This window comes from Microcaecilia unicolor, chromosome 3, assembly GCF_901765095.1.
Source record: "Microcaecilia unicolor chromosome 3, aMicUni1.1, whole genome shotgun sequence".
Taxonomy (NCBI): Eukaryota; Metazoa; Chordata; class Amphibia; order Gymnophiona; family Siphonopidae; genus Microcaecilia; species Microcaecilia unicolor.
The window spans coordinates 218,604,915-218,746,283 of NC_044033.1; the positions used below are offsets into that span (position 1 = coordinate 218,604,915).

A 141,369-nucleotide genomic window follows, 5' to 3' on the forward strand; every position below is an offset into this window, starting at 1 on the left:
CCTGTTCCTCGGCACGAGCAGGGAATGGGTTGTTATTCCATTTACTTTGTGGTGCTAAAGAAGGAGGACCAGTTTCGACCCATTTTAGATCTCAAGAGGGTCAATGGGGCGCTCAAGGTGCCATCCTTCCGCATGGAGACTCTGCGCTCGGTCATAGTGGCTGTTCGTCATGGAGTATTTCTCATGTCACTGGATCTCATGGAAGCGTATCTGCACATGCCGATTCGAGAGGGCCATCAGCGTTTCCTTCGTTTTGCTGTTTTAGGGAGGCACTTTCAGTTCTGTGCTCTGCCTTTTGGTCTGGCAACGGCTCCATGCACCTTCTCCAAGATATGGTGGTGGTGGTAGCAGCGGCTTTGCGGAGGCAGGGAATTCTGGTGCATTCGTATCTGGACGACTGGTTGATCCGGGCGAAGTCTCGGGCTCACAGTGTTGCGGCGACGGCTCAGGTGGTCGCGTTTCTGGAATCGCTCGGATGGGTAGTGAATGTAGTCAAAAGTCAGTTGATCCCATCGCAGAGTCTGGAGTACTTGGGAGTGCGGGTCGACACGACAGTGGGTTGTGTTTTTCTGCCGGATTCTCGGATCACCTCTCTTCAGCAGTAGGTCCGGCTGTTAATGTCCGTTCAGAGACCGACAGTTCGAATGTACCTTCGGGTTCTGGGCCTCATGGCAGCTACAGTAGAGGTAGTACCATGGGCCAGGGTGCATATGCGTCAACTTCAGGCGGCTCTGTTGTCTCAGTGGTCTCCTCAGGTACACAGTTTGGAGTTGCGGTTGCCATTGAGGGGGCTCCTCAGCGCAGTCTCCAGTGGTGGCTGTGCTCGTCCCATCTGGAAATGGGCATGCCGTTGGAACCTCCTCAGTGGGTAATTCTGGTAACGGATGCCAGTCTGCTGGGCTGGGGAGCTCAGTGTCTCGGTTGGTCCGCGCAGGGGCGGTGGTTGGCGGAGGAAGCTCAGTGGTCTATCAACCAGTTGGAGATGAGGGTGATTCACTAGCTCTGTTGGCGTTTCGCTCAAGTGTGTTCGGAAAGGTGGTAAGAGTCATGTTCGACAACGCGACAGTGGTAGCGTATGTCAACCAGCAGGACGGTACAAAGAGTCCGCGGTTGACAATCGAGACGGCTCTGCTCATGAGTTGGGCGGAAAGGCATCTAGTGCAGTTTTCAGCGGCGCACGTGGCCGGGGTGGACAACATGAACATGGATTTTCTAAGCAGACACATGTTGGACCCCGGAGAATGATCTCTGCACCGGTCGGTGTTCGACCAGATAGTTCTAAAGTGGGGAATGCCAGTAGTGAATCTCATGGCGTTGGCACAGAATGCTCAGGTTCCTCAGTATTTCAGTCGGCATCGGGATCCGCGAGCGGAAGGGATCAATGCGTTGGTCCTTCCGTGGCCTCAGCGGGTGTTGCTGTACATGTTGTCCCCCGTGGCCCTTGATAGGTCGAGTCCTACAGAGGGTAGAATGTCATGTGGGTCCGGTGTTGTTGGTGGCTCCGAATTGGCCGCGTTGGCTGTGGTTCGGGGATCTGATGTGCTTGTTAGAAGGCGAGCCTCTGCGGCAAGGGGGCTCGGTGCTGTTGTGTCAGCGTCCAATTGTCATGCCAGATCCAGCTCGGTTCTCTCTTACGGTGTGGCCCTTGAGAGGGAACGGTTGAGAAGGAAAGGGTTTTCCCCTCAGGTGATTCAGATGATGCTGCAGTCTCGCAAACATTCAACATCTTTGGCCTATGTGCGTGTGTGGTGCATATTTGAAGAATGGTGTGGGGACCGGGCGTGTGTCCCTTCGTCAGCTTCTGTGTCGTGCATTTTAGATTTCTTGCAGGATGGTTTTGAGAAGGGCCTTTCATTGTCATCTTTGAAGGTGCAGCTGGCTGCTTTGGTTTGTTTTCGGGGTAAGGTGCAGGGCAGGTCGGTTGCATCTTCCTCGGAAGTGATCCGAAAGTAGCGGCCGAAAGTACCTCAGTGGGATCTTAATATCGTTCTTGACTCTTTGGCGGGTTCTCCTTTTGAGCCCTTGGAGTCTTGTTCGATAAAAGCCCTTACTATGAAGGTGGTCTTTTTGGTAGCTATATCGTCGGCTCCTTCATGTAGGTCTCCGTTTCTGTGGTTTTCTAAGGAAAAGGTTTCGCTGTGTCCAGTGCCTTCGTTTTTGCCTAAGGTGATATCCTCCTTTCATGTCAATCAGGAGATTTCGTTGCCGGTCTTGGGGGACCGGACGGGGGATGCTTCTCAGCGTCGTTTGGCGAAATTGGATGTGCGCAGAGTGTTGAAGGTTTACTTGCGCAGGTCGGAGGAATTCAGGTCTTCGGACAGGTTATTTGTCCTTCATGGGGGCCCCAAGAAGGGAGCTGCTGCTTCTAAGGCATCTATAGCTCTGTGGTTGAAGGATGCCAGCTCTTCGGCTTACATATTGCATGGCCGTACGGTGCTGGTGGGGCTCAAGGCACATTCCACTAGGGGGGTGGCGGCTTCTTGGGCAGAGAGTAGTTTTGTTCCACCGGTGGACATTTGTAGAGCGGCGGTGTGGTCCTCCCTGCATTCTTTTGTTAAACATTACAGAGTGGATGTACAGGCAAGGGAGGATGCCAGTTTTGGAGCTGCAGTCCTGTCCTCTGGGCTTCGCAGGTCCCACCCTTAGATGTGTTTACTGCTTTGATATGTCCCAAGCATCTTGAACGGTCTGGAGGATTGCTGAGGAAGGTGAAATTAGGCCTTACCTGCTAATTTTCTTTCCTCTAGATCCTCCAGACCGTTCAAGAGCCCAACCAGTGTATCGGACAGTTCAGTATGATATTTTCTTTAGACTTCAGTTGCTGATATTTCTAGTAGCTCCTGTGATTTGGGTTCTGGAGTTTTACTAAGGGCAGTTTGTGGTACCGTTTGTGCCCATTTGCAGTTGAATTCCCCCGTCTTAAGGGGAGGCGATCTGAGTGTAGATTCAGTGGTTTTGTTTAAGTGGAGGTGTTTTGTTCCTTTGCTTTGTTACTGTTTTACTGGTTAGTAGAAGGTCTGCACAGGCTACTTGTATAAGAAGTTTTAGTGTTCTCAGTCTCCCTCTGCTGGTAGGAGTGCATAACCCAGCGTCTTGACGGTCTGGAGGATCTAGAGGAAAGAAAATTAGCAGGTAAGGCCTAATTTCACCATCTTGACTGGTCTGGAGGGACTTGAAGAAAAGAAATTAGCAGGTAAGGCCTAATTTTACCTTAGGTTTGGCTGATACAGTTCTTAGGCTTTTGCAACTTGCTTAGAACACTGCAGCACATCTGATTTCTGGATATGGACAATTTGGAGACAATTGTACAACTGGGAGCCTCCATGTAGGTGCCCCAAGGATGTGCAGTAGGATCCTTTTCCATAACAGATTCTAAGTGACTGGAATCCGTTATAGACTTAACCTGAGAGCAGCACGACTCACATTTAGGTGCCCAGTGTTACCAGCCATGGAGCTGCCATAAGTGCAGACACCTAGATGAGGTTTTCTGGTGCTGTGTCGCTCCCTTGCAAGTACGCGCTATGTAAGTGGGTATTTGCAGAATAGCGCTTACACGCCCTGCTAGTAGTAATGCAGGTACAAGCACACATACAGGCTGAAATGCTAGTATTCTAGGCATTCACCTATGCGGCACCTAGATTATAGAGTTGACCATTTAATGCCTAGTTCTTCCATTCTGAGGGAGTTGCATTGGACACCTGTAAAATATCTCACATTACTTAAATGTCTTCCTACTAGAAACCTTCATTCTTCTTAGCAGTGCTGTTGTTTATAAACTTCCATGAGACAGTGTGTGTTTTCAGTATGATTTACACAACTGTAACAGTTTACCTTGGTACCCGGTCAAAATAGCCCCGACAAAAAAGCTCCAAACAGAAAAAGTTCCCGACATAATAGCCCCTGACATAACAGCCACTGTCAAAACGGCCTGCCCACAGTATAGTCCTTGACAAATTAGCCCCCTGAGAAAAGGGCCCAATCAGGCTGGCCAGATTATGGCACTGCATTTTTTTCTAGGGGCTATTTTGTCAAGGGTTATTTTGTGGGAGGGGCCATTTTGTCAAGGGCTATTTTGTTATCAGGCTGTTTTGTCTGGGTGCCGTTTGCCTTTGAAGTTGTGGTGTGTGTAGTATTTGATTTAAAAAAAAAAGGCTTGGCCGTTTTCTTCTACTTTCCCATTTTATTTTGAATGATTTCCTGTTTCTGTAATTGTTTGTTTTTATGTGAACTATTACATATGTTTCTTGTAAACCATCTAGAAGTATGTTGATAGGTGTATATATAAAAAAATTAAATAGATGGGTGAATATTTAAAATAAAATGAATGAAAAAATAATGACATTTTGATGTAGGGTGTCCTGTTTGCTGTTCTAGGCCTTGGTCACATTCAGGGATGTCGCTGCTTATTTCTTGGACGTGGAGTGGGACATTCTGGGAGAAAGGCAGAAGGAGCTGTACAAGAAGGTCATCAAGGAGATTCATGACATCCTCATGTCACAAGGTAAATATGTTTCTCTGTCATCTACCACACAAGTGCATCATCATAATAATAAAACTATTTATAACCCACTATATCTTTAAAAGTCTAAGCGGGGAACAAATCACATACAAAATATTAAAAAACAAAGCAATAAAAGTTATTTCTTTACACAACAAACTATACAAAAAAACTTTACAATTCAAACATACAGCAGATTAAAATTTATATGGTATTAAAATAATTTATACATCAGAGAAACCAAAAGCTTGAAGAAATAAGTGAGTTTTCAATGCTTTTTTAAACTGATCCATATTTGTATTGAATAAAGTTCAATGGATAAAGCGTTCCATAATTTCGCACCATTGATGTAGAGAATAGACGATCTACATTCTTCTAAATAAACCTGATGAAGGAACGTAAAGTAGCTGCTTGAGATGATGTCAGAAAGTGAGTAGGTCGATAACATCTTAGAGTGGCACTAAGAGTTGGTGAAATAGTACCGTTTGATATTTTGTAAACTAGCAATGAAATTTTAAATTCAGTGCGAAATTTTACAGGGAGCCAATGCAGTGATTTCAAAAATTGGAGTAGCATGATCATAACGAGAGCCTCCTTTAATCACTCGGGTATAGTGTTCTGAACTACTTGTAGCGTCTTCAGCGTGTTACCGGTAATCCCCATTAGCAAACCATTACAGTAATCTAACAGTGGTCAAACTACAGACTGAACAATTTTATGAAAATTTTTGACAGAAACCAGTGATCTAATACGCCGTACAAATCTTAATTTGTAAAATACCTTTGCTATTATGTTTCCAACCTGGTTTTTCATAGATAATGTAGTGTCAAGTTGCACCCCCAAATTTCTATTCCATAGCGTCCCACAGATCAATCCAGAGACTTGTGGGTTATGTCCCTTTACCAGCAGGTGGAGATAGAACACCAGAGGCTTGCTATATGTGGTCATGTGCAGCCAACAACACTTCAGTATTCTTTCTATCTAGCAGGTGGACGGTCATAGCTGTGCAGCTCTGGATGGATCTGGCTCCTAGTACTCTCTGAGGATATGGTCGAGCCTGGACTGGGGTTGAGGCCCAAACTGGGCATTTGGGGTGCTCACCTGGTGGTACCAGGTCCCTCCCTCTCTCCCCCCCACCCCCCCCCCCCCTTGACTGCTGGTGTCTTACTAGAATCCAGCTGGCTGTCTCTCCTGCCTGTTTAAAAAAAAAAAAACAGCCTCGAGGTAAGTTGAGTGTTTTTCTGTGCTGTGGAGGACTCCTCTCTAGAACGGTAGTTCGGCGCGAGGGGAGAGAGGGAGAGGGACCGTGCTTCGGCGGTCTGCAGTATGTCGGTGCCTTTAGAGGCTGCAAAGCGCTGCTCCTGGTTTGAGAGCCGGCGAGCAGCGTCGGGGGAATGCGAGTTGTGTTTGCACCGAACCGCGTTGGATACGGAGCTTGCTTTAACTCCTCCGGCAAGGCCGACGGCGGGCCAGTATCAGGTGCTAATTTAGCAGGAAGCTCCGGGCCCGCGGTGACATGCGGGCCGGCGGGTGCAATTTTATTCAGTGTTCCTGTGCTGGAATCTTCACTGAAGTTATTTTTCGAAGTGGCAGTCCTTTGCAAGTGTCAGTGTGTGGATCCTATGCGGCTCGGACGTGCTTGTCGTGGGTCCAGAAAGCGTCCTCAACAGAAGAGCTGTTTAATTTTTTACCAGCTCTGGAGTCTGGCCTCGCTTACTAGGCAGATTTGCTTTATGATCTATTGAGGGCTTCCGCCAAAGGGATTTCCCTTGCGGTTACGGCTCGCTGTTGGATATGGCTGCAACATTGGGCAGCAGACGTGGTATCTAAATCCCGCCTGGTGAAATTGCCCTTCTGGGGGAAGTTGTTATTTGGAGAGGAATTGGCAAAGATCGTGAAAGACCTGGGGGACTCCAAGGGTCAGTGGCTTCCAGAAGATAAGCCTAGATCCTCAAGGCCTATTGTTCTGCAGTCTCGCTTTAGAGACACTAGGTGTTATAAGCCGGGCTGGGTTGGTGCATTCCAAAAGCCTCGTTTCTCTCCGAATCCCCAGCCCTTTTGTGGAGACTGACATCCTCCCGCCTCGGCTCATGAGCTCAGCCAGCAACAAGAGCTTCCCAATGATGGGGCCCTGGTCCATCCCCTGCTGGTCATAGGGGGCCGTTTGTCCCTCTTCCTGGGGGAATGGGCCAGGGTAACTTCCGACGAATTGGTCTTGGAGGTCATCCGAGATGGTTTCAAACTGGAGTTTGCTCATCCTCTGTCAGATTGCTTTCTCGAGTCCCCATGCAAGTCACCCATCAAGGTGAAGGCAATCCGATAAACCTTGGACAACTTACTTCAACTCGGGACAGTTTGGCTGGTTCCGCAGTCAGAGCTTGGGCAGGGCTGTTATTCCATATACTTCGTGGTTCCCAAAAAGAGAGGCTCTCACTGGCCAGTCTTGGATCTCAAAAAGGTAAACAAGGTGCTCCGAGTATGTCACTTCCGCACGGAAACCCTCCGCTCTGTTATTGCAGTGGTTCAGCCAAGAGAGTTTTTGACCGCCCTCGATCTCAAGGAGGCTTACCTTCATATTCCCATTTGGCCTCCTCAGGTAAGGACTAATTTTTCCATCTGATGGACAATAGGGATATTAGCAGAGTCAATGTTAAAAATCTTAGGACAATTTACCCCTTTTGTACCAGAGAGGAAAAGTATCTGAGTTTTTGAAATGTTCAATTTGAAACGATTTCCCTCCATCCATTGCAATATTTTTGAAAGGTAAAATCTCAATTTAAAAAAAGTATCTAGAAAAAAAGTGCTCGACAGGCAATACAAACTGTATGTCATCAGCATACAACTTGTATTGCACCCCAAACATCTCAACAATGTACATAAAGGTAAAAGAAAAAGATTAAATAACACCGCTGAAAGACAGGAGCCTGGTGGAACACCTGTCAAACAGACGAGAGACTCCGATTTTTCTGTTCCTTCGAACACACACAACTTCCTATCTTTCAAAAAGATTTAAACCAGCCTCTTCCCTCCTGTCCACTTGAACTGTCGTCTCTATGGTCGCCACTGCTGCAGTCTGCAACCACCTCAGGAGCAGACACGGTCCAGGCAACCACTGTGGCACGTGGAGCAGAGAGACCGCCGCCGAAACCACAGAAGGGAGCGTGCAGTGTTCCTGATCCCTGGAACGTTGCTGACAACCACTTGCTGTAGCAAGATGCAATCTCCTTACAAAAAATATTCAGCGATGCAAAAATCGCAGGAACTAGATACCATGGGCATCTGAAATTTAGATCCTGGCTTCTGATGCTATCCCATATGCAATAGGAGCCTGTGAAAAACCTCATTGCTACAGGATGTGCAAAAGATGCTGCTCTGTGCTGTAAGATTTCATCTGAGACTTCTGCATAAGATCATCACATATCAGCTGCCCTCTAGTCAACTATAATGTACAACATGCAACCCCTCCAAATGGTAACCAGAAGATTGGCACCCTCAATGCCTCCACCTAGGAGAGCTATGAAGAGAAATCTCTGTACCAGAAAACCTCTATGATATAATCTTAATCAAATGTCAGGCCACTGCTGCCTCTTCTCTCCAAGTTTTGTCACATAAATACATATGTCTCAAGATATCTATACACACACCTCTGTGCACACATCACACACTGCTCCATCAAAACATGAAGCGGAGGGAACCTCCCAAGGGATTCTATAAATACAATTGTAATTTTTCCTACTTTTTATCAACAGGCTATTCAATTGTTAATCCGGATGTTATATTCAAGATTGAAAAGGAAGATGAGAAATATTTCACTCAACAATTTGAGTGGGAGGGAAAAGAAAATCCAAATGACTCCACCAACAGTAAGTAAATGTTCTGGATTTAACGGGCTTTGCATTTTTAGATCATGGGAGATTGGTCATTCACATCAAACATTTGGACATGTTTCCTGATTTAGTATTATCAGATACTTAGTGAATCCTTGTAAATTTGTTTTCTCATCACAGACCTACCGGTTGTAACATCTGTGTTCTCACTGAGTATTAAGCAAGAGGAAGATCTGCCCTTCATGGAAAATCCTGAATCACAGGTGGCTGAACAGACTTGCCCTTCTGTAACAAGTAAGTATAAAATTCCTTTTGCACATCTTTACTAAGGTCAGCCGAGAGACCATTCAGGAATTCAGCGCTGGTGGAATAAAAGTCTGTCATCTCCTCTTCTCCTCCCTCTGTCTGTTTCCCTACTTTGGACAGATTAAACTTCCTGTGGACATGGAGGAGGCACGGATAGAGGTGGGTATCCCAGGGGTGGGATCAGGTCTGCAAAACCCTTCATCCTAGAGTGTCTTGGGGTTGAGAAATCTGTACTGTTGAAAAGGCTGCTGGAGGTGGAGAGGCTTACATACATAGTAGATGACGGCAGAAAAAGACCTGCATGGTCCATCCAATCTGCCCAACAAGATAACTCATATTTGCTGCTTTTTGTGTATACCCTACTTTGATTTGTACCTGTGCTCTTCAGGGCACAGACCGTATAAGTCTGCCCAGCACTATCCCCGCCTCCCAATCACCCACCCCTCCTCCCAACCACCGGCTCCGGCACAGACCGCACAAGTCTGCCCAGCACCATCCCCACCTCCCAACCACCAGCCCCGCCTCCCGATCCTGACTAAGCTCCTGAGGATCCATTCCTTTGGCACAGGCTTCTGCACTGTTGTGGAGGGACATGACTGATAAACATGGTTCAGTTTGACTTACCAGCTCATTTTCAAAAGATCGCTGGCCATCTTCCGACACAAATCGGGAGATGGCCGATGATCTCTCAAGGCCGGCCAAATCGGTATAATCGAAAGCCGATTTTGGCTGGTTTCAACTGCACTCTGTTGCGGAGCCGGCGAAAGTCAAAGGGGGTGTGTCGGCGGCATAGCGAAGGGGGGACATGGACAGGTATGGGCGTGGCTAACAGATGGCTGGCTTCAGCGCATAATGGAAAAAAGAAAGCTGGCCCTAACGAACATTTCGCCGGCAAGACTTGGTCCTTTTATTTTTTGGACCAAGCCTCAAAAAGGTGCCCGAACTGAACAGATGTCCACCAGAAGGAATCGAGGATCACCTCCCCGTACTCCCCCAGTGGTCACTAACTACTACTACTACTACTTGACATTTCTAAAGCGCTACTAGGGTTACGCAGCGCTGTACAATTTAACAATTTAACTAACCCCCTCCCACACTAAAAATAAACATTTAAAACCTTTTTTACCAGCTTGTATGCCAGCCTCAAATGTCATACCCAGCTCCCTGACAGCAGTATGCAGGTCCCTGGAGCAGTTTTTGGTGGGTGCAGTGCACTTCAAGCAGGCGGACCCAGGCCCATCCTTCCCCCCCACCTGTTACACTTGTGGTGGTAAATGGGAGCCCACCAAAACCCACTGTACCCACATGTAGGTGCCCCCTTTCACCCATAAGGGCTATGGTAGTGGTGTAGAGTTGTGGGGAGTGGGTTTTGGGGGGGGGGGGTTGGGGGGCTCAGCACCCAAGGGAAGGGAGCTATGTACCTGAGAGCAATTATTGAAGTCCAATTAAGTGCCCCCTAGGGTGCCCGGTTGGTGTCCTGGCATGTGAGGGGGGCCAGTGCACTACGAATGCTGGCCCCTCCCACAGCCAAATGCCTTGGATTTGGCTGGGTCTGAGATGGCTGGCTTTGGTTTCCATTATCGGCGAAAACCGATGCTGGCCATCTCAGACCTGACCAAATCCAAGGCATTTGGCTGGCCCCAACCGTATTATCGAAACAAAAGATGGCTGGCCATCTTTTTCAATAATACGGTTCGGGACAGCTCTTCCCGACGCCGGCAATATAGATGGCCAGTCATATAGATGGCCGGCTCCGTTCGATTATACCCCTCTTTGTCATGGACATTTTGTATTGCTGATAGGTTAATGCAAATCACAGTATATAATGCAGTTCATCGTAATGATGCCATTCCCAGTTCCAAAATGACAGCTTCAGTCTCCTGCAACAGTCTCATGAGGCTGCCACGGGAAGTCGTGACTGCCATTTCTAACTTTGTTTATTAATTTTCTAGCAAAATAACTGACAGCATCTCTTAACAGAAAAAATTAAGAATAAGTGTACGTTTTGTTACACAACAAAGTGCCACCCCCAATAATGGAAAAACTAAAAATAGATCCTCCCCATCCCTTATCTCTCCCCTTCCCCTCACTCCTCTCTCCAAAACTTAGATTGTCCTTCCAACTGGAGGAATCGCCCCACATTTGATATTTGCATTGATTAGATTCCTCCTTAGATAACTCTCTAGATCCCTCTCCCGTGCCCCCTTGTAGCTAGCCTTCAATTTATTGAAGGTGTTGAGCAGCTGATAAACAAAAGATATATAACCCCTACCAACTTGTTCACCCACTAAAGTTTCAAAAGCAGACTTAAGGCCTCCACTTCCTGCTATTAGTAGTTCTACCTGAATGAAATGTTTATCTTGAAGGTAAGGGAATAACATCTCTAGCTACCAGTTGATAATGAACTTGTAACGTTCCAAAATGTAGAATTTGGTCATCTCCTATAAATTGACCAAAATAGAGAAGACCATGTCTTTCCCATCTTTGAAACAAGCTATTGCCACGCTCGGGTACTTACTTATCCATATGTCCCATGTCTTATTCTTCAATAAATGGGGATGTGTCTTGAGCCATAGGTTCATAGTGGTCCTCGTAAACGGGTTTTGGACCTCTTGAATGTGTTCGAGCATGCTAGCTGCCCAGGGGAGAAATTTCAGTCGGCAGAGGGATCCCCGGTACGAAAGAATCGACGCCTTGGTACTTCCGTAGCTTTCTCAGGAGTTGCTTTATGTGTTTCTCCCGTGGCCGATAGTGGGTTGGGTATTGCAGTGAATCAAGCGACACTCTGGCCTGGTAATCCTAGTGGCTCCAAATTGGCCATGCTGGCCTTGGTACAGAGATCTAGTGTGTCTGGCTGTGAAGGGTCCACTCGCGTTAGTGGAGTCGGTACTGTTGTTACAGGATCTGATAGTGATGGCCAATCCCTCTCCGTTCTCGCTTACAGCTTGGCTCTTGAGAGGAACAGGTTGAAGAAAGGTTTTTTCTCCCAGAGTCATTGACACTATGTTACGGTCGCGTAAACGGTCCACGTCTTTAGCCTATGTCCCTGTGTGGCGGATTTTTGAAGGTTGGTTCCAGGATCTGGATTTACGCCCTTTGTGCACCTCTATCCTGGAAGTGTTGGTGTTTTTGCAGGATGGTTTGGACAGGGGTCTTGCGCTGTCATTGTTGAAAGTACAGGTAGCGGCGTTGGCCTGTTTCCGAGGTAAGGTTCAGGGGATGCTCTTAGCTTCTTCTCCGGATGTGGTTCGTTTTCTGCAGGGCGTTAAGCTGATTCATCTGCCTAGGTGTCCGTTGGTTCTTCCATGGGATTTAAATCTTGTTCTGGAGGCTTTTGTGGGATCTCCCTTTGAACCGTTGGAGACGTTCAATTGCAAGGATTTTATGCTGAAGACAGTATTTCTGGTGGCCATTGCGTTGGCGCAGAGGATTTTGGAACTACAGGCTTTTGTCATGTAGAGCGCCTTTTTGTCCTTTTCCATGGAGAAGGTTTCGCTAAAGCTGGTGCCATCCTTTTTGCCCAAAGTGGTTTCAGACTTTCATGTGAACCAGATGATTTCTTTGCCAGTCTTGGGTGATCATTCAGGAGGCTTGGCTCAATGTTGTCTTTATAAGCTGGATGTCCGACGGGCATTGCATATGTACTTGAAAGGGACTCAGGATTTTCGGGCCTCTGATAAGTTGTTCATCTTGTTTGGAGGACTTAAGGGAGCGGCCACTTCAAAGGCAACGATTGCCAGATGGTTGAAGGAGACAATCATCTCAGCCTACTTGCTAAAGGGTCGTGATGTTCCATTGGTACTTAAGGCACACTCCACTCGAGGGGTAGCTTCCTCCTGGGTGGAAAGCAGTTTGATTCCTCCACCTGACATTTGTAAGGCAGCTGTCTGGTCTTCTCTTCATTCCTTTGTGAAGCACTATAGGCTTGATGTTCATGCAAGAGAAGATGCTGGCTTGAGTGCAGCAGTTGTGACCAATAGTTTGAAAAAATAAGAAACTATTTTGCAGCAGAAATAACACAGGGTAATTGGGCTACACAGGCAAAAGGGAGAAGCTGGCAGGAGGAACACCTATATCTCATTGTTAGGTGAGACCAACAAGTGAGAGATGGTCAGTAACTAGCGAGGTAATTAAATTTGCTGATGACACAAAGTTATTCAAAGTCGTTAACTCGCGATAGGATTGTGAAAAATTACAGAAGGAACTTACGAGACTGGGCGTCTACGAGAATGGTAAGGGATTTGCGTTACAAGACGTATGAGGAGAGACTTGATGACCTGAACATGTATACTCTGGAAGAAAGGAGAAACAGGGGTGATATGATACAGACGTTCAAGTATTTGAAAAGTATTACTCAGCAAATGAACCTTTTCCGGAGGTGCGAAGGCGGTAGAATGAGAGGACATGAAATTAGATTGAAGGGAGGCAGACTCAAGAAAAATGTCAGGAAGTATTTTTTCACGGAGAGAGTAGTGGATGCTTGGAATGCCCTCCCGCAGGAGGTGGTGGAAATGAAAACGGTAACAGAATTCAAACACACGTGGGATAAACATAAAGGAATCCTGTTCAGAAGGAATGGATCCTAAGGAGCTTAGCCGAGATTGGGTGGCAGAGCCGGTTGCGGGAGGCGGGGATAGTGCTGGGCAGACTTATACGGTCTGTGCCCTGAAGAGGACAGGTACAAATCAAAGTAGGGTATACACAAAAAGTAGCACATATGAATTTGTCTTGTTGGGCAGACTGGATGGACCATGCAGGTCTTTTTCTGCCGTCATTTACTATGTTCCTATGTTACTATGGGCGGCTAAATGGCAGATGACGTTTAACATGAGCAAGTGCAAGGTGATGCATGTGGGAAAAAAAGAACCCGAATTATAGTTACGTCATGCAAGGTTCCACGTTAGGAGTTACGGACCAAGAAAGGGATCTGGGTGTCGTCGTCGATAATACACTGAAACCTTCTGCTCAGTGTGCTGCTGTGGCTAGGAAAGCGAATAGAATGTTGGGTATTATTAGGAAAGGTATGGAAAATAGGTGTGAGGATGTTATAATGCCGTTCTATCGCTCCATGGTGCGACCGCACCTTGAGTATTGTGTTCAATTCTGGTCGCCGCATCTCAAGAAAGATATAGTAGAATTGGAAAAGGTGCAGCGAAGGGCGACTAAAATGATAGCGGGGATGGGATGACTTCCCTATGAAGAAAGACTAAGGAGGCTAGGGCTTTTCAGCTTAGAGAAGAGACGGGAGACATGATAGAGGTATATAAAATAATGAGTGGAGTGGAACAGGTGGATGTGAAGCATCTGTTCACGCTTTCCAAAACTACTAGGACTAGGGGGCTTGCGATGAAACTACAGTGTAGTAAATTTAAAACAAATCGGAGAAAATGTTTCTTCACCCATCGCGTAATTAAACTCTGGAATTCGTTGCTGGAGAACGTGGTGAAGGCGGTTAGCTTGGCAGAGTTTAAAAAGGGGTTAGACGGTTTCTTTAAGGCCAAGTTCATAAACAAGTACTAAATGGACTTGGGAAAAATCCACAATTCCAGGAATAACATGTATAGAATGTTCCCAGTGTGGCATTATTTATGTACTTATGTACTTCTTGCCCCTTCCTTACAAGAGACTTATATACAAAGAAGTTGGTTCTGTAAAATGTCATTTTATTTTTGATTGAGAAGTTACATAAAATATGCATTTCCTGGGTCCCAATTGAGTCCGTTCTTGTTAGAACTTCTTATCACAGTTATAGAAGGTAAAGGGTCATGGTTCTGAGGAAAAGGTGACGTTCTCAGGAACCAGTTGGTTTTACTGTTCCATCTTTTCTCTCTCGCCTTAAGGCACCCAGGTCTCTTCACCTGCCCTGTTCCCTCCATAACCCTCCAGTCATAATATAGCGCTGATCGAAACACTGGCCACCTGCTTCCTTCTCTCCAGCTGTTTCCTACTACTACTACTACTACTATTTAGCATTTCTATAGCGCTACAAGGCATACGCAGCACCGCACAAACATAGAAGAAAGACAGTCCCTGCTCAAAGAGCTTACAATCTAATAGACAAAAAATAAATAAAGTAAGCAAATCAAATCAATTAATGTGAACGAGAAGGAAGAGAGGAGGGTAGGTGGAGGCGAGTGGTTACAAGTGGTTACGAGTCAAAAGCAATGTTAAAGAGGTGGGCTTTCAGTCTAGATTTAAAGGTGGCCAAGGATGGGGCAAGTCGTAGGGGCTCAGGAAGTTTATTCCAGGCGTAGGGTGCAGCGAGACAGAAGGCGCGAAGTCTGGAGTTGGCAGTAGTGGAGAAGGGAACAGATAAGAAGGATTAATCCATGGAGCAGAGTGCACGGGAAGGGGTGTAGGGAAGGACGAGTATGGAGAGATACTGGGGAGCAGCAGAGTGAGTACATTTATAGGTTAGTAGAAGAAGTTTGAACAGGATGCGAAAACGGATAGGGAGCCAGTGAAGGGTCTTGAGGAGAGGGGTAGTATGAGTAAAGCGACCCTGGCGGAAGATGAGACGGGCAGCAGAGTTTTGAACCGACTGGAGAGGGGAGAGGTGACTAAGTGGGAGGCCAGCAAGAAGCAGATTGCAGTAGTCTAAACGAGAGGTGACAAGGGTGTGGATGAGGGTTTTGGTAGAGTGCTCGGAAAGAAAGGGGCGGATTTTACGGATGTTGTAAAGAAAGAAACGACAGGTCTTGGCAATCTGCTGGATATGAGCAGAGAAGGAGAGAGAAGAGTCAAAGATGACCCCAAGGTTTCGAGCTGAGGAGACAGGGAGAATGTTTTTGTGTTTTGTTTAATCCACAGAAGGAGAAATGTATTTAATATCTTCACGCCTGTAAATCTGTACCCTTCATGTTTACTAGGCCATATTCTCAAGAATCCCCTGGGTCTCCCTAACCCCCAATGTTCAGTGGCATTAAAGCAGCTAGTACCAGTACCCTGAATATTGCCTCTGTTCTCTGACAAAATAGAGGGCGGTTATGAGGGGAGGTATATAGGAGGAGCCCAGGGTTATGCGGGTGCCGGCTGGCTCACATTGGACATGAACTACTGAATATCGAACTGACACCCACATAACTCCCCCCCCCCCCCCAGCTCCCCTGACTAAGCTCCATCCTTTCTTTCTCCCCCCCCCCCCCCCCTCCGGTGCTGCCTCTGGCCCAGGTGCTCCAGTGGATTTTCTGGGGTAGGAGCACATTCTCCTTGCTCCTGCCCAGTATGTCATTTTTCCATAGCTGTAGAATTAAGGCTCATACTCTTATTTTTTTATCCAATAGATGATGGATTTGGGAATGAGAGTGAAAGAGTGAGAATGCGTTATGAGCAGCAGAAAGAAGACTAGAAACACAAAGATTCCTCCAGAGACAGCACAGATCCTTCAGCAGAGTGTGAAGGAGGTATCAGTAGCATAATACCAACTGGTGAAAAAGCAGCAGCTCAGAAAGGAGAAAAATTAGAAAGACAAATGAGAAGCTGTAGCTTGTTCCCAAGACGTGTACAACCTGGAAGACTCAATGGTGAGAGAGATTTTAAAAGTGCTGATGTTTGGGAAACCTTTACTACTGACTCCAATTTTATTGAGCACCATGTAAGTGGGCTTAGGACTGAAGTTCATGACTGTCAAGATATGTACAAAACTAACCCATCTGGATACTCTGGAAACTGTGAAAAACCATGTAAATGTTCTGAATGTGATAAATGTTCCAGTGAGAAAAGGAACCTATAACTGCATAAAATAGGTCACATGGAACATAAACCATTTAACTGTTTAGAAAGTGAGAAATGTTTGAAAGCCAAGGTGAAAAGTCATAAAATGATTCATACTGGAAAGAAACCAGTTCAACGTTTAGAATGTGATAAATCCTTTAGCTTGGAAGGGCATGTGAAACGACATGAAGGGATTCATACTGGAGAGAGACAATTTAAATGTTCAGAATGTGATAAATCATTCAGAAGCAACGCAGAGTTGAAATGTCACAACATGACTCATACAGGAAAGAAACCATTTAAATGTTCAGAATGTAATAAATTCTTCAAAAGCAAGGCAGAGGTGAAACTTCATGAAAGGACTCATACAGGAGAGAGACCATTTAAATGTTCAGAATGTGATAAATATTTTAGAACCAAGGTAAACATGGAATGCCACAAAATGACTCATACAGGGGAGAAACCATTTAAATGTTTAGAATGTGATAAATGTTTTAGAAGCAAGGCTGAGGTGAAACATCATGAAAAGACTCATACAAGAGAGAGACTATTTAACTGTTCAGAATTTGAGAAATGTTTCAGAACCAAGGTGAAACTAGAAAGCCACAAAATGACTCATATGGCACACAAACCATTTAAATGTTCAGAATGTAATGTGTTTCAAGTGGAAGAACCAACTGAAACAGCACAAGATGACTCATACAAGAGAGAAACCATAAATGTTCCAAATGTGATAAATGTTTCAGAAGGAAGGTCTAGGTGAAAGTTCACAAAAACTCATAAGGAAGAAAAACCATTTAAATATTCAGTATGTAATAAATGTTTTAATAAGAAGGCCCAATTGAATAAGCATGAAATGACTCATATGGGAGAGAAACCATTTAAATATGTAGAATGTAATGTTTCAGAGGGTAGAGCAATCTGACTCGGCCTCCAACAAATCACAGTAGACAAACCATTTAAATAGTCAAGATGTTATAAATGTTTCAAAAACAGGGTGTTACTGTCAGAGAGGAAGGTCAGAGCAGGCCAATGACCTGGACAAAGAACTAGGAAGAACTGAACAGAGATGGTTGTGGAGGCCTGTCACATAGTGACCTCTTTTTTTTTTTTTAACACTCTTATTGATGATATAGCAAAATAAACAGTCAACAATCTCAGGGTATGACCTTAGACATATAAAGCTTTCTTAACACAATAAGGTAAACATATTATCATATTTCAATATTTTCCCCCTCTCCCTCCCCCTCCCTTCCACAATCCCCCTAGCTCTGTGGATTGCAACAATCAGGGTGTCAATAATATAAACCTAACTAGCAACTAAACTCCATGCTCTAACTCTTACAGTCATTAACTCTCCAGCTTCCACAAACATTTCTGTAACATTAGTATCCCCCCACCCCCTTTGCCTTAATCGGTCTACTGCCCTCCTTTCTATCTCACCCTACCCTTCTGCAGTGGAAATTGTCTTTTTCTCCCGCATTAGAGAAGACAGTACAGTCAGATATTTAGCAAATAGCTTCTCGCCGCTGGGCTCATGGTGTCCCAAAATGGGCTCCATCTGTGCTGAAATTTTATACCAGGTTTAGAGTCCAAGTTTTTTATACCAAGTCGTTCCATATGTACTAACATCAACATACGTGTTCGCCACTGCTGCCTCGTGGGATATTTGTTTGATAGCCATTCAGTTAAAATGATCTGTTTTCCAATAATTACAGATCTCATCACAAATGCTGTATATCCCTTACAGGGCGAGGGCCCTAGGTCCAGACCTCCAAACAGCAGGGGCGGGTCACACCGCCACGTTTGGCCCCACAGGCCGGAGGCATATGTTGTGATCAATTTCCAAAATTTCTGGATACCTGCTCATGTCCAGAACATGTGGCCCAAAGTTGCGCCACTCAATTCACATTTCGGGCATTCCCCCCAGGGTGAAAGCCCCATATGGAAGGCCCGCCGTGGGTGTAGATATATACGCAGAACCATTTTATATTGGAGTTCCCAGTGCTGCGTCCAGTCTGTAACTTTTCTGATCGCCAGCAGGTGTGTTTTAAGCTGTGTCTCCTGTATTGTCACCTGAAGGTCTGTGGACCATGCTTGCGCCAATTTGTGGTATTCCAATTCTGGAGTTGTATCTCGTATGTGCCGGTGATGGAACGACATTGGTACTCTCTGTTGTGATCCCAGAGAAAAGGCTGTTGATAATTCTCCTGAACATCCTCCGTCAGTGATGTCCAGGGTAAGGATGCCACATAATGGCATAACTGCATATAGTGGAATTTATCTTTATTTGGTATACCATATTCCTTCTGCAGGTCTGTGAATGATCTCATATGGCCTTCCCTCGTTACCACTTGTAACAGATATATTATTCCTTTGTTTCGCCATCTTTGGAAAGCTGGGTACAGCCTTCCTGGTGCAAAGGTGTGGTTGTCACAGATCTGCAAGAAAGGGGTAACTTTTACTGAAAAAAGGTGTAGACGGCAGACCCATCTCCAGACTGCCTGCGCTTGCTTCATGATTCCAGAGTATTTTAGAGCGTAAGGCACTAATGCCCCAGTCCCATGCAAGCAATTACTGAAATGTGTCCCTGGTGCAAGACTCATCTCTAAACCGGTGTTGGTGTAGTCCTCCGTATTCCTATACCAATCATTGATAGTTCTCATGCCACTGGCAGTGTTAAGGTATCTCAGATTTAATAGACTCATCAGTCCTCCATATTCCACTGGGATGCTTAAAACTGAAATGGACAGGCGTACTTTTCTCCCTTTCCAAAGGAATCTCTGTAATAGTGTGTTGTAAGCTCGCTCGTCTCTCCGAGTCAAATAACTCGGGATAGTTTGGAAGATATATATCCACTTTGGTGCCATTATCATATTATGTAGAGCTATCCTCCCAAGTAATGAGATGGGCAACTCTGCCCAGGCTTGCATTTTCATTTTACTATCAGACATCATTCGCTGTGCATTTAAGTCATATAGTTGATCTAATTTAGATGGGATGATCACTCCCAGATATTTAATTTGGGAGTCCGCCCATTTAAGTGGGAGTCCCTGTTTCCAACGATTGTGAGTTCCTTCCACTACTTCCAAGGCTGAGAGGATTTAGATAAGTTCAGTGTAAAGCCAGACAACTGACCAAATTGTTCCAGCTCCTTCAACAACACCTTTATCGAGCTTGGGGGGTCTGTTACAGTCAATAGCAGGTCATCGGCAAATGCCAACACTTTCACTTCTTGTCCTGCCACTTTGACTCAGTGTTCGTCCTAAGTGCACATAGCAGTGGCTCTATTGATAGCACAAACAATGCGGGTGAAAGGGGGCAGCCCTGCCTCATACCTCTCAATATATCAAAGTCTGGCTCTTTTATTCCGTTAACTAACACATTTGCCCCGGGGTTACTATATAAAGTACGCACTGCCTGTCGGAACCAGCCAGTTATTCCCATTGCTGTCAGAGTGCTAAATAGATATTCCCATCCCACCCGATCAAAAGCCTTGTCAGCATCTAGGCTAATTACTGCTGCTGGTGTTCCTTCTCCTTGACATGTTGCCATAGCCAGCAGCAGGCGTCGAACATTATGTGTCGCCTGCCTCCCTCTTACGAACCCAACCTGGTCCTGGCCTACCAACTTAGGCAGATATTGTGCAAGCCTATCTGCTAACATTCCTGCCCATAGTTTAATATCCACGTTTAATAACGAGATCGGTCTATAATCTTCCGCCTTATCCAAGGGTCTCCCTGGTTTCGGTATTAATGTTATAAGGGCCCTATTAGCATATTGTGGGAATTGCCCTTTGTCTATGCATCCACAGGGAGGGCTTTGTAGTACTCCCCCGTATATCCATCAGGGCCTGGGGCCGATCGCAATTTCAATTTTTTTATGGCCCATTGCAACTCTTTTAGTGTCAAGGGGGCATTTAATGTGTCTATTTCCTCTTGTGTCAGTGACTTGAGCCCTGCTCCTAGCAAATAGTTCTGCATCTCCTGTTCATCTGGTGGTACTGTGGTGTTATATAGTGAGGTAAAGTAATTAGTAAATAGTTGCCCAATTTCTTTATGACTTGTTGTGAGTTTGCCTTGAGCGTATCTTAATGCAGTTACCACCCGGGACCCTCCCCAATTCTTTATCACTTTTGCTAACAATTGGCCTGTTTTATTACCATATCGTTGTAGTTTATATTTATAGAAGAGTGCCGATTTTGTTTCATTTTCATGTATTAGGGAATTTAGCGTGGTTTGTATTGTTTTCATGATTTCGAAAGAACCGGGTGTGGGCTGGCGCATGTAAGCACTCTTGGCTTTTCTAAGTTGTTTTTCTAAGTATAGCATGCTGGCCGCCCGTCTCTTCTTCCGTGCACTACAATAAGCAATGATATCCCCTCTTAGGACCGCCTTAGAGGCAGACCAGTACAGTATGGGGTCTATTTGAGCATGTTCTCCATTATGTTCTGCATAGTCTTCCCACCTTTTTACTAAATATTTCTGTAATCGGGGGTCTGCATATAAATATTCTGGTTACCTCCATCCTGCTCCTCCCATCTTATCTGCCGGGGTGTCCGAATCCACCCAAACTGGGGCGTGATCTGAGACCTCCTCTGGTCCAATTGAAATCGCCCTCACCCATGAAAATATGGATTTCTCCATTAATATATAATCTAGTCTCGCTAAGGTACTATGAGCACGTGATCTGTGCATATAATCTTTTTCTCCAGGGTGAAATGTTCTCCAAACATCTACTAAATTCAATGACTGCACAAACTGTTTGAGTGCTCCATCCCTCTGCCCTGAATAATGCTTGGATGCTGGATTGGAGGAGTCCTCCTTAGGGTCACGGACCAAGTTAAAGTCCTCCAATACTATCCTTTTATTACTTGTACTTTGCAAACATTTGCTCCCCAGGGATCCAAAAAACTTTGGGTCATAGTCATTGGGACCATAAACTACCACCAATGAAAACTCTTTCCCTTGTAGCCACACCTGCAATATAAGAGAGCGACCTTGTTCCCCCTTTTCCACCTTATTGATTTTGTAGATTAATCCTTTCCTGAATAACACTGCCACTCCGCCTTTGCGACCCTTGGAGGCCACTGCATAACATTCTCCCACCCAGGATCTCTGTAATTTCGCGTGTTCCAAGTCACTTAAGTGTGTTTCCTGCAAACATGCTATGTCCGCCTTATGTCTTTTTAAAACTTGTAATATTTTATTTCTTTTTATAGGGGATGTTATACCCCCCACATTCCAAGTGATTACCCACACTGGCATATCTTTATACTTGGCGTGTCGTTCCTATGTCCCCCGTCTTCATTTATCTTCCCAACTGTGTAGACTCCTTTAGTTATCTGTTGTTGTGTCCTGCCTTTTAGTCCTCTAACTTGTTGCTTCTAAGTCTCTAAGGAGCTTTTGTAACCATGAACCTGCAGAGCAGCCCTGTTTTCCTCTCCCCCCCTCCCCGCCTACCCCCCTTTCCCAAGTTTCCCCCTGCCTGATTATCGCCCCGTCTCATCCTCCTAAACTAGTTGGGAGAGATGAGATAAACCCCGGATTCAGCCAGAGATCCCAACCCCGCATTCTCTGGAATTTTATCTACATATGCATTTCATTGTGAACAGTGAATTATCTGGTATCCCACATTCCACTATGTTACTGTGCACTTAGGACTAACTCAAACAGCGTCTATTACCTTGCTTTCTGACAATTTCTCCTGAGCTTCTTGCACCGTTGCAAAATTGTGCCAACTCTACTGGAAATATACTTTTAGCTGGGCTGGGTACTGCAGAGTGAATTTTACCTTCTGATTCGCCAGCTTTGCGCAAAAAGGATGGTATAACTTCCGTTTTTCTTGCACAAGCAATGAGAAGTCTTGAAATATCAAGATACTTTTTCCATTGTATTTGAGAGAGGCCCTTTTAATTTTGAAGCCCTGTAAGATTTCCACCTTGTGTTTATAGTTTAGAATCTTTGCGACTATGACCCGTGGTCTGTTTCGGTCTGCTGTTTTCCGACCCACGCGGTGCGCCCGTTCAATCATGAAGAGGCCCATAATGTCCGTTATGGCTAATTCTTTTGATAACCAATTTTCTGACCACGTGTCCACGTTCCGTTCTGGAAGTCCCTCGTTGAGGCCTACAATTCTGATGTTGTTTCTGCGGGCTCTGTTTTCATACTCGTCGAGCAGGCACTTCTGGTCTTTCAGCTGTTGCTGAAGATGGGTGATATCAAGCCCATACCCTCTCGTTTCGTCTTCCACTGCTGACATTCTGGCCTCTAGGTCTCCTACACGGATCCCGATGCCATCCAGCTTTGTTTTGTAAGCTTCCAATTTAGTACTTAGTTCGGACCACTTGGTTGCCCATGCTTTCTCGATCACCTGTGTTAGCTGTGTGAGTTGTGTCTCTGTAAAGGCGATTCCCGGCGGAGCCTGCTCATCCGCCATCTTGGCGTCCCCGCTACTGGATTTAGTTTTCTCTTTTTTCATACTTTTTTTGCGCCATTCCTGTTGATGGACTTGTGAGGAACTTGGCCATATACCGATGTGGATCTGTGGGGACCGGTTATTCCATTTTTTTAGAGGTTTTGCGGGATCGGGTGTCTCAGAGCTTCAGTAGCACTGCTTCCTAGCTCATGACGTCACCGGAAGTCTCCCAGTGACCTCTTTATACTGATTGCTTAATTCTATTATGTTACCCATGTTCTTTATGTAATACCAATTGTATCTGTTACTCTGTAATGGTGATTGCCATGACAGAACAATGTAAGCCATATTGAACCTGCAAATTGGTGGGAAAATGTGGGATACAAATGCATCAAATAAATAGTTTAGGGAAAGAGAATGGCACTTGATCTACTGCCTTTCTGTGGTTTTTGCAACTACATTCAAAGTGGTTTACATACTATATTATACAGGTACTTATTTATATCTGGGGCATTGGACGGTTAAGTGACTTGTCCGGAGTCACAAGGAGCTGCAGTGGGAATCAAACCCAGTTCTTCAGGATCAAAGTCTGTTTAGACTACTCCTCCGTGTCTTAAGGCAATTTCAGCAGTAACAAATATGAATTATATTAGCCTTACATATATGAATTCCATTAAGGGAAGCCTGTATGGAGATATGTACTTTAACATTTATTCTCTTCATTATTACCACTACCTCTAAGCTTGTATTCTAAGCAGATAAGGAAGGTACCAGGAGCAAACTGTCTCTGCAATGTTAGGAATTTAGAGAAAAAACTATATAGCTGGACATGACACAGAAACAACTTAGAAGACTGAAAGATGGTTATGGAATATGGGAGGGATGGAAAGTTGGTGAGAGAGGATAGGCGAAAAAGACAGATAGGGAAATGAGGAGAGGACAGATAGAAGACCTATAAAAGTGGGATCAACTCTTAGGTCGAGGGCAGTCTTATCTTCCCTAGCTGAGCTCCCCTCCTGATCTTTCTCGTTTATGTTTCAGTAGCTGCTTGCACTCTGCCCTTGCTTATGATTTTTGTCTGCTGCTTGAAGTAAGAAAAATAAAGAGAATCTTGCTGAATTTGACAGCTGGATGTGTGAGAATTTTGGGGGTAAGACATCCCCATCACAGAGGTGGTGAGAAGAGGTTAAACCTCACAGTGAGTGTATGGTGGGCTAGTTCCTGCTGGTTACAAAGGCCGAGATGCAAGTGGTATATAATGAGTCATACAAGAGAGAAACCAGTTAAATGGTCTAATTGTTGTAGAAGTGAAGCCCAGCTGCAATGGTCTTTAAGGTCTCTTTGGAGAGAAAAATGGTTTAAATAGTCTAAAAGACCCATTTGTAAATGTATAAAGGGACCATTTTACTGAAGTGCAGCAAGCCTATTGATGCTTGGCAATTCGGAACTGCCGCTGGTCTGTAAGGTGTGTTAAGCCATTGATCTTCAGAGCTTCTACCACTCCTGAGATCTTTTTCCTTTATTACCATAGATAAAGTGTGTTGATTCGGGTGCATATGTATTTTGATTTGTAATGTTCAAAGTAGGGTAATAATTAAGGTGTTCCTCACTCCGGTTTGTGTTTGGTTATTTCTACTTTTTTTGTGTAATTGTCACATAGGACATAAACCATTTAAATGTTCCAAATATGATAATTCCTTCAAAAGAAAAGCTGAACGGAAATGACGTGAAATGACTCACACAGCCAGGAGCATAGCCACGGGTGGGCCTGGGCCTACCCAGTTTGGTGTCGGGCCCAGCCAGCTATGGAACGTTGGAGGTACAAATTATTATATAGGATAGGATATCTGCATCGCCTGCTTTGCTTTACAGTGTTTCCATTTTCCTCTTGAGGTTCCAGCTCGCTCGTTAGCCTACTGCAGTTTCCTAGATGAGATTAATCTTATGTATATATTTCTTTATTATTATTTTTCTAATTTTTGAATTATTCTTGGATGTTTCTCTACTTTGTATGGTAAAATTACAAATAAGATCAAGAAATAGAATCAGGAAAGGAACTCCATAAAAATGATAGGAGAGAGATCGCACACCCAAAAGAGAAACCTTCCCTGTGGCTGCCGCCAAATGCAGTGTGCAGTGGCATAGCCAGACAGCCGGTTTTGGGTGGGCAGAAATTTTTCTCTGCCCCGCCCTACCCCCACCTCAAAATATAAATACTTTAGCTAATGAGGATCCAGCTCTGGCAGCTGAAGACTTTCTCTGAAGGTAGCCAGAACTCTCTTTTACCAAGCTTGGCAGGCAGAAGCAATGACCCTAAGCCACTGATCCGGCACCCCACACATGCTTAGTTGTCGATGGCTCAAAGATGCTGTTATAGAACAGTGAATTACCAGAATATTGGTATTTATGTATGAACGTACAAGTCAATATGCCAATACGCTAATCGCTTACATGCATATTTGTTACCTAAATCTTGGCGTTTTGTTTATAGAATTGTCCAGCATAGAGATAAGTATTATTACTGCCCTGGCTCAGTCCTTCTCTCGCCCCCAGGTTATATAGATGTCATGAGGGCGGTCAGTCAAAAATTCAACATCTACTAACTGTATGCTGTATTGAAATTATACGGACAAAGAATTTATGTGGTTGCCTGCTGTTGGAAATCACATAAATCCTTCTGAAAATTGATCTACAAGTCATTAATTGTAGTCTTTAGAGAAATATGTAGATCCTTCCATCTCATAACAAGTAATAGGTTGTGAATCGCTTGTTTAGACTTTCCAAATATACTAGGATTAGGGGGAACGCAATGAAGCTACAAAGTAGTAAATTTAAAATGAATGAGAAAATATTTCTTCACTCAGACTCCCTTTTACTAAGGCATACTCACGTTTTTAGCGCGTGCTAAAATTGGGCGAGCGCTAAGCATTAGGTATGCCAATGCATTCCTCTGGGCATCTCTAACGTTTAGAGCGCACGCTAAAAATGTGAACATGCCTTAGTAAAAGACCCCCTCTATGTCTAATTAAACTCTGGAATTCATTGCCAGAGAATGTAGTAAGAGCAGTTAGCTTAGTGGAGTTTAAAAAATGTTTGATGGCTTCCTAATGGAAAAGTCCATAGACCATTATTAAAATGGACTTGGGGAAAATCCACTGCTTATTACTAGGATAAGCAGCATAAAATGTATTGTACTTTTTTGGGATCTTGCCAGGTACTTGTGACCTGGATTGGCCACTGTTGGAAACAGGATGCTGGGCTTGATGGACCTTCGGTCTGTCCCAGTATGGCAAGACTTATGTACTTATGAAATGTTACTCTCTATGTAGTTCAAAATAGATGTCTTTTACTTTCTCTCTTTTCAGCAAGTACATACAGTACCCTACTCAACGGCTAACTTTGGATACCAATGTAGGAAGTTACCAATGTGGGCTACCATTAAGATGGGTAATTTTACTGCTAACTTCAGTTGTTTGAGAAGAGGTCCCATTTTATGCAGTAGAAACCAATAACTACTACTACTACTAAACATTTCTATGGCGCTACTAGTAAAATGACCTGTCTTAATGGTAGCCTATATTAATAACTTCCATTTAAATTCCAGGAAGTAAAAGCAAAAAAGAAAAATGTTACATATCTAGTGGTACAAAATGCATGAATGAAGGTGGAAGTATGAAAAGCCACAAGTAATATGATGAATGTAAAAGATGGGAAAATGAGTGTGGGATTATAAATTCAGCCAAATAGGGTGGGATAGAGGTATAGACAGCTCTATGTGCCAAAGTCAAGAGTTTGAAAAATTATTAGAAACCAGTGATAGCGACAAAGGAGTGGTAAGATGTGATCATACCTATGTGCATGGGAAAGAAGTCAGATTATGGTATTTTGTACTGATTGAAGACATTGAAGGAGTAACTGTGGGAAGCTGACATACTCAGTGTTATAGTAATCCATCTTAGTCACCTCTCCCCTCTCCAATCGGTTCAAAACTCTGCTGCCCATCTCGTCTTCCGCCAGGGTCGCTTTACTCATACTACCCCTCTCCTCAAGTCGCTTCACTGGCTCCCTATCCGTTTTCGCATCCTGTTCAAACTTCTTCTACTAACCTATAAATGTACTCACTCTGCTGCTCCCCAGTATCTCTCCACACTCGTCCTTCCCTACACCCCTTCCCGTGCACTCCGCTCCATGGATAAATCCTTCTTATCTGTTCCCTTCTCCACTACTGCCAACTCCAGACTTCGCGCCTTCTGTCTCGCTGCACCCTATGCCTGGAATAAACTTCCTGAGCCCCTACGTCTTGCTCCTTCCTTGGCCACCTTTAAATCTAGACTGAAAGCCCACCTCTTTAACATTGCTTTTGACTCGTAACCACTTGTAACCACTTGCCTCCACCTACCCTCCTCCTTCCTGTACACAATAATTGATTTGATTTGCTTACTTTATTTTTTGTCTATTAGATTGTAAGCTCTTTGAGCAGGGACTGTCTTTCTTCTATGTTTGTGCAGCGCTGCGTATGCCTTGTAGCGCTATAGAAATGCTAAATAGTAGTAGTAGTAGTAGTAGTATATTACGTGAGCATGCAGGAACATAATCTGAGATTCCTGGTCAATATAAGACCTGATTCATCTAAACTGCTACAATGCCTCATGAGCAGATATGAATAACATGAGAGATCTGAGGTTCTAAAGAGAGGACTAAAAAATATGTTGAAAAGAAGGGGTGACCCCAAGGGACACCACAGGTGAGAGGGGGGTGGGCAGAGTAGAATGGGCACAGACTGAGAAGACCGATCACTAAGAAAAGAGTTAAACCACTTTAATACCCTGCCAGAGAGCTTGTAATTCACAAGACGGCAGAGAAGAAGCTTGTGATCCATGAGATCAAAAGCCCATGATAAATGTAAAGAGATGAGGTCAGAATAAATCTCACTCCAGAACCAGTCAGAATGGACTCCATGATATGGTCTGCACAAAAGGCACGGATGGAAAATATTTGTGGCTTCAGGCTGGCATAGGAGTTTAGAAAGGAAGGACAGGCCTATAATTTGCTGGAATTGAAAGGTCTAGTGAAGGTTTCTTCAAAAGGGGATTAACAAGGACACTGATGGAACCAAATGAACATTCATGATTCAAAAGCAAATGAAAGAGGAAACCAAACTGAACATTTTCTGTGTACAGATCCCTTCAAGGTACCTAAGAAACAAGGTTAGATGTCACTGAATATCAGCAGATTTCCTTATTCAAGAGATGTAAAGGGCGAAAAGCCATTTTATGGGGTTGGCAAAATTTGCTTATATGACATTTTCAAGGTCACTAGTCTTGCACATTTCATACCTTGGGCTAAGTAAGAATTCAGCCAAGCAGTTTTTCCTCTGTCTACCTGAACAGTATAAGGTTGACATTTAGCAGGGTGGTCTCTGCATAAAGATAAACAAATGACAGATCCACTTTCTTTGATGAGCAGTAGCCTAGTGGTTAGTGCAGGTCTGGAAAACTGGGTTTAACTCCCACTGCAGCGCCTTGTGACTCTGGGCAAGTCACATAACCCTCTGTTGCCCTAGGTACAAAGTAAGGACCTGTATATAATAGTAAACCACTTTGATAGTAACCACAAAAAAAGCAGTATATCAAGTCCCAACCCCTTTCCCTTTCTGCTTGTTTCAATCACACTATCCATATATATAGGATTAATGAATATGTAGTCCTAAATGCAAATGGATTTTATCTGTATACATTAGGACAGCTATTTATTATCCTACTAAAATAGCTAAATTTGTTCTAAAGGGGTTGAATATTGCTACTGTCCAGCTGAATTTAAGCTAAGCCATGGGAAGAATTCTGTTGTCATATCCTTTCATATATATAACCTAGACAAGGTACCTTGAAATCTGACCTAATTTATTTATTTATTTATTGCATTTGTATCCCACATTTTCCCACCTCTTTGCAGGCTCAATGTGGCTTACAATACATCATCATAAATGGTGGAAATATATAAGAAAATAGACATTTCCATATCATCATGCTGATCAATCCATAGACTGGTGGGTTGTGTCCATCTACCAGCAGGTGGAGATAGAGAGCAATCCTTTTGCCTCCCTATATGTGGTCATGTGCTGCCGGAAACTCCTCAGTATGTTCTCTATCTCAGCAGGTGGTGGTCACACACAACAGCAGCTCTGGCTAGGTCTCCAAGCCTAATTTTTGGGTTTTGTTGAGTACCTGGGGTTGAGGGCTCTTCTTGAGCAAGTGCAAACCTGGTGGTTCCAGGTCCCTCCTTTTCTCCCCCCTCCCGCTGGCTCCGTTTGAAAAAAAAAAAAGTTTGGACGTCCTTTAAGGGTGTTTATTTCAACGTTTATTTCAACGTTTATTGCAGCTGCTCACTGGGACACCAGTTCGTTACAGCTCGGAGCGAGAAGCAGGTAATTTTACCTTTTTATAGCGGGCAGGGGGTTCCCCGTTCGGTCTCCACGTAGCCTATGGCGTTGGAGGGCGAGAGCACGAAGATTCGCTCCCCAGTCCGTGTGTGCGCGTCTAGCGAGGATGCGGGGGTTTCAAAGCTTGAATCGCCTTTGTTGAGCATCAGTTTGGAGTCCGGTCAGTGTCCCGGTTCTTCCTCCGGTGCGGCGGTTTTTCCAGCCATAAGCGCCCCTTCCCCCGCTGCTCGCCCACTCCATGTTGGCCGGCCACTCTGCTCGGACGACTTTTTCTTGGGCCGCCCTCGAGCTGGGAGACGTTAATACTATGGTCGCCCTTGATTCTGGCGACGGTAAGAAAGCGGCCAAAGTTAAGCGCCGTTCTTCCCGTGCGGCTCCTTCTCGGAGTTTCGTGCCGGACGCCATTTTGGATGCGCAGCACATTTCTCCCCTGCTCTTGCGAGCGCCGGTTGAGGGTGCGTCTAGGGCCGTGGCCCAAGCTGCAGAAGTGCACAGTTCGGGGGGGTTCTCCCCTGAGTTCATTTTGCTGCTGCATCAGGCTTTTCTTATGCAAAACGCTGCCCCTGCCCCCCTGTCTGATAAAGGGGTTGAGGCCTCCGGAAGCAAACGCCCTCGGGTGGATTTCCAGGCCCTAGAGGACTCTGTCTCCTCTGATGTAGATGAGGGCAGCGTATCTGAGTTCTCCCAACGGTCCTTTGGGGATTCCTTGGAGGAGACGGATTCCCGCTCGGATGGAGCGGATGACCCCTCTGCAGCGCGGATCTTTCGCTCAGAGGATTTGCCCAACCTGTTAGTGCAGGCCATGAGCATTTTGAAGATTTCCTCTCCGGAGGACGTCTCTCCCTCAGCCTCTGTTGGCTCCGTCATTATGCTGGGGACGAAGCGCCCGTCTAGAACCTTCCACGTGCATGAGGCCATGCGCACCTTTATTTCGGCTCAATGGGATATCCCAGAAGCGAGCCTCACAGTGGCTAGGGCTATGTCCCGCCTCTATCCTCTGCCTGAAGGTGAACGGGAGGCCTTTCTTTGGCCTACCGTGGATTCTTTAATCACTGCGGTGACTAAGAAAACGGCGTTGCCGGTGGAAGGTGGCACGGCCCTAAAGGACGCCCAAGACCAGGGCCATGCCAATGCGGTAAGCGAGAAGCACCGCAGGGGGGCGCTTGCCTATCAAGGGCGCCACTGCAGTGCTGCCCCGCCATACCGCTTGGGGGGTTTAAATGTTTAATTTGGCATGGGGCGGTCCGCCCCGGGTGTCAGCACTCAGCAGATGGGGGGGGGGGGGAGGGGGAGTGCTCCGCTCCCGCTGCTCCGCCTCCCACCTACCTTTAAAAAAACATTTTGTGAAGCCGAGTTGCAGGCAGCACCTCGCGTCTGCCCGGCTGCTTGTCAAACAAGTAAATCTCTTCTCATCATCGTCGGGCCTCACTGTGTGTCCCGCCCTCCTCTGAGGTAACTTCCTATTTCCGCGAGGGCGGGACACAGTGAGGCCCGATGATGAGAAGAGATTTATTTGTTTGACAAGCAGCAGGGCAGACCTGAGGTGCTGCCTGCAACTCGGTTTACAGCCCCCCCCCCCCCCCCCCCCGTGCCTCCAGTAGCCCACATCTGCAGGCCAGACAGCCAGATAGCATTTCATCATTTGTTTCTGTTCGGCTCGAAATTTCAGTCAGCTCATGGCCACCCCTCATCCCCCAATTGCTTAGTGCACCTTGAAGAGCCCAGAGGAGTTTTAAGCACTGTCTGGGATATAATTGTGCCTGATCAATCGGGAGGATCGGAGTTGTATTTACCCATGACAAGAAATGCGACTCTCGCAGTATGGTATTATTCTAGGCTGGATAACAAATTCGATTCCTATAATAATTTTTGAGAAACCAATAGTGAGCTAAACAACAGAATGAATTCACTCTGCTGCTGTTCGGTATCTAATGAAAGAAGCCAGGACAATGCAGAGGTTTCCACTTTTTATTGTATTGGGATGAATACAATTAAAAGCAGTCAGCAAGTACACTGTTACTAAAAGAAATGCTTTCTTTACTTTCATCCGTCAGGGTCCCAGCTTGATCTTTTACAATATATTTAAAAAAAAAATAATAAACACACAAGATCTAATACATTTATCAAATACTTTTTTTTTCCCTCCCAAAATACCGTGGCAGAAGACTGGGAACTTAGCCAGGCGCAGGATGAGTGGCCGCTCCATTATTCTGTTTCTTGCATTTAAAATGAATTCTTCATGGATCTAACAGGGTTATTTTCGGCGTTTATCTACTAATCCATGCCTAAACAATTTGTATACTGAGTGTCAGACACAACAGTAAAAGATTATATTTCAACAGCAATAAAACGCATCTGAGAGAGCAGGAAAGTTTCTTTCAGAAGGCATTGGCTTTTCAAGGAGGTCTCATCGAAGGGGGGGGGGGGGAGTGTCTGTTCGGGGAGAACTCCAGAAGGAAGCAATGTCAGTTCAGGAAGGTCTCACGAAGGGGGAGTGTCTCTTCAGAAATGTCTCCATAAAGGAGCGATGTCTGTTCAGGAAGTTCTTACAGAGGGGAGAGTGTCTCTTCAGAAAGGTCTCACTGACACAGCAGTCATGGCAGGTGTACTGTGCCCAGCAACGTTTACTGAGCTGTGGCACTGTGAGGAGATCTCAGGATTCTGCATCTCACCCTGATACCTGACCCCATTCTTCCCCAAAAGCAGCTGGTCCAGGAGAGGTCTAAGTGAGATTGCACACTCCATCTGCTAATACAGAGGCAACTCGGCAGCAGTGTCCTCATTACTAGAACCTTCTTGTATCTCTGGATATTTTTTGCTTCCACAACAATCAGAATCTTTTTTATAAGTACATAAGTACATAAGTAGTGCCATACTGGGAAAGACCAAAGGTCCATCTAGCCCAGCATCCTGTCACTGACAGTGGCCAATCCAGGTCAAGGGCACCTGGCACGCTCCCCAAACGTAAAAACATTCCAGACAAGTTATACCTAAAAATGCGGAATTTTTCCAAGTCCATTTAATAGCGGTCTATGGACTTGTCCTTTAGGAATCTATCTAACCCCTTTTTAAACTCCATCAAGCTAACCGCCCGTACCACGTTCTCCGGCAACGAATTCCAGAGTCTAATTACACGTTGGGTGAAGAAAACTTTTCTCCGATTCGTTTTAAATTTACCACACTGTAGCTTCAACTCATGCCCTCTAGTCCTAGTATTTTTGGATAGCGTGAACAGTCGCTTCACATCCACCCGATCCATTCCACTCATTATTTTATACACTTCTATCATATCTCCCCTCAGCCGTCTCTTCTCCAAGCTAAAAAGCCCTAGCCTTCTCAGCCTCTCTTAATAGGAAAGTCGTCCCATCCCCACTATCATTTTCGTCGCCCTTCGCTGTACCTTTTCCAATTCTACTATATCTTTTTTGAGATACGGAGACCAGTACTGAACACAATACTCCAGGTGCGGTCGCACCATGGAGCGATACAACGGCATTATAACATCCGCACACCTGGACTCCATACCCTTCCTAATAACACCCAACATTCTATTCGCTTTCCTAGCCGCAGCAGCACACTGAGCAGAAGGTTTCAGCGTATCATTGACGACGACACCCAGATCCCTTTCTTGATCCGTAACTCCTAACGCGGAACCTTGCAAGACGTATCTATAATTCGGGTTCCTCTTACCCACATGCATCACTTTGCACTTGTCAACATTGAACTTCATCTGCCACTTGCACGCCCAATCTCCCAGTCTCGCAAGGTCCTCCTGTAATCGTTCACATTCCTCCTGCGACTTGACGACCCTGAATAATTTTGTGTCATCGGCGAATTTAATTACCTCACTAGTTATTCCCATCTCTAGGTCATTTATAAATACATTAAAAAGCAACGGACCCAGCACAGACCCCTGCGGGACCCCACTAACTACCCTCCTCCACTGAGAATACTGGCCACGCAATCCTACTCTCTGCTTCCTATCTTTCAACCAGTTCTTAATCCATAATAATACCCTACCTCCGATTCCATGACTCTGCAATTTCTTCAGGAGTCTTTCGTGCGGCACTTTGTCAAACGCCTTCTGAAAATCCAGATATACAATATCAACCGGCTCCCCATTGTCCACATGTTTGCTTACCCCCTCAAAAAAATGCATTAGATTGGTGAGGCAAGACTTCCCTTCACTAAATCCGTGCTGACTTTGTCTCATCAGTCCATGTTTTTGTATATGCTCTGCAATTTTATTCTTAATAATAGCCTCCACCATCTTGCCCGGCACCGACGTCAGACTCACCGGTCTATAATTTCCCGGATCTCCTCTGGAACCCTTCTTAAAAATCGGAGTAACATTGGCTACCCTCCAGTCTTCCGGTACTACACTCGATTTTAGGGACAGATTGCATATTTCTAACAGTAGCTCCGCAAGTTCATTTTTTAGTTCTATTAATACTCTGGGATGAATACCATCAGGTCCCGGTGATTTACTACTCTTCAGCTTGCTGAACTGACCCATTACATCCTCCAAGGTTACAGAGAATTCGTTTAGTTTCTCCGACTCCCCCGCTTCAAATATTCTTTCCGGCACCGGTGTCCCCCCCAAATCCTCCTCGGTGAAGACCGAAGCAAAGAATTCATTTAATTTCTCCGCTACGGCTTTGTCCTCCCTGATCGCCCCTTTAACACCATTTTCGTCCAGCGGCCCAACCGACTCTTTGGCCGGTTTCCTGCTTTTAATGTATCTAAAAAAATTTTTACTATGTATTTTTGCTTCCAACGCTAATTTCTTCTCAAAGTCCTTTTTTGCCCTCCTTATCTCCGCTTTGCATTTGGCTTGGCATTCCTTATGATCTATCCTGTTACTTTCAGTTGGTTCTCTTCTCCACTTTCTGAAGGATTGTTTTTTGGCTCTAATGACTTCCTTTATCTTACTGTTTAGCCACGCCGGCTGACGTTTAGTCTTTTTTCCCTTTTTTCTAATACGTGGAATATATTTGTCCTGAACCTCCAGGATGGTGTTTTTAAACAGCATCCACGCCTGACGCAAGTTTTTTACTCTGCGAGCTGCTCCTTTCAGTCTTTTTTTCACCATTTTTCTCATTTTGTCGTAATCACCTTTTCTATAGTTAAACGCTAGCGTACTTGATTTCCTAGTTTCACTTCCTTCAATGCCAATATCAAAACCGATCATATTATGATCACTGTCATATTATGATCACTGTTTTCTGTTGTTTTATTTTCTTAAAACCATTGAGTACTACTTTGAATTTTGGCTTTTGGATGAGAAGCTTTATTGATTCCATACATTTCCAATTTAAGTAAGCCCTTGATCAATATTAATGATCCTGTTCTCTAGTATCTGACAGGTGAAGGCACTGAGGTTAGTCCTGCTCATCTGCTCTCCTCCCCCTCCCATAAAAAATGCAGCTTACACCTTTCTCCCTTCAAATCCCACTCCCCAGCTTGTTTCTCCCCATCCCAAGCCCAGTTTGCCCAACATGTCTCCCCAACCTTCAGCCTTGTTTGTGCAGCTCTTCTCCCCACACCCCAAACCCAGTTTTCCAAACCCATTTCCCTCTACCCTGAGTGCAGGGTGTCTTCTCCCACTCTGCCCATTTCACCCCAACCTCAGCCCAGTCCTTCTCCCCTTAACCCAAGTCTAGTATACCCACCTCATCCCCCCTACACCCCAGGCCTTGCCAATCTCTCCCAACCCAAGCCTAGTTTAATCAGCTTGTCTGCCCCCATTAAAGGATGGGCTCCGGATGAACTGGTCAGTGGTCACCCTCAGGCACTTCTGCAGCACTACTACCCATGCACAGGCAAGAAATGAAGAAGAAAGGAGGAAAGTAAATAAATAAATGGAAAGGAAGCCCTGGAAACGGAGTTAAGAGGACAGATAGCAGCAGAATCAGATACTGGGCCAGCATGATCAGAAAAACAAAGTCACCAGACAACAAAGGTAGAAAAAAATAATTTTATTTTCATTATAGTGTTTGGAATATGTCCACTTTGATAAACAGGTGCTCAACGTTAAAAGTTTATATTTATTTACTTATGGTATTTTATGCTAGACGGGGGGGGGGGGGGGGGGGGGGGGGGGGGCGCTAACTGATAGTCTGCAGGGGGGCACCAGAGACCCTAGGCATGGCCCTGCCCAAGACAGAAGATTGGAGGCGGCCTTAAGGTCATCCTTTGAGGCGGCTGCTTTAAGTTTGCAGGCCTCAGTTTGCGGCTCCTATGTGGCCAGGGCGTGCCTGATGATTGTGCAGCGGGCTTCCCCCTCGGATCCTTCCTTGAGGGCTGATTGGCCGGCACTGGAATCGGGCTTGGCTTATTTGGCAGACTTGCTGTATGATGTCTGGAGAGCCTCAGCTAAAGGTATGGCTCAGACAGTCTCTGCGCGGCGTTGGCTTTGGCTGAAGCATTGGTCTGCTGACCACGCCTCTAAGTCTCGCCTGGCTAAGTTGCCTTTTAAAGGCAAGCTGCTCTTTGGGGTCGAGCTGGACAAAATTGTGACCGATCTCGGCACGTCTAAGGGCAAAAGGTTACCAGAGGTCAGGGCTCGGGCCAGTGGTGCTCGCCCCGGTTCCTCCAAAGGACGGTTTCAGGAAGCCCGTCGGTATCGCCCGGGCAAGTCGGGCTCCTCTGCCCCCTCTTCCTTCAAGAGGAACTTCTCCCCCAAGCAGCATTCCTTTCGCAGAGATCGCCGTCCCGGAGGTGCGTCCTCCGGTCCTCCCCCAGGGTCTCGTACCCAATGACGGGGCCCTGTTCCATGGCCCAGTGCAGATTGGAGGACGCCTGTCCTCGTTTCTGGGCGAGTGGACCAGGGTAACTTCAGACGCTTGGGTGCTGGAAGTCATCAGAGACGGCTACAAGCTAGAGTTCTGCCGACCCTTAAGAGACGGGTTTGTGCACTCTCCCTGCAAGTCCGGTCAAAGCTGTGGCAGTGCAGCAGACTTTGGACAATCTGATCCGCCTGGGTGCGGTTGTTCCGGTGCCAGAAGATCAGCTTGGCAAGGGACGTTACTCCATTTACTTTGTGGTACCAAAGAAAGGAGGTTCTGTACGGCCTATCCTCGACCTCAAAGGGGTCAATCGGGCCTTGAAAGTTCGGCACTTCCGAATGGAGACTCTCCGCTCTGTGATAGCGGCAGTGAAGGCAGGGGAGTTCCTGGCATCCTTGGACATCAAGGAAACTTACTTGCATATTCCCATCAGGCCTCCTCATCAACGCTTTCTGCGTTTTGCAGTCCTGGGCCGACACTTCCAGTTCAGAGCCCTCCTGTTCGGGTTGGCTACTGCTCTGCGGACCATCTCCAAAGTAATGGTGGTCATCGCGGCCTTCCTACGAAAGGAAGGAGTACAAGTCCATCCTTATCTGGACGACTGGTTGATCCGAGCCCCCTCTTATGCAGAGTGCGGCAGAGCTGTAGACCGGGTGATTGCTCTTTTGAGCTCCCTGGGGTGGATCATCAACTGGGAGAAAAGCCAGCTGCGCCCGACTCAGTCCCTGGAATATCTGAGAGTTCGTTTCGACACCCAAGTGGGCAGAGTGTTCCTGCCGGACAATCGGATTGTCAAGCTTCAGGTTCAGGTGGACCAGTTCCTAGTAGCCTCTCCTCTTCGGGCTTGGGACTATGTGCAGCTGTTGGGCTCTATGACGGCCACGATGGAAGTAGTGCCCTGGGCCAGGGCTCATATGAGACCACTACAACTCTCTCTGCTGCAGCGCTGGACTCCAGTGTCGGAGGATTACGCTGTGCGCCTTCCCTTGGACCTAGCGGTGCGCAAGGCGCTGAGCTGGTGGCTGAGGACAGACAAGTTGTCCGCAGGGATGCCTCTTTTCACCCCGGAGTGGGTTGTCGTCACGACGGACGCCTCCTTGACGGGCTGGGGAGCCCACTGCTTGGGAAGGACAGCGCAGGGGCTCTGGTCTCCTGCAGAGGCAAAGTGGTCTATCAACCTCCTGGAACTCAGAGCCATTCGGTTGGCGCTTTTGGAGTTTCTCCCGGTACTGGCGTCGAAGCCAGTACGGGTCCTGTCGGACAATGCCACGGCTGTGGCCTATGTCAATCGCCAGGGAGGTACCAAGAGCGCCCCTCTAGCCGAGGAGGCCATGAAACTATGCCAGTGGGTGGAAGCGAAACTGGAACAGCTGTAGGTGGCCCACATTGCCGGAGTCATAAATGTCAAGGTGGACTTTCTCAGTCGCCATACCTTGGATCCCGGAGAGTGGCAGTTATCGGCTCAGGCGTTCTTGGACATCACGAAGCGCTGGGGCCAGCCGAGCCTAGATCTGATGGCGTCATCAGCCAATTGCCAAGTGCCGCGCTTGTTCAGCAGAGGACGGGACCCTCGATCTCTGGGAGTAGATGCTCTCCTCCAACAGTGGCCGACACAGGAGCTTCTCTATGTGTTCCCGCCCTGGCCCATGTTGGGCAGGGTGCTAGACCGGGTAGCAAAGCATCCGGGCCGGGTAATCCTGGTGGGTCCGGACTGGCCCTGATGTCCCTGGTATGCGGACTTGATCAGGCTCTCAGTGGACGGCCCTCTGCAGCTGCCAGCGGAGCAGGGCCTGTTGCATCAGGGTCCCGTGGTGATGGAGGATCCCTCCCCCTTTGGTCTTACGGCCTGGCTATTGAGCGGCAGCGTCTGAGGAAGAAGGGCTTCTCAGACAAGGTCATTGCCACTATGCTGAGAGCGAGGAAGCGCTCTACTTCTACTGCTTACGCCAGGGTTTGGCGTACCTTTGCATCATGGTGTGAGGCAGGCTCACTTTCTCCCTTCACTGCTCCAATTTCTTCAGTGTTGGCGTTCCTGCAAGAAGGTCTGGAGAAAGGCCTGTCGCTCAGTTCCCTTAAAGTCCAGGTAGCGGCTCTGGCTTGCTTCAGGGGCCGCCTGAAGGGTGCTTCCCTGGCTTTGCAGCCAGATGTGGTGTGTTTTCTCAAGGGAGTTAATCACCTGCGCCCTCCTCTGCACTCAGTGGTACCTGCGTGGAATCTCAATCTGGTGCTAAGAGCCTTGCAGAAGCCGCCTTTTGAACCCTTGTCGAGGGCATCTCTGAAAGACTTGATGTTGAAAGCAGTCTTTTTGGTGGCTATCACTTCAGCCAGAAGAGTTTCCGAGCTCCAGGCGCTATCATGTCGAGAGCCCTTTCTGCAGTTCACTGAGGCAGGAGTGTCTATTCGCACAGTGCCTTCCTTCCTGCCCAAGATTGTTTCTCGCTTCCATGTGAATCAGCAGCTCTGTCTACCCTCCTTTCGTAGGGAGGACTACCCAGAGGAGTACTCTGCTCCCAAATATCTAGATGTGAGACGAGTCATCATCAGATACTTGGAAGTGACCAATGATTTCCGGAAGTTGGATCATCTGTTTGTCCTGTTTGCAGGTCCTCGTAAGGGTCTGCAGGCTGCTAAGCCTACAGTGGCAAGATGGGTCAAGGAAGCCATTGCAGCGGCTTATGTGGCCGCGGGGAAGGTGCCGCCTATCCGGCTGAAGGCTCACTCCACTAGAGCTCAGGCGGCCTCGATGGCAGAGGCCAGGTCCGTCTCCTTGGAAGAGATTTGCAAGGCGGCAACTTGGGCATCGGCTCATACCTTCTCCAGGCATTACCGCTTGACTGTGGCTGCTCGGGCGGAGGCCCGGTTTGGATCTTCAGTGTTGCGGTCAGGGATTTCTATGTCCCGCCCTGTGTGAGTACTGCTTCAGTACATCCCACTAGTCTATGGATTGATCAGCATGATGATATGGAAGGTAAAATTATGTATCATACCTGATAATTTTCTTTCCATTAATCATAGCTGATCAATCCATAGCCCCTCCCAGATATCTGTACTGTTTTTATTCTGGTTGCATTTCAGGTTCAAGTTTAGTCTTCAGTTCCTGTTCAGGAGGACTTCGTGTTCAAGTTTTTTCAGTTGGATTCTTCAGGAGTTGAGACGATTTTGTGTTACAGTGAGCTGCTGCATTCCTCTCCCCTCCGTTTTATGGAGCTGGATTGAGACCTAAATTCTGCTGGCGCTCCCTCCCGCTTCGTGCGGCTGTAGGGCAGCTTTGTACCCCTCCCGCTTCGGCGGTGTTAGGGTCAGTCAGCTCCTCCCGCGGTTGCGGTTGCAGGATAAGCCAGATCCCCCGCATCGGCGGGGTGGTGTCCCTCCCCCGCTCCGCAGGGATGAGCTGGACGGATTCCCCTCCCCCACTTGTGTGGGGATGAGCTGGGTTAATTCCCCTCCCCCGTTTCAGCGGTGGTGAGCTGGGCAGAGTGTCCCTTTGTGGGTGTAATTCTCTAAGTGCTGAGTCCTGCGGATGGAGCTTTGATATCGACATACTGAGGAGTTTCTGGCAGCACATGACCACATATAGGGAGGCAAAAGGATTGCTCTCTATCTCCACCTGCTGGTAAATGGACACAACCCACCAGTCTATGGATTGATCAGCTATGATTAATGGAAAGAAAATTATCAGGTATGATACATAATTTTACCTTAGTATTATAGAAGGATCTTGGGTAACATTATAATGATAAAACATGATAGTAGTATGATAAGCAGATATTACAAGACAATACTGGATATATGTGGAGGAGTTCACATTTGTTGATCTTTGTGGTATACCTTGTTAAAGAGATGGGTCTTCAGTTTGCTAGCCCCAAATTAAAAAAAAAAGACTAATATGGTTAAACCAGATGTTAGCTGCTTAAATCATTTTGAATATCTACTTCTGTGTGATTTGGTAAAGGTAATTAATCTTCTGACAGACCCTGATATATAACTGTAAACCCTCAGATCATGATTAAATTCTTAGCATCCCATTCAATAGTGATAGGCAAATGTAAAATCCCAAGAAGGTCTCCCTTTTCTAAAAATCCTTCATTAAGCTACAAATCAAATTGGCATCGAATCATAAGTGTGTCTCCAGTAGGAACTAAGCCACTCTGCTACTTACATGCAATCCTGATTCCAAGTGGGAAAAGTTGCATAGGACAGTGGTTTTCTGAGCATTAAATATCTCATTGTAATTAGTCCCCCAATCATGATGTCTCCATCCTTGTGGTATCCTGGTTTTACACTTCCATATTTCATAGGTGGATACTGGCCCTCAGTGGCCTTGCACTGGTTGTAGAAAAGAATCAGAATCAGGACCGGAGTTGCTGCCATCTTTCAGATTGTGAATCAGCTTTTCCTATGAAACTCCTGCTTGTCCTGCTCTGCAATTGTGGTATAAGGAGGAAGTTTCAGAGGTCCTGGATATTAAAATAATGAGCAGAAAAAAGTTATATTATGACCAAGAATTTTCAAACTGCAGACCAGTAAATCTGTGAAAGACACACATAAGATTGAGGAAAGACAGCACAAGTCTCATACTGATGTTGCACAGACCTTTGTAGTATTAGCTGTGATTCAGCAGCTGGTGAGCATGGCCGCTGAGAGGGGGGGCAGGGGGACAAAATTCCCCAGGCCCGGGCCTCCAAGGGGGGCCCAATGCCGCGGTCCCATCCGCCCTCTGTCGTTGACCATCTGCCACCGGGCTGGGCCCGCTGCATTGAAATCACAGCGCTTCTCAACTCCGCATGAAAGTGCTGCAGGCAGCAGGGCAGCAGATCGCCCCCTTTGTCCCACGCTCATCTGATGTAACATCCGCGAGGGCAGGACACAAGGAGGGAAGGAGACCCGAAGGGAGGCGATCTGCTGCCCTGCTGCCTGCAGCACTTTCACGCAGAGGTGAGAGGCGCTGTGATTTCAATGCAGGGGGCCCAGCTCGGTGGCAGGCGGGTGGAGGGGGGATGGCGGCGACCTCGGGGGGTGGGGGGGTGGAGGGGGGCGGTGGCGACCTCGGGGTAGGAGCCCGGCCCAGTCTCTCGGCGGCCCTGCTGGTGAGAGCACTGTTAAATCTTTATTATAGAGTCCTGCTCCTCAAAGATTCAGCCTCAAGGGATGTCTTTTCCAGCTATGTGTGTTTGGCATTAAATATAGGCTTTTGTTGTTGTTGTTGTTGTTGTTGTTGTTTTGCATTCTTAATACAATCTATAGGAACTTCACATTCATTAAAAAATTAAATATTAAGAAAGTCTTAGTGAGAAGAAATAATTATAATCAGTGATAGTGTTTTTTTTTTTTTTAGTATTTTTCTTCCTTTATATATTCCTTCATATTTTTTTTATAAAGTAGTGTGGTTGTCATGTTTATAATTTTAAACAAAAGTAAACTTCATGATGGATAAGACAATATACTTGACAACTACAAAGAGAGTTTCAGACAGAAATAGAAATCACAACTTTCCTGCAAACCAAACCAAAACAACTTAGTGCCAGTCTGGTTTGGGGCCAGACTAAGAAGGCTGTCGGCATGGGTTTGCTATTGACCAGATATGTGTTAAAGGCAGGTTCAGATCTGATCACAGGAGCTTTCTATTCTTTTAATCAGTTGGACCGCTAGATGATCAGGAGGGGCATTTTCGATAGAACGACTACATCAGAATTTGGGCATTTTACAAAAACGTCCAAATTCTGAACAGGAAAGAAGGTCATTTTTGAAAAAGTTAGAGGTCTATCTTTTGTGTTCGAAAATGCTGTGGACTTCTTGTGATTTGGATGTTTTGTGATTTGGACGTCCTTTTATTTGGTCCATTTTCAAACAAAAGACATCCAAATGCAAGACGTCGAAAACAGTGGAGGAGTGGTTTAATGGTTAGTGCAGTGGGCTTTGATCCTGGCAACATGGGTTCAGTTCCCACTGCTGCTCCTTTTGACTTTGGGCAAGTCATGCACAAGGGGCATTTTTGGATATGACATCTAAGTCTAAATTTGGATGTTTTTTTGTAAAACGTCCAAAATCAGAAGTTCCTTCATCATCCATGGATGTATGTCATCTGGCCCCATTATTTTCTCCACCTTTAGTTTAGCTAGCTCCTCATGAACACAGTCCTTTGAAAATGGCCAAATTAGAAATATTTGTTAAGCAATTCCACTTTATCTTTATCAGCTTCTATATATTTTCTCTTTCACCTTTGAGTTTCACAATGAGGGGCATAATCAAAAGGGGTGCACAAGTTTTCCTGAGGACGTCCTCGCAGGATGTCCCGGCGAAGGGGCGGGGAAACCCGTATTATCGAAAAAAAGATGGGCGTCCAACTTTCATTTCGATAATACGGTCGGGGACGCCCAAATTGAGAAATTTAGGTCAACCTTAGAGATGGTCGTCCTTAGAGATGGTCGTCCCCGATTTTCGCCGATAATGGAAACCGAGGACACCCATCTCAGAAATGACCAAATCCAAGCCATTTGGTCGTGGGAGGAGCCAGCATTCACATGCCAGGACACCAACCGGGCACCATAGGGGGTATTGCAGTGGATTTCACAAATTGCTCCCAGGTGCATAGCTCCCTTACCTTGGCTGCTGAGCCCCCCAACCCCCCCCGCCCACCAAAAACCTACTACCCACAACTGTACACTACCATAGCCCTAAGTGGTGAAGGGGGGCACCTACATTTGGGTACAGTGGGTTTCTGGTGGGTTTTGAAGGGCTCAAATTTACCACCACAAGTGTAACAGGTAGGGGGGGGGGGGTGGACCTGGGTCCGCCTGCCTGAAGTGCACTGCACTCACTAAAACTGCTCCAGGGACCTGCAACTGCTGTCATGGAGCTGGGTATGACATTTGAGGCTGTCAAAAAATATTTTTAAAGTTTTATTTTTAGGGTGGGAGGGGGTTGGTGAACACTGGAGGAGTAAGAGGAGGTCATCCCCGATTCCCTCCGGTGGTCATCTGGTCAGTTCGGGCACCTTTTTGAGGCTTGGTCGTAAGAAAAAATGGACCAAGTAAAGTCGGCCAAGTGCTCGTCAGGTACGTCCTTCTTTTTTCCATTAACGGTCATGGACGCCCATGTGTTCGGCATGCCCCAGTCCCACCTTCGCTAGGCTTTCGACACGCCCCCGTGAACTTTGGTCACCCTGCGACAGAAAGCAGTTTAGGACACCCAAAAATCGGCTTTCGATTATGTCGATTTGGCCGATCCTGGGAGAAGGACGCCCATCTCCCAATTTGTGTCGAAAGATGGGCGCCCTTCTCATTCGAAAATAAGCCTGAATGCCACTTTTGCACTTCCGCCTATCACTAACATATATATATATAAAAAGTCTTTCCCCCCATTTTATCGTATTAGCTTTTTTCCCTCAATTTGTATATTTGTTTTTCTTCACTTAGCTTTTTCAGATATTGTCATCTGTCTTCCTCTTTTTCAGTCTCTTGTAGTTTATGAAGGCTAATCTCTATTTCCTTACCTTTTCAACTACTACTAACATTGGTACCTTCAAATGGTAACTGAGAATAAGAATTTCCTCTGTTTGAAGAAAATTTCCCCTCGATATTTAGCCAGTAGCGGACACATCTTTGAAGTGCTAACTGTGGTGGGGATCACTGCTGGAGCTTATGTGAGTTCCAGCTAATATTCAGCCAGGGCCTGTATAAATCAATTATGCAGACCCCGGCTGAATATTTGCCAAGCCCCACATAACTTTTAATATGCTTTTAATGCCACCATCCCCCTCCTGGCACCCTCCATTCTTCCCACCCTCCCTTCTTGTTCCCAAGCCATTTATAAGCCAAACCACCAGGAAGGACACCTGACCCCCAACTGCCCATCCCCCACCCCCAATACTGGCAGTTTACATAGGAATCCCTTAGGCCTACCTGTGCTCCCTGGTGGACCAGTGGTTGTTTAGGGGCAGGAGAGCAGCCCCCTTGTTCTTGTCCCTTGCAGATAGTAACATAGTAAATGATGGCAGATAAAGACCTGTATGGTCCATCCAGTCTGCCCAACAAGTTAAACTCATTTTACATGGTATGTGATACTTTATACCCGAGTTTGATTTGTACTTGCCATTCTCAGGGCACAGAGCATAGAAGTCTGCACATCACTGTTCTTGTACTAAATTCTGAAGGAGTGGGCTGAGAAAATGGCTGCTGTGACCTCTCATAGCAGCTTGTGGCCTCTCATGGCTGCTGTGACCTCTCATGGCAGTTTGGGGGGGAGGTGCTTGCTTTATACATGGTTCGGGCTGAAGGGAAGGAGAGTGGGAAGGATGGAAAGGGGCTTGGAGGGGGATCATGGCAATGAAAATACATTTAAAATGTTAATCAGGTGCCGGCCAATATTTCATGCCAGCACCTGCATCTCTCGGCAGTCTAATTTAAGACAGCTTTTGAGCTGTCCTAAATTAGGCCGCTGAGGGATGCAGGAGCTGGAATTCAATATTAAAGGCATCCTCATAACCCAGGGCTTCTCCCTAAGGCGACTCCCCATATTGCTCCTAATCTGCCCATTTTTTTAGCAGTACTGAAATGTGTTATTCAGGGGAACATTCCAGAATAAGGGATATATGATATATTTTGATCTCTGATATTTTTTTCTCTCTCTCTCTCTCTCTTTTATATATATATATATATATATATATATATATATATATATATAGATAGATAGATAGATAGATAGATAGATAGATAGATAGATAACATTTTTTAGAAAAACCTGAGAATTAATTATTATCCACCCTATTTACTAAGCTGTGCTGCTAATGCCGATACAGCCCATTCACTTTAAATGGGTTGTGTCAGCATTATTGCATGGCAGCTGTTAGTGCTGCTTTGTAAGCAGGTGGGTATATGAATTAAAGATCCAAATCAAAGATAGTTCCACAAATTAGAATTAGCACACTTTTAACTTCCACGGCAATAAAAATAACCATTAATGTCAGTTGTTTTTTGTTAGATATTTCCTGCTATTCATGTCAGGCCTCAAAAGGATAATGCAACATTTGGGCATAAAGATACATCCCAGAAGTCCAGCACTGGAAGCTTGTATGGCAAATATCTCCACTGCTACCATGTATTTTCCTCTTGTGCTCAGATATGTAGGGATAAACGTTATCCAAACACTGCAGAACACCAGCATGCTGAAAGTAATGTACTTGGCCTCATTGAAACTGGCAGGTAGATTTCTTGATAAGAATGCAGTGATGAAGCTGATAGAAGCCAGAAATCCTAGGAAACCCAGAACACAGTAAAATGCAATCATTGACCCTTCATTACATTCAATTAGTATTGACCCAGTTTCTGATTGCATATTAAGATATGGGAATGGGGGAGCAGTAAACACCCAGATGAGACAGAGAACACATTGAAAAAGAGAGCAAGAAAGTATTATAGTATATGAGATTCTGGAACCCATCCATTTCCGGAGCTTGCTTCCAGGCTTGGTTGCATGAAAGGCCATAACCACTGTGATGGTTTTTGCCAGTATGGAAGAGAGTGAGATAGAGAAAGTCATCCCAAAGGTGGTGTTGCGGAGAATGCAGATTACCGGCTCAGGACGGCCAATGAACATCAAGGAGCATAGAAAGCAGATCAAAATGGAGATGATGAGAATATAGCTGATGTTCCGGTTATTGGCTCTCACAATAGGTGTGTCTCGGTAATGAATAAAGATTCCCAGAATGATTGCATTGATAAGAGAGAAGAAAATGCTGCTGGTAGTCAAAGCCATCCCTAGAGCTTCTTCATAGGACAGGAAAATTATCAGTTTTGGGATACATGTATCTCTCTTATGATTGGACCAATGGTCCTCTCGACATTTCATACAGTTGTCCATATCTGAGGAAGATAAATATTGTCTCAATATCTCATAAACAGCATTGGTTTTCGGATAGTGCATGGACATTAAGTTTAATCTCTATACTTCAGACTACAGAAGATAATGTTGCTCTATAATATCCTGGATGTTTAGAATAGTGAAGTAGTTTTGATGCACATCAACCAATTACAAATCAGAATCAGTATGTACATAGACAATTTGCCAAGAATAATTTCAATTCATCTCACTAAATAAAAAACACATAGCTGCTATTGTTTCCTCTATATCTTACTCCTTTTCTTTCTTTTGTTTTCATCTATTTGCTAGAAAATTAGCAATATTAACACTGTAAGATTGATATTCAAAATGATTTAACCAGCCATAAAAGGCTACTAGATGGTTAATTCTTTTTTGCAGGGCTGTCTGCTGATATTCAGTGGCATTGACTGGTAAGTGTGTCCAAAAAGGGGGCTGGCAATGGGAGGGTCATGTGAGGATCGGAGGTGTTCCTTTAATTTTTGCCCATTATTATGCAATAAAGGTGATCCGTGCCTAATTTAGAGACAGGGATTTTTAGCAAGTTTTTTGGGGTGTAAATGGTCATATAGTTATGAATCTTGGCACAAAGCGCTATTTTCTAAATGGCACCAACTAAGCATTGGACCAGATTCTGTATATGACACATTATATCTAGGCGTGTCTTAAATTCAGATGCGGTTTTTGAATACTCTTAGGTTGGGTGGATGTGTATAGATTTATGTGTGGCTTCTACGCTACTGAAAAGCTGGTGTAAATGCCTGTGCTTAAATTTACACGCATAGGCCTGAATTCTTTAACAAAGCACATACATTTAATTAATGGCACAAACACCCCTAAGCTCCTTCCATGACTGCATCCCCATTTTGGCTGTTCAATAATACGCCTAGGTAGAAGCACGCGTATATTCCAATTAACTCCAACTAGTGATGATAAGTGGTTGAAGAATTCAATTGAAAACTTGGATCTGTATGGAAAAAGAAGGGATAGTACTGCAAGAGGAAATTTGTTCCTTTCCTTGTCATTTCCCACTTTAATAGATATGAGTGATCCTTAGAAAAATGGAAATGAAGGTCGGGAAGAAAGACTTGCCTTTCGAAGACGTGGGAGTATTGTTATGTATGTACCACACCATGTGCTGATGGTGTTGGCACTGATGTCAGTCTTAATCAAGGTCGCCAATGCATTCCAATGATTTGCTTCTGATGTCATGCTTGCATGCTATTGCTAGAGTTATGATTTTTGATGTTAAAAATTATAGTGATAGGAATGGTGTCTGATCACCAATATTAGAAGTATGGATTTGGCATCGAAGCTCAAGATGCAATAGGGAGCTCAGCATGAGGGTATCAGAACTGCCTCTTGCTATTGTTGTCAGGATTTCAGAACTGTCAGCATTTATCTACATTTTATCCTCTGATGTAGGCACTCATTCTCATCCCCTTTGACTTGTTGTAGACTCCAGTTGAGTTCTGGCTTTTTTCTATGCATATCTTATGCTTCTTGAATATTTTTATTGTTTTTTTTCTATTGGATGACTGTTGCATACTTTCAAAATTATTTCAATAAAGAAAATTTTCTAGTGTTATTTCCATTTTCACCCCACTGGAGCTTCATGTTATAATCCTTCTTAAATTTAATTCCCAATGACAAGTTAATAAATAGAAATAAAACAAAACAGAGAAAATAAAATAAAATGATACCTTTTTTATTGGACTAACAATACATTTTTTATTAGCTTTCGAAGGTAACCCTTCTTCTTCAGATCAGAAATAAGCAAATATTGACAGATATCAAAAGCATTCCAATATAGTCTCACAGGAAGAGGGTGGGGTGGGTTAGGTGCAGTGCTTTTTTTGTGCCGGTACGCAACGGTACGGCGTACCGGCACCTTTTTTTGCCCGCCCCGCCCCCCGCGACACTCCGGGCGAGTCCTGCACTTAGTTTTTTTTTTTAAGACTCAGAACGCGTGAACAATGCAGCCGGCAGCGATTGAAAGAGGCTGTCTGGGCTGGCGTCTGCGTCGGAGCTTCCCTCACCCTCTGCGAGTCCCGCAAAACAGGAAGTTGTAACAACGAAGGCGGGACTCGCAGAGGGTGAGGAAAGCTCCGATGCAGACGCCAGCCCAGACAGCCTCTTTCAATCGCTGCCGGCTGCATCGTTCGCACGTTCTGAGTCTTAAAAAAAAAAAACTAAGTGCAGGACTCACCCGGAGTGTCGCGGGGGGGGGGGAGGATTGGGAAGAGAGAGAAAGAGGGAATCCAACAGAGGGAAGGATTGGGGAGAGAGGGAAAGAGGGAAACCAACAGAGGGAAGGATTGGGGAGAGAGGGAAACCAACAGAGGGAAGGATTGGGGAGAGAGGGAAAGAGGGACACCAACAGAGGGAAGGATTGGGGAGAGAGGGAAAGAGGGAAACCAACAGAGGGAAGGATTGGGAAGAGAGGGAAAGAGGGAAACCAACAGAGGGAAGGATTGGGGAGAGAGGGAAACCAACAGAGGGAAGGATTGGGGAGAGAGGGAAAGAGGGACACCAACAGAGGGAAGGATTGGGGAGAGAGGGAAAGAGGGAAACCAACAGAGGGAAGGATTGGGGAGAGAGGGAAAGAGGGAAACCAAAAGAAGGAAGGATTGGGGAGAGAGGAAAAGAGGGAAACCAACAGAGGGAAGGATTGAGGAGAGAGGGAAAGAGGAAAACCAACAGAGGGAAGGATTGAGGAGAGAGGGAAAGAGGGAAACCAACAGAGGGAAGGATTGGGGAGAGAGGGAAAGAGGGAAACCAACAGAGGGAAGGATTGGGGAGAGAGGGAAACCAACAGAGGGAAGGATTGGGGAGAGAGCGAAAGAGGGAAACCAACAGAGGGAAGGATTGGGGAAAGAGGGAAACCAACAGAGGGAAGGATTGGGGAGAGAGAGGGAAACCAACAGAGGGAAGGATTGGGGAGAGAGGGAAACCAACAGAGGGAAGGATTGGGGAGAGAGGGAAAGAGGGACACCAACAGAGGGAAGGATTGGGGAGAGAGGGAAAGAGGGAAACCAACAGAGGGAAGGATTGGGGGAGAGAGGGAAAGAGGGAAACCAAAAGAAGGAAGGATTGGGGAGAGAGGAAAAGAGGGAAACCAACAGAGGGAAGGATTGAGGAGAGAGGGAAAGAGGAAAACCAACAGAGGGAAGGATTGAGGAGAGAGGGAAAGAGGGAAACCAACAGAGGGAAGGATTGGGGAGAGAGGGAAAGAGGGAAACCAACAGAGGGAAGGATTGGGGAGAGAGGGAAACCAACAGAGGGAAGGATTGGGGAGAGAGCGAAAGAGGGAAACCAACAGAGGGAAGGATTGGGGAAAGAGGGAAACCAACAGAGGGAAGGATTGGGGAGAGAGAGGGAAACCAACAGAGGGAAGGATTGGGGAAAGAGGGAAACCAACAGAGGGAAGGATTGGGGAGAGAGGGAAAGAGGGAAACCAACAGAGGGAAGGATTGGGGAGAGAGAGAAAGAGGGAAACCAACAGAGGGAAGGATTGGGGAGAGAGGGAAACCAACAGAGGGAAGGATTGGGGAGAGAGAGAAAAAGGGAAACCAACAGAGGGAAGGATTGGGGAGAGAGGGAAACCAGCAGAGGGAAGGATTGGGGAGAGAGAGGGAAACCAACAGAGGGAAGGATGGGGAGAGAGAGGGAAAAACAGATGGAAGGTTTGGGGAGAGAGGGGGAAAAACAGATGGAAGGATTGGGGAGAGGGGAAAACAGATGGAAGGATGGGGAGAGAGGGGAAAAACAGATGGAAGAATGGGGAGAGAGAGGGAAAACACAGATGGAAGGATTGGGGAGAGAGGGAAAAACAGATGGAAGGATGGGGGAGAGAGGGGGAAAAACAGATGGAAGGATGGGGAGAGGGGGAAACCAACAGAGGGAAGGATTGGGGAAAGAGGGAAACCAACAGAGGGAAGGATTGGGGAGAGAGAGAAAGAGGGAAACCAACAGAGGGAAGGATTGGGGAGAGAGGGAAACCAACAGAGGGAAGGATTGGGGAAAGAGAGGGAAACCAACAGAGGGAAGGATTGGGGAGAGAGGGAAAGAGGGAAACCAACAGAGGGAAGGATTGGGGAGAGAGAGAAAAAGGGAAACCAACAGAGGGAAGGATTGGGGAGAGAGGGAAACCAGCAGAGGGAAGGATTGGGGAGAGAGAGGGAAACCAACAGAGGGAAGGATGGGGAGAGAGAGGGAAAAACAGATGGAAGGTTTGGGGAGAGAGGGGAAAAACAGATGGAAGGATGGGGAGAGAGGGGAAAAAACAGATGGAAGAATGGGGAGAGAGAGGGAAAACACAGATGGAAGGATTGGGGAGAGAGGGAAAAACAGATGGAAGGAAGGGGAGAGAGAGGGGGAAAAACAGATGGAAGGATGGGGAGAGGGGGGAAACCAACAGAGGGAAGGATTGGGGGAAAGAGGGAAACCAACAGAGGGAAGGATTGGGGAGAGAGGGAAAGAGGGAAACCAACAGAGGGAAGGATTGGGGAGAGAGGGAAAGCAACAGAGGGAAGGATTGGGGAGAGAGGGAAACCAACAGAGGGAAGGATTGGGGAAAGAGAGGGAAACCAACAGAGGGAAGGATGGGGAGAGAGAGGGAAAAAACAGATGGAAGGATTGGGGAGAGAGGGGAAAAACAGATGGAAGAATAGGGAGAGAGAGGGAAAACACAGATGGAAGGATTGGGGAGAGAGGGAAAAACAGATGGAAGGATGGGGAAAGAGAGGGGGAAAAACAGATGGAAGGATGGGGAGAGGGGGAAAAAGATGGAAGGATGGGGAGAGAGAGAGGGAAAACGGTAGGATGGGGAGAGAAAAAGGGAAGACGCTGGATGGAAGAATGCAGAAAGAAATAGGGGAGACTCTGGAAGGATGGGGAGAGAAAGCAGAGCTGCTGGATGGAAAAGGGGAATAGAGAAAGACTGGAGAATAAGAGGAAGGGGCATGGGGAGAACAAGGGTGAGGAAAAGATGAAAAGCCACAGGTAGATGAAGGAAATTAAAGAATGAATAGTAAGAATGAATTAAATCTGGACAGAGAGAGAGCCTGAAAAATATTGAAGAAAGCAAAGAAAAAGGAGACAAAAATGACAAATGGCACAGAAGAGTTAAGCGAAAACAAAGGAAAGCAGAATCACAGACTGGGACCAATATGGAAAGAAAAACAGTCACCAGACAACAACGGTAGAAAAAAATCATTTTATTTTCATTTTAGTGTTTGTAATATGTCCAATTTGAGAATTTACATTGGCTGTCTTATTTTGCACTGGGTATACTGGAGCTGTAAGAGCTTACAGAGATTATTTATCATGAAAAAAAATCACGTTATTTTTTTCTCCTATAGTACTATAATATTTTCAATGATGTCTGTTTATATGCGCCATGGCTGGTATAGGGGGTGTGGTTAATGTGGGTGTGGCTATCATAGGGGTGGAGCCATATGTGGTGACCCCGCCCATAATGAGTACCGGCACCTTTTTTTCTACAAAAAAAGCACTGGTTAGGTGAGAAACAAGGAGAGCTGGGTGGGGGGGAGAGAGACAGGGAGAGATGGATGGTTGATAAGAGGGTGACAAAGCAGAATAATTTTATAGTTTATATTGGGATTAAAAAAACTCAGATCTTTGTTAAGTCCTGTCTTGTGGGAATTATTATCTAGGGCAATTTTCCTGAAACTATAAAATAAGAAAGATGCTTATCCCAGCCAGGTTCATATACAAAATGTCTTGTTTTGAAAGAGCCTTCCCTTTATTAATCAAATTACACTGGCTTCTCATCAAAGCAAGAATCACCTTCAAATTATGTACCTTTACCTTTCAAATACTAATTGGCACAACTCCAGACTATATGATACCATTAATAAACTTACCTCAAAGAAACCCTAAATATGAGGCAAGAAACTATCTCAGACTACACCTCCCAAATTTAAAAAAAGTGATCTACAAAACTGTCCACTCTGCAGACTTCATTTACCTAGGAACCAAATGGTGGAAATCCTTACCACCCAAAATAAGAAATATACTTGATTTCGCAAAATCCTCAAATCGTTCCTATTCAAACAAACCCTCACAAAGAACGACCATATCTCAAACAATTAAATAGTACTCCTTACTGCCAGCATATATGGCATTTCAATAATCTAATTGGGATAATGTTAATGATTGTACTAATAGTCTGAATGTTTATTTTTTTTCATATTTTTATTGAAGGTTTTTCAAAATATACAACAGAAAAGAAAACACAAAATCAAACAAACAAACAATATTAATACACCATGGCAAATAAGTGTAAATATGAAAGCGTTCCATGACAATACCTATAGGCGAAGGTCAATTAGTGCTATGGGATGCCTGACAAAATAAGTCTAATCACGCCCAAGTCTTTAAGACAGACTTAGCTCTATGATGTTTATGGGCACACAAGTAACTCCACCAGTCATTATAATTCAGATTCACATTATTTTTCCAGTTTGAATGTTTCTGATGGGAAATAGGGTCTGATACTTTTTAGTTTCCAAAGAGACCTGAATGATTTTGTGATTACTGAGAAAACTTGAGTAATAAATGTTAAATGTTTGTCTATAATTATACCCAGAATTTTCAGATTATTGTCAATGGGGAATGAAATGTTGTCAGTTGTGAAACTGTTGTAGCCATTTTGGTCAAATAGGTTGGTAATGACCATGAATTTAGTTTTTTCTTTATTTAGCTTTAGTTCGGATTCTGAGGCCCAGGTTTCCATTATAGCAGAAAAACATCCAGATGTAAAGCCAACCCAAGTCTCGCCTGAAACATGCCCCCTTGAAATTTAGATGAACTGCACAATGAAACATCCCAATTCTTAGTTTTGAAAATCCTGATTTAGATATTTTGGTGAGAAAAGGGTCCATCTATCACTTTGTGCCACATTTGAGAAGTTTTTCTCTTATGGAAATGAGCACCATAGCAAATAACCCACAGTCACTGACATGTCACATGGTATCACTCACCACTTTGGTTTGAGATTTCTCCCTGTGGACATGGAATACAGTCAAAGCAGCAGATGGGCTCTTCTTTCCTGGTTAATTTCATGAAGCCAGGAGGGCAACTCTCACTGCATTTGGCTTGAGGAGGTGTCTAAATATTGAAAGAAAAATCTGGGTAATTTGACATAACCTTCACCAATGATTGTTAAAATGCAGGTTGCTATATCTGTCCACCTATGGAACAATTCATGCTTTCAAGCATCTGGAATCTGAAATTTAGCTTGAAGTGAAAGTGTCATGTGAATTGATCTTTCTTATTTTACAGGTTACTGTGAGAGAACAGTGTGTAAAATGCCTGTAAAATGTACTGGGTATTTCCGGCAGTGTATTTCTCTATTTTGCACTGCAGGTGGTGCATGTTTATGTTTCGAAGCTGCTGCAGGTCCACGGCTATTCTCTTTATTTAAGCCTTTTGGAAAGGCAGTCTGCAGTATACTTTTAAAACTTCCTGACTGGGCTCTGACTGGCCCAGAAGCTTTTTTCATTCGGATTGTAGTGTTTTTCCCCCAGTCTCAACTCAGGAGAAGAGAGAGAAGGCTTTTTGCTGAAGCCCTGTAAAACAGCTATATTTGATAACTGGTGATCAGCGATATGTCCTGATCTCCTTAGGTACTTTCTAGAAAGTAAATAGTTAGTGTTATAACTGATCCATATTTTCAGTTACCTGTTATTATTTGCTGATTGCAATTTTCTGTCCACTGTTCAATATTTTAATGAGAATAAATACAATTGTTTGTTCACCCTGCTTGCCTGGACTGATAAAGAATCCTGGTGGTTTGTGTGTTGGGTCTGTGAGTGCTTTCTGGGAACTGTGGGACAACTGGAAGTGGGGCTTCAGTAACCTAGAAATCACTGGGGATAACTTGAGAGCAGGAGACTTGCCCAGATGTGGTTGTGACCCAGTTGTTAGGAGGAGGGTGGTAGTGTAGACCACAAGTGACAGGTGCAGGTGGACCTGAGCTGTGCTGGAAATAGACCCTCTAAGTGGCGGTGTTGTAACCCCAGGTTGGTGGCTAGGCATTTTGTTACAGTTACATTTAAAATTAAAGCCCCTTCTTACTAAGCAGTTCATATCCACTCATGCTGCACCCTTCTTCATTTCAATAATTCAGAACAGTCCCAAGTTACAGGTCTGAACTGGCAAGTTTCCTTAAAATTTCAATACTTATAACAGGGACAAGAATTAGGCAGAGGCCAACAGCAAATGTCTATTTTCATGATATTCTCCTCCTCCCCTTCAACTCTCTTTAGGTGTGGACAGCTCAAAACATACTGTGTGTGTTTTTTTTTTTAAATAGTGTACCCTCTTTCCAAAGAATGGGCACAATCTGCAAAGAAGGCATGGAAGGGCATGATTGAACGGGGCACCCAAGTTTTTCTGAGGGTGTCCTCGCAGGACTTCCCGCGAAGGGGCAGGGAAACCCGTATTATCGAAACAAGATGGGCAGCCATCTTTCGTTTCGATAATACGGTCGGGGACACTCAAATCTCCACATTTAGGTCGACCTTAGAAATGGTCGTCCCTAGAGATGGTCGTCCCCGATTTTCGGCGACAATGGAACCCGAGGACGCCCATCTCAGAAATGACCAAATCCAAGCCCTTTGGTCATGGGAGGAGCCAGCATTTGTAGTGCACTGGTCCACCTGATATGCCAGGACACCAACCGGGCACCCAAGGGGGCACTGCAGTGTACTTCAGAAAAAGCTCCCAGGTGCATAGCTCCCTTACCTTGTGTGCTGAGCCCCCCAAAACCCATTCCCCGCAACTGTACACCACTACCATAGCCCTTAGGGATGAAGGGGGGGCACCTAGATGTGGGTACAGTGGGTTTGTGGTGGGTTTTGGAGGGCTCACATTTACCACCACAAGTTTAACAGATAGGGAGGGATGGGCAGGGCTGGTCCTAGGGGTTGTGGCGCCCTCCTGCAGCCTATTAGTCGGCACCCCTACCCATCCAGGGGCGGGATCACTATGGTTCCGTCCCTAGAGTAGTCACACCCCTTTTACTAGCCATGGCATCATTGAAAATATTACACCTGTCTTCTCTTCCCTCCATCCATCCATGTCCAACAATTCTCTCCCTGCCCTCCCCTCCATCCACCCATGTCCAGCGACTCCCTTGCCCTCCATCCATCTATCCATCCATATCCAGCAATTCTCCTCTCCCTTGCTGCCCCCTTCCATTCATCCATATCCAGCAATTCTCCTCTCTATCGCCTGCCCTCCCCTCCATGTCCAGCAATTTCTCCTCTCTCCCTGGGCCCTGCCCTCCCATCCATGTCCATCGATCAATGCTCCTCTCTCACCTGTTTAAATTTACCTCCACATCACAGCAGCTGTGCAGCGTCAGTGAAAGCGCTGCTGCCGACGTCTCCCAGCCTTCCCTTCACTCGTTCGTTCCCTCAGTGTCCTTCCTTCTTCTGACGTCATTTCCTTGCGAAGGCGGGACACTGAGAGGGAACGAACGAACGAAGGGAAAGCTAGAGACGTTGGGCAGCAGCGCTTTCACTGATGCTGCACAGCTGCTGCGACATCAGAGGTAAATTTAAATACAAGATTTAAATGCCACAGGGCAGCGTGGGTACCGGAGCAGGAAACCAAAGGCAGGGCTGCTGTCGGGGTCCGGGAGCTGAGGTAAGCGGCAAGGGTAAACATGGCGTGGTGGCGGCCTCCAGAGTTCGGCGCCCTCCTGTCATGCTTACCTCGCTTACTGGGTTGGACCGGCCCTGGGGATGGGCCTGGGTCCGCCTGCCTGAAGTGCGCTGCAGTACCCAATAAAACTGCTCCAGGGACCTGCATACTGCTGTCATGAAGCTGGGTATGATATTTGAGGCTGGCATAAAGGCTGGAAAAAATATTTAAAAATTCTTTTTAGGGTGGGAGGGGGTTAGTGACCACTGGGGGAGAAGGGGGAGGTCATCCCCGATTCCATCCAGTGGTCATCTGGTCATTTAGGGCACATTTTTGAGGCTTGGTCGTAAAAAAAAAAGGACCAAGTAAAGTCGTCCAAGTGTTCGTCAGGGACACCCTTCTTTTTTCCATTAGCAGCCGAGGACGCCCATGTGTTAAGCACGCCCCAGTCCAGCCTTCTCTATGCTTCCGACACGCCCCCGGGAACTTTTGGTCGTCCCCACGAAGGAAAGCAGTTGAGGCGCCCAAAATTGGCTTTCGATTATGCCGATTTGGGCGACATTGAGAGAAGGACGCCCATCTTCCGATTTGTGTCGAAAGATGGGCACCCTTCTCTTTCGAAAATGAGCACAGAGTATTTCAGAAAGAATGTACAATCCTGAAAATGTTGTACATGTGGAATGGTTGACACATGCACCGTGTGTCATGCATATCCATGCTATTGAAAAAAAACTATGCAATCTTTCTAAGAGATCAACTATCCTCTGCAGCTATCATAACACAATGGGCTACTCTCAAGGACTACTAGACTACCAGGGAATTTGTGTGTGAGGAGGTGGAGGATGGAAGGGATGGGGGCCATTTGATCACCAGGGCAATTTTTTAATGTTAGTGGAAGGAGGGTTAGATCAGGTCAGGTTGGAACCATTGTTAAGCTGAGTAGAGGGATTGTTATATGGTTGAGACTGGTACATGAAGCAGTCCAGAGAATGGTAGTCAGGTTGAATAGAAAGAAAGGGTGATGTTAGACAATGATCTTCTCAACAAACTCTTCTATGCTGCCTCAGACCTGGTGAAAAGTTTCCCTTGGCCAGGGAATACCAAATGACTGCATTAACGTATTTTTAAATGTTAATACCTGAAGTGAAACCATTTTAGCATTGCTTGATATTAGAAATGGGTTAAAATCACACCAATGCTTTGTGAATCTACCCCCTTTAGTCCAGACCCTCCTTCTATACCACTTTAAACATTCAAAACCTTACCCCTTAGATCCTACAAAGACTGCCATATCTGATGCAATTTTCATAGAGTTTGGTCTATCTTGCTAAGTCTTTATATAGACAAATAAATCAGTTGAAAACTGATCTTCTCCTCTGTAACCAACTCTCTTTTTGAACTTTTCTAATATCCGCTTCGAGAATTGTTCTTATTCTCAGCTTTCTCTGAACATAAATATTCATGCCTTTTATCAATTCAAAACTATTGCAAGGTCTAGTGCTCTATTATTTTTGCACCATGTAAAATTGTGATAATACAGTTAACAACATGCATAATGCAATATGGTCCATTGTCTTCCCTCATTCTCTAATATTTCTGAAATCTGACCTGAGTGAATGTACTGCCCCATTTGATTGCCTTATCATTGATGATGAAATCCTGTCCTTGTGAAGCAAAAGGATTATAACTTCCAACAATTTCACGATGCTGCTTTCCTTTGGGTAGATAGACCAGATTTATAATATTGTAGTCAGTGTTCAATTCTCTATTCTCATTAAAAAAGATCTCTTCATCTAGATTGTTCTTAAAGTGGACGTTCTTCAGATAACGATGAAGCTAAAAATTAGAAATCCAATAGTGAACTTTATTTGTCAAGTTACCTGCCAACTTCAACATATTTCTGCTCAACTTTATTTTAATTATTATTATTATTATTATTATTAATCTATACACAGTCTACCAGATTTTAGAGATTGGATGTAGATCTCTAGATATTGGTTCAAAGAAGAGCAACCAAAATGATAAAAGGGACGGAATCTTCTCATATGAGGAAAGGCTACAAAGGTTAGGTCTCTTCAGTTTGGAAAAGAGACAGCTGAGGGAAGATATGATTGAGGTCTACAAAATCCTGAGTGGTGTTGCACTAGTAGAAGTGAATTGATTTTTTTACTGTTTCAAAAAGTACAAAGATAGGGGGGGACACTCACCAGCTTATAATCGAACGAGAATAACGCCCAAGTTCCGACCTAAATCGGGAGATGGGCGTTCTTCTCACAAAAACAAATAAAGCGGCATAATCGAAAGCCGAACTTTGGACGCTTTCAACTGCACTCCGTCGCGGATGCGGACAAAGTTGACGGGGGAGTGTCGGAGGCGTGGTGAAGGCGGAACTGGGGCGTGGTTATCGGGCGAACAGAGATGGGCGCCCTTCGCCGATAATGGATGCGTTTGTAGCTAGAATTTAGGGCACTTTTCCTGGACCCTGTTTTTTGACGAATAAGGCCCCAAAAAGTGCCCTAAATGACCAGATGACCCCCAGAGGGAGTCGGGGATGACCTCCCCTGACTCCCCCAGTGGTCACTAACCCCCTCCCACCACAAAAAAATGATGTTTCACAACTTTTTACTTTCACCCTCAAATGTCATACCCTCCTCCCAAGCAGCAGTATGCAGGTCCCTGGAGCAGTTGTTAGGGGGTGCAGTGGACGTCAGGCAGGTGGACCCAGGCCCATCCCCCCCCTACCTGTTACAATTGTGCTGCTTAATGCTACTAGTCGTCCAACCCCCCCAAACCCACTGTACCCACATGTAGGTGCCCCCCTTCACCTCTTAGGGCTATAGTAATGGTGTAGACTTGTGGGCAGTGGGTTTTGAGGGGGATTTGGGGGGCTCAACACCCAAGGGAAGGGTGCTATGCACCTGGGAGCTCTTTTCCCTTTTTTTTTTTTTTTGTAAAAGTGCCCCCTAGGGTGCCCGGTTGGTGTCCTGGCATGTGAGGGGGACCAGTGCACTATGAATCCTGGCCCCTCCCACGAACAAATGCCTTGCATTTATTCGTTTTTGAGCTGGGCGATTTCATTTTCCATTATCGGTGAAAAGCAAAAACGCCCAGCTCACACCTTGGCGAATAAAACATGGGCGTCTATTTTTTTTAAAAAATACGGTTCACTCCGCCCCTTCACGGACCCGTTCTCGGAGATTAACGCCCATGGAGATGGGCGTTTCTGGTCGATTATGCCCCTCTCAATGTACTTACATGGAAATACTTTTAAAACCAATAGGAGGAAATTTTTTTTCACCTGGCAAATAGTTATTAAGCTCTGGTACTCATTGCCTGAGGATATGGTCAAATTGGGATTAAAAAAGGTTTAGAAAAGTTCCTGGAAGAAAAGTTCATACTCTGCTATTGAGACAGACACGGGAAAGCCAATGTTTGCACCAAAAATGGTAGCATGGAATGTTGCTACTATTTGTATTTGTGCCCTGTACTTGTGAACTGAATCGACCACTGTTGGAATCCGGATACTGGGCAAGATGGACCATTGGTCTGACCCTGTATGGCTATTCTTATGTTCTTAGGTATCATCATAGGATATGGTTTGTGCCAAGTAGTGCTGCTTTTTGAAGTTCACACTAACTGTAACCTCAATTAAGTGTTAATTAAGGTGTGGGGAAGTAGAATACTTGCATAGGTTGCTGAGTCAGCTTCAAAGAGCCTGATTAAAACAGGCCCCTTACCCCTCCGAAGGGACACCACCTTGTAAGTGGTGGAGGGGCTTCCGTGTTTCAATGACTCAGAGGGCTATGCTGAAGGGTTACCCATATCAGACAGGCCTCTGAGGAGAAACCAGACAAAGAGTGTCCCAAATTAGGGAGAGGGGACAGATGGTGACCTGAAGCTCGTACACTCAGTGGCCCAGCTGTCCTCTGAAGTTCAGTTTTTGTTCACTTGAAATGTCCTCTCTGCATCGCAGTTGTCTTAACAGAGGAAGGGGACAATGGGGGGTCAGCTGCCGATGACCAGCGTTTTGTCCCCTGTGCAGCAAGTGTGGGACCGCTGGGTGACGAGCTGCCCATAGATGACTGGGTTGATGAGTCCTTTGATTAGCGCCGACGAAGGAGCGTCGATGCTCTTGGACCTGGAAACAACTTCATCGCTCAAAAATCATTTAACCACCATGCCCAAAGGAGTGGAGGAGTGAGTCAGGAGTGTATGCTGAAACGGAAGTCGTTTACAGCTGAACCCGTGTCGGCGGTGCTACTCCTAAACCCTTAAGAGTTATCAGCTTGGAGTTTTTGGCTCCCGTGGAGATTGCATTGAATGTCATCTGGAGGGTGCTCCAGGACCTGACTGTGGTAGAGAATGACTTTGCTTCAGATAGTCTTGTTAATGAGCCACATGGATAATCTAATCGAATCCTATGAGAATATACAGCAAATGAAGTTCTACTGAAGTAGGAAACGGTTAAGATTTGAAAATGATAAAAGACCAGAAAAATTTGAACAAAATTAATATTGTTACAGATGATTAATATCGAGATTGTTGTTTTCCCAGAGTTCCGGGTATGACTCCTAATGTTTTTTTTCCTCTGAAATGATTCCTCTTAATATATTAATTCAAAAGGAGTGAAGCCTGTGAAACTGGGATTACTTTAATCAGCGGGAATTGGATTGGAGATTCAAGGGTTTGAATTGTTAAACAATTTCTGGTTTTAAAAGGGAAAAAAATGAAATCAGGTGTATTACTTTCACTAATATTGGACAATAAGTATGTTTCCAATGAAATTGATGGACTATGCACCGTTATGGTCTTGAAGAAACCAACCAGATGATCAATGTGGAATAATGATTTAGATAAATAATAACTGGGGATAATCGGGTTAATACCACATTTTCTTTGTTTGCTGTTGTTTAAATTGATCTCCTTGTCTTGTTTCACTCTCCCTATTTATTTTGTGGTCTAAGAAAGAGAAAGATTGTATAAAATCCATTTATCTTGTTGAGATTGTTTTCTTCTAATATTGTTTTAATGTACAATCATCTCTGTTTTACTGTTTTGCAAGTGATCCTTGTAAAATGAAAAAATTATTAATAAATGATTAAAAAAAAAATAAAAAAAACCAGGCCCCTTAGATTCAAAACTATAAAGAGAGGAAAGGTCCCACTGAACTTTCTTTCTGAGAAGTCTGAGAGAAGAAGACATTTCTCTGGTAAGTGAACACTACTTTGCTTTATGCTTTGGGAACTTAAAGATTGGGGTTTAAAGGAGGAATTGTAGGTTAGTGTTAGGCAAAATAAAAATATAAAAAGCAAATTTTAACAACTAATCTCCATAATCTTTTCCACTTAGTTTTAAAAGCTTTGCACCACAGCATTAACAGATAGAATCTAACAAGCACCGCAGGATCTAGTTTAGTCTTCCCACCCACCCCTAGGACAATTCTTCAATTATAGTCAGTTATTGTAATAAGGGTAACAAGCAAGGAGTGCTCTTACAGAGTTTTAAATACATTTCATTACCATCTAAGAAGGAAACACTAAATAAATCATACTATATACTATATAAACTAAAAGACACTTTTATATTAGGCTAATATCCTTAATACTGTAGCAAGTTTTAAAATTATTGAAAAACTCAAAAACACTAAGATGGAGTCAGCAGTCCAGCAGCGAGAGGGGTGCTATTCAGTCTTTTGCGTTGAGTGTCAAATGTATGATTATCTCCCAGTTGGTGAGATGTCATATGTGTCCCAATGCAAAGAGCTCCTAGCTCTTAGAGAACGTGTCCATTCTCTTGAGGCTAGAGTAGCAGACCTGGTGGAGCTGAGGGAGACAGAGAGGTACATAGAGGAGACCTACAGGGATGTTGTAGAGAAGTCCCACCTCCAGTCTGGTAGCCCTTGTGCTACCTTGGAGGAGGGAGGTCTCCTAGAAGGAGAACATCACCCTGGTGAAGTAGGAAGTACTCCTGCAGCCAGGACCTGCCCACCAGGGGATGTACTATCCTCTCGCATGGAGGATATGTCTCCAAGTGCTGCCCGGGAGGGAAAGGTTAGGACAGCCGTTGTAGTTGGTGATTCGATCATTAGGCATATAGATAGCTGGGTGGCTGGTGGACGTGAGGATCGCCTGGTGACTTGCCTGCCTGGTGTGAAGGTGGCGGACCTCACACATCACCTAGATAGGATTTTAGATAGTGCTGGGGAGGAGTTGGCTGTCTTGGTACATGTGGGTACCAATGACGTAGGAAAATATGGGAGAGAGGTTCTGGAAGCCAAATTTAGGCTCTTAGGTAGAAAGCTCAAATCCAGATCCTCTAGGGTAGCATTTTCTGAAATGCTACCTGTTCCACGCGCAGGGCCAAAGAGACAGGCAGCGCTCCGGAGTCTCAATGCGTGGATGAGACGATGGTGCAGGAAGGAGGGTTTTAGATTTGTTAGGAACTGGGCAACATTCTGGGGAAGGGGGAGCCTACTCCGAAAGGATGGGCTCCACCTTAACCAGGGTGGGACCAGGCTGCTGGCGTTGGCGTTTAAAAAGGAGATAGAGCAGCTTTTAAACTAGAAATGGGGGGGAAGGTCGACAGTTGCTCAAAAGCGCATGGTGTGGGATAAGGTATCTTGCAAGGATACCTCACAAACAGGGAAGATAGGGGTTCTGGATAGTGAGGTTGCACAACAGACCGTGGTAGGCCAGGTGCCCTTAAATACAACTAAAGATCAGACAAAAGATGGCAAATCAATAGTGTCAAGTACTAAGCATCATGCAAATAGGAACAACAAACATACTCTGAAATGCCTATATACAAATGCTAGGAGTCTAAGAAATAAGATGGGAGAGTTGGAATATATTGCACTAAATGAAAAATTGGATATAATAGGCATTACTGAGACCTGGTGGAAGGAGGATAACCAGTGGGACACTGTCATACCGGGGTACAAAGTATATCGTAGTGATAAGGAGAACCGGACTGGTGGAGGGGGTAGTATTGTATATTAACGAGAGCCTTGATTCAGACAGATTACAAATTCAGCAGGACACAAATCACACCTTTGAATCATTGTGGGTTGAAATTCCATGTATAAAAGGGAAAAGGACGATGATAGGAGTGTACTACCGTCCGCCTCGCCAGGATGAGCAGGTAGACGCAGAAATGATAAAAGAAATCAGAGACGTGAACAAAATGGGCAATGTGATAATAATGGGTGACTTCAATTATCCAAATACAGACTGGGTAAATGTAACATTGGGACATGCTAGAGAGGTACTTTCTTGATAAAATCAAGGACAGCTTTATGGAGCAGCTGGTGCAGGAGCCGACGAGAGAAGGAAAAATTCTAGACTTGGTCCTTAGTGGAGCGTATGATCTGGTGAGGGACGTTATGGTACTGGGGCCGCTTGATAACAGTGATCATAATATGATCAGTTTTGATATCAACCTTGAAGTAACTATACACAGGAAGTCAAATACGTTAGCGTTTAACTTTAAAAAAGGAGACTATGATAAAATGAGAAGAACGGTGAAAAAAAAAGTTAGGGGGGCAACTGAGAGAGTAAAAACTGTACAACAGGCATGGACGCTGTTCAAATATACCATCCTGGAGGCCCAGGCCAAACATATTCCGCAAATTAGGTGAAGAAAGACTCAGGAGGTAGGTTTGTGCTGATGGTAGTATCCCTTGGGGGGGCACACTTATACACTAATTAACATTTATGCCCCCAATCATTCACAGGGAGAATTTTATGAAACTCTTAGCACTCAACTTTTACGATATGTGCAAGGGCAAATATTGCTTGGAGGAGATTTTAACTTGATGCTGGACCCAGAGTTAGACAATTCAAAAGGGATAGCTGGCTATGCACAATCAGACCGAGACAAGCTGATCCAGTTCCTGAATCACTGGGGATTAGTTGATATTTGGAGGGTGTTACATTGGCGTGAGAGGGATTATACATGCTATTCGGCCCCGCATGACACATATTCGAGAATAGATATGTGGATGGGAAGCACAGGAGTGGCCCTACAGGCAGAATCTTCCGAGATACAGACACGATCTTGGTCGGATCATGCTCCCCTTTCCTTAAAACTCCAAACTCCGGGGTTTTCCTGTGAGTGATAGACATAAGAGATGGCAATTTCCGGATGGGGTATTGGATGACCCTAAGAATGTTCAGCATATTACAGGGGACCTCAGGGAGTTCCTGCAGTTTAATGACATCCCGGGAACATCATCAGAGATTTTATTGGAAAGTCTGAAAGTAGTGATTAGGGGGTCCATGATCTCTTTGCAATCCCATCTATTGAAAGATCATCGGGAAAGGGAGAGAACTTTGCGACAATCAGTACAACATTTAGAGCTGCTGGCTAAGCGCAACCAGGCTACGCCCAGTCAACATGAGGAATTACATAAAGCTAGGGTACAGCTTTTAGATCTAGAACTTAAGATTATTAATGAGCAGATGCAGCGAACACAAGAATATTATGAATTTAGTAATAAAGCCAGTAAACTATTAGCATATAAACTAAAACAACTTAAGAGTCAAAATGTGATAGGTAAAGTGAGAACGGAAGATGGGCAGGTCTGGGATCAAATGACAGATATTAGGAGAATATTTACAGACTACTACCAGAAACTCTATCAGCCAGAGGAGAGGGTGGATGAGGATGCTATCCAGACCTATTTGAATAATATAGAAATACCAAGTCTGAGAGGGACAGAACAGGAGATGCTATCGGCACCCATAGAATTAGAAGAAGTGACTGCAGCTATTAAGGGTCTGCCTGGTGGAAAGGCCCCGGGAGCTGATGAATATAGTAATCGATTTTATAAATGCTTTAACTCCATCTTAGCCCCCATCTTATTACGTGTATTTAATGATGTTCGGGCCGAATCGGGGATCCCACGATCTTGGCGCTTAGCGGAGGTGGTCTTGATCCTTAAACCACATAAGGACCCGCAATGCTGCGGTTCTTATCGACCCATCTCTTTGCTGGGGACTGATTAAAAAGATCTTTACCTCCTTATTGGCCACCCGGTTACAAAAGGTGTTACCGCGTCTGGTCCATGAAGACCAGTCTGGATTTATAGCAGCTAGGCAGACCTTTGATAATACCAGACGGGCACAGTATATATTAGATAGAATCAAACAGATGGGTCACCCAGTGGTCTTTGTCTCATTGGATGCCGAGAAGGCGTTTGATAGAGTGCTGTGGCCCTTTTTGTTTGCACTGCTACGGAGAGTTGGAATCAGTGGGCAGTATCTCGGCTGGGTCGCGGCGCTGTACCGACAGCCCTTATGTCAATTACAGATTAATGGCATGACCACTGAGCCTTTTGCATTGCTGAGGAGTACTAGGCAGGGCTGTGCCTTATCTTCACTTCTGTTTGCACTCGCTATGGAACCTTTAGCAATTATGATGCGAGCTGACCCCACGGTACAAGGTATTAGAATAGGGAGACAGGAAACCAAACTTGTGCTATATGCAGATGATGTCTTGCTCACATTGTCACAACCGGTGAGCTCGCTGCAGGGTGCGATGCAAATAATACAGGACTATGGACAGGTAGCAGGCCTTAAGATTAATATCCAGAAATCTGAGATCATGCCCATACAATGTCCTGATGAGCTGCAAGACACACTACAATCTTCTTTCCCTTTTCAGTGGTCCACTAGATATATTAGATACCTGGGGGTTAACCTGACACCAGACACTGGGGATCTTTTTCGAGAAAATTTCTTCCCAAAATTAAGAGAGCTTTTACAAGAGCTGGAGAGATGGGGAGGGCTACAAATGTCATGGATGGGCAGAATTGCTGCGGTAAAGATGACACTGTTACCTAAACTACTATACCTATTCATGGCTGTGCCTGTCCCCATACTGCATACATTTTTTCGCACTCTGAACAAGAAAATGTTTGCTTTTATCTGGCCTCCAAGAGTGGCTCGTTCTATTTTATTTCAACTTAGGAGAGATGGGGGCATGGGGGTGCCTAACTTTGGCCTATATTATAAAGCTGCCCTATTCCAAATGCTTTCCATAATATTGAGGGGCCCGACTAAACTCTGGACCTATGCAGCACAGTGGGGATTGAAGGGAGTCCCAATATGGGCGGTGACATGGCTCCCATTACCGCTGCTGAGAGGCCTTGTGTCGGACTTGAAGGGTCAGATGAGGGTAGTTCTGGGGGAGTGGATGAGGTGTAGAGCTCCCTGGTTTTCTGGGCGTAAATATCATTTAACCACGCCTATCATATATGCAGAACGAGTATATGGGCAGTGGTCGGCGTCTTCCCTACGCCCACTGGGCCACATTTGGGAAGATGCAAAATGCCACTCATTTAATACACTAAAAGAGGAATATGGATTGGTAGATAGAGACAGGTTCTTTTACATGCAAATTAGAGATTTTATTCAGAAGAAAGCAAAGGGGGATCTGTCTCTAGAGGCCACGGAACTTGAGTTAGCTATAAATTCAGGGGAAGATCGTGGGGGGATATCCCGTATTTATAGAGCCCTGTTGCATAGGACCCACCCATTGTCCAAATGCATTAATAAGTGGGAGACTCTGCTGGGTAGAACATATGAGTTGGGGGAGTGGAAAAGGATATTTAAATGATTATTGACATTCTCTGTGACTACTCCCTTGTTGGAAAATGGTCATAAAATGCTGTATCAGTGGTACTTGACTCCTAGTCGGCTAGCACGTATCTTTAAAAAAGGGTCGGCAGCTTGCTGGAGAAATTGTGGGGCAAGGGACACATTCTGGCATATGTGGTGGGATTGTCCAGTGATACAGCAGTTCTGGATGGACCTAAAGAATAAGTTACAGAGTGGGGTGGGAATGGAGGTGGTGTTTGATCCTGGCCTATGTCTGCTGAATACACAGAGGTTCTTGCTCTGGACTGTTAGCCTACATTGTAACAGCCGCCAGGACCCTAATTGCAAAGCACTGGAAGCAGCAGACGATACCCAATGTGGATCAAGTGTTGGTAAAAGTGGACTACTGTTGCCTGATGGACAAACTTACAGCTTGAGGCGTGGGGGAATGATGAGATATATTAAAACATGGTCTCACTATGCAGAATGGCGGGGTCTATCAGGATGATGCTGGTATAACCAATGATCTACAGTGCTGATAACATGGGTGGGGAGCATAGGCGCCCGGTATAAGAGGCTTGGACAGGCTAAGCCTCCCCTGCTGTGCTCTGAGGGGTTTAAATTGTTGATTTACCTCCATCCTCACAGCAGGAGCTGCAGTGAAAGCCCTCTAGCCTTGTCCAGTTGTAGAAATTGGTTTATGGTTTGTTTACCTTACTGCTGGGAGAGTGGGGGAGGGGGTGGCTGGAGGTGTCCTGTGTTGCCAGGGAGATATTTAAGGAGGATGACTTCCTGACCTGCACTGAGGACAGATAGCAACAGAATCGGATACTGGGCCAGCATGATCAGAAAAAGTCACCAGACAACAGAGGTAGAAAAGATAATTTTATTTTCATTATAGTGTTTGGAATATGTCCACTTTGAGAATCAGGTGCTCAACATTAAAAGTTTATATTTATTTACTTATTTATGGCATTTTATCCCACATTAAACATGAATTAGGGTGCTTTGTGGCACTACATGAGAATTGTGATGATATGATCCCTTGTTTCATATTGTTGACAGTCTGCATTTTCCGTATGGGTGGTATATTGGTGTATTAGGTCTGCCCAGTTTAATATTTATGGTACAGTAAGGTTCTAAGTGTGTTTTTGCACAAAGTTGTGCATAGTGCTTTGCAGTTGAGCGATTGTGCTTATATATGCTTTGAGCAACCACTTTATTCTTTGACATATGATACATATCTAATATCTAAATTTAATAAAAGGTATTGTGACTTTTATTTTTATGTATTTATTTTTTCTGTGTGTTATCAGACAATTATGGATTTAAGCTCCACCCCTGGCCCCAACCCCTAACCTCCCCAAACAGTTGGGCCACCGACCGCCTATGGTGGGGAGGTTTTCATACATATGAGATACTAGGTGGGAGGGTGGAGGGGAGGGGATTTACATTAATGCCTAATTGCAAAATGACTAGACTGAAATGTTAGTTTGTATTGCTGGTTTATGTTGCAAAGCTCTTAATAAATAAACAGAGATTAAAAAAAAAGAAAAGAAAAACGGAAGTCCAGAAGACAGCCGGCGTGGTTGAAAAGTGAGGTGAAGGAAGCTATTAGGACTAAAAGAAACGCCTTCAGAAAATGGAAGAAGGAACCGTCTGAAAATAACAAGAAGCAGCATAAGGAGTGTCAAAGCAAATGCAAGGCGCAGATAAAAAAGGCCAAGAGGGATTACGAAAAAAAGATAGCATTAGAGGCAAAAAACAGTAAAAAAAAATTTCCGTATATTAAAAGCAGGAAGCCGGCAAAAGAATCAGTTGGGCCGCTGGATCACCGAGAGGTAAAAGGGGCGATCAAGGAAGACAATGACGTAGAGGAGAGATTGAATGAATTCTTTGCTTCGGTCTTCACTGAGGAAGATTTGGGTGGGATACCGGTGTCGGAAATGGTATTTCAAGCAGACGAGTTGGAGAAACTTACTGACTTCACAGTAAACCTGGAGGATATAATGGGGCAGTTCAGCAAACTGAAGAGTAGCAAATCTCCTGGACTGGATGGTATTCATCCTAGAGTACTGATAGAACTGAAAAATGAGTTTGTGGAGCTACTGCTAGTGATATGCAATTTATCCTTAAAATCGAGCATAGTACCGGAAGATTGGAGGGTGGCCAATGTAACGCCGATTTTTAAAAAAGGTTCCCGGGGAGATCCAGGAAATTATAGACCGGTGAATCTGACGTCGGTGCCGGGGAAAATGGTAGAGGCTATTATTAAAAACAAAATTACAGAGCACATCCAAGGACATGGATTACTGAGACCAAGTCAGCAATGCGTTTGTGTGGGGAAATCTTGCCTGACCAATTTACTTCAATTCTTTGAAGGAGTAAACAAACATGTGGACAAAGGGGAGCTGGCTGATATTGTGTATCTGGATTTTCAAAAGGAGTTTGACAAGGTACCTCATGAAAGGCTACAGAGGAAATTGGAGGGTCATGGGATAGGAGGAAATGTCCTATTGTGGATTAAAAACTGATTGAAGGATAGGAAACAGAGAGTGGGGTTAAATAGGCAGTATTCACAATGGAGAAGGGTAGTTAGTGGGGTTCCTGAGGGGTCTGTGCTAGGACCGCTGCTTTTTAATATATTTATAAATGATTTAGAGATGGGAGTAACTAGCGAGGTAATTAAATTTGCTGATGACACAGTTATTCAAAGTCTAACTCCCGACAGGATTGTGAAAAATTACAGAAGGACCTTAAGAGACTGGGAGACTGGGCGGCTAAATGGCAGATGACGTTTAATGTGAGCAAGTGCAAGGTGATGCATGTGGGAAAAAAGAACCCGAATTATAGCTACGTCATGCAAGGTTCTAAGTTAGGAGTTACGGACCAAGAAAGGGATCTGGGTGTCATCGTCGATAATACACTGAAACCTTCTGCTCAGTGTACTGCTGCGGCTAGGAAAGCAAATAGAATGTTGGGTATTATTAGGAAAGGTATGGTAAACAGGTGTGAGGATGTCATAATGCCGTTATATCGCTTCATGGTGCGACCGCACCTTGAGTATTGTGTTCAATTCTGGTCACCGCATCTCAAGAAAGATATAGTAGAATTGGAAAAGGTGCAGCGAAGGGCAACTAAAATGATAGCGGGGATGGGACGACTTCCCTATGAAGAAAGACTAAGAAGCCTAGAGCTTTTCAGCTTGGAGAAGAGACGGCTGAGGGGAGACATGATAGAGGTCTATAACATAATGAGTGGAGTGGAACAGGTGGATGTGAAGCGTCTGTTCACACTTTCCAAAAATACTAGGACTAGGGGGCATGCGATGAAACCACAGTGTAGTAAATTTAAAACAAATCGGAGAAAGGTTTCTTCACCCAACGCATAATTAAACTCTGGAATTCATTGCCGGAGAACATGGTGAAGGCAGTTAGCTTGACAGAGTTTTAAAAGGGGTTAGACAGTTTCCTAAAGGACAAGTCCATAAACCACTACTAAATGGACTTGGGAAAAATCCACAATTCTAGGAATAACATGTATAGAATGTTTGTACGTTTGGGAAGCTTGCCAGGTGCCCTTGACCTGGATTGGCCGCTGTTGTGGACAGGATGCTGGACTCAATGGACCCTTGGTCTTTTCCCAGTGTGGCATTACTTATGTACTTATTTACTTATGTACTTCATCTAAATGTAAAATTGAGAGCCATTTTGAACCGAAACCAGTTTTGGGAAAATAGTGGTAGGGGATTTGGTATCTGCGTCCTTCAATAGCAGGCAGAGGGGTGTTGCTATTTTGTTCCATAAAAAGCACCATGTAGCTATGCATAAACTAGTTCAAGACCCAGGGGGTAGATATGTTCTTTGGCTGGGAGAGGTTGCGAGCCAAAGTGTCGCTCTCTGCTCTGTTTATGCACCAAACGTATACTCTCACTCATTTTTTTCTGGTCTTCTTGCACAGTTGGTATCTGTTAGTGGGTACCAATTGGTGGTAGGAGGGGATTTTAACATATTTGTAGATCTGTAATTGATTATAAACCAGCAAAACCACGCCCTTCAGCATGGAAAGATAAGGGGGTTAATTTTTTATTGCGTGAGCTGGGGTTGTTAGATATTTGGCGGCTATTGCATCCGGAATCTTATGAATACACTTTTTACTCCCATGTGCATGACGTGCATGCAAGGCTTGATTATCTGCTTCTGGATCCTTCTCTCCTCTCGAGGGCGGTGGCAGCAGATATTGTTGATGGGGCGGTATCAGACCATTGTCTAGTCTGGGTGGATGTGCGAAGGTAGCAGGGAGGAGCGACCAGGCTGTGACTTATGAATCCCACATTATACCTTGACTTGGAATTTCGCTCCTTTCTGCTGAAAATGTGGGACAATTATTTGTTGGATAACGACCCAGAGTCGGTGAATCCCATTACCTATTGGGAGGCACGAAAGGCAGTCATGAGGGGGCACATTGTGGTGTATGTGGCAAAAACTCGGAGGGAGAGAGAACATCAATTGGTTACTCTGTCGAGTACATTGCAGCAATTGAGGGGGAAACATATTCTGACTAGAGATGAGGAGACAAAGCGCGAGTAGTTTGCTACGCGCAGACAGATTAATGACCTTTTGAATTCCAGAGCATCCCAAGATATTTAAATGTATAAATAAAATTTGAATCGGTGGGTAAATAAAGCAGGGAAGTTGATGGCTGCTTTGGCCAAGACTAGGGGGACCAAGAAGATTATTACTAAGATCAGATCAGATTGGGAGAGAGGAAAGTGGTAACATCAATAGAAGGCATACAACATGAATTTGTGAACTTCTATATAGCACTATATGATAAAGGAGAGGTGGATAGAGAACAGAGAGAATCTTTTTTCCACAATATGGCTCTTCCACAGGTATCGCAGGTGCAACGAGAGGCTTTGAATGCTCCAGTTACGGGGGTTGAGGTAGGGCAGGCGCTTAAGCGTTTGAAGCTGGTGAAAGCACCTGGGCCGGATGGGTTGGGTTCAGAGTTCTATAAAAGTTTAGGTCTAAAAATCAATCCTCCCTTTCAAAAGTTGTGCCAACATTTATGCACTGTGGGTAAGGCAGGGAGGGAGCTGACGCATGCCCACATAGTAGTACTCCCCAAGCCTGGGAGAGATGAAGAGTTGCTGGGGGGTCTTATCATCCAATATCGCTTCTCAATCAGGACATAAAAATTTTCTTGAGTATCCTGGCTTATAGGCAGGAGAGGGTTTTGCCTGTTTTAGTGCATACAGACCAGGCGGGATTTGTACCAGGCAGATATGCGTCGTCTAATGTCCTTCGCGCATTGACAGTTTTGCAAAGTCTGGGGGGCGTCCCTGGGGATGCTATTACTACAAGCCTGGATGCGGAGAAAACATTTGATAAGATTCTGTGGGACTATTTGTTCTGGGTGCTTCCGCAATTTGGGATTATGGGTGCTTTCCTGGGTGGTATTAGAGCTTTGTACAAAAACCCCATGGCGCAGATATTGATCAATGGAGCATTGTCTCCGGCTTTTGGGTTACAGAGAGGTACGGGGCAAGGCTGCCCACTTTCGCTTATGTTATTTGTGTTGTCGCTGGAGCCTTTTGTGGTTAAAATTAGGCAGACTAACCAAGTGCAGGGTATTAGGATGGGTTCTCAGGAGTTCAGAATCAATCTGTTCGCGGATGACATGCTCATATATTTGGATAAGGCCTCCACGTCAGTCCCTACTCTAATAGCTTTACTTTTGCAATTTGGTTCCTTTTCGGGTTTGAAGATAAATTTAGATAAATTGAAAGCTCTAGCCATCTCTTCGACGTGCGTGTGTCAGCAGTTGTCATCCTTTCCTTTCGCATGGTCTTCAGGTACACTGAAATACTTAGAGGTGTACTTACATAAGGATTTAAGAGTCATGTATCGTCGTAACATACAGGATAAGTTAATTAGCCTTAAATTGCTATGTCGCAGGTGGCAGGAGTTGCCGCTGTCCTTGCTCGGCAGAGTGGCATTAGTCAAGATGGTTATGTTGCCAAAGTTGTTGTACCCCTTGCAGATGCTGCCTTTGTGGATTATGCGGCGGGATGAATTATATTATAAAGGATTTATTGGGTCTTTTCTTTGGGTGGGATGTAGGGCTAGAATTGGAATGGTCAAACTTACTCAGCCTAGATCCAGATGAGGGCTGAATTTACCGGATCTCAGATTGTATAATGTGGCCGCCTTACTCCGTTGGATTCATAAGCTGCATACTAGAGCAGTGAGATTTGCACCGAAATTTATCTGGGAGGGGGGTCTCTATCATATTCAGCTTCCAATCTACTGCAGTTGCCGGTGGGGGGGAGGGGGTTTGGGGCCTCTGCTTCGACCGCTGAGGCGTGCTTGGGTGTGGTGGAGAGAAGGGGGGGGGGCCTTCGGGCTCCTCCCCTTTCTTGGTGGCGGTTGATTACCCGAAGTTTCCGGCAGGGCAGGGAGCGACGCGCTTTAAGGTTTGGGAGCGCAAAAGATGCAGATATGTGGGACAATTTAAGGGGCCCGGGGGGGGGGGGAGGGGACTCTCTTCCTTCCTTTAAGCAGGCGGACACATGGAGTTTGGTGCAAGCAGAATATATGCCTTTTTTGCAATGGAAGCACTATTGTGCAACGTTGACTCCCAGGGGAGCGAGTGGTCCAACCTTCTCTCAGCTGGATAAGATTTTTTGTCAGGTTCCACAGGAGGCTAATAAGCTTGCGGTATGGTATGCCCTGGGTAGAGAGCAGAGGAAAGCAATTTTTTTGAAGGCCTAGCAAAATGGTACGGGGAAACAGTTAGGAGACGAGGTTACAGTGGACATGCTCTCAGCCTGCTTTGTAGGAGCATTCAAGGTAATGCCCAGTGTTATTCTACAAGAAATGCAGTACAAATTGTTAAATGGTGCGTTTATCACTAGGGAAAAGGGGAAGAAAATGGGGCTTTGGGAGGACAGTAGTTGCGTGTGCTGTAAACGAAGAGTGGGTACTCTCGTGCATACTTTCTTGGCGTGCACGAAACTGCATACATTTTGGGAGGGCGTGTTGAGGGCCCTAGAATAGATGCTAGACGTCCCAGTGGAGTGGAACTATAAAGTGTTGCTCCTTGGAGATGAAACAAATTTAAAGGAACAGGGGCTATCTCCCTTTCAAGTGCGGTTTGTGTGTGTGGCATTCATGATGGCCAGAAAAGTTATATTAGTCAATTGGGTAACAGAAGAACCACCAACAGTGTATCATTGGATAGTGGAGATGACACAGATGGCCAGTTGGGAGAGAGAGAGGGCTCAATCCTCCGGACACAGAAGTGCCCAGGCGTATAGCTCTTTGTGGAAGTTATACACAGTACTGCATGCTAGGTCTCAGTCTGCTTCAGGAGTGGGGGGGGGGGGGGGGAGGAGGATAAGGAATCAGTTTGGTGGCTTGGAAGGAAATTAATAAAATAAGGTGGGTAGGACACCTGCACTGTTAAATGGTTCTATTCGGATGTTACCAAAAGAGTGTGTATGGTTTTCGGAGTTTGTTATCCGCAGCACAGAATATGTTTTGTGATATGCAGCATAGAGTACGTTGCGCATTTGCAGCTCTAATCTGGAAAGGTTATGAATTTTGAATGTAATGTGTCAACTGTAGATGTCCTGTACCTTAATAAAAATATTTAAAAAAAAAAAGAATGCTGAGTTTACCAGAATTATCGGAGGGAAATGATATGATTGCATTTCTAACTGCATGGTTACTGAAATTTCTGGAACTCTCTTTTGAACCTGAACTGGAAATAGAGGGGTCCTTTTACTAAGGTACGCTGAAAAATGGGCTGCGCTAGTGTAGGCAAGTGTTTTGGGCACGGACAGATCCTTTTTTCAGCATGCCTGTAAAAAGGCCTTTTTTATTTTTGCCAAAAATAGATGTGCGGCAAAATCAAAATTGGCACGCGTCCATTTTGGGTCTGAGACCTTACCACCACCCATACACTTAACGGTAAGGTCTCACGCGTTAACCAGTCTGTAATCATCTACACGATTACCACTCGGTTTCTGCTATGTGCGTAGCGGATGCATTTTAAAAATGAAATTACCACCCGGGCCACACGGTAGCCGGCGGTAACTCTGAATTGACGCATGTTGGGCACAAATAGGCGCCTACGCAGTTTAGTTAAAGGGCCCCAGAGAGCGCTCATAAATTTCCTTTAGGTTGCTTACAGGAAATTGACATTGAAGACCCAAAGTGAAAAAAGTTCTGCAATACCAGCACACTTGAAGGATTTTAACATTGGCTAAAAATAAAAAAAATTAAAAAATCTGTTGCTGTTTCAAGATAATGACAATATTGATTGTACCTGATCTTGCTAAGACAATCACTCTGAAGCAGAAATCTTTTTTAAATATGAGAGCTAATCTAAAGGATCTGGGTGCAAATTTTGGGTTGCTTTATCCAACGAGAATGCTCGCGACTTATGATAACAAAACTACCTCATATGTGGATCTGTATAAACTACAAAAATATATAGACAAACCTAAGATGTAATGTGCTAGATGGCATCTATATTGCAATGATTTCTCTGCAGCAATTTCTCCAAGTGGGTTAGTTTAGTATAATTGGCTTCTCTATCATTACTACCATTGATTTCTCAATTGTTCTACTTTATATTCAGTTTCATTGTTACAATCAATAGTATATTTTAAGATCCATCTATGTATTTCATAACTGAATACAATCAAGCTTCTCACGTTTCCATCTTCTAGCTACTGGCCACTATGCTGGTCTGCACTGCGATAGACTCAGCATTCTGATACTATCTATGTTAACACTAGACTTAGGAAAAGCAAATCTATTAAAATTATATTCTAATACTTCTCTTTGTAATATGTTTTTAACTAATGTATTTTGCTATTTGCATTAAATAGACAAGTTTATGGTTATATGCCAACAGCTTAATTAACTTTTTTTCCTAACTAGTTCCTTTCTACCAACAAATGAGAAAAGGCGAATATAAATGAACTTGGTGGTTTTGATTAAGTAATTTTCAAAATAATTACAACGCAACTCTTGCACGAGAAATATAGTGAAGAAAAAACATATTAGAAATATATATATAAATGAAAACAATACCCCCCCCCCCCCCCATTTACTAAGCTGCACATCAACGCACTAGCATACCACCAGCCACTAGAGTAGCGAAAGTCTCCTGGCACATTGTCACAAATATCTTTTGTCTCTGTTGGGTAGCCCTAGAGAGGTCAGGAAAAATCCAAACATTTTGTCCCTATTTTTCACTCTCCCTCCCCCCCCCCCCACCCCCCATTGTCCAGCATTACTCTCCCCTGCCTCCCTCCCTCCCGTGCTCGGGTCAGCTAAACATTTCCTCATATGAGGTGCAAATGCCAGTGCCTAAATTTAGGCATGGAGCCCCCATACTCTATAATTAAACACATATGTAAATCCACATCCACTCTCTACCCTGAACCTCCCATGAACCTCCCATTTTTGTGACCCCTTTTCCAGGACGTGCATAAAATTTAGACACAAATCATGCACCTAAATTCATGCACATACGATTCATTCCAATTCACCCCAATAATTGCTTGTTAAAAAGCCAATTCTTGGTGCAAATTGGCTAAGATGTGCTCTTCTTTTACAGAAATATGGATATATGTGTAGAAAAGGTGAAAAGAATTCCATTAGCTATGCTTTGCATGCTTTTCCCACTTCTTTATCTATTCTTCTTGTAAAGAATCTTATCATGAAAAAAATTCTTTGATCGTGGGGTTTCAGTGCCTCTCTGGGATCATAGAGTCTCCAGTGCACTGAGGCCCCTTTTCCTCAAAGTTTTTCCTTTCACATTTTGCTTTGTCTCACTTTTTCTTTCTTCTGAGGAACACAACATAGCAAATGATGTTACCTTCCATGGCAAATAATCAGATAATTTCCACATTTCTCTACTCCATGTGGTGTTAATAGAGCCAGACATGAGCATGTCATGCAGTGCATGTGCCAGGGTGTACACAGCATTATATACACTATTGCTCTTCCCAATGTAGTTGGTGTTACAGGGTCGGACAGTTGACAATTTTATATCACAACTGCAGGATCTTTTGATGTCTTTTGAACACTGGCTGTCACATAGGCCTGTCCACCACATCTTAGTAGGATGATCACTTGGAAGCAAGGTAATGTTCACCTCCTGGATAAATTTTATAAAGCTTGGTATCTTTTTCTTTACAATTGCAAATGATAAGATGGTGTTCGTTTTGTTAAGTTTTGCTTTAGCTTCCAAGGAAAAATTCAGTTCAGTTTTGCTGATCCATATCTTCCCAGAGTTCAACATAAGAAGGGGTAGATAGAATAAATTTTCTTCATTAGAACAGAGAATGATCACTTTAATTGATGGCATGTCCATTACTATTTTATATATTTTCCCCATTGTCATTATATTGCTCCGACTGAAGGTTTCAATGAATGCAGTGCAGCCACCATTTTGCTCAATCCCTTCTTTCAGGATCTGAATCATCCTCAAACTGTTTTCATCATCCGATGCAATGATACCAACCCAGGTCCAACCAAAATGCTTCAATAAGCTGATAATCCCAGCACAAAGGTGCAGTTCACTGGGGACAGTTCGGTAGAAAAAAGGAAACTTAACTGTGTCACTCATTAGAAGACTCTGCGAGATGAAACTAATCTGTAAAAAAAAATAATAATAATAATAACATAATAATAATATTTATTTATTATGATTTATTTACCGCCTTTTTGAAAGAATTCACTGAAGGCAGTGTACAGTAAGAATAAAGCAAATATGAGCAATAGACAATTAAAGCAACAAAACTATTTAAATGGGAGTGGCCTAGTGGTTAGTGCACTGGTTTTGCAAGCCAGATGTGGCTAGTTCAAATCCCCTACTGCTCCTTGTGATCTTGGGCAAATCACTTAACCTTCCATTGCCTCAGGTACAAACTTAAATTGTGAGCCCTCCTGGGACAGAGAAATATCCAGTGTACCTGAGTGTAACTCACCTTGAGCTACTACTGAAAAAGGTGTGAGCAAAAATCAAAAATAAATAAATATGGCATAGTATATGACTTACAATGTCAACACAATATGTAATATAACTTTTTATTTGACACTAGCCGTTGAGCCCGTTAAAACGGGCTAGTGGGTCACCGCTGCCCCCTCCCCCTGAGTTCGCCACTGCCGGTACCCCCCCACGAGTCACCACCGCCGCCACCCCTCCACCCGGCCCATCTCTTCGCTATTCAACTTACATCTCCGCAGCAGGCAGATCAGCTGAGCTGCTGTTGGCCTTCCTTCTCTGCCTGTGTCCCGCCCTCTTGTGACATAACATCGGCGAGGGCGGGACACAGGCAGGGAAGGAAGGCCAATGGCAGCTCAGCTGATCTGCCTGCTGCGGAGATGTAAGTTGAATAGTGAAGAGACAGGCTGGGTGGAGGGGTGGCGGCAGCGGCGACTCCAGGAGGGGGGTACCAGTGGTGGCAACCTTGGGGGGGAGGTGGAGCGGTGGTGACCTCGGCGGTTCCCTCCCCTTCGCGCAGTTTCCCTCTATGTCCCGCCCCCCCATCATCACTTATTGACGCGGGGCGGGACAGAGAGGGAAGTCTCTACTGCGCATTTGCGAGAGAGTACGGTCACTCACCGTTTATATGTTTGATTGCAGGGTATAAGCAAAGATGGAACATATAGATAGGTAAGAGAATAATTAATGCATCATCATCTTTGCCATGTTGAGATCACATTTTAAATAATTTCTATAAGTTTTTAAGCTTCTTCATTTAGGTGATTTTTCAGCAGAAAACTTAGGATTCTATATTTCACTAAAACCAGATTAAAATGTTAGGAACCTAAGGAGTCCTTTTACAAAGTGGCAGTAAGCCCACCATGGGCTTACCCCATGCAAATCTGGAGCTATCACAGCCCAACAACTGCAGCGACGATAGCTCCAGCCCCAGTGCATGCCATTTTCATGGCTATCTTCAGCCTTTTTTACCTGGCTTCCAGCTCTAGTGCTGAACCCTTTTTACCGCAGCTTGGTAAAAGGACCTGTAAATTAGGGAGAACCTGTGAGACCGCTTTATCAACTGCCTTCTGGCATCAGGCATTGAGGTGGATGCTTGTTCCAGCTTGCCCCAGTGTGGGGTCCTGCATCCGGGTACGTCTAAGCATCCTTGTCTTGGCTGGTTTGAGAATCTGAGAGACTGCTCTATCCACTGTCTGTGCATAGTTCTCACTTTTATCAGTCCCAAATTTTTAGTGCTATTTTTTTAATTCCCTCCTTATTGATTAGTGCAGGAATAGCATAAGAACATAAGAGAAGCCATACTGGGTCACAGCAATGGTCCATCTAGCCCAGTATCCTCTTTTCCAAACAGTGGCCAAGCCAGGTCACAAGTACCTGGCAGAAATCCAAATCATGGCAACACTCCATACTACAAATCTCAGGTCAAGCATTTGCATGTGAGTTCTTAAATCCTAATTTTTTAAACACTGCACACTAATGACATTAACGCACGGTCATTAATGTAAAAATTAGAAAAAGGCCATTTATTGGGCAGCCTGGATGGACCGTTCAGGTCTTTATCTGCCGTCATTTACTATGTTACTATGTTATGTGCTAAAAATGTCCTTAGCACACAGAAAAAATCCATGCCAGAGAATCCTAACGCCACTTTGTAACGCAGCTTAGTAAAGGGTCCCTTGGTAAGCCAAGCATAAGCACTGAAAAGAAGGCCTAAATGCAATTAGCCACACTGCCTCCTCCCAATGGTCTTTTTAATGGATTATACAGTAAAAGAAAACAGAACAGTCCCTTTACCTGTGGATAGTGGTACATCCTGAACATATTGGACATCTGTCTTGATTCCTCTGAGTTAAGACCTTCAATGATAGCAGCCAATGTGCCAGATGTTTTGCAGCGATAATTAGGAACCCAGATGTCCATACCAGTAATTATACTCATGGCAGCCCCAAACGCAAAGAATGAATTGCGGTAAGATTCATAAAGATGAAACCCTAGGGTGATGTTGGGTAAGAGCTCTGAGCTATTGTTAATTTCCTCCACTGCAGAAACAAATGCCAGGTAGTCAAAATAGTTTTCTTCATAATAACTGTATGGACAATGAAGATCAGATAATTAATTAATCACTCACTGAAAGATGGAAAGAAAGCTGTGAAGCTATTTTCAAAACCAGTGGTCAGTGTGTGTTTTTAAAAGCCAGCTGCAGAGTTTGAAAAATAAATATATTAAGTACTGCTATATGGATAGGCAGTGACACTGAATATACAGATTAATCTCAGGCTGTCAGCCATTATCCTTATAGTTTTAGGCCTAAACTTAAATGCACAGACTATCTGTATACAGGATGAATATCACCACTATGGGAACAATTCTATAAAACAGAACCTGAACATAGATGACTGAAGGGCTACTGGTAATCGCCTGCCCTCCTTTATAGAAAACTAGCATAAGTGAGTATTTACTTTTATGCGCACATACTTCATTCACTGAGCCGGGGAAAATACTCACACCTAAATTCTGGAGATATGCACTAAACATATGAATCATGTCTCCAATAGGAACTAAGCCACTCTGCTACTTACACATACTGATTTCTCCATGTGGGAAAAGCTGTATAGGACAGTGGCTCTGATCTTATTAAATTGCTTATTGTAACAATTCCCCAATCATGACGTCTCCATCTTTGTGGTATCCTGGTTTTATGTGTCCATATTTCATTGGTGTATACTGGCCCTCAGTGGTCTTCCATTGGATGTAGCAAGGTATCAAAATCAAGACCAGAGTTGCTGCCATCTTTCAGGTTGTAATGCAGCTTTTCTTATGAAACAAACTCCTGCTTGCCCTTCTCTGCAGTTTTGGTATGAGGGAGGAAGTTTCAGAGGTTTCTGATATTAAAATAATGTGCAGAAAAAGTCATATTATGACCAAGAATTTTCAAACTGCATACCAGTAAATCTGAGAAAGACACACATGAGGTTGAGGAAAGACAGCAAAGTCTTATACTGATGTTGCACAGTTCTCTGTATTATTAGCTGTGATTCAGAAGGTGGTGAAGACACTGTTAAATAGAGTCCAGCTCCTGAAAGATTCAGCCTCAAGGGATGTCTTCTCCAGCTATGTTTGTTTTGCATTAAATATAGGTTGTGTTTTATGTTTTTTGCTTTCTTAATATAATCTATATAAATTGCACATTGATTAAAAAAACAATTATATAGAAAGTCTTAGTGAGAAGAAATAATTATAATCGTTGATAGTGTTTTTTTTATTATTTTTCTTCCTTTACATATTTCTTCATATTTTTTTATAAAGTAGTGTGGTTGTCATGTTTATAATTTTAAGCAAAAGTAAACTTTATGATGGATAAGACAATATACTTGACAACTACAAAGAGAGTTTCAGACAGAAATAGAAATCACAACTTTCCTGCAAACCAAACCAAAACAACCTAGTGCCAGTCTGGTTTGGGACCAGACTAAGAAGGCTGTCGGCATGGGTTTGCTATTGACCAAATAAGTGTTAAGGCAGATTCAGATCTGATCACAGGAGCTCTCTATTCTTTGAATGGCTCATCTCGTGAATAAAGTGGTATATACCGTGTTTCCCCGAAAATAAGACACTGTCTTATATTAATTTTGCCCCCCAAAATGCGCTAGGTCTTATTTTCAGGGGCTGTCTTATTTTTCGGGGAAACATCGGGGTTGGATCGGGGTTGGCCCGCCCGCCGTCGCTCCTGGAACTAACCTTAAATGCCTCCTTTCACCTTCGCAGCAAGCAGCAGCAGGGCAGGCCACTCCTTCCTTCCGTGTCCTGCCCTCGCCTCGCCTGATGTAACGTCCACGAGGGCGGGGCACGGAAGGAAGGAGAGGTCTGCCCTGCTGCTGCTTGCTGCGAAGGTGAAAGAAGGCGTTTAAGGTTAGTTCCGGGAGCGACGGAGGGCAGGTGGAGGGGGGGCCTGGTGACCTCGGGTGTGGGGGCGACCTCGGGTGGGGGGGGGGGCGGCCTTGTCCGGCTCTCGGTGGCCCTGCTTTCAAACAAAAATTTGCTAGGTCTTACTTTCGGGGGAGGCCTTATATCTAGCAATTCAGGAAAACCTCTAATAGGTCTTATTTTGGGGGGATGTCTTACCTTCGGGGAAACAGGGTATTACTTATCATTATAGTGTCAGGTCCCTTAGCCTGCATGAAACTGATGTGTAGTCTGACTCATTAGACCCCTCTTACAGCCTCTATATGGTGCAAGCTGCCACAGCATTGTAATCTTTGATGTCATTGGTATCTGCATAGGTGCATGTTTAGCAAATATAGGGGGTCTTTTTCTAAGCGGCGGTAAGTCCAACGCGGGTTTACTGCTCACTAATCCGGAACTACCGCCGAGCTACCGCAGCAGTAGTTCCCACCCCCTGCGTGCGATTTCTGGCACTACAAAAATTGTTGTTTTTTTTGTAGTGCCAAAGTTTACCCAGCGTTAATCGAGCAGTGCTGTGCACTCAATGGGCGGCGGTAAGTGCTGTCCCACAAAATGGCAGCTTAGTAAAAGGGGCCCATAGTGAGGGTTAAGGTGGGTTGCCTTGACATTTGCTAAAATGTGTTCTACCATAGTGAGGGGTGGGTAATTACAATTATTTTTGGGAGTGAGGAGAGCACTAGTTGTAGTGTCTACTACTACTACTATTTAGCATTTCTATAGCGCTACAAGGCGTACTCAGCGCTGCACAAACATAGAAGAAAGACAGTCCCTGCTCAAAGAGCTTACAATCTAATAGACAAAAAATAAATAAAGTAAGCAAATCAAATCAATTAATGTGAACGGGAAGGAAGAGAGGAGGGTAGGTGGAAGCGAGTGGTTACAAGTGGTTACGAGTCAAAAGCAATGTTAAAGAGGTGGGCTTTCAGTCTAGATTTAAAGGTGGCCAAGGATGGGGCAAGACGTACCAAAGATATACATGTAGGCACAATTGCAGTAAATCCTGAGGTATCCCTGTGCATGCCATTCCAAGTCCTTTCCCTTATTATCTGCATGGTCACCTACCTCCTCCCCCAACCTTTCCAATTGTGTAGGCTTTGCACCCTGCAGACACCTAATGGAAGGTTGTGTATGGGACTCCTGAAGGTTGTATACTGCATTCTGCTAGGGAAGGTGGGGAACCTCTCGGGGTTTGGTCATAAGGACAGTGTGGACTATTTAGGATTGCTGTTTCACTGGTGGTGTCTTATGTAGCCAGTCTCGGAGGCATGCAATGTTCTTTGCTCTGTTAACAGTTGTAAAGTGTACTAGATTGTTATTTGCTTTGACGCTGGGCCACTAACGCAGTCCCAAAGATATTTTAAGGGATAGGGAGGATTCACATGACAAAGTCCAAAATAACAAGGCCTGCCATGTTTTGGAATACAATGCAAGCAAATGGACTATCACAGTTCACAATTCAATTTAATTTAAAATAATGCAAATGAAAACAAATTGACCAGTATTCAGCCCACGGGAGGCAGGCCAGCTAAGAACCAGAATTGGCAATGAGCCTGGATATTCAATGTTGGGTCATTTTCAGTGACCAGCATTGAATAACTGGGTTTTTTTGGCTGGCTTAAACTTAACTGGCCAGGTCAATATTCAGTGCTGGGTGGTTAAGATTATAGTGCCCAAAGATAGGCCTGCTATTTAGGTGGCTCTATTTGGCTGCCAAACTTAGCTGGCCAAGTGCTGAATATTCGCTGCTATCCGGTTATATCATGCAATATAGCTGGTTAGCCACTATGGGATAGATTCTGTATATAGTGCCTGAAAACTCTGAAAAGAAAATAGTTACATCTAGGCGCATCTCTAAAGTACGCCTACATTTTATAGAATAAACTTAAATTTCCATATTGTATTTAGAATACGCTGAGCAGCTCACCATGCTACTTAATTTGGTCGTGTCCATTTAGGCCATGTTTTACATGGTGTAAACCTCAATGCTTAAACTAGGCGCAGATCAGGTGTATTCTATAACAACATGCCTAGATTTTAGAAATGCCCATTCCCCACACATGGCAATACCCCATTTTAACCATTCAAATTAGAATTTAGGTGCACCACGTTATAGAATACACATAAATGAGTTGTGCCCATAAATCTTAATACCAATTACTACTGATAATTGCTTGATAACATCCAATTAACAGCACTGATTAGCTCGGGAGGTGGTGGAGATGAAAACGGTAATGGAATTCAAACATTCTTGGGATAAACACAAAGGAATCCTGTTTAGAAGGAATGGATTCACGGAATCTTAGCGGAGATTGGGTGGCAACACCGGTGATTGGGAAGCTAAACCAGTGCTGGGCAGACATCTATGGTCTACACCCTGATCGCAAGTGAATAGATATGGATGGGCTGGAGTGTAAATTTTAAGGGGCTTTGATGTTAGCTTCAGAACTTTTAGTATAAGAAGAGTGCTGGGCAGACTTCTACGGTCTGTGTCCTGAGAATAGCAAGGATAAATCAAACTTGGGTATACATATAAAGTATCACATACCATGTAAAATGAGTCTATCTTGTTGGGCAGACTGGATGGACCGTTCAGGTCTTTATGTGCCGTCATGTACTATCTTACTGTGTTAGCTAGTTAACCAACTGTGTTATGCAAAGTGTTTTAGAATACACTTCGATTTCCGCACAGATTTTCAGGCACCATATATAGAATCTGGGGGTATGTACTAAGGGCTAATATTCAGCGGAGATAACCAGCTATCTCGCACTGAATATTAGTGCTTTGCTGGCTTAGTGCCTCATAAAGGGACTGAAAGACCATAGAGCACAATTTAAAATAAGACCTCACTACCACAGTTAACCAATGAAGTTTAAAAAGATACAGAGATATTGGTTCATCGCAACATAGTGAACAACCTTAATCTAATTGCTAAATTTTGAACTGTCTGACGGTTTTTCAAAACTATACTGGTATATCCTATATATATACAATGTTGCAATAATGTAACTTGGAAAGAAACAAAGATTCTACTACAAGTTTGAAACAGAATAACTCAAAATTTATTTGAATAGCTCTTAATTTTCTCAACAGCAAGAACTCTTTACCATTTTATTTCCCTGATCTACCATCTTAAGCTGATTGTCCACCTCAGTCCCTAAAGTACAAGTGAGAAGAGCAAATTTAAATGTATTATTCCCAATAGTAAAAACTTTTTTACCCATTATGTTCTTAATCAAGCTTATCTATAAAAAATTGTATTTTGTCCTGATTAAGCTTTAGACAAAAACGAATAGCCCACTGTTTTATAACCTATGCACAATTCTGTATTCCTGTCAAGATTCCATCATAAGCTATAGGAGAAGGGATCAGGATTGTGATATCATTCGCACAAACAAATGGAAATAACCCCAATTTGTCAAATGCATTCCCCAAAGGCTGTTACAAAAGATTAAACAAAATGGGTGAGAGGAGTGAGCCCTGTGGCACCCCATATAAAGGGTTCCAGCATCCGGCAAAGGCCCTTACACCACCTTATTCTTTCAATCTCCTAGAATCCTGCTTTAAGAGTTTCAATTCTTCATCGAACCATTTTACTGATTCCCCTACTCTAACTCTTTTCACTTTCCAGGGAGCAATATCATCCAATACACTTTTATTGTATTTATTCCATTTATCAAATAAATTTACTTCACTAAAATTCCCTAAGGAAATGAGTCCATCAATTTTAGCCCAAAAACACTTTGATCAATCTTGTTTGATATATATATATATATATATATATATATATATATATATATATATATATATATATATATATATATATATATTTGTTACATTTGTATCCCACATTTTCCCACCTATTTGTAGGCTCAATGTGGCTTACGCAGTACCGGAGAAGCCTTTGCAGGCTCCGGTGTGAACAAATACAGGGTGATGTTGTGGTAAGATCAAGTTCATATGGTACAGCCACATTAGGGAATTGGAGAACGGAAGGGTTGTGTTATGTCCATTACGTGCTTTAATTTGGTTGTGTTGCAGAGATCAGGCATTTAAGTTGGATCGGTAGGGTATGCCTTTTTAAACAGGTTGGTTTTTAGTGGTTTCCGGAAGTTTAGGTGGTCGTACATCATTTTCAAGGCTTTTGGTAATGCGTTCCACAGTTGTGTGCTTATGTAGGAAAAAACTAGATGCGTAAGTTGTTTTGTATTTAAGTCCTTTGCAGCTTGGGTAGTGCAGATTTAGATAAGATCAAGATGATTCGGATGTATAGCAAATTATGGGGTCCTTTTACCACACAGTAGTAAAAAGGGGTGCTGCGGTGACATTGGCATGTGGGTTTGCTGTGCGTTCAGCACCCCTTTTACTGCTGCCAGTTAAGAGTTTTTTTTTTTTTTTTTAAGGAAGGGAAAGCTTGTGCGATGTTAAACACTTGCTGCATAGGCATTTCCTAGGGGAGCTCATACCGCCTCTATATGTAGAAGGCAGTAGGGGCTCCGGTAGTAGTTCAGCAGTAACGATTACCACTGGGCATGCCCCCCAGCATAGAAAATTTGAGAATAGTTTCTAGCGCTGGAATTGGCACATGATAGGAGTTGGAACTATTGCCGGGCTCCTCCGGTAGCCCAGCGAAGGGCTGAATCACCAAACAACCAAGCTGGCTCTACTACTACTACTACTACTTAACATTTCTAGAGCGCTACTAGGGTTACGCAGTGCTGTACAATTTAACAAAGAGAGACAGTCCCTGCTCAAAGAGCTTACAATCTAATAGACAAGTGAACGGTCGGTCCGATAGGGGCAGTCAAATTGGGGCAGTCTGGATTCACTGAACGGTAAGGGTTACTCCTACCACCCTTTTGTTAAAAGGCCCCCATGTGATGTTTCATCATCATTTGAAAACATAACTTTTTACAAAGTATTTGACCAGCTAATAAGGTTTGTAATTAAGGGTGAAATCTGGGGTTAAGTATTAGTATTTTGGACAGATAATTTTTTTTAAGTTTTGTATGTTAGATATCCATTATATGGAGAATTTTTGAAATATTTTATTGTTTAATCTGCCTTGAACTGATGGTCATGAGGATATGAGTGTACTAAGCTAAACTATTGGAGTCTGGGCAGGCTACAGGTGGGAACAGAGTTTTACATGCTTAACATAACATAATATGAGTTATGTGTATATCATCTGTATTTAGATATGACTATGGCTTGCATAAGTGTTCAAGCTTAGGCACATATGCATGCATCCCTGTCATGCTAGTATTTTATAAAATAATGTAACATTCTAACTTTAGACACCTACTTCAAGAATTAACCCCTATCATAACCATTTTATTCAATGAGCTAATGTCACAATTCTCTTCACTTTCTAGAGAGCAATATCATTCAATACACTTTTATTGTATTTATTCCATTTATCAAATAAATTTACTTCACTAAAATTCCCTAAGGAAATGAGTCCATCAATTTTAGCACAAAAAACACTTTGATTGATCCTATCTCTTGTATTATACATATTTGAGATGTAACCCCAATGTGATGTTTCATCGTCATTTGACAACACGACTTTCTACTAAGTATTTGACCATCTAATGGGGTTTGTATTAAGGGTGAAAGCTGGGGTTTAGTATTAGTATCTTGAACACATATATGTTTTGAAAATTTTTGAATGTTAGATATCCATTATGTGGAGAATATTTTGAAATATTTTATTCTGTAACCTGCCCTGAACTGACGATTGGGTTGAATATAAGCATTCTAAATTAAACTAGACTAAACTAGTGGAGTCTGGGGTAGATTGCCCACCTCTTTAACATTGCTTTTGACTCGTAACCACTTGTAACCACTCGCCTCCACCTACCCTCCTCTCCTCCTTCCTGTACACATTAATTGATTTGATTTGCTTACTTTATTTCTTGTCTATTAGATTGTAAGCTCTTTGAGCAGGGACTGTCTTTCTTCTACGTTTGTGCAGCGCTACGTACGCCTTGTAGCGCTATAGAAATGCTAAATAGTAGTAGTAGTAGATTGCAGGTGGGAGGAGACCTTTCTATGCTTAACTTATAAAATGGTATGAGTTACCTTTATATCATCTGTATTTAGAAATGAACATGGCTAGCATAAATGTTTAAGCATCCCTGTCATGCTAGTATTTTATAAAATAATGTAGTATCCTAATTTTAGACACCTACTTCTAGAATTAACCCCAACTATAACAGTTTTATTCAATGTTTTAATGTCACTATTAGCAAATCAACTCTCTGTAGTTGAATTTTGAACACACATCTATGCAGATGATGTTACAATAATTATTGCATGTATTCATACTTTATCTGAAATTCCTCGATAAATTGAGAAAGAATTTGAAGTTTTAACCACCTAGACCTGTTCTTTTAGGCTAAAATTAAACAACTATAAGACAAAGTTTTTGGTTTTATGTAAATCTTTTAAGCTGTTTATGGAAAAGATTCTTCTTGTGAATAGTGTCACATATATCCTGAAGGAACAACTTAAGATTCTGGGGTTTGTATTTGACAAAAATATTACTTTTAAATCACATGTAAATTTGGTGATGATAAAGAACTTTTACACTTGGAGAAAACTGAGGATACAAGCAAAATGAATTTTAATGTTTTCTGAATAATAGCACAATCCTTGATCTTATTGCAAATGGACTACTATAATGCTATATTTGTGAGCCTAGCGGCTAATGAAAAGATTACAGACATTGCAGCATACGGTGGCTAGGCTTATATTTAGAACGTCTAGATTTGAATCTGCTGTACCGTTGCTGCATGGAGCACCTATGGGTTTTTGTGGAGTATGAGTATCTATTTTATGTATGCATGAATGTATGTATGTACATTTGTTTGTATTTTGGTCATTTACGTGTGAATTTAAAACATAGAAAAAGAAGGCAGGAAAAGACATTATGGAGTATCAAATCTGCCCATCCATATCAACTACTATCCCTTCCTCTCACCTAGAGATCGTACATACCTGTCCCAAGCTTTCTTGAATTCAGTTACTGTTTTTTTTCTACCACCTCCAGCAGGAGGCTATTCCATGAATTCACCACCCTTACCATGAAGAAGTATTCCTCTGATCCCATTCCTACTCACCTTCTTAACACCATCTCTCCTACTCTCACCCCTTTTATCTGTCATATCCTCAATCTCTCTCTTTCCACTGCGACCGTTCCTGATGCCTTCAAGCATGCTGTGGTCACACCGCTCCTGAAGAAGCCTTCACTTGACCCTACTTGTCCTTCCAACTATCGACCCATCTCCCTTCTCCCCTTCCTTTCCAAGTTACTTGAACACGCCGTTCACCGCCGCTGTCTTGACTTTCTCTCATCTCAAGCTGTTCTTGACACACTCCAATCTGGCTTTCGCCCTCTTCACTCAACTGAAACTGCACTTACAAAAGTGTCGAATGACCTGGCCAAATCCAAAGGTCTCTATTTTATCGTCATCCTTCTCGATCTATCCACCGCTTTTAACACCGTTGATTACAGCCTACTCCTTGATACTCTGTCTTCATTTGGATTCCTGGGCTCTGTTCTTTCCTGGTTCTCCTCCTACCTCTTGCTTCACACCTTTAGTGTACACTCTGGTGGATCCTCTTCCACTTCTATCCCTCTACCAATCGGTGTATCTCAGGGTTCTGTTCTCGGTCCTCTCCTGTTCTCCATCTACACTTCTTCCCTTGGCTCTCTGATATCATCCCATGGCTTTCAATACCATCTCTATGCTGATGACTCCCAAATCTACCTCTCTACCCCCGAAATCTCAACCAGCATCCAGACCAATGTTTCAGCCTGCCTATCTGATATAGCTGCCTGGATGTCTCAACGTCATCTGAAACTTAACATGGCCAAAACCGAGCTTCTCATCTTTCCCCCTAAACCTACCTCTCCTCTCCCCCCTTTCTCTATTTCTGTGGATGGCACTCTCATTCTCCCTGTCTCATCTGCTCATAACATTGGGGTCATCTTTGACTCCTCTCTCTCCTTCTCTGCTCACATTCAGCAGATTGCCAAAACCTGTCATTTCTTTCTCTATAACATCAGCAAAATTTGTCCCTTCATCTCTGAGCACTCTACCAGAACCCTTATCCACACTCTTATCACCTCTCATCTTGATTATGTAACCTGCTTCTCACCGGCCTCCCACTTAGCCATCTCTCTCCTCTTCAATCAGTCCAAAACTCTGCTGCATGATCACAGGCGCCCGGTATCAGAGGCTTGGGGAAGCTAAGCCTCCACAGCCGAAGATCAGATCCTGATGACGACGCCCACATGACTTAGTTCTGCCCGCCTGGGGCTCGCCACTCGTCCCAACTGCCCGCCCTCTTCTCTCCCCCAAGATCCCTTTCCTTTTTTTTCTTTTAAATTTACCTCCAGTCTGGCAGCGCAGTGACAGCGTCAGTGAAAGCGCTCCCAGTAAAAGCGCTTCCCTTTGCTCAGTGTCCCGTCTTCTTCTGATGTCATGACATCAGAAGAAGGCGGGTCACTGAGCGAAGAGAAGCGCTTTCATTGGGAGCGCTTTCACTGATGCTGCACTGCCAGACTTCGGAGGTAAATTTAAAAGAAAAAAAAGGAAAGGGATCTTGGGGGGGAGAAGAGGGTGGGCAGTTGGGGCAGGGGAGAGATGGGAGATGGATGGGAGGGCAGGGCAGGGCTCAGGGAGAGAGGGGAATTGCTGGATATGGGTGAATGGAGGGGGGCAGGGGAGAGAGGAACATGGATGGGAGGGCAGGGCAGGGCTCAGGGAGAGAGGGGAATTGCTGGATATGGATGAATGGAGAGGGCAGGGGAGAGAGGGACATGGATGAGAGGGCAGGGCTCAGGGAAAGAGGGGAATTGCTGGATATGGGTAAATGGAGGGGAGCAGGGGAGATAGGAACATGGATGGGTGGGCAGGGCAGGGCTCAGGGAGAGGGGGGAATTGCTGGATATGGATGAATGGAGGGGGGCAGGGGAGAGAGGAGCATGGATGGGAGGACTGGGCCCAGGGAAAGAGGAGAAATTACTGGACATAGAGGGGAGGGGAGGGAAGAGAGAGGAAGGAGATGAGATGAGGGAAAAGGAAAAGAGGAGAAAAACTGCACATGGATGGAGAAAATAGGCAGAAGCTGGATCCACTGGACAATCAAGTCTGCGGAGGACCCAGCTTTTACTTACGGATGTAGGGCAAGAAATGAATAAGAAAGGCGGAAAGTAAAGAAATAAATGGAAAGGAAGCCCTGGAAATGGAGTTAAGAGGACAGATAGCAGCAGAATCGGATACTGGGCCAGCATGATCAGAAAAACAAAGTCACCAGACAACAAAGGTGGAAAAGATAATTTTATTTTCATTATAGTGTTTGGAATATGTCCACTTTGAGAATCAGGTGCTCAACATTAAAAGTTTATATTTATTTACTTATTTATGGCATTTTATCCCACATTAAACATGAATTAGGGTGTTTTGTGGCTGTACATGAGAATTGTGATATCATGATCCCTTGTTTCATATTGTTGACGGTCTGCATTTTCCGTATGGATGGTATATTGGTGTATTAGGTTCTGCCCAGTGTAATATTTATGGTACAGTAAGGTTCTGAGTGTGTTTTTGCACAAACTTGTGCATAGTGTTTTGCAGTTGAGCAATTGTGGTTAGTATATGCTTTGAGCAACCACTTTATTCTTTGACATATGATACATATCTAATATCTAAATTTAATAAAAGGTATTAATTGTGACTTTTATTTTAATTTTTTTTTCTGTGTGTTATCAGACAATTATGGATTTAAGCTCCACCCATGGCCCCACCCCTAACCCCGCCCCCTTTAGCCTCCCCAAACAGTTGGGCCACCGACCGCCTATATGCGTGACTCATTTTCTGCCAAAGTCGCTATGCTCACATTAGCCCTCTCCTTAAGTCACTTCACTGGCTCCCTATCCGTTTCCGCATTCAATTCAAACTTCTCTTATTGACCTATAAGTGCATTCACTCTGCCACTCCCCAGTACCTCTCCCCTCTTGTCTCTCCCTAAGCCCCCCTCGGGTACTCCGTTCTGTTGATAAATCTCTCTTATCTGTCCCCTTCTCTTCTACTGCTAATTCCAGACTCCATTCCTTTTATCTTGCTGCACCCCACGCCTGGAATAGACATCCCGAGTCTGTACGTCTAGCCCCCTCTTTGGCCGTTTTCAAGTCCAAACTTAAAGCCCACCTCTTTACCACTGCTTTTGACTCCTAAGCACTGCTCACTTGCCCTGTCCTTTTATCCTCACCTCTTTATTCCCTTACCCTTAATTGTTCTGTCTGTTTGCCTGTCTTATCTAGATTGTAAGCTCTTTGATCAGGGACTGTCTTTTTGTGTATGGTGTACAGTGCTGCGTATGCCTTGTAGCACTATGGAAATGATAAGTAGTAGTAGTAGGTTACTTCTGAGACTATCCTTTCACCTTCATCTTATGCCACTGCATTCCAGAGCTTCCTATCAATTGAGACTCACTTCCTGTGCAGTTGTGCCATGGAGGTATTTAAATGTCTCTATCATATCTTCACCAGAACTTCACTAAGTTCTTTCAGCACCCATGGATGTATGTCATCCTGCTCTATTATTGTCCACCTTTAGTTCGCCAGGTCGGTTGATAACAAATACATGGTTATATAGTGATTGAATGAGGTAGTTGTAGAGGGTCGAAGGTAATGAAGATTTCATATTGTTCGGTACGATCGCTGGTCATGCTGTGTTGCTGGGTGAAGGGGTTACGTTGGATCATTGGGGTAGGTCTTTTTGAAGAGGTGGGTTTTTAGTGATTTCCTGAAGTTCAGGTGGTCATGGATTGTTTTCACAGCTTTGGGGAGTCCATTCCATAGTTGTGTGCTTATGTAGGAGAAGCCGGATGCGTAAATTGTTTTGTGTTTAAGTCCTTTGGAGTTTGGGTAATGTAGGTTTAGGTAGGATTGTGATGATCCGATACTGTTTCTTAATGGTAGATCTATAAGGTCTATCATGTATCCTGGGACTACGCCATATATAATTTTGTGGACCAAAGTGCATATTTTGAAAACGATCTGTTCTTTGATTGGGAGCCAATGCAGCTTTTCTCGGAGGGGTTTGGCACTTTCGAATCGGGTTTTACTATATATTAGTCTGGCTGCTGTATTTTGTGCGGTCTGGAGCAGTGGCGTTCCTAGGGGGGCTGACACCCGGGGCGGATCGCCGATGCGCCCCGCCCCCCCGGGTGCAGTGCCCCCCCGAATGCAGCGCAACCCCCCCCCCCGGCGAAAGGACCCCCCCTGCGAAGGACCCCCTCCTCCGGGTGCACGCCGCTGGGGGGTGCCGCGCGCGCCTGTCCTCCATTCGTTCCATGCTTCTTCTCTGCCCCAGAACAGGAAGTAACCTGTTCCGGGGCAGAGAAGAAGCATGGAACGAACGGAGGACAGGCGCGCGCGGCTCCCCCCCGCTGCTGGTCTGGAGTTTTTTCATGAGTTGTTCTCTGCATCCCACATAGATACCGTTGCAATAGTCTGAATGACTTAGGATCATTGATTGAATTAGGTTACGAAAAGTTTCCCTTGGGAAGAAAGATTTTACTCATTTGAGTTTCCACATTGAATAGAACATTTTCTTTATTACAGAGTTTACTTGGCTCTCGAGAGTGAGGTTGCGGTCGAGTGTGACTCCGAGTATTTTTAGGCTGTTTGAGATAGGGAGGGTGTGTCCTGGGGTGTTTATTGTTGTGGGTTTATACTTATTATGTTGAGAGGAGAGGATAAGACAGTGTGTTTTCTCATTGTTCAGTTTCAGTTGGAATGAATTTGCCCAGGAGCCCATGATGTTCAGGCTGTCATTGATTTCATTGGTTATTTCTGTCAAGTCATGTTTGAAGGGAATGTAGCTTGTAACATCATCTGCGTAAATGAATGGGTTGAGACCTCGATTGGATAAGGACTTAGCCAGAGGGATCATCATCATGTTGAAGAGTATTGGTGATTGTGGTGAACCTTGAGGTACTCCTCAGGTTGGTTTCCATGGAGGTGATATGTTTGAATTTGATTTTACTTGATATGTTCTGGTGGCAGGAAAACTTTTGATCCAATTGAGTACGTTTCCATCAATTCCGAAGTGGCCAAGGAGTCTTAGTAGTATGTTGTGGTTTACCATGTTGAATGCACTCGACATGTCGAACTGGAGGAGGAGTATGCTTTTACCTGTGGCTATTTTCTGCTTCAAAAATTGGCCAGGAGGGTGACTAGGACAGTTTCGGTACTATAGTGGGAGCGGAATCCTGATTGTGAGTTGTGTAATATTGAGAAATTGTCCAAGTATTCCGTAAGCTGTTTGGTCACCAGACTCTCCATCAGTTTTACTACTAGTGGGATAGACGCAACTGGGAGGTAGTTGGTAAGATCGATCGTGTGTGCTTTTCTTGGTTTATTTTGGTATTGGGGTGAGTAGGATGTTGCCATATTCCTCAGGGGAAGAAACCTTGTTGTAGCATGAAGTTTAGGTGGGATTAGATTGTGAGCTCTTTAAGCAGGGACTGTCTTTTTATGTATGATGTACAGCGCTGCGTATGCCTTGTAGCGCTATAGAAGTGATAAGTAGTAGTAGTATGTGAGGTCTGCTATGAAGCGATCAGGTGCGGATTTAAGTAGATGACTAGGTCAGGTATCCAGTTTGCAGTGGGTGTTGGCAAACCTACGAGTCACTTGTGTAACTGACTTGGTGTTGAGGGTATTGAATGTTGTCCAAATGCGGTCGGCTGGGTATCCATCAGGAGTTAGGTCCAGATCTTTGAAGAAGTTTTCGATGTCTGTGTTGTGATGAGGCAGAGTGCTGCGCAATTTTATTATTTTTTCGTTAAAGTAATTGGCAAGTTTGTCTGTGGGTGGGATATCTGTATTGGTTATGGTGATAGGGGTGGTGTCTAGTAACTTGTTTACGAGTTGAAAGAGTTTCTTCATATCTTTGTAATCCGGTCCTAGTTTGGTTTTGTAGTAGGACCTTTTGGTTTGTCTTATTGCATATTTGTATTTTCTATGTTTTTGTTTCCATGCATTGAGTGTATGTTCATCTTTTATTTTTTTCCGTGCTTGTTCAAGTTTCCTGCATTGTCTTTTGAGTTTTTTTAGTTTGTCATTGAACCATGGTATCGTGGTCTGTCTTCTAGATATTCTTGTTTTTAAGGGTGCTATTTTGTTTAGTACATTTTTGCATCTATCCTCCCAGCAATTGAGGTAACATATGGAATCAGTTTGTGTTGTCCATCCATTGTCGTATATCTGTTGCCAGAATACTTGTGGATCTATTTGCCCTCTTGTAGTGTAAGTTGTATGTGCTGGTGTGCGGTTTAATCCATTCTTTCACCAGTTTAAAGATAGGTTCAGTTTGTAATGGTCAGTCCATGGTGTTGCTATCCATTTGACGTCTGTTATTAATAGGTTATGGTCTGTGGACAGTTTGTGTGATAGAAGGTCTAATGTGTCATCCCCGCGACGCAAAGCAGTTGAGGATGCCCAAAATCGGCTTTCGATTATGCCGATTTGGGCGACCCTGAGAGAAGGATGCCCATCTCCCGATTTGTGTCGGAAGATGGGAGCCATTCTGTTTTGAAAATAAGCCTGAGAGTCTCCGTTTACTGTAATTAACAGCTTGAGTGGGAGAGGGAAAAGAGACCCGTTATTTATATAGTAAATAGATGCTTTGAGGTGATGTGTCTAAAATTTAGTAAAATGCCTAACAGAGGTGTCAAACAAATAAACCACCATAAGGCAATGAGATCGTCGGTTCAGAAAACAACAGTAATCCCAAGAGTCCTACCGTATGTTGATAATAATCATACAGAACATCTCTTTACTGCTCTTCAACAGATAGATCTAAGCGTAACCCATAGCGAGCTATATTTTAGCAGCGACCTTGATTCTCAAAAAATAATAAAAGAACATATTGAGTTTGCATGCCTGATTGCAAAAATATCATAACGATAGTGTTCTAAATACGCCAGAGCCAATAAGTTCTTAAGAGCTCATTTCACATCAAGATTCCTTTTTATTTCTGTTTTTATTATTGATTAAGTTATTATGTTTTATATGTTTTTTGTTACTAGACCCCTGAGGCAGGCGTTGTTGACACCGAAACACGGTCCGTGTCGGGTCTTATCTTAATAAAAGGACTCCTGTTGTCTCAGTCTTGAAGGCCCAGTTGTGCTCTATTTTCTACTGTACACTGCTTATCGCAGAAATAGTGGATTTTCCCCAAGTCCATTTAATAATGGTTTATGTGTCTTTAAAACCCTGCTAAGCTAACTGCCTTTACCACATTCTCTGGCAACGAATTCCAGAGTTTAATTACACATTGAGTAAAGAAAAATGTTCTCTGATTCATTTTAAATTTACTACATTGTAGCTTCATCGCATGCCCCCTAGTCCTAGTATTTTTGGAAAGCGTAAACAGATGCTTCACATCTACCCGTTCCACCCCACTCATTATTTTATAGATCTCTATCATATCTCCCCTCAGCCGCCTTTTCTCCAAGCTGAAGAGCCCTAGCCGCTTTAGCATTTCCTCATAGGGAAGTCATCCCATCCCCTTTATCATTTTCATCACACTTCTCTGTACCTTTTCTAATTCCACTATATTTTTTTTGAGATGTGGCGACCAGAATTGAACACAATATTCAAGGTGCGGTCGCACCATGGAGCGATACAAAGGCATTATAACGACCTCATTTTTGTTTTCCATTCCTTTCCTAATAATACCTATTTGCTTTCTTAGCCCCAGCAGCACACTGAGCAGAAGGGTTCAACGTATCATCAACGACGACACCTAATCCCTTTCTTGGTCTGTGACTCCTAACGTGGAACCTTACATGACATAGCTATAATTCAGGTTCCTCTTTCCCACATGCATCATTTTGCACTTGCTCACATTAAGCGTCACCTGCCATTTAGACACCCAGTCTCCCAGTCTCATAAGGTCCTCTTGTAATTTTTCACAATCCTCCCGCAATTTAACAACTTTGAATAACTTTGTGTCATCACCAAAGTTAATTACCTCACTAGTTACTCCCATCTCTAGGTCATTTATAAATATGTTAAAAAGCAGTGGTCCCAGCACAGACGCCTAGGGAATCCCACTAACTACCCTGGAAGGTCACCAGTCCCCAATTCCCCTTTGGGCCTACCTCTGCTCCCTAGTGGTCCAATGGGTCATTACGGGCAGGAGCTCAGCCCTCTGGGTCCGGCCCATTGCAGCTTAACTAAGAAAATGGATGCGTTGACCTTTCGTGGCAGCTTGCGAGGAGCATTTGGTTTATACATGGCTTAGGATGAAGGGAGGGAGAGGGTTCACATGAATAAAAGCACATTAAAAAATTTAATCAGGTGCCGGCCAATATTCAGCTCTGGCACCTTCATCTCTTAGCGGCCTAATTTATGACACCTTTTGAGCTGTCCTAAATTAGGCTGCTGAGCAATGAGGGTGATGGCATTGAATATTAAAAGCACCCACATAACTCCAGGCTCCTCTATAATGTGGTGGTCACAGGCAATATTCAGTGGTACTGTCTAGTTTAGTGCCACAGGATATCAGAGATAGACGGCCCAAGGGGATCTAAGAGGACAGGATCCTCTCCTACCTATCTAAATAACTTTCAATTTTGGGATCTTTGAGTATTAGGGTTCTAGGAGTGAATGCAAGACTAAGGGATAGAGAACACTAAGCATTAATTATTAAGAATTAAAGATCCAAATCAAAGATAATTCCACAAATTTAATTAGCAAAGTTTTAACTTCCACAGAATTTCAAAAAAACAAACATTCATTTCAGTTGTTTTTCGTTAGATATTTCCTACTATTCATATCAGGCCTCAATAGGATAATGCAACATTTGGGCATAAAGATACATCCCAGCAGTCCAGCACTGGAAGCTTGTATGGCAAATATCTCCACTGCTACCATGTATTTTCCTCTTGTGCTCAGATATGTTGGGATAAAAGTTATCCAAACACTGCAAAACACCATCAAGCTGAAAGTAATGTACTTGGCCTCATTGAAACTGTCAGGAAGATTTCTTGATAAGAATGCAAGGATGAAGCTAATAGAAGCCAGAAATCCTAGAAAACCCAGAACACAGTAAAATGCAATCATTGACCCTTCATTACATTCAATTAGTATTGCCCCAATTTCTGATTGCATATTATGATATGGGAATGGGGGAGCAGTAAACATCCAGATGAGACAGAGAAAAAATTGAAAAAGAGAGCAGGAACTTATTATAGTATATGAGATTCTGGAACCCATCCATTTCCGAAGCTTGCTTCCAGGCTTGGTTGCATGAAAGGCCATAACCACTGTGATGGTTTTTGCCAGTATGGAAGAGAGTGAGATAGAGAAAATCATCCCAAAGGTAGTCTGACGGAGAATGCAGGTCACAGGCTCAGGATGACCAATGAACATCAAAGAGCATAGAAAGCAAATCATAAGGGAGATGAGGAGGATATAGCTGATGCTCCGATTATTGGCTCTCACAATGGGTGTGTCTCGGTAATGAATGAAGATTCCCAGGACGATTGCATTGATAAGAGAGAAGAAAATGGTGCTGGTAGTCAAAGCTATCCCAAGACCCTCTTCATTGGACAGGAATATGATCAGTTTTGGGATACAGGTATCTCTCCTATGATTGGGCCAGTGGTCCTCTCGACATTTCACACAGTTGTCCATATCTGAGGAAGATGAATATTGTCTAAATATCTCATAAACAGCTTTAGTTATGGGATCATGCATGAACATTAAGTTAATTGTTTATACTTCAGACTACAGCAGATAATGTTTCTCTGTAACATCCTGTTGTTTAGAACGGTGAAGTAGTTTTGATGTACATCAACCAGTTACAACTCAGAATCAGTATTTACAGTAGACAGACACTTTGCCAAGAATAATTTCAACTCATCTCACTAAATAAAAAACATGGGTGCTATTGCTTCCTATATATCTCATCCATTTTCTTCCTTTTAATTTTGAACTATTTTCTAAAAATTTAGCAACATTAACACTGTAAGATTGATATTCAAAACAATTTAACCAGCTGCAAATGGCTTCTGGCTAGTTAATCCACTTTTGCAGGGCTACCTGCTCATATTCAGAGACCCTTGACTGGTTAGTTCCACTGAATATTATCACAGACACCTATAATGAAAGCCTGATAATTTCTAGGTAGTCTGGGGGTCATTCAGCACTTATGCTGTTAATGGGGATTCATCAAGGTGTGATAAATGTTCACCTTTTTCCACACCTTGATTTCCCATGGGATTCAACATCCTGTAGGGTCCTGATAATGCAGATTGCTGAATCCTGCCATAAGGGAAAGGGAAATGGGACTTGATATACCACCTTTCTGAAGTTTTTGCAACTACATTCAAAGTGGTTTACATATATTCAGGTACTTATTTTGTACCAGGGGCAATGAATGGTTAAGTGACTTGCCCAGAGTCACAAGGAGCTGCAGTGGGAATTGAACTCAGTGCCTCAGGATCAAAGTCCACTGCACTAACCACTAGGCTACTCCTCCACTCCAGAAGAGGAGTAGCACTGATTTAGAGCCACCTCACAAAAAGCATTATTCCAGTGACCTTGGAATTTCTGACTGCAAAAGAGTGGCCCAATGCTCCGAGCCACTCAAGCCCACCTGAGTTCAAGCCTCCCACTTGTCTACCTCCAACTGATCAGTTTCTGATTCAGTGAGGGGGTCTTCTGGGGTCTAAGGGATATTCGGGCAGAGGAGGTGCCCATTTGTTCCTACCCTGTCCAGTACCCTGTCCAGTGCTACCTTCAAAATGGCACCCCTAGTGGTAGTATCGTGCTAATCCCACATTGGTCATTCTACTCAGGGGGGCTTCAACTCAGGGGTGGCTTGAGTGACAGGGGAACCTCAGCTATTGGCCCAGATGCATCACGTGATTTGCGACCTAATGCCCACGGATAGTAAAATAACCCCATCAAGAAGCTAGGATTATTTTACCATGGTTTTGGGGCCATAACTTGACTTGCAATGTATCACCATAAGTCGTGTTAGGGTATTTGCATAGTAATAAGGTGCAATACATGCATTTGAATATTTTGCATCTCATTAATGACTAACCCATGTTGACTTGATCCCGCTATCTCCTTTGGTCCAGAAACATCGCATAGCTTCAGTTCCATTTAAATGGGAACCAACTAGTATCAAGTATCTGGATATCTGGTTTGGTAATACCGTTAATCACTCCTTGCAGTTAAACTCCAATTCATCACTAGTCAACTCAACCCTGGAAAAATAGACTGTACTTTATCTGTCTCGGTGGGGCAGAGCTGAAGCTGTTAAAATGGTTCTTACCCCTAATATAAACTTCATCCTTATTATGGTTCCCTTCCCTCCCCTTTCCTCCCTCTCTCTACAAACAAATAGAAAGTAAGATCTCAAAATTCTTTATGGCAGAATAAACCAGTGGAGGTATTAACTTCCCTGACTTTAAATCATTTCACCTTGCATTTAGATTGTCAGAAGCAATTTATTGGTTTCACAAAGGTAGTTCTCAAAACTCTCCCACATGGCTTCAATTTGAACACTGCTTACGTCCCATTTTCCTCTTCATCTACTCCCCTCTATGGACAAATTTCCATATTCCCCGGTCAACAATTGCTCAATACTACTGCTGCTACAATCAAAATTTCTAAAATAAATGTTTCCTCTTTGAAATTAGGCTCTGATTTAACTCCTTACCAGGGGCGTAGCCAGACTGCAGATTTTGGGTGGGCCTAGGCAAAAAGTGGGTGGGCACCAAGTGTTCTCCCCCTTCCCCCAAAAAATATCTAAGCTGGTGGGAAAATGCTTCTCTCCACCTTGGCAGTCTGCAGCAGGCATGTGCTGAAAACAGAGCATTCACAGGTGCCAGTATCGTGGAGAGCAGCATTTTCATTACCATCAGGGGGAAGTCTTCAGCTGGTAGAGCTTGGAATCCCCATCAGCTAGAGCCCTAAGTGGGTGGGCCCCGCCCACCCAAGCCCACCTGTGGCTACGCCACTGCTCCTTACTTAAAGAAGAACAATCTGTCTAGACTGGCCATTCTGGCAGCAAAAGGGTTTATGGCCTCTGTCTCAAATGACTGTAACTCCCTAAATTCAGCTAAAACTTTGTGTACTTTAAATGATTTACCTATGACGGAAACTAACTCCTGGCTTATATTATCTGATATTTGTCAGAACTTATTGACCTTAGTCAACCCTAGCAATAGTAATGGTGCACATGACTTTACTGATTTATGTCATACCATGTTATTGCTTTCAAAATAACATATTTAAGTGCAGTGTTTTAAGCTGACAATATGTTCGTTAAGTATTCTTAATCTTTTTTTCTTCTTTTAAGGACCTCAGCGGCAGCGGTTCATTTATCAAGAGTGTCTACCTATTTTCTAATGCGTGTTTTTGATGCGCACCAAATTCAGAATTACCACCCAGGGCACGAGGTAGCCGGGTGGCAGTGCTGATTTGGTACATGCTGGGTGCGTGTAGGGCCTTAAGTACCTTTTTTAAAAGGGCCCCTAAATTGCCTAAGTTAAGTGGCCAAATCAGACCGTATAAAACACAGTCCTATCTTTATGCAGTGTCACTTGGTTAGTTAAGTGCTGAATATAAGAGAGCCGGCCTCACAAACCTTGATATTCAATGCCAATGACTGGACATATCTCAGTATTGAATATATCTGGGAATAATGCTGGCAGCAGCTAAAAAAAATGCTTATCAACATGTGCTAATATTAAGCTATGTTGTTTTTTTTACAACTAAGGGGTGTAATTATCAGTGTGGGCTACCATTAAGCTGTGCTATTTTGCCACTAACTTGTGCAGTTTCAACACATAAGACTTAGGCCCTGCTTACTAAGGTGTGTTAATGTGTGCTAAGATTTAGCTTGTGCTAATGTTAGAGACACCCATATATTCCTATGGGTGTCTCTAGTGTTAGCGTGCGCTAAAAATGCTAGTGCACCTACAGCGTGGCGTAGTAAACAAGGCCCTTAGTTATACTTCAGGTGATCATTAAAGACCTACTTATTCAGAAAAGCATTCCCCACCGATCTAACTTAGATGCCTCAACTCTGCAACATAGCAAAACCATAGATTGTATTGGACATTTTAAATTCCTTCTTATTTTCAATCCCTATGTATCTGTATATATTTACCTTACCCGACCCTAATATCAAATTGTATTTGTTTCCATACCGGACTTGGCGATCGCCTTTACGGTATTATGTAAGCCACATTGAGTCTGCAAATAGGTGGGAAAATGTGGGATACAAATGTAACAAATTAATTAATTAATTAATTAATAACTTGGGTTAATAGTAAAACACCTCATAATTGTAGCCCACATTGATATCTCCCCACTAAAATGGAGGGTGAACTTGGGAATTACCATCTAGGGTAATTTTCCTCAAACTACAAAATAGGAAAGACGCTCATCCCATTGAGATGACTGTGTCTTAGATTTCTTATTTTCCATAATTTTTTTTTTGCATACCCCTGAGTTTCACATAGTAGGAACTGTGGAGGGGCATTTTCGATATGACGCCCAAGTCTGAATTGAGTTTTACCGAAAACATTTCAATTCATCTAGCACACAGTCATAATCAAACCAGAAAAACGTCTAAATGTCTTGTTTGATTACAGCTTTGAGCTAGACGTTTTTCAGGCTCAACACAACCATCTGTAAGAACCATTTTCAAAAATAGTTGTCTCAAGGAAAAGCTTAGGAAAACAAGCCATAAGGAGGTCTGTCTTGTAGCATTCCTAGTGATCTGACCCAGTGGCGTACCAAGGGGGGGGGGGGGGGGGCGGTCTGCCCCGGGTGCATGCCGCTGGGGGGTGCTGTGGCACGCGCCTGTGGGCTCCGACTTCGCTAACTTCACTCGTTCGCTGCAGCTCCCTCTGCCCCGGAACAGGTTACTTCCTGTTCCAGGGCAGAGGGAGCTGCAGCGAACGAGTGAAGTTAGCGAAGTCGGAACCCACAGGCATGCGCCGCGGCCCCCCCCAGCAGCGTGCACCCGGGTGGGTGTCATTTCGCCGGGGGGGGGGAAGGCGTCATTTCGCAGGTGGGGGGGCGCTGCACCCGGGGGGGGGGGGGGGCGCATCGGCGATCCGCCCCCTGTGCCATCCAGGCTAGGAACGCCATTGATCTGACCATGCAGACATCCCAGCAATGTAGAGGGCAGCTTATTGGTCACTGCAGTGGACTTCACATAAAGGCATCCAGGTACAAATCCCACCTAAACCTGTTTTTATAGTATGGTGATACTTCCAGGTACAGAAATAACCTACTGTACCTGAAGGTCCACCACTACAATAGCCCTCAAGCTTGTAGATCACTTGTGTGTATATAGATAGATAGATAGATAGATAGATAGATAGATAGATAGATAGATAGATAGATAGATAGATAGATAGATAGATAGATAGATAGAGGTACAGGATGTGTATATATTAAACCTGGGTCCCATTGCTCACTGTTCACTGTACTGACCACAAGGCTACGCCATCCACTCATAGGCTGTTACCTTAGGAATGGCCATAACATCTAGATCTGTATAGAGCCTCATATTTATTGTCACTATTACATCTTTTCAGAGTTGGAGGGGGTCAGTGACCATAGGAGGGATTAATGGGGAGTCATGCTATAGTGGTAATAGTCTAGCCTATTGTCCATTGCTCTCTAGCTTACACTACAGGTTCACTGACTCTTAGAACATCTGCAGTCCTTTAACTTACCCTAGTATCTTGTGCATGCTCTGTTGCTTTATAATATACTAGTAAAAAAAGGCCTGTTTCTGGCTCAAATGAAACGGGCGCTAGCAAGGTTTTCCGCAGAGTGTGTATGTTTGAGAGAGTGTCTGTGAGAGTGACTGTGTGAGAGAGAGTGAATGTGCAAGTGTGTGTGTGTGACAGAGTGAGAGTGGGTGCGAGTGTGTCTGTGAGAGAGTATGTGTATGAGAGAATGAGTGTGTGCGAGTGCGTATGTGAGACAGTGAGTGTCCTCCCCTCTCCCCCCTCTCAGGTCTCAGGACCCCCTCCCCTGTGGTCTGAGGACCCCCCTTCCCCCCCTCTCTGTGGTCTTAGGGACCCCCTTCCCCCCCCCCCTCTCTGGTCTTAGGGACCAGCCTTCCCCCCTCTCTGGTCTTAGGGACCCCCTCCCCCCCCTCTCCATAGTTTACCTTCCAAAGACTCGATCCCGGTTGCCTGTGCCAATGAATCTTCCTATTTTGCAGCAGCCTATAAGTGGAGTTCTTTGTCCAGCTGGCTAGTCCCTTGATCAGGTTTTGCTAACTATTCTGCTTTTACTGCCTAATAAATTTACTGAGAAGTGTATACCTTTACATCAAAGTCTTCTCTTAAAAATACAATATAACCTTTGTCTGTGGGACTCTCGGTGCTCCTCGGGTCGCTCCCACTGTGCCTCCGCTTGCGGCTTAGTGCTGTGGTGTCGGCATCTCCGTCCAGGCTCGCGTGGCGTGGCTTGGGTCCCGGCTGCCTCTCCTTATGCTTTGTGGGGCAGTGCCGATCGGTCACGGGGCGCTCCGAATCGCGTTCATGCATCATGGGTTTGACATTACGTTTCGTCGAGCGATTGAATTTGCTGAGTGTCAGTGCTCCGCCCTCGTTGTCATCACATTGTGATGCGAGGGCGGGGCAGACACTCATGGAGAAAAAGCGATCTACACAACTACAAATTTAGAACGTTAGGAGATTTGAGGCTTCATTACAACGTTGGAGGTGCGTTTTATATAGAGAGATAAGTTGTTTTGTTCAGATGATGCAGTATAAGCATGATCACTATATGCTCACTGAGAGGAAATCTCATAAAAGGAATTAAGCAAAGTATGTCTGTCTGGATCGTTGCTAAATGACCCAGATAGGCAGGAAATGAATCAGGAAGAAACACTATTATTTAACGAGGCTGCAAAGTTCTGTTAGCCGAAGTCTCATGTTCCAGGGCTGATGAGTTGCTGGGACTAATCCAATATCACTCCTGAATTTGCCCACTGGAGCCAGGTTGTTGCAATATATATATATATCATTTGCTTTTAAAAGGCTTGAGGCTAGCATTTTATCTTTTGAAAAATGTGTGTGCTCTCTCCTCTTTCCTGGGTATTGTTCCAGGTCAAAACACCAGTGCCGTAGCGAGGGTGGCTGGCACCCGGGGCGGGTCACAGCCACGCACCCCCCCCCGGGTGCAGCACGGCGCCCCCCCCTTGGCGCACGGTGCCCCCCCTCCGGCGCGCACCCTCCCACCCGCCGGAACGCATTGTAACTTACTTTGGCAGCGAGGGGCGGGCGGGGGGCCGATCCGCCCCCGAGCCTACGTCGCTGGGAGCTGCGTCGGCTCCATTTGTTTCTTGCTCTCTCTGCCCCGGAACAGGAAGTAACCTGTTCCAGAGCAGAGGGAGCAAGGACCCAACAAAGACAACACCCCCCCAGTGGCGTGCACCCGGGGCGGACCGCCCCACCGCCCCCCCCCCCCCTTCCTACGCCACTGCAAAACACATGCCTTCTTCTCTCCAGTGGTCAGCTAGGGCACCTTTTTCAGATGTAGTCAAGACTAGAACAGGTCTAGGCAAAAACATATTTCTTTTCTGCCTTGGAACTTTTTTATGTTCCATTATAGCAGAAAAAAATGCAGATTTAAAGCCCACCCAAGTCCCACCCAAAACATACCTCCAAAATGCCCCCTTGCAATTTAGATGAACTGCAGAATAAAAATCCCAAATCTGAGTTTTGAAAATCATGATTTAGATGATTTGGTGAGAAAAACGTCCAACCTTTTGAGATGTTTTTCTCTTTTATAAATCAGCACCATAGCAAATAACCCACAGTCACTAACATGCCACATGATATCACTCACCACTTTGGTTGGAGATCTCTCCCTGTGGACACGGAATACAGTCAAAGCAGCAGATGGGCTCTCCTTCCCTGGTTAATTTCCTAAAGCCAGGAGGGCAGCTCTTACTACATTTGGCTTGAGGAGGAATCTAAATATTGAAAACAAATCTGGGTAATTGGTATAATCTTCACCTGTGATTGTTAAAATGCAGGTTTCTATATCTGTCCATTTATAAGCCAAATTATACTTTCAAGCCTCTGGAACCTGAAATTCAGCTTGAAACGGAAATGTCACGTGCACTGATCTTTCTTATTTTGCAGGTTACTTTTAAAACTAAGGCCCCTCCTTACTAAGCTGTAGACATCCACTCATGCTGCAACCTTCTTTCTTGCAATAATTCAGTAAATCACTAGCAGGCTTATTTTTGAAAGAGAAGGGCGCCCATCTTTCAACACAATTTGGAAGATGGGCATCCTTCTCCCAGGGTTGCCCAAATCGGCATAATTGAAAGCTGATTTTGGGCGTTCCCAACTGCTTTCCGTCGTGTGGACGACCAAAGTTCCCGGGGGGGGGGGGGGGGGGGGGTCTGCAGCGTACCAAAGGCGGGACAGGGCATGGTTAAGAAATGGGCGTCCTCGGCCTATAATGGAAAAAAGAAGGGCGACCCTGATGAACACTTGGACGACTTTACCTGGTCCTTTTTTCTTACGACCAAGCCACAAAAATGTGACCTAAATGACCAAATGACCACTGGAGGGAATCGGGGATGACCTCAGCTTACTCCCCCAGTGGTCACTAACCCCCTCCCACCCTCAAAAGATGTTTTAAAATATTTTTTCCAGCCTGTATGCCAGCCTCAAATATCATACCCAACTCCATGACAGCACTATGCAGGTCCCTGGAGCAGTTTTAGTGGGTGCAGTGCTCTTCAGCCAGGCAGACTCAGGCCCATCCCCCCCTACCTGTTACACTTGTGGTGGTAAATGTGAGCCCTTCAAAACCCACTGTATCTACATCTAGGTGCCCCCTTCACCCCTAAGGACTATGGTAGTGGTGTACAGTTGTGGGGAGTGGATTTTGAGGGGCTCAGCACACAAGGTAAGGGAGCTATGCACCTGGGAGCAATTTCTGAAGTCCACTGCAGTGCCCCCTAGGGTGCCCGGTTGGTGTCCTGGCATATCAGGGGGACCAATGCACTATGAATTCTGGCTCCTCCCATGACCAAAGGGCTTGGATTTGGTCATTTCTGAGATGGGCGTCCTCGGTTTCCATTATGGCCAAAAACTGGGGACGACCATCTCTAAGGTCGACCTAAATGTTGAGATTTGGGTGTCCCCGACCGTATTATCGAAACGAAAGATGGACGCCCATCTTGTTTCAATAATACGGGTTTCCCCGCCTCTTCGTAGGGCTGTCCTGCAAGGACGCCCTCATGAAAACTTGGGCTCCCCATTCGATTATGCCCCTCAGTCTGTCCCTGAGAATGAGGGGCTTACATTAATATCTTCTTTCACTATCAAATCAAAACTTATTTGCAAGATCTACTGCTCTTTTATTTTGGTATCATGTAAAATTGTGATAATCCAGCCGCAGTTAACAACATGCATGATGCAACATGGTCCAGTACCTTCCCTCATTCTTTAATGTTTCTTAAATCTGACCTGGGTGAATGTATTGTCCCATTCGATTGCCTTCTCATTGATGATGAAATCCTGCCCTGGGGAAGCATAAGGATTATAACTTCCAACAATTTCACGATGCAATATTCCATTGGGTAGAAAGACCAGATTTATAATATTGTAGCCAGTATTCAGTTCTCTATTGTCATTAAAAAAGATGTCTTCATCCAGATTGTTCTTAAAATGGACATTCTTCAGATAATGATGAAGCTGAAATTAGAATTTCAATAGTGAACATACTTGTCAAGTTAACTGCCAAATTGAAACATATTTCTGCTCAACTTCATTTTATTATTATTATGGTTCAACATTTTTATTGATGACAGTACAAAATGCTCGCATTACACAAGAGAGATACATGAAAACATATATATATATATATATATATATATATATATATATATATATATATATATATATATATATATATATGCCACTGTTCTACAAAACCAAAACTACTATTATCCATCATCAAAAATTTTTCTTTTTATCCCCCTCCCCCCCTTTTCTATCCTCCCTCTATGAGTTATTACAGCCCATCTGTTACAACAAATCTTTATTAATACCTCAACAATTGAAACTCATAAAAGAAATCAAGATTAGTGTCGTTATCCAACTTTCGTAATCGTAATCACCCTCCCTCCAAACCCCAAGAAAGAGAAAAAAAACCCTCTGGACTTCTCCACATAACTCCATTTTATTGGATTATAACCAGCAAAACAAAAGGAGCCTACAACTGTAAAACCTTAAGCATTTCAGACATTGTGTCTCCCCAAGTAATGCATTCCTTAGGATTATACTGTCCCAGCGGAGCGCCTTAACTCTGATAGCCCTCCGCCATAATTAAGGAACCAGCTATTAGCCTGACTATCTCTAGACCCCTCCTACTCCTTCAAACTGAAGATTACTCCTATATCGTAGCACTAATGATTGAAGACAATTCATTTGTCTACAATGAGTATCCAAATAAATTATTTTATAAAAGGAAAAATAAAAGAAAAAAAACAAAAAACATTTCAGAGCTTATTAAGTATTAGGCTACAAGCTTTAGGTGACAGTGACTGTATATAGGGTTCCTAAATGTCCAGGAAAGCTTTCCGCCTCTTAGGGGAGGACCCCACCCCCCTATGTTCCAATAACAAGAGTTCATGTAACCTGTTCCTCCAGTACCAGTAATTTGGCGGTGCCTTGCTCTTCCATGCACCCATGATAATCTTCTTCCCTACTATACTGGCCTTGCGAATGAGCTGCTGGGCCCCCTTACCGTGAAGCATGAATACTTTATATTTATCGAATAGTGTCCCCTGAGGTGAAAACGGAATCCGGCGATTTACCAGAGACTCCAGGTACCTAAATATCTGTCTCCAAAAAGTCTTAATCTTATGGCATTCCCAAATAGAATGAAACAACGTACCCTCCCTCTGTTTACACTTCGCACAGAGCGGGTCCAAGACCCCCCCAATTTTGAACCCTTGATTTTTGGCCATATATGCTCTATAAGTTATTCGATACTGACATTCACGTAAGCTTGCATTTACTGATATCTGAGGTATGCGGGATATTAGTTTCCGGAAATCTAACTGCAATTGCGGTTGCTTTAGATCCAATGCCCATCGCTGTCGAATAAGGCTTGTGTCCTTCTCTCTTTCGAGCTCCCAAAGGGCTCTCTGCAGGCCTGACACTGACAGCCTATCCCGGGAATTGCTCCCAAAAATTCTCTAAGCCTACGCCCGTGGCCACTATCCAGTTTAGTGGGCTCCAACGATCTAACATAGTGGGCGAGCTGATGATATGTGAATAAATGACTCGAACTGATGCCAACTCCCAAGGCTCCCAGAGATAGTATCTTCCCCCTCGTACCTAAAACATGCTCGAGTCTCGTAATCCCCAACTCCGCCCATCTACAGAATATTTTATTATCTGATCCTGGGGCAAACTGTGGGTTACCCTGTAACGGTAACAGATCCGAGGTATCTGCCTCGAAGCTCCATAACTTATTTAGTTCCCTCCAAACCTCCCTCAGAGGACCCAGTAGTACACTGTTGCAAACGTCTTCAGGTATTACTCTCCTAGCACAATGTAACAAATAGTGTGGATGGTGGGGCTTAAAAAAATCTTGTTTCATACTACGTGGTGTGTAATCCTGTCTCCCTAATAACCAATCCCCTAGATGTCTTAACAAACAGGCTTGATTGTATCTGCAAATGTCTGGGAGCCCCATGCCCCCCATCCTCCAGGGTCCCATGAGTAATTTCAGTGGAAGTTTTGGCTTAGTTTCTCTCTATACAAACTTCCGCAGGTACCGATACATCTGACTAAGATCTTTATGTTTTATCCGCAGAGGCAGCACCTGAAGTGTGTAAAGCCACTTCGGAAATTCTACCATTCGAAACAAGTGTATCCTCCCATGCAAAGTGAGCAGCAGCGTCCCCCACATACCCAATCGGTCCTTCATCTTATCCAGCAAATTAGTAAAAATTAAATGATATAGAGTGGCATTTCTCATGGAAATCCTCACTCCCAGATACGGAAGGAAGTCAGATGCCCATTTGAGCGGGAATCCAGTCCCCCACTCTGTCTTCACACTTGCATGGGCTGTTAATGCCAGTGATTTAGAATAATTGATTTTAAGCCCAGCAAAGTCACCATATTCCTGAAACAATTCCAACAAAGCCCTCAAAGATCGACCGGGTTGCGTGAGATGTACTAATATGTCATCCGCAAAAGTGGAAATCTTGAACAAAGAAGCTCCCCAAGCCACTCCCTCCACTTCTGGGTGGGCCTCGATTTCCCTGATCAATGGGTCCAGAGTGAGCACAAAAAGCAACGGGGACAGTGGGCATCCCTGCCGTATACTCCTCCTAATTGAGAACATTGAAGACTGCTCCCCATTGACCCACATAAATGCCTGCGGATTTGAATAAAGCGCTCCCACCGCATCTTGAAACCTACCCTCCACTCCAACCCTCTCCATCACCGCAAACATAAAATTCCAGACTACACGATCAAAGGCCTTCTCTGCGTCGAAACTGACCAACAGAGAAGGCCCTTTCCGTACCTCCATGATCTCCAGAGATGCCAACAGAGCCCTGACATTACTCCCCACCGATCTGCCTTTCACGAATCCTACTTGTGGGGATGCAATTAGGTCCGGCACCACTCTAGACAACCGATTTGCTAGTATCTTGGCATAAATCTTGACATCACAATTTAACAATGAGATAGGTCTATATGACCCGACTTCCATGCCATCCTTCCCAAGCTTCAACAGCACTATCACTTTCGCTATGTTCAGAGAATCGGATATTGCTCCAAAGTTTGCCATATTGTTATAGATATTTAATAATGGGAGCGTCACCTGTTTCTGAACTAACTTACAGTATGCCATAGTAAAGCCGCCTGGTCCCGGCGCTTTTTGTATTTTACTCTGTTGAAACGCCAGCATCAATTCACCTTCTGTAATGGGGCCATTTAGGTACTTTTTTTGTGAACTAGATATCTGAGGGAGTGTGTGATTGATTAAATAGAGCATGCTATCTTGTATTATATCTACTGGCTCCCCATATAAACTCTCATAATATCTCTTAAAGCGCTCCGTAATGTCTTTAGACTCCCGGAGAAGCCGGCCACCCTCCTCCCTTACTTCCAAAATCCTCTTATTGCCCCCTTTTCCTCTTACCAATCTCCCCAGCAATGCCCCTGCTTTATTGCCATGAATGAAATACTGATGCTTATAATACAGGTTGTAAGGAGGTAGGAAACTACAAGGTCCAGAATGCACTGCAGCAGGAAGGGAAGCAGAGTTAGGGGAAGGTCTCTAGGCAGGAGAGTGAGAAGCCAGGAGTTGATTGGGAAATTGAACCAGGTGTGAGAGGTTTTCAGGCAGCTTTATTGTTATGTTTGAGTTGAAGAAGAAATGTTTGAGTTAAAGAAGAAATAAGCCATGAAGATTATGTTAAATGGCAACTAATAAAACCTTTAGTTATAAAAAGCCTGGTGTTGGTGAACATTTGTGAAAGGTGAAGAGGAGGCAGAGAACTCCCCTGTGTTTGAGGCAGAGTCCTGGTGAATCACTGAGAAGTGTAGAGCCCAGCAGTGACTTTGTGTGAAGGAAGCTAAGCAGGGTCAGTCCTGGCTGGGCCCTAGAAGGGAGACCAGCTCACAAGGTGTGACTTCAATGCCCTCTGATGGAGCAGTTCATTCAATGCTTTCTGAGTGGCCAAAAGTGCTCTTTTCCTTTCTGGTGTCACGTTTATCCCACACCTAATCCTCTGAGAACGGACTTCTTTTTCCAGTCGAAGAATCTCCTTATCCCTCATCTTCTTAGACCTAGCCCTATACACGATTATCTCTCCTCGCATCACCGCTTTAGATGTTTCCCAGTACAAACTTGGTTGATGTTGATGACCCTTATTGTGATCTGCGTACTTCCTCCATTTCCCACTTATATAAGCCTTAAAATGTGGGTCCCAAAACAACTCAAAGGGGAATCTCCAACCCCCCCTCCTCCTCCAACCCTTGTTCCCTGCAGTTGTAACCAAATAATCGAGTGATCCGACACTTCACATGGCCCTATCTCTGCTACCGATATTTTTGAGAAGAGGTCTCTTGATATGAAGAAATAATCGATATGTGATTATGTGAGATGTGCTCTGGACAAGTGTGTGTAGTCCTTCAAGGTAGGATGTAAGACTCTCCACACATCAATTGGGTCCAGTGTTGTACAGAGGAAGGGTAGGCCTTTTGCAGTACGACTCAAATTTGGGACCCGAGCTCCCGTTTTATCCATCTGGGCATCATATACCAAATTAAAATCCCCTCCCAGGATCACATTTCCCCCCTGATAGGGGCCCAGCAGCTCTATGACAGTTCTGTAAAATTTGTGATCAAATACATTAGGCGCATATACATTACAAAGGATATAAGTATTGTTCCCCAGCACTACTTCTGCCAATACATATCTGCCCTCTGGGCCCCGTTTGACCCTTTTAACCTGTATCTGCAAACCTTTACAAAACAATATCAGCACTCCCCCCTTTTTGTTTTCCGCCGGGGATCCCACTACCTGTTCTACCCATCCTTTCTGAAATTTACTATGTTCTAATGTCGTCAGGTATGTCTCTTGCAAAAACACAATATCCGCTTTATGTCGCCTCATAGCTTACAAAACTTTTGTACGCTTAATGGGCGATGAGATCCCCCCCACGTACCAGGATACTATTTTAACCATTCCCAGTTATCTTCTAAGTCCCTATAATTGAAGATAGTTATTAGAACCTTCTTTGTGAGGTCACACCCCCCAGCCCCTGGGTGCACCCCCCATCTAACACCGGTCTTGATAACATCTCACAGTGTTGCTCTCGCCCAATCCTGCTCTGAAAAGGAAAATAATAAGAAAATGAGGAAGAGAAAAAAAAACACACAAACCCCCCCCCACCCCAACACCCCCCACCCTCCTCGTCCCTCCCTCTCCCCTCCCTCCCCTCCACACCCTTCCCCTACCACCCCTCCTCCTACATCCCAAAAACTTAAACTGAGTCCTCATTTGAGAACAGGTCACGCCCCCACCCCTCCCCTCACCCCGCGACATCTTGCAAAATTCAATCATTACCTTACAACTTCACAAAGCACCTTCCCTTAGGAAAAATAAATCGGAGTCCACTCTCTCTCCCACCCTTCATGGACTACAAACAGAACCTTAAATTTACTGTCCAATGCTGCTTGCTTGTTCCTATCTCATCTGTCTTCTCCCACTGGCTTGTGATCATACAGCTTTACTCGACTCACTGCTGTTCACTGATCCGGTCGACTACTACTACTACTACTACTATTTAGCATTTCTATAGCGCTACAAGGCATACGCAGTGCTACACAAACATAGAAGAAAGACAGTCCCTGCTCAAAGAGCTTACAATTTAATAGACAAAAAATAAAGTAAGCAAATCAAATCAATTAATGTGTACAAGAAGGAGGAGGGTAGGTGGAGGCAAATGGTTACAAGTGGTTACGAGTCAAAAGCAATGTTAAAGAGGTGGGCTTTCAGTCTAGATTTAAAGGTGGCCAAGGATGGGGCAAGACGTAGGGGCTCAGGAAGTTTATTCCAGGCGTAGGGTGCAGCGAGACAGAAGGCGCGAAGTCTGGAGTTGGCAGTAGTGGAGAAGGGAACAGATAAGAAGGATTTATCCATGGAGTGGAGTGCACGGGAAGGGGTGTAGGGAAGGACAAGTGTGGAGAGATACTGGGGAGCAGCAGAGTGAGTACATTTATAGGTTAGTAGAAGAAGTTTGAACAGGATGCGAAAACGGATAGGGAGCCAGTGAAGGGTCTTGAGGAGAGGGGTAGCATGAGTAAAGCGACCCTGGCGGGAGACGAGAAGGGCAGCAGAGTTTTGAACCGATTGGAGAGGGAAGAGGTGACTAAGTGGGAGGCCAGCAAGAAGCAGATTGCAGTAGTCTAAACGAGAGGTGACAAGCGTGTGGACGAGGGTTTTGGTAGAGTGCTCGGAAAGAAAGGGGTGGATTTTACGGATGTTGTAAAGAAAGAAACGACAGGTCTTGGCGATCTGCTGGATATGAGCAGCAAAGGAGAGAGAAGAGTCAAAGATGACCCCAAGGTTTTGAGCTGAAGAGACAGGGAGAATGAGAGAGCCATCAACAGAAATAGAAAACGGGGGGAGTGGGGAGGTGGGTTTGGGGGGAAAAATGAGAAGCTCGGTTTTGGTCATGTTTAATTTCAGGTGGCATTGAGACATCCAGACAGCAATGTCAGACAAGCACGCTGAAACTTTGGTTTGGATGCAAACTGGATCCCTCCAATTCTCCACTCTCCTCCGTGCTGGTCTCCATTCGATTTGCGAATTGCAACGCCTCCGCGGGGGAATTGAAAAAATATGGCTTGCCTTCATATTGGATTCGTAGCTTGGCGGGGAATAGTAGAGCGAAGCGTGTACGCCTCTCATATAACTGCTTACAGACCTACATGAACTGTCGGCGTTGGGCCGCCACCGCTGCCGAGAAATCTTGAAAGCATAACACAGTCAAAGCTTCATATTGTATCTTATCCCTCAGTCGCCAGGCATGCAGAATCTCCTGCTTATGGGTATAGTTCAACACTTTGCAAATCACGACTCTAGGACTCTCCTTTCCTTGTCTGGCTAGCCCTAGCTGTTGTGCCCGCTCAATCTTTAAACAGTTCTCCAGCTGTTTTAGGTTTAACACTTGGGGCAGCCATTTCTCCAGGAACTGCCGGAGGTCCACCTCCCTCAGGGACTCCGGCAACTCCACCAGCCTTAGGTTATTACGTCTTGAACGGTTCTCAAGGTCCTCGATTTTAGATTCTAGGCTTTCCAACTTTTTTTGCATGCCACCCTGCTGGGCTGCTTGCTGTGTGCTCTGATCCTCTATGTCAGACAAGCGTTGCTGGAAGCCTGACATGTCTGTTTTCAACCCTTCCAGATATCCTCTGCAGCTTTGTCTACCGACGCCTCCAGCAGGGTCAAGACTTCAGCTGCAATCTCTGCCGCCCAGGCCGAGCTCACCAATTCTCCCAAGGAGCCTGCGTCTGCCATCTTGCCTTCTCCCACGCGGCTCCTCGTCCCTTCTTTCCGGTTCGCTTTTGTTGTCATGCTGGCCCTTTTTTCACAGCGGTCGTTGTTAATTTGTACTGCAGGAGTGTTCCCACTGCACTCTCTTCACTTTGTGGGCTTTTCTCCCCGATTTTGATGTCGCTAAGGGCTGATATTATTCGAGGGTCCGTGGAGCTCTAATGTGCGGCGTCCTCCCCTTAACCTAGCATCACGTGACCTCCTCATTTTATTATTATTATATAATGTTGTACAAAGGGGCTCATTTTCAAAACACTGAGACTTACAAAGTTCCACAAGTTACTTTGAAATTTTGTAAGTCTAAGTGCTTTGAAAATACGCCTTACAGATTCAAGATGGCCGCGCCCTTGAGACGCTAGCAGGCTACACTCGACAGCTCTCTGAAGGAAAAATTATTCAAACATGCCGAAAAGACGGGGCCGTCCTGCCTCCAAAGCCCCGCAACGGCAAATTTTTACTTCTCAAGATATCCGAACGCTTCTTCAGGCAGCGTCCATTCCAACTATATCGGCGTCTCAAATGTCGGAAGGCAGCCCGCTGAGTAGCGCCGGTGCGAGTGGAGGCCCAGAAGCTTCTCCTGGGCTTGAGCTAACGCTCAGCCCCGACTTGAGGGAACCGCCCCCGCTACCTGCGGGGTATAGCACACCAACCGAGGCGTCTCTGGACTCGCTTTCCCGAAGTGGTGTAAGTCTACAGGGCCGGGAGGAAATAGATCCGGTTGGATGTGAACTGAGGTCTCGGACACAAACACCTATTCTATCAAAGGTGGAAGAAGCTGCTAGTTTGATACTGGAGAAAACTTCGGACAAAGAGGTACCACCCACACAATTTTCTTTTGAAATTAAAAAACCAGCGGAAGTAACGCTAGATTCGCTGTGGACTTTGATAGTTGGCCTAGGAAAATCTCTTGTTCCGCAAGTAAATAAATTGAATCAGGATTTTTTAGCTCTTGAGCATAAAACTAAAATTCTGGATACTAAAGTTGAAAAATTAGAGCAAACGGATAACGATATGATCTTGGAAGTTAAAAAACTCCAAACTCAGCAAGAGACTATGGTTAAAGACTTGATTTTCCTGCGAAAAAAAACGGAATCATTGGAAAACTCAGTTAGGAGTAATAATCTTCGTTTATTAAATTTTCCAAGACAATTGTCTAAATCCCCAAGGGAAATGCTAAAGAAGTATCTAATGGAAATACTTGAAGTAAAAGAAGAGATGATTCCACCTTTCTCTCAGATTTATTACCTCCCAATATTAAATCAAGAAAACCAGAAACAAGATCTTAATATTTCAGCCATACTCGAGTCTTCAGAAAATTATCCTGTCATCCCAACAACATTGATAGTGACGGTAGCATTACCACCAGATAAGGCATGGTTAATGAAAATGTATTTCAGAAATAAGGACAAAGTGTTCTTAGGCCAAAAAATTCAGATATTTCCTGATGTCTCTCGCGAGACACAAAAAAGGCGAAGACAATTCCTTTTGATGAAGCCAGCAGTGTTACAGCTGGGAGCAATTTTCTTTCTTAGATTTCCTTGTAAATGTGTGGTAAAATACCAATCCCTTAAATATGTATTTTTTGAACCAACTCAGCTAACAGCCTTTTTAGTGTCTAGACAAAATAAGGAAATTTGAAAATGTCATCTTCCCTTTGATATGGATAACTATGACACCGAATAGTGTAACCTGTAAATTTCTCAAGTGAATGTTCCTAGAAATGTATTTTTGTTAGAATAATTCCACTTTTTTTTTTCATTTTGAATCCCATATTGTGGACTTGAGTGGGGATTTCAACTTAAAATATTTTTTTTTTCTTTTCTCTTTAATTATTACCTAAAATTGAATATATGATACGAAATGTACCACTTTTCAAACAAGTTGAATACTTGATTTTATGTATAAAATTATTATAAATAAATAAATAAATAAAAAATAAAGAAAATACGCCTTACAGTGTACCAGATTTTAGAGACTGGATGTAGATCTCTAGGTATTGGAACCTATCCAAAAGCCTAAGAGGTCCTTTTACTAAGGTGCACTGAAAAATGTCCTGCGGTAGTGTATGCGCATGTTTTGGGCGCACACAGATCCATTTTTTGGGACTTCTATAAATAATGCCTTTTTAAAATATTTGCTGAAAATGGACGTGCGGCAAAATAAAAACTGGTGTACATCCATTTTGGGTCTGAGACCTTACCGACAGCCATTGACTTAGCAGTAAGGTCTCACGCAGTCACCGGGCAGTAATGACATACACGCGCCAAATGTCACTTGGCGCGTGTAGTGAACATGCGTCAGAAAATAAAAATTATTTTTTAGATGCGCGTATCGGATGCGTGCCAAAAATGAAATAACTGTAAGAGCCACGTGGTAGCCAAGCAGTAACGCCAAATTGGCGTGCATTGGGCGTGCGTAGACACTTAGTAAAAGGTCCCCTAAGACACCTAGAGGTATCGTCATAGGATATGGTTTGTGCCAAGTAGTGCTTCTTGTTGAAGTTGACATCTGGAAATTTTATTAATACCTTACACAGGAGAGGACAACCACAGTCCTCGAGGTCCACAACTCAGTCGGGCTTTCAAGATTTCTACAATGAATATGCATGAGATTGATTTATATGTACTGCTTCTATTGTATGCAAATAGAGGTTAGGCATATTCATTGTGGAAATATTGAAAACTAAAGGGGTTGTGGCCCTCGAGGCCTGTGGCTGCCCACTCCTGGCCTAATGTATTTAGATAGTTGTCCAGGTCATTGGGGGTTGCATTAAAGGCGTTGATTACTACTAGCATTACTACAGACATTTCTCGTCAACTCTACTATCATCACACCTGCTTTTTCTTATCTAAAATCCACTGTTAAATCATGTTTAATATGTGCTAGCTGCTTGTCCATTTGTATCCTAAAATCCCTTATCACATTATATTCCAGACTGAACAGTGATTGAAAAAAAGGACAAGCAGGTGTGAATCACTGAACTATCAATACCAGCTGACAGTATGATTATTATTATTTTATTTATTTATTTGTTGCATTTTGTGAGAAGGGTGAGGCTGTCCTACCCTGGTTAGGCCCCTAGAGGGCGCTGTTCCCCTAAAATGTCCAGGGAGAAGGGCTGGGTGAGTCACTAAAGGGAGCCAGTAAGGGGTGTATAGCAGGAGGTCGCTAGGACCGGGGAGAGTCCTGGAGGAGGAAACAGGTGTAGCAGGTTATGGCCTGGGTCCTGTTTGGCCATTAAGCACTTAATACCCCCACCTGAGTGGTGAGGGGGTGAGGAGAGCTAGCAGCGGAAGAAGAGAGCTGGTAGCTGAAGCAGGAGGTCCCCATGTGAAGTACTGGCTGAGCCCTTTGGACTGGTGGTGAACTGTGTGCAAAGCAAGGAAGCTGGCTGGGGTAAGAAGGCCCTAGAGTGCCAGGTATAAGAACTGTGTGTTACAAGGACGGACTGGGTGTCCGGGTTACAAGGAAGGACTGGGGTGTTCATGTTACAAGGAAGGACTGTGTGTCCAGGTGCTTAAGCTGGAAGATTGAACAGACTAGGAAGAAATGTTTAAGCTGGAAGGACTGTTTAAGCTTGTAAAAGTGTTTTAAGCTGGAAGAAGTGTGCCCCAGGAAGGGGGAATAAAAGATTTGTGTGAGAAATAAACTGTTGGTGAGACCTGACTGTGTTTGCCTTTGAGAAGCAGGTCACCCTGAGCAGAAAGGGGTAGTAGAATAATTTGCATACAATCTGCATACTGAGAACCAGCTCACCCTGAGTGAAAGAGGGACGTGGGATCCTGAGGTGGGAGCTTCATCTTCACAATAGTCTCATCTTCACAATTTATACCCCGATTTTTCTCATTTGGTAGCAGGTTCAGTGCGGTTTAAATCGTATGGATTACGTGGAGTGGCATAATTGAACACGAACACTCATTTCCGTGGGCGCCTATCTCTGTGGGTGGCCATACAAAAAGGCGGGACAAACCGTATTTTCAAAAAAAGATGGGTGCCCATCTTTTTTTCAATAATACGGGTTGTGCGGGGCAAATGCTTAGGATTTGTTCCTTTTGGAGCTGGGCGCTATCAGTTTTCAGCGATAATGGAAACCGAAGGCACCATCTCAAAAACGAACAGATCCAAGGCATTGGGTCATGGGATGGGCCAGGATTCGTAGTGCACTGGTCCCCCTCACATGCCAGGACACCAACTGGGAACCCTAGAGGTGACTTTTGCAAATAAAAAAAAAAAACAGTAAAAGAGCTCCAAGGTGCATAGCACCCTTCCCTTGTATGCTGAGCCCCCCAAAACCCACTGCCCACAAGTCTACACCATTACCATAGCCCTAAGGGGTGAAGGGGGGCACCTACATGTGGGTTTTGGGGGGTTTTGGAGGGCTCAACATTAACCAGCACAAGTGTAACAGGTAGGGGGGTGGGCCTGGGTCCACCTGCCTGAAGTCCACTGCACCCACTAACAACTGCTCCAGGGACCTGCATACTGCTGTCAGGGAGCTGGGTATGACATTTGAGGCTGGCATATAGGCTGGAAAAAAAGTTTTTAAAGTTGTTTTTTTTTGGTGGAAGGGGGTTAGGGACCACTGGGGGAGTCATGGGAGGTCATCCCCGATTTCCTCCGGTGGTCATCTGGTCATTTAGGGCACTTTTTTGGGACTTGTTCGTGGAAAAAAAGGGTCCAAAAAAGTGCCCTAAATTGTTGCTACTGCCGCCCATTTTTTTCCATTATCAGCCGAAGGCGCCCATTTCTCCTCGGCCGATAAACACGCCCCAGTCCCGCCTTCACCACACCTCCGACATGCCCCCGTCAACTTTGATCGTTTCCGCGACGGAGTGCAGTTGAAGGTGCCCAAAATTGGCTTTCGATTATACCGATTTGGGTGCCTTTGCGAGATGGGCGCCCATCTCCCGTTTTGGGTTGAAATATGAGCGCCCATCACTTTCGAAAATAAGCTGGATAGTATCACAGAAAGAACACAGCTGTAGCAATTGTAGAGGTATGATGTGGTTGTTAGAAAATAGGTTGAGATAGGTGAAATGGGCAGGGGATGTAGAGGTAGGAGTGGTGTACAGTGGGTTCATAGATTAAGTCTGGTCATTTGGGAAAGCTTGCTTGAAGAGGTAAGTTTTTAGCAACTTCCGAAAGGGTAGATGGTCACTAACTGTTCGAATGGGTCTTGGTAAGGCATTCCAGGTTTGGCTGCCTATAACGGAGAAGTTGGATGCATAGTACGTTTTGTACTTGAGACCTTTGAAGTTGGGAAGGTATAGATTGAGATATGTTTGAGAGGATTTTGATCCGTTTCTAGCTGGTAGGTCAATCAGGTTAGTAATGTAGCTTGGAGATTCTCCGTAGATAATCTTGTGAATCAGTGATTGGACTTTGAAGTTTATTCGTTCGTTGACAGGGAGCCAATGGAGTTTTTCACGAAGAGGTGCTGCGCTTTCAAATCGTGATTTACCAAAAATGAGTCTGGCTGCCGTGTTTTTTCAGGATTTGGGCCTTACAGCCAATGAAAATGCTGTTGCAGTAGTCAGCATGGGTAAGTACAGTGGATTGTACCAAGTTGCGGAAAGTTTTTAGGGGGAGATATGGTTTCACTCGTTTCAGCACCACATCATGTTGAACTTCTTCTTCGTCATGGCTTTTGCGTAAGTTTCCAGAGTTAGGTGATTGTCTAATGTTACTCCTAGAATTTTTAGATTGTCGGATATGGGGATTGAGACATCAGGGGTAATCAGGGTAGTTGGGAGGAGTGTAGCATATTGGGATGAGAGGATTAGGCATTGTGTTTTCTCCTTATTCATTGGTAGCGTCATCTGCATAAATGAAGGGGTTTAGTCCATATTTAGATAGAGTCTTGGCCAGGGGGATCATAGGCGCCCGGTATAAGAGGCTTGGGGAGGCTAAGCCTCCCCAGCCAGTCCGCTCTCTTTTTTGCAGCGCCCCGCAGTTTCTTCTCGCTCTCTCTCCGTCCACTGCACGGGCTGCATGACTCACTTCCGGGCTAACATCGAGTCCTGCTGAGTGCTCCACTGCTCCCTGCAGTACTGTAGCGATCGATTAGATAGCAATCTCATCTGCTTCAGCGCCTGCGACTTCCCTACCAGTTGATGCATCATGCAACTTCCTGTTCAGCAAAAGTGCCGGGAACGCGCGAGCGGAACCCGTCATGTCACCATCAGGGAAGGCTGGGCTCTGGCTAAGAGTGGCTGTAATACTTTCCCAGACCAGAAGTAGAGGAGTGTGGTAGCCATGTTAGTCCACTCTTAAGGTTATCAATAGAAATCAAACAAAATAAAACATGGAAAAGAAAATAAGATGATACCTTTTTTATTGGACATAACTTAATACATTTCTTGATTAGCTTTCGAAGGTTGCCCTTCTTCGTCAGATCGGAAATAAGCAAATGTGCTAGCTGACAGTGTATATAAGTGAAAACATTCAAGCATTACTATGACAGTCTGACAGGGTGGGAGGATGGGGGTGGGTAAGAGGTATGCATGGGGACATCAAAGCATATCATTGATATTCTAACAGGATGGGTGTGGATAGGTGAGGGGTGGGGTGATCAACAGAGACATACAGCTTTATGGTTTATAATGGGCTAGAAACCCCAGATCCTTGTTAAGTCCTTTCTGTTGGGTGTTAAAATATTCACTCATTCTGACTTCAAAGATCTTACGTTCTTGTATGGTTTTAAAGTTACCTTTCAGGATTCTCACTGTGAAGTCACTGGTACAGTGTCCTGGTCCTGTAAAATGCTGACCAACAGGTGTGGGAACCCTACTGGCACCATCTTTTTTTCCGATAATACGGTTTAGCCCGGCCAAATGCCAGAGTTCGCAGGGTTTGAGATGGCCAGTTGTGTTTTTCAGCGATAATGGAAAAAAATGCCGGCAATCTCCAACTTGGCGACATCCAAGGAATTTGGTTGTGGGAGGAGCCAGCATTTGTAGTGCACTGGTCCCCCTGACATGCCAGGACACCAACCGGGCACCCTAGGGGGCACTTCTAAAAATTAAAAAATAAAAATAGCTCCCAGGTGCATAGCTCCCTTACCTTGGGTGCTGAGCCCTCCAAAACCCACTCCCCACAACTCTACACCATAACCATAGCCCTTATGGGTGAAGGGGGGCACCTACATGTGGGTACAGTGGGTTTTGGGGGGGTTGGAGGGCTCTACATTAACCACCACAAGTGGAACAGGTAGGGGGGGATGGGCCTGGGTCCGCCTGCCTGAAGTCCACTGCAACCAACAAAAACTGTTCCAGGGACCTGCATACTGCTGTCAGGGAGCTGGGTATGACATTTGAGGCTGGCATAGAGGGTGGCAAAAAAGGTTTTTTATTTTTATTTATTTAGTGTGGGAGGGGTTGGTGACCACTGGGGGAGTATGGGGAGGTCATCCCCCATTCCCTCCGGTGGTCATCTGGTCAATTGGGGCACCTTTTTGAGGCTTGGTCGTGAAAATAAAAGGACCAAGTAAACCCGGCGAAATTCTGATTAATGCCGCTTTTTTTTTCCATTATCTGTGAAAGCTGGCCATCTGGTAGCCACGCCCATGCCCGCCCATGTCTCGCCTTTGCTATGCCGCCGACACGCCCCCTTGAACTTTCGCCGGCGAGGCGATGGGAAAGCGGCGATGGTGTCAAAAAAGCAGCTTTCGATTATACCGATTTTGCCGCTTTTGCAAGATCACCGGCCATCTCCTGATTTATGTCGGAAGATAGCCGGCGATCACTTTCAAAAATAAGCCTGATAGTCTGAAAAAATGGAGAGAATGAAAAGAAAAAATAGAGAAATGAGAAAGAGAGGGAAAAAGCTAGTGATATTGAGGTGATTCTCAAACCAATTTGCCAGATAAATAGTCATTTACTTGGGTGAAGTAGCTGAGCTAATAATCACCCTTCTCAGCCTCCCTAAAAGTTCATGATGAGGAGAAGTTAGGGAGCTTGATTCAGACAGAAGCATGGTGTGTGAACTCCTCTGAATAGAGACTATTTTGCTAGAAAACTGCTGGAAATTTTTCACCAATTAAAATGCTTATGCAAACTTTAGCACATTTTTAGTGCTTTTTATAGAATTACGAGGTATATGTGGAAAAAAGGTGAAAAAATTACATTAACCTTGTTTTGCAGGCTTTTCCCACTTCTTTAGCTATTCTTCTGTAAAGAATCTTATCATGAAACCGTTCTGTGATCATGTGGATTCATTGTCTCTCTGGGATCAGAGAGTCTCCAGTGCATTCGGCCTCCTTTTCCTCAAAGTCTGTCCTTTCACATTTTCTTTTGTTTCACATTCTCTTTTTTTCTAAATAGCACAATATAACAATATAGATTGGCTTCCAATCAAAGAACGTATTACCTTCAAAATCTGCACCCTGGTCCACAAAAGTATCCACGGCCAAGCCCCAGGACCTTATAGACCTACCAATCAGAAACATATCCAGATTATCCCGAACATACCTAAACCTCCACTACCCAAATTGAAAAGGACTTAAATACAAAGCAACCTACGCATCCAACTTCTCCTATATAAGCACACAACTATGGAGCGCATTGCCAAAAGCTGTGAAAACAACCTATGACCACCTAAACTTCAGGAAATCACTAAAAACCAATTTGTTCACAGTGGCGTACCAAGGGGAGGGGCAGTGGGGATGGTCTGCCCCAGGCGCACGCCGCTGGGGGGGTGCCGTGCGCCGGTCAGCTTCGTTCGTTTCCATGCTCCCTCTGCCCTAGAACAGGAAATAACCTGTTCCGGGGCAGAGGGAGCATGGAAACGAACGAAGCTGACCGGCGCACAGCACCCCCCCAGCGACGTGCACCCGGGGGGCTCTTTTGCCAGGGTGGGGGTCACCCTTTCGCCGCGGGGAGGGGGGTCACGCTGCACCAGAGGGGGCGCTGCACCCGGGGGACGGGGCGCATCGGCGATCCGCCCCGGGTGTCAGCCCCCCTAGGATTGCCACTGTCTGTTCAAAAAGGCATACCCCACCGATCCAACATAAAGACCTACATCCTGCAACACAGCAAAATCAAAGCTCATAATGGACATTATATTGCCTTCCTCCCCTCAGTCCCCATTGTACCTAAAACACTTGTACCCACTGATCCAACATAAAGACCTACATCCTGCAACACAGCAAAACCAAAGTTCGTAAAGGACAATATATTACCTTCCTCCCCTCGATCCCCATTGTACCTAAAACACTTGTACCATTATTCAACCACTATATCACCTGTATTTGTTTCTACCGGTCTAGGCGATCGCCTTCAGGGTACCACGTAAGCCACATTGAGCATGCAAATAGGTGGGAAAATGTGGGATACAAATGTAACAAATAAATAAATGATGATACCTTCCATGGTAAATAATCAGATAATTTCCACATTTCTGTACTCCGTGTGGTGTTGTTTCTAGAGCCAGACGTGAGCATGTCATGCAGTGCGTATGTCAGGGCGTACACAGCGTTATATACACTATTGCTTTTCCCAAAGTACTTGGTGTTACAGGGTAGAACATATGACAATTTTACATCAGAACTGCAGGATCTTTTGATGTATTTCGGACACTGGCTGTCACACAGGCCCGTCCACCACTCCTCAATGAAATCATCATTTGGAAGCAGGGTAAAGTTCACTTCCTGGATAAATTTTGTAAAGCTTGAGATCTTCCTCTTTACAATTGCAAATGATAAGGTGTTGTTCTTTACATCAGTTTTTTCATCAGCTATAAAGCGTAAATTCAGTTCAGTTCTGGTGATCCAGACCTTCCCAGGGATCATCACAGGATCGGGTAGATAGAATATACTTTCTTCATTAGTATAGAGAATGATCACTTTAATTGATGGCATCTTAATGTTCTTCCTTATTTTAGATATTTTCTCCAATGTCATTAAATTGCTTTGAGTGTTACTTAAGATTTCCATAAATGCAATGCAGCCACCATTTTGTTCAATCCCTTTTCTCAGGATTTGAACTGCCCTCAGGCTGCCATCATCATCGGATGCAATGATACCAACCCAGGTCCATCCAAAATGCTTCAGTACCCTGATAATCCCAGCACAGAGGTGCAGTTCACTGGGGACAGTCCGGTAGAAAAAAGGAAACTTAACTTTGTCACTCATTAGAAGACTCTGTGACATGAAACTGATCTGTTCAAAAATAATGATATTACAAGCTTTTAAGCTCCTAGATTTAGGTGATTTTTCAAAAGAAAACCTAGGATTCTGTGTTTCACTAAAAATAGGTTAAAATGTTAGGAACCTAACACACCTTTGTAAACAGGGCCCTAAATTAGGAAGAACCTATGAGACCACTTTATCCACTGCCTTCTGAAATCAGGCGTTAAGATGAAGTTTCACTGTTCTTTTTTTCTTTTTCCTTTCTTTTTATATTTATTTCTTATAAGAATTATTCATCTCGGAGACATCATTAAGCTGGCTTAATTGCGATATAAGTAGGAAAAACCACAGCCATTTTGAACTAGAGAGAGCAACGGATATGTTTCCAACTTATGTGGAGTACCTTCGATTGACCCTTAACCAAGCGTTTATATAGAGAAAAGTATGTTAAATTTCTTATAAGAAATAAATATAAAAAGAAAGGAAAAAGAAAAAAAGAACAGTGAAACTTCAACTAAGCTAAGTGCATTTGAAATTATAAAATTGAATATTGGAAATTTAAGTTATTGGGTGAAAGTAAAAAGGTAAAATATTAAAGATTATGGATCAATGACGAATACATGCCCACCATAACATAAATGCCTGGCTCATATATATAGCCTGAATGGTGGTGACATGGTTATCTGATGGATCCAATACTCAGTACCCTTTAAGTATTATGTAAAGGATATTGATAAGGAGTAATTGGAGCTGGGTAGTGATAAGGACTGATTTATGAGAAACCCCCTTCATTTAGTATAATATTGATACTGTTTAAAGTAGATAATTCTATAAAGAACGGCACCTAACTTAAATCGTACATATCTAACAAGAGGGTATGGGCAGGGGCATTACTAAAAGATGCATGCACATTTGCAAAATTCGCATGAAGCTTGCCTCAGCCAGGCACTGGCATTTACTCCTGTTTTTAGCAGGTATAAGTATAGTGCCCATAAATTGGTTGTGGGATCCTCACCAATTGCCATTCTATACTAGGTATGTTCCCTATATAGAACAGAGCTTAGTGCTGAATTTTATCAGCACCAAATCTTCAGTGCAGTTTTTAAAATTCCCTCCTTATTGGTTAGCGCATGAATAGCCTGTGAGCTCTTAGATTTCAAAAAATACCGAATTAGATGTTATTGAGAAGAAATTCGTCCAAATGCTGCATGATGACACTTATTGGTTGTTTTTCACTTTTGAAAATAAGCCTTTTGATGTCATAATTGGGGTGTAGTTTGAAGGTAATGAAAGTTAGTGCTCTAGAGAACACATGGTCTTTGGTTGCCTTCATCCCCAAGAGAACTCGTGAGGAGAGGGGTGTCCTGGATTGGTCAAATAACCCAAAACTCTTACTGCCTAATTTTTTTTAAATGGCTGCATACTAATGGCACCATTAATACATGATTATCAATGCAAAAAATTAGAAAAAGACCATTTCTATGCCATGGTAAAAATGACCTTAGCATGCAGGAAAAACCCATGCAAGGGCATTCTAATGCCACTTTGTAATGCAGCTTAGTAAAGGGCCCCTTGGTAAGCCAAATGCAGGCACTGAAAAAAAGACCTAAATGCAATGAACCATACTGTCCCCTCCCAATGGTCTTTTTAATTCAAACTGATGCATCACAGCATTCATCCTTCACTCTTTCCTAATGGATTATACAGTAAAAGAAAACAGATCAGTCCCTTTACCTGTGGATAGTGGTACATCCTGAATATGTTGGACATCTCACTTGATTCCCCTGATGTAAGGCCTTCAATGATAGCAGCCAGTAAGCCAGATGTTTTGCATCGATAATTAGGAACCCAGATGTCCATACCGCTAAATATACTCATGGCAGCCCCGAACACAAAGAATGAATGGAGGAAAGAGTCATAAAGATGAAACCCTAGTGTGATGTTGGGTAAGAGCTCTGAGCTATTGTTAATCTCCTCTACTGCAGAAATAAAGGCCAGGTAGTCGTAATAGTTTTCTTCATTATAACTGTAAGGACAATGAGGATCAGGCAATTATTCACTCACTGAAAGATGGAAAGAAAGCTGTTGAACTGTTTTCAAAGCCAGTGGTCAGTGTATGTTTTTAAAAGCCAGCCACAGAGTTTAAAAAAAATAAATATATTAAACACTGCTATATGGATAGGCAGTGACACTGAATATACAGATTAATCTCAGGCTGTCAGCCACTATCCTTATAGTTTTAGGCCTAAACTTAAATGCGCAGACTATCTGTATACAGGATGAATATCACCACTATGGGAGCAATTCTATAAAATGGAACCTGTAAATAGGTGACTGGAGGGCAACTGGTAGTCATCTTCCCTCCTTTACAGAAAACTAGCATAAGTGGATTTTTACCTGTATGTGCACATAGATGTGAGCACATACAGCAGTCATAGAAGTGGAGCAAATTCTCACACCTAAATGCTGGATTTATGCACAGTATTTTGTACATTTGTTTATAGAATTGTCAGGCATATGTATAATTATTATTACTGCCCTGGCTCTGTCCTTCCCTCACTCCAGGTTATATAGATTTAATGAAGCCAGTCAGTCAAAAATTCAACACATACTATCTGTATGCTGTATTGCAATTACATGGACAGATAATTAATGTGGTTACCTACTCCTGGAAATCAAATAAATCCTTATGAAAATTGATCTACAGGTAATTAATTGTGGTCTTCAGAGAAATATATAGATCCTTCCATCTCTCTATATAATTGAAATAAGATGTCTTTTACTTTCTCTCCATATCCCCTCTTTTTTCAGCGAGTACATACCCCACTCAATGGCTGTCACAGTAATTTGGTATATCAAGTCCCATCCCCTTTTCCTTTCTGCTATTTAAGTACTGTAAGACTGATGAATATGTAGCCCTCAAACGAAGAAGTTATCTGTATAAGTTAGGACAGGTATTTATCAAGAAAGGAATGAATATAGCTATTGTCCAGTTGAGTTTAAGCTAAGCCCTGGGAACAATTCTGTTCTCATCTCCTTTTATTCATATAACTCAGACAAGATATCTTGTCTGATAACTTAGGTCAGATAAGTTATCAGTTTGCTAGCCCCAAATTTTAAAAAAAGACTAATGTGGTTAAACCATAAGTGAATCTCTGGACTATATGCTCAATCTGATTGACCTTCCCACCAGAAACAGGTCTAAAACTTTGCGGACTTACCTCAACCTACAATACCCCAATTGCAAAGGACTTAAGTACAAAACCTATTATGGATCCAACTTCTCCTTCTTAGGCAGCTAACTCTGGCATGCACTCCCCAAACCTATCCAATCAATCAGTGACTATCTACCCTTCCGGAAATCACTAAAAACCCATTTGTTAAGCAAGCCTACCCAAATGACCCAGACTAATCCTATGAACCCATTCTACCGAACATATATCCAGGAGACAATAACAATGACCTAGAATTCATCTCCCACCAAATTTCCCTTTGCTTATCCTGGGTCCCATTCCCCTCCCGCCTCCTCTACCCCTCCTCCAATGCTCACCTACCCTTGCTCATACCTCTCCTACTCCCTTTACCCTTTCCCATCTCTACCTACCTATCTCTTTTATTATTCTGCAATACTTAACTTATATCTTCTCTATCAATACTCTGTAATCCCTATTACTATGTAAGCCGCATTGAACCTGCTTTGAGTGGGGAAGCGCGGGGTACAAATGTAATAATAAATAAATAAGTTAACTGGTTAAATCATTTTGAATATCTACATCTGTGTGCTTTGATAATGACAATTGTCAGACCCTGATTTATAAGTGTAAACGATCAAATATAAAATCCCAACAAGGTTTCCCTTTTCTTAAGATCCTTCATTAAGCTACAAATTAAATTGGCAGTTCAAGTCAGAGATTATCCTAAACAAATGAATCATAAGTGTGTCTCCAAGAGGAATGAAGTCATTATTACTTACAAGTTACTATGACTCCATATGGGGAAGGTTGTATAGGGCAGTGGTTCTGGGATTACTATATTGTTCGTTGTTACTATTCCCCCAATCACGATGTCTCCATCCTTGTGGTATCCTGGTTCTAAGCTTCCATATTTTATTAGTGGACACTGGCCCTCACTGGTCTTCCATTGGATATAACAAAGTATCAAAATCAGGACCAGAGGAGCTGCCATCTGTCAGGTTGTGAAACAGCTTTTCTTATGAAAACAATTCCTGCTTGCCCAGCTCTGCAATTGTGGTATGAGGGAGGAAGTTTCAAAGGTGTTAGATATTAAAATAATGACAAAAATTTTCAACCTGCACACCAGTAAATCTGTGAAAGACACACATGAGGTTGAGGAAAGATAGCACAAGTCTCATTCTGTTGTTGCACAGATATCTGTGTTATTAGCTGTTGTTCAGCAGCTGGTGAGGTCACTGTTACATCTTTATAGAGTCCTGCTCCTCAAAGATTCAGACTCAAGAGATGTCTTCTCCAGATATGTGTATTTGATGTTAAATATAGATTGTTTTCTTTTCTTTTTTTAAATATAATCTTAAAGAAATTGCACATGCATTAACCAACAAATATGAATTATATAGAAAATCTTAATGATAAGAAAATCATTATAATCAGTGAAAATACTTTCCATTTATATTTTATAAAGTAGTGTGGTTATCATCTTTATAATTTTAAACACAAGTAAACTTCATAATGGATGAATAAACTTGACAACTGCAAAGGGAGTTTCAGACACAGGTAGAAATCACATCTTGTTTGCAAAACAAAATAAAGCCAGCTACATTTCCAGAGGGTAGGGGTGGGAGGAGATATGTTGGCCTGGGGCAAGACTAAGAATGTTCTCACATGGGTTTGCTATTGACTAGAAATGGGTTAAAACAGGAGCTCTCCATTCTTTGAATGGCTCATCTAATGAATGAAGTGGTTATCTATTACTTATCATTATAGTGCCAGGTCCCTTAGAATGCATAAAGTTGACGTGTGGTCTCACTCATTAGACCCCTCTTACAACCTCTACATGGTACAGGCAGCCACGACATTGTATATCTTTGATATCATTGGTATCTGCATAGGTGCATGTTTTGCAAATATAGGCCCCCTTTTACAAGCCATACTGGTAGCTGGAGGTGCGGTAATGCCAACAAAACCCATTCAAAGAACGGGCTTTGTCGGCATTATGGCACATCAGCTGCTAACGCGGCTTTGTAAAAGGAGGGGATAGCGAAGGGTAAGGTAGGTTGCCTTGACATTTGCTGAAATGTGTTCCATCACAGTGAAGGGTGGATACTTACAATCACTTCTGGAAATGAGGAGAGTTGTTTCAGTGTCTACCAAAAATATACATGTGGGCACAATTGCAATAAGGCCTTCAGATCTCCTATTCATGCTATTCTCTATCCTTTCCCTCATTATATACATGACCAGCTTTCTCCTCCACCTAACCATCCTAAGTGTGTAGGCTTCACATACCTAATAGAACGTTGGCTGTTAGACCCCTGAAGGTTGTATAGGTGCATTCTGTAAAGAAAGCAGGGCACCTCTTGTGGTTTGTATTGGCACCATGGTCATGAGGAACCTGAGTTGTGACAGTGTGGACTATCCAGGATTCCCATTTCACTGATGTTATATGTAGCCAATCAGGGATGCATGCACTGTCCTTTGTTCTGTTAATTGTTGTAAGGTGTGCTAGATTGCTATTTGCTGTGATTTTGGGTCACTAAATCAGACTCAAAGATATTTTTGGGAGAAGGAGGATTCACATATCAAAGTCTACGATAACAGGGCCTGCCATGTTCTGGAATACCATGCAAGCAAATGCATGAAAATATTATGGTTGAAATGAGAGGATGGACACAAGATGTATGCTGGGTTACATGAGAAACTTAATAAAATCCAAGAGAGGAGTAGAATTTAGTTAAAATAACCACTGCATTTTGTCTAGCAAAAAAGGTGCCGGTACTCAAACGCCAGGCCACCCTTCAGGGGTGGAGCGATCATTGAGGGACCCACCCTCCAATAGCCAGGACCCCTGCAACCAGTCATAGAATCTATGACAAGGCAGAATTTGTATGTAGAAACTGAGCTCTTTCATTAAAATACGAAAACTATGGGTCACGTTTAGCAGACAGTGGAAAAGGTGCCGGTACTCAGTACCCTTAAGTACGCCCTCAAAAAAAGCCCTTAAAATAACCTAGGGAAAAACACAAGGTGGGGAGAGGGGAGCAGGAGAAAGAAAACTGACAGGACAGTGAAAGGATAATTTCACCGAGTCACCCTGTTGCTGTGCAAAGAGAGCTTTTGGTGTGGAAAAATACGTTTTGTCCCTTGGCAGGTGAGCAACAGTTGTGTCGTATATGAGTGTGCACCCTTCTGACTGAAATGGATAAGTAATCACAAAAGAGAGGGTAGTACAGCATACAAGCATATAACACAAACAAGAAAAGCAACACTGGGCCTTCAAGAAAGAGATAAAAGCTGTCCTTTATTGTGAAAAAGACCCGACACGGGCCGTGTTTCGGCGCACATGCGCCTGCCTCAGGGGTCAGAGTAAATCTTCACAGTATATGTACAATGGTTTTCAAACAGTCTAAAGTAAAAGTGCCAGCAACTGCTAGACCGTCATTAAATCAAGCCAGGCGCTGTCTGTTAAGAAAACCGCCGAAACATGGCCCGTGTCGGGTCTTTTTCACAATAAAGGACAGCTATTATCTCTTTCTTGAAGACCCAGTGTTGCTTTTCTTGTTTGTGAAATGGATAAGCGACATTGGCTGAATGTTGTGCAGGTTGTTATAGGGAGGGTTGATGGATCTCCATGGCATTGTGACTTACATATCCCCACAGGTCACCAGAGGATGGCATTCCAGATCCAAAAATCAAAATAAATACCTTAATTGGTCAGTGTGGTCAAAGTTATGGATGATGTTCCAGAACATATTTGCATTATGGCATGACAGTGGTGTGTAGAAAGGGACGTTTGTGATATAGATATTAGTGGCAGGTGATATGATGGCACCAAGTGGGACCCTCTGAAAGAAAGGGCGCGATAGATAATCAAAAAGATGATTTGACCATAATTCAGTGTTTTAACCAGGGAGGAGAGTCTTCTCAATATTTCCAAATATCTCATCAGAACATATGGGATATTTAAATATTTCAAAGACCTATACAACGCAGTATAAACTGCTTTAGTCAAAATGAGAAGAGAAAGAGGCTGAGTGAGATGGGAAGGAGAGACATCTATAGAAAGAAAAAAAGGAACTATACGAATCAAACGCCCTGCTTCCATAAAATATAGGAAAGGATTACCTTCAAGAGTGCCTGGCATTGAGAAACTGCTGGCGAATGCAATGGCTACCAAGAAAACTGTTTTTAGCGTAAGTTCATTAAGTGTAGCTCTTGTGAGAGGTTCATTAGCACACTTTGCAAGGATTTGTGAGCCAGATTAAGATTCCATTTCATACAAACAATGCACAAAGGAGAATGGAGATGAGTAACTCCCTTCAAGAAATAGACTACATCTGGGTTAGTGGCTTATGATGAGTTCTGCATCGGACCACTGAAACAAGCAAGTTCTGCCACCTGGAGTTTCAAGGAGGCCAGAGCTAATCCCTTTTTCAGGCCTTCTTGAAGAAAATCCAAAATATGAGCAATTATCAAGGACAAAGAGGAAAAAATCCCTGTCCAAGTGTATTGCTCTACCAGAATAGCCTGCTCAATCACTACAGATTGCTCAGAGAATAAATTACTGCAGGTTCTTTTGGATTCGTATTAGGTAAATGAGACTTTTATTAGAGGTTCACTGTAAATGGAGAGTGTATAAGTCATTATTGTCTAAGATACACAATGATTAAGAAATATACACAATGATTAATCTATATATATTTGAAGAAAAACAATCATTATATCACTGGTCATGCATCACTACATCCAGGCTTCCTTATCAGTGAAGCCAGGAGTCTCTTGACCAGGCAAGAAACAATAATATACATACATCACTGGTCATGTGTTACCATATCCAGGCCTTCCTCATCAGCTGGGAAGCCCTTGTTCAGTGAAGCCAGGAGTCTCATGACCAGGCAGTATCCTATGCAACACATCTGCTCATAGGTGAGCTTCTGATTTCTCTATAAGAGGCCCCCCTTTTTATTAGGTTTAGAACTCATTTTCAGAGCTAAGGAAAATTACAAATGATCCGTGAGAATTGTGGTCACATGCTTCTCTGTCCAGGTGGCCAGCCTGAACTTGAAACATACTCCACTTCCCCCTGACATACCAAATTAATTAGAGCCATGCTTTATCTTCCACATTCCAACTTGTTTTTTGCATGAACAGGGAAAAGCAAGAAAAAGTTACTTTTGTTCAGAAACAGAAACTTCAGAGTGTACTGTAGGCCAAAGCAGAGTTCAAAATTGATCTTTAAAATCTTTTCATTGCACCAAGCACCTGCTCTCAAAAACTCTCCACACTCTTACACATGCAACTAAAGTGGAATGCTTCCTAGCCTAAAGCAGGGTAGAATTTACTAGCTCTGAATAACTTTTCCATCCCAAAGTATCCTACTCAATAGATAAGCCATAAGACCAAAGGGAGATGAATCTTCCATTAGAACGGGGCCCTGAGAGAACAGCTGCATGCACTGTAGTAGCTGTAGTGGCTAGCAAACCTGAAGCCTTATCAGCTCTATATACTAGGGTATTATGGGCCAATCAGGAACTGCCAGTATCATGTGATCTGGATGAGATGCAATCCTTTGAAGAACACAATCTACTATTGGCCATGGTGGAAATACATAGAGCAGACTGTACTGACGCCACTTTTGAGTTAAGGTATCTAGACCCTTAGATCCGTACTCCTTGCATCAACTGAAAAACCTTATAGCTATGAGATCTAAAGTTGCAAAAACTTGTCCAGATGCACAAATGCTATCACTGAGAGCAGTGTTTACATCCTCAAATTGGGAACTCAGAGGATCTGATTCCCTTTCTTGTAGTCCAGATTGGATGGATGGTCCTTCTTTCTTGGGAATGATAGAATACCAACCCAATATTCTCTTGTTTTGGACACTGGAACCTCTGTATCCAGATCCAAAAGATTTTGCAAAGTGGTATAAACTGCTACCTTCAGAAGTCCGTTGCAAGGATATTTCAAGAAAACTTTCCAAGAGCACAGGAAAACTCTTGTCTGTAGCCGTCCATAACCTTGTCGATCACCCACTGATCAGATATAATCTTGATCTATTCCTTGAGAAAATGGGATATGTGTTCTCCTGTCAGCAACCTCAATGAATGGACCTGGATCCCATCATTGGCAAGTGTAAGAGGAAGTGGTTCATTAAACAATTAGGCTTCTATTTACTATTCTACATTAGGGACCCCTTTTACTAAAGCTTAGTGTGAGCTATTGGGATTGGAATGCACTATCTCTTATCATGTCCATAGGAATATAATTGGCCATGGCAATAGGTGATGAGTACCAACTCTATTGGTGTCTCGTTATATGTTAGTAAAATGGGCACTAGGTCTTTTAAGGCAGTGTTGATACCAGTTAACAAGTTAGCGCACTGCTGCATGAACTGTTAGAATATGCTTTCTCCCTTGATATATTTATGTAAGGGGGATATCCCAATTGCAAGATGGTCATTGATAAATTCAGGGAGAAAGCAATCCACCAAGGTGGATGAACACAAACTACCACGAAAACAAACACTGTGATAGAGAGTGGGAAGTGGACCAGTGACTCCAGGGAAAAGGGACTATGGTGATAAAGGAAACAGCTTTATTCGCAGACTTACGAAAGCTGTTTCCTTTATCACCATAGTCCCGTTTCCCTGGAGTCATTGGTCCATTTCCCACTCTCTATCACATTGATAAATTCAGACCTCAGTGCCCCAGCAGAACATTTAATTTCCCCAGTCCTTTAAGCTGTTTGCTCAAGACAAGGCATGCACACTCTTTTTCATGAGAATAGATTATATCATAAGGTGAGCTAGTTGATATTGAGGGGCATAATTGAATGCGGACGCCCATCTCCATGGGCGACTATCTCCGAGGACGGGTCCGCGAAGGGGTCGGACAGAGCGTACTTTCGAAAAAGATGGGTGTCCATCTTTTGTTTCAATAATACGGTTGGTGCCGGGCAAATGCCTAGGATTTGGGAGGATTTGAGATGGGCGGTATCGGTTTTCAGTGATAATGGAAACCGAGACAACCCAGCTCAAAAATGAACAACTCCAAGGCATTTGGTCATGGGAGGGGCCAGGGTTCGTATTGCACTGGTCCCCCTCACATGCCAGGACACCAACCAGGCACCCTAGGGGGCACTTTTAAAAATAAAAACAAAACATTAAAATACCTCCCAAGTCCATAGCTCCCTTACCTTGGGTGCTAAGCCCCCCAAATCCTCCCCAAAACCCACTCCCCACAACTCTAAACCATTACCATAGCACTTATGGGTGAAGGGGGGCGCCTAGATGTGGGTACAGTGGGTTTTGGGGGGGTGGAGGGCTCCCATTTACCACCACAAGTGTAACAAGTGTGTGGGGGGGGGGAGGGGGTTGGGCCTGGGTCCACCTGCCTGAAGTGCACTGCACCCACTAAAAACTGCTCCAGGGACCTGCATACTGCTGTCATGGAGCTGGGTATGACATTTGAGGCTGGCATACAGGCTGGCAAAAAAAAGTTTTTAAAGTTCTTTTTTTTTGGTGGGAGGGGGTTAGTGACCACTGGGGGAGTCAGGGGAGGTCAGGGGAGGTCATCTCCGATTCCCTCCGGTGGTCATCTGGGCAGTTGGGGCACTTTTTGGGGACTTGTTTGTGAAAAAAAAGGGTTCAAAAAAAGCGGCCCAAATTCTCGCTATTGTCGGCCTTCTTTTTTCCATTATCGGCCGAGGGCGCCCATCTCTCCTTGGCCGATAAACACGCTCCAATCCTGCCTTCACCATGCCTCCGACATGCCCCTGTCAACTTTGTTCATTCCCGCGACAGACTGCAGTTGGAGGTGCCCAAAATCGGCTTTCGATTATACCAATTTGGGCGCCCACGGGAGAAGGGCGGCCATCTCCCGATTTCAGTCGGAATATGGGCACCCTTCTCTTTAGAAAATGAGCTAGATTGTGTATCTGGATTTTCAAAAGGTGTTGGACAAAGTATCCCATGAACGTCTCCTGAAGAATTTAGAAAGTCATAGGATAGGAGGCAGTGTCCTGTTATGAATTAAGAAATGGTTAAAAGATTTTTAACCCCCCCCCCCCCCCCCCATAGAGTAGGGATAAATGGTCAGTATTCTCAATGGAGAAGGGTAAATAGTAAGGTTTTCCAGGGGTCTGTACTGGGACTGCTGCTTTTAAACATATTTATAAATGATCTAGAGATGGAAATAATTAGTGAGGTAATGTAGAGGCTGTTTTACTAAGCTGTGCTAAAAGGTGGCCTATGCTGAGGCCACTTCTAGCATAGATGTAAAATGGCCAATTTTCCATTTCCTTAATTAATGGCCACAGACAAATTTCCCAATTAACGCATGGCTGTTAGCACATGAGCCCCTATCAACACCTATTTAGTAAACAGAAAGGGCTCATGCGCTAACCATATGCTAATCAGTATGTGTGCAGCAATGTAGCTATGCTAACCTATTAGTGCTAGGTATGCCTACTCTCCAAATATGCCAAAGTGCTATAAATTAGAAAGCTTGTAGGAAGTATGCACAGATGCCAATACACCTGATTATACCCATGGTAGGCATGCATTAGTGCTTACCGATACTTAGTAATAGGACCCCTAAATTTGCTGATGATTCAAAGTTATTAAAAGTTATTAAATCACCAGAGGATTGTGAAAAATTTTAAGAGGACCTTAATGTGATGCAAGTAGGAATGAGGAACCCAAACTATAGCTACCTGATGCAAGGGTCCTATAATGAACTCTATAGTGAGCATTCTTTCACCATATATTCAATTAGCTAAACTTAGTATTTCATTACCAGAGAGAAGATCTAACTCTTAATCCAAATTGGTCTCTTTAATGCAGATGATCACAAAAAGAAAGAAAAAACAAACACTTCCATTGAGATGCACTGGAATAAGATTTTGAGACTTTCTTGACCAGCCCTTCTGATACAGGCAGGGAAGGAGCTGGATGTAGGACAGCTATACACTGCTGACAATGTGAAAATACTTAAAAAAATAAAAAATTGCCATGAATTTCTAAGACCTGAGAAATCAAACAACAGCAATAGTGCCTCCACATGGAAGGTTCAGGTCTCTCATAATGCTGGCACTCTAACAAGCTACCTTCATGACAACCACACAGGCGGACAGGCATTGTGTGATGGGGTGGGGGGGGGGGGGGGGAGAGGATGTCCTGCTCCTCTCAGCAATCATAGGGCAGCCAAGCAAGGAGGAACACTCCCATAAGGCACTGGGAATAGATCTACCACCTAAGGACTGCAATCTCCAGCTTAATACTTTTTTTTTATACATATAGACATTGTAATCTGTTACACACAAAAAGCATAATCTGCTCCCATAAAATATTGATATATATCACAATTATACTTATCAATAATTAAAAGATTTTAGGCATGTAAGTCCATTTATGACTGGATCTTTCTCTTTCAAATGATAGAGAGACAGCGCAAAACAAGAGAACATAAAAGAGAGTTCATGTCTCTTTATGAGGTATGTGGATCACTGGTTCAGTGGTGATTCTTTTGAAACAGTTCGTTGTCTTCTGTGGAAGTCTGGTGTTGGAGTTCCCCGGCGGTGCCAAGTTATTGCTGATGATCTCCATCAAATGGGATGATGGTACAATTCTTGTAGTACAGTCTCCTGGGTTTTGGTCGGTAAGCACACAATACTACTGTTCTGGTCTTGTTGACTTGGTCTTGTTGACTTTCTTATATGATCAACTGTGTTGCTGACATATTTATTTATTTGTGACTTTATAGCCCACATTATTCCAAAGAAGTTTGGAATAATGTGGGCTATAAAGAAGTTTGAGTTCAATGTGGCTTACAATAAACAGTATAGGATGCGTAACAAAGAATAATGCATAAGAAAGTAACTTGTAAGATTCCAATTTTACAATACAGTATCATAAACATACTGGGATAGTTATGGATGTTTACCATTTAGAAAATTTATTATGAATGAAAAATTGTACATGAAGCAAAGATAAGTGCCATTTAATGTCTAAAGACAAGATTATTAAAGTAAAGAATTAAAGCTTAAATTAAGCAATATTATAAATATTTGTAAAGAAAAAAAGAAAAAAAATTAAATAATGAGGATTTTTAGACCTATGAGGAGGTTTGCCCAGCTACTGTGGTGAAATACAGACTCCACAGGCTGAGCTTCTGAGGTCTTTTCCCCCCACATCATAATTAGAGAAAAAAGTAAAATCGATATTGTTTGCTATTTAATTGTGATGTACTCAGAAAAGCAAAGCAAAGAGAAAGTTAATGGTTAATATATATAAAATCTCTTGTTTTGGTTATATATGTAGTCCAGGACTACTTTACTATTGATGTAAAATTGACTGTTGGGCTCATTTTCGAAAGAGAAGGATGCCCATCTTTCGACATAAATCGGAAGCTGGGTGTCCTTCTCATAGGGTCGTCCAAATCGGTGTAATCGAAAGCCGATTTTGACGTCCCCAACTGCACTCCGTCGCAGGGATGGCCAAAGTTCAAGTGGGCGTATCGGAGGCACAGCGAAGGCGGGACTTGGGCATGCCTAACACTAGGACGTCCTCGACCCATAATCGAAAGAAACAAGGACGTCCCTGACGAACACTTGGACGACTTTACCTGGTCCTGTTTTTCTTACAACCAAGACACAAAAAGGTGCCCGAAATGACCAGATGACCCCCGGAGAGAATTGGGGATGACCGCTCCTTACTCCCCCAGTGGTCACTAACCCCCTCCCACCCTCAAGAAACATCTTTAAAAATATTGATTGCCAGCCTCTATGTCAGCCTCAGATGTCATACTCAGGTCCATGACAGCAGTATGGAGGTCCCTGGAGCAGTTTTAGTGGGTGCAGTGCACTTCAGGCAGGCGGACCCAGGCCCAACCCCCTACCTGTTATGTTTGTGGAGGAAACAGCAAGCCCTCCAAAACCCACTAGAAACCCACTGTACCCACATCTAGGTGCCCCCCCTTCACCCGTAAGGGCTATGGTAGTGGTGTACAGTTGTGGGTAGTGGGTTTTGGGGGAATTTGGGGGGCTCAGCACACAAGGTAAGGGAGCTATACAGTGCCCCCTTGGGTGCCTGGTTGGTGTCCTGGCATGTCAGGGGGACCAGTGCACTACAAATGCTGGCTCCTCCCATGACCAAATGGCTTGCATTTGGTCGTTTATGAGATGGACGTCCTTGGTTTCCATTATCACCGAAAATCAGAAACGACCAAGTCTAGGGACAACCATCTCTAAGGACGACCAAATTTCAGGATTTGGGCATCCTTGAACATATTATTGAAACGAAAGATGGATGTCCATCTTGTTTTGAAAATATGGGTTTCCCCGTCTTTGATGGGGATGTTTTGTGAGGACGTCCAAATTGAAACAAGGACATCCCTTTCGATTATGCCCCTTGTGTCTACTTGAATGTCCATTTCACTCAGGATCAGCTTTTCTTCTGTGTTGCCAGTACTGCTCCACACAATTCTAGGCATGGAAAAGTGTGATTGGGCTGTGATGTTAACTTGGCCCTGCCGAGGATGAAGCTCACAAGGTATACCTTCTGCTTCTGTTGCTCTCAAGTATGCCACTGCAGCTATGACTTTTACAGAAGCATCTGAGAAGACGCAAATCTTCTTGTAGCTGGCAGTACTGAGTGGCTCAGGAATGTATGTGAGTGGTATTTGGAGCTGTTCAAGAGTCTTTAGGGAATCCTTCCATTTTTCCTGTTCATGTCTCATTTATTATGGTAGTAGGTCATCCTACCTATCAGTACTTTGGGACAGTTCCCTTAACAAGGATCTTCCTTGAATGGTGACTGGAGCCACAAACCCCAGTGGGTCGTACAGACTATTGACTGTAGACAAGACACCCTACTACTACTACTACTACTATTTAGCATTTCTATAGCGCTACAAGGCATACGCAGCGCTGTACAAACATAGAAGAAAGACAGTCCCTGCTCAAAGAGCTTACAATCTAATAGACAAAAAATAAATAAAGTAAGCAAATCAAATCAATTAATGTGAACGGGAAGGAAGAGAGGAGGGTAGGTGGAGGCGAGTGGTTACAAGTGGTTACGAGTCAAAAGCAATGTTAAAGAGGTGGGTTTTCAGTCTAGATTTAAAGGTGGCCAAGGATGGGGCAAGACGTAGGGGCTCAGGAAGTTTATTCCAGGCGTAGGGTGCAGCGAGATAGACATCTGTGTTTCATCTTGAGTTGAGACTTGAAAGGTAAAGATGTCTCTTTTTAGGTTCCAAAGTAATCCAAGGCTTCATTACAGTATAGGTGTATTTACTCTCAGGTCTAAATTTTTTAAGTCTTTAGCATGATCTTTTTTAGGAGGTGTTTTCATTACTTCCTCATTGTTGAAGGCAATTTTTGAAGTCTTAGATTAGCCTCTGCTAGAATTGCTTGTGTTCTCTTTAACAAGTCAATGGCTTCTTCAGTGGCGGGTTAGAACTTCAACCTATCATCCACATAAAAATCTCTGTTTACAAAATGTCTGGTGTCTCTCTCGCCTTCTTGGGCTGTCCTTTTGAGCCCATAGGTGGTTACTGCTGGTGAAAGACTTTTTCCAAACACATGGATTAATAGTGCCCAATTATCAGCTTAATTAGTTCATTATTAAATTAAATTGTGCAAAGAAATTGGGCATGTGCACAAATTTCTGCATACAATTTTGAGCACCATATATAGATTTAGGTCATTGATATAGACTTGGAATTAAATGATTGTTTCCTTATTTTTTTTCTTCTGTGAATTTTTTATATACGTCCAAGTATTACTCCTTGGAAAATTCTGCAAAACTGCAGTGCTGAATTAGTGAAGAATTCCACTCCTTCAACCCCCCCCCCCCCCCCCCCCCCCCCCACCACCACCAGGATGTGCATAATTTAGGACAGGCATAAATATCAGCGGCTCTGCTCACTTTCTCTTCCCCTCCTGCACTAACTAAGCTCGCGTAGCAAGAAATGGAAGAAGTGAAACGCAACACAGTGGGTCACTTCCTCCTTGCCTGGGGGAGTTCAGCGGAGGAGAGGAAGAGAGTGTACAGAGCCATGGGCATGGCTAAAAATGAGAAGGGGCCAGGAAAAAGGTAAGTGTGCTATAGGTGTTTGGGGTTGGATGCAAGGAGTGAATCATATGCCATGGGAGGATTAGGGCAGAGGTTAAGGGGTGAATCACTTGCCATGGGTGGACTGGGGGCAGAAAAAAAGGGTGAATATACCATGGGTGGATTGAGGGCAAACTAAAGAAGTGATTATGCCATGGGGGGATTGGGGACAGAGTAAAGGGGTGAATGTTCCATGGGGGGTTTGAGGGCAGAGCAAAGAAGTGAATGTGCCAGGAGGGTGGAATCAGCAAGCTGAAGGCAGGCCCTGGAGGATAGGGTGGTGAAAAGATACAGTGATATCTGTGGAAGGAGGAGGTGAAGATAAAGAATGAGAGGTTGAGATATTGCATGCAGGAGAAGACTTTAGTGGTAGACAGAATTATGAGTCATGTTGGGATTTAGAGGAAGAGAGAACTGCAGTTGGAGTGTGAAAGGAACTGAGGAGGCTTGAGTCTGAGAAAGGAAAAGGCAGGAAGGTATTTCAGGCCTTATGATAGGGGAATTCTACACAAAACACTACAAATAAACTTTGCAGAATTTTAAAATATTGTGAGCATAATTTTCAAAAGTTTTGCAAAATAAATTTCAGGTTTTTTGCGCAGAGGTCCCCCAGGTGTAA

The 141,369-nt window shown here is 44.0% G+C and overlaps 4 protein-coding genes across 4 annotated transcripts in view; 2 read left to right on the plus strand and 2 right to left on the minus strand.

The window, feature by feature from the left end:
* Window positions 1-16,934, plus strand: part of LOC115464373 (zinc finger protein 398-like) — a 19,589-nt gene extending 2,655 nt beyond the window's left edge. The window contains exons 2-6 of the mRNA XM_030194758.1: window positions 4,375-4,501; window positions 8,248-8,361; window positions 8,506-8,619; window positions 15,915-16,023; window positions 16,891-16,934. Coding sequence (XP_030050618.1) covers window positions 4,375-4,501; window positions 8,248-8,361; window positions 8,506-8,619; window positions 15,915-15,979 — 420 coding nt within the window. The 3' untranslated portion in view covers window positions 15,980-16,023; window positions 16,891-16,934. The remainder of the gene's footprint in view (window positions 1-4,374; window positions 4,502-8,247; window positions 8,362-8,505; window positions 8,620-15,914; window positions 16,024-16,890) is intronic.
* LOC115464374 (oocyte zinc finger protein XlCOF15-like) lies at window positions 15,943-17,107 on the plus strand. Its single transcript, XM_030194759.1, has one exon. The coding sequence runs from the start codon at window positions 16,382-16,384 to the stop codon at window positions 17,105-17,107; it is 726 nt and encodes a 241-aa protein (XP_030050619.1). The 5' UTR covers window positions 15,943-16,381.
* Window positions 17,108-44,949: 27,842 nt separating this feature from the next.
* LOC115464375 (vomeronasal type-2 receptor 26-like) lies at window positions 44,950-81,319 on the minus strand. Its single transcript, XM_030194761.1, has 6 exons — window positions 81,291-81,319; window positions 78,963-79,254; window positions 76,035-76,814; window positions 57,148-57,375; window positions 52,872-52,998; window positions 44,950-45,848 (listed from the first exon to the last, which is right to left on the minus strand). The coding sequence occupies exons 1-6, from the start codon at window positions 81,317-81,319 to the stop codon at window positions 44,950-44,952; spliced, it is 2,355 nt and encodes a 784-aa protein (XP_030050621.1).
* Window positions 81,320-96,955: 15,636 nt separating this feature from the next.
* On the minus strand, window positions 96,956-110,041 carry LOC115464376 (vomeronasal type-2 receptor 26-like). Its single transcript, XM_030194762.1, has 4 exons — window positions 109,775-110,041; window positions 106,699-106,926; window positions 105,059-105,185; window positions 96,956-97,854 (listed from the first exon to the last, which is right to left on the minus strand). Exons 1-4 carry the CDS (start codon window positions 110,039-110,041, stop codon window positions 96,956-96,958), a joined length of 1,521 nt encoding a protein of 506 aa, XP_030050622.1.
* Between the last annotated feature and the right edge of the window lie 31,328 nt (window positions 110,042-141,369).

Bases quoted from the DNA above. Each gene is read 5' to 3' on its own strand.
- LOC115464374 (XM_030194759.1), top strand. From the start codon at position 16,382: ATGGAACATAAACCATTTAACTGTTTAGAAAGTGAGAAATGTTTGAAA.
- LOC115464375 (XM_030194761.1), bottom strand. From the start codon at position 81,319: ATGATAAGTAATACCCTGTTTCCCCGAAG. The intron at 79,255-81,290 runs GTAAGACATCCC...TTGTCCATACAG, and splicing joins AATACCCTGTTTCCCCGAAG to TTATTATGAAGAAAACTATT. The intron at 52,999-57,147 runs GTCAGATTTCAG...TTCAATATTTAG, and splicing joins GGGGCAGTACATTCACTCAG to ACACCTCCTCAAGCCAAATG.
- LOC115464376 (XM_030194762.1), bottom strand. From the start codon at position 110,041: ATGGCAAACTTTGGAGCAATATCCGATTCTCTGAACATAGCGAAAGTG. The intron at 106,927-109,774 runs GTACGGAAAGGG...TTCTAATTTCAG, and splicing joins CATCTCTGGAGATCATGGAG to CTTCATCATTATCTGAAGAA. The intron at 105,186-106,698 runs GTCAGATTTAAG...TTCAATATTTAG, and splicing joins GGGACAATACATTCACCCAG to ATTCCTCCTCAAGCCAAATG.